At 36.2% G+C, this 144,179-nt stretch overlaps 6 protein-coding genes and 1 long non-coding RNA gene across 11 annotated transcripts in view; 3 read left to right on the top strand and 4 right to left on the bottom strand.

The window, feature by feature from the left end:
• LOC127860137 (uncharacterized) overlaps positions 1 to 22,702 on the top strand; it is a 355,128-nt gene extending 332,426 nt beyond the window's left edge. For 2 of the 4 annotated variants that reach the window (XM_052397991.1, XM_052397988.1), the window contains exon 21: positions 20,124 to 22,702. The gene's annotated coding sequence lies outside the window, so the exon portion shown is untranslated. The remainder of the gene's footprint in view (positions 1 to 20,123) is intronic. The other 2 variants (XM_052397989.1, XM_052397990.1) reach the window with 2 other exon arrangements.
• The window catches only part of LOC127860138 (uncharacterized), a 49,309-nt gene extending 26,607 nt beyond the window's left edge, over positions 1 to 22,702 (top strand). The window contains exons 12-20 of the mRNA XM_052397993.1: positions 1 to 199; positions 1,296 to 1,623; positions 1,842 to 4,930; positions 6,270 to 6,368; positions 9,992 to 10,215; positions 10,483 to 10,594; positions 12,920 to 13,262; positions 16,064 to 17,052; positions 20,065 to 22,702. The exon at positions 1 to 199 is cut by the window's left edge and continues 2,498 nt beyond it. Of these exons, the coding sequence (XP_052253953.1) occupies positions 1 to 199; positions 1,296 to 1,623; positions 1,842 to 4,930; positions 6,270 to 6,368; positions 9,992 to 10,215; positions 10,483 to 10,594; positions 12,920 to 13,262; positions 16,064 to 17,048 (5,379 nt within the window). The 3' untranslated portion in view covers positions 17,049 to 17,052; positions 20,065 to 22,702. The remainder of the gene's footprint in view (positions 200 to 1,295; positions 1,624 to 1,841; positions 4,931 to 6,269; positions 6,369 to 9,991; positions 10,216 to 10,482; positions 10,595 to 12,919; positions 13,263 to 16,063; positions 17,053 to 20,064) is intronic.
• Positions 22,703 to 41,711: 19,009 nt separating this feature from the next.
• Positions 41,712 to 87,490, bottom strand: LOC127860145 (vacuolar protein sorting-associated protein 16 homolog). Its single transcript, XM_052398011.1, has 23 exons — positions 87,356 to 87,490; positions 84,252 to 84,340; positions 83,002 to 83,090; positions 76,302 to 76,430; positions 75,227 to 75,368; positions 72,759 to 72,877; positions 72,497 to 72,616; positions 71,080 to 71,132; positions 70,062 to 70,136; positions 69,338 to 69,432; positions 67,368 to 67,444; positions 66,291 to 66,416; positions 65,622 to 65,749; positions 64,446 to 64,590; positions 62,745 to 62,879; positions 56,414 to 56,522; positions 52,171 to 52,268; positions 51,140 to 51,244; positions 49,030 to 49,107; positions 46,900 to 47,069; positions 46,267 to 46,363; positions 45,741 to 45,844; positions 41,712 to 44,276 (listed from the first exon to the last, which is right to left on the bottom strand). Exons 1-23 carry the CDS (start codon positions 87,397 to 87,399, stop codon positions 44,126 to 44,128), a joined length of 2,478 nt encoding a protein of 825 aa, XP_052253971.1. The 5' UTR covers positions 87,400 to 87,490; the 3' UTR covers positions 41,712 to 44,125.
• LOC127860181 (uncharacterized) lies at positions 49,971 to 50,990 on the bottom strand. The gene is made up of 3 exons (XR_008039622.1): positions 50,892 to 50,990; positions 50,757 to 50,810; positions 49,971 to 50,025 (listed from the first exon to the last, which is right to left on the bottom strand). It is a non-coding gene; the product is annotated as an uncharacterized LOC127860181 (long non-coding RNA).
• A 3,081-nt stretch (positions 87,491 to 90,571) lies between the features above and the next one.
• Positions 90,572 to 93,421, bottom strand: LOC127860870 (uncharacterized). The gene is made up of 2 exons (XM_052399173.1): positions 92,188 to 93,421; positions 90,572 to 90,621 (listed from the first exon to the last, which is right to left on the bottom strand). The coding sequence occupies exons 1-2, from the start codon at positions 93,419 to 93,421 to the stop codon at positions 90,572 to 90,574; spliced, it is 1,284 nt and encodes a 427-aa protein (XP_052255133.1).
• A 51-nt stretch (positions 93,422 to 93,472) lies between these two features.
• On the bottom strand, positions 93,473 to 101,733 carry LOC127860869 (uncharacterized). Its single transcript, XM_052399172.1, has 4 exons — positions 101,623 to 101,733; positions 98,471 to 98,610; positions 95,674 to 95,708; positions 93,473 to 95,367 (listed from the first exon to the last, which is right to left on the bottom strand). The coding sequence occupies exons 1-4, from the start codon at positions 101,731 to 101,733 to the stop codon at positions 93,473 to 93,475; spliced, it is 2,181 nt and encodes a 726-aa protein (XP_052255132.1).
• A 193-nt stretch (positions 101,734 to 101,926) lies between these two features.
• Positions 101,927 to 122,532, top strand: LOC127860563 (calmodulin-A-like). 2 transcript variants are annotated; one of them, XM_052398681.1, is made up of 7 exons: positions 101,927 to 102,012; positions 117,407 to 117,452; positions 119,305 to 119,448; positions 119,856 to 119,965; positions 121,321 to 121,411; positions 121,674 to 121,730; positions 122,059 to 122,532. In XM_052398681.1, the coding sequence occupies exons 1-7, from the start codon at positions 101,983 to 101,985 to the stop codon at positions 122,232 to 122,234; spliced, it is 654 nt and encodes a 217-aa protein (XP_052254641.1). In that variant the 5' UTR covers positions 101,927 to 101,982; the 3' UTR covers positions 122,235 to 122,532. The 2 variants fall into 2 exon arrangements, with proteins under 2 accessions (XP_052254641.1, XP_052254643.1); XM_052398683.1 differs by lacking the exon at positions 101,927 to 102,012 and adding an exon at positions 113,744 to 114,096.
• The last annotated feature ends 21,647 nt before the right edge of the window (positions 122,533 to 144,179 follow it).

Below are 144,179 nucleotides of genomic sequence, written 5' to 3'. Positions count from 1 at the left end.
GGTTATTTTGAAAACAATGTTTCAGCAAAGAGACCTTTATGTACAGAATGTGCCTTCAAACAGGGTGTGTTGTCATTTTCTTTGTTTAATCTTTTAAAATCTCATGGAGAGGAATCTACATTAGATTCTTGTCGAATCCCCAAAACAGGCAACACAGTATCAAACATCCAGGAAAAGAAAACTATCGGGAATATAAATGGTGAGTGTTGTGTTTAACACAATTGTGCAAAGTGCATCGAACAGCACGTATTGCTTAATGGTCAAGTTTAAGGAATGCTTAGGCCCTCCATTAATTCTTCCACTCAGTGTGTTGATCCACCATAAAATATATCTATATCTATAAACTCTACTCTAAACCCAATGCATGATACCTTATCAGTCTCAGTTTGTGTGCAACATGTATATTTATATCTGTATCTACTTAAGATATTATCATTTTGAAATTGTAATTTGCGTTTTACCTTCATCGTAAAATTGTAAGGTCACTGGCCAAAGCGTATAGTTGTGACCAATACCAGTAATTTAGTCGAATGTGTCAATTTGTTTTTATGCCCCCTAAGGGAGTCATATAGTGATTGGACCGTCCGTCAGTCAGTCAGTCAGTCCGTCCGTCTGTCCGTCTGTCTTACCGTCACACTTTGCGTTTAGGTTTCGCGGTTAGGTTTCGAAAAATGCTCATAACTTCTATGTCGCTTCAGATAGCAACTTGATATTTGGTATGCATGTGTATCTCATGGAACTGCACAATTTGAGTGGTGAAAGGTCAAGGTCATACTTTAAGGTAAAAGTTATAAAAAAACAAATTCAAGGGAAGTAATAAGCTTCAAAGGGAGATAATTATCTGTACCTGCCAAATGATGAAAACATTAATAAATCAAAGCGGCGCAGTAGGGGTCATTGTGTTTCTGGCAAACACATCTCTTGTTATTTATAAATTGCAGGTTTAGGTTTTCGTTACTTGTTCATCGTTTATTAGTTCATATATTCAACTTTAGATAAGTCTATGGGCGTAATGTGTCAGGTGAGTTACATAAAATGTACAATATGCTATCAAAGAAGAAGAAAATCAAAGGTGCTGGTGTGCCCCATAGGTTTAAGGTCTCGTTAGTGTTAAAAATATTATTTTTAAAACCTTTATACTGTTGTGACAAATGGACACATCACATGAAGGACAATATATAGATAATGCACAAGTATTCGTTGACATGTTTTTGACAAGTATTGTATTCTTGAAATACTTGTAATGTTACTTTGCATAGTTATGGGTTTCTTAATACTTTTGTTTTGTTCTGCAGATATGGAAGAAAGCCAAAACAGTGTACAAGATACTGTAATCAACTCGCAGTGTAAAATTGAAGATTTTTCGGCAACAAAATGCTGTCAGATAACCTTGAATGGGAATAGAAATTATGTTATTCTTGATGGACCTAGTCAGCAAAAGGAGGACGCTGTTGTAGAACCGACACAAGAACTTATACAAAGATCAGTTTCACCTGGTGCTGACACGTTAAGTATCATAGCAAGACATACCAAGAATAGTAAACTGAAATCTAGAAGTGTTAATCCAAGTGTTACAGGCCACACATTTTCTGGTTCAGATCATGCCAAACCAAACTCTGCAAGGTACGTACACGTATTTCATTCTTGCATTCTATCCATTATCTAAAGTAATATTTATTCAAACTTACTTGATAAGAGCATTTGTGATTTACTGTTTGTTAAAGGTTTGAAAACAATGATGTTGTTATAGGAGAAACCTTTATATGGATTCACTTTAGCCATATGCCATTGTTTTGAAATAGCAGAATTTAATTATTCTAAAAAAGATTTTTATTTCACAGTTGTGACATCCCACACGAGTCTTCAGTGGCAATACAGCCAGATGCAAATGATGTCTGTGTTGAAACACCAGGTGGTAAAGCAGAACACGGCCATATTGCATCTAATACAGATCAGAAAATCAACATAGTGAGAGGAACAAACCCATGTGTCAGTGAACTTGGAGATGCATTAGCAAGAGTTGTATATTCAAGTGATATGTCATCCATAAACACACAGCAATGTACGTCAGTTAGTAGGAAGCGAACAAGGAGTACATCGAAACATATTACAACTTTAGGGAAATGTTGTAGGAAGCAGGACACGATCAATGATATTAAACAGGATAATGTGAAACTACCACAAAATGCTAAGAAAATTCCCTCATTCAGGCATCTTGGTAGACCTACAAGACAAAGTGCACGGGCTGCAAAAGAGATGTTTAAAAAGCCATTTGGAAAACACAGACATAGTGCACAAACTACACAACAGGACATAGAAAAATTAAGGGATTGTGCGCAGGTTGTAAAACAGAAGACTGCAAAGTCTATAGGAAAAGCCAGACAAAGTGCATGGATTGCAAAACAGATGTATGAAAAGTCAAAACACATACATAATGCACAAGCTATAAAACAGAACATAAAAAAAATAAGGGTAAGTGCACGGGTTGCAAAACAGATGTCTGCAAAGTCTATGGGAAAAGAGGGACAAAGTGCAAGGGTTACAAAACAAAAGCATGCCATGTCTATAGAAAATGGTAATGAGTGTTTTTCTGGCTTTGTCTGGCGAGTGCCACCTTTTGATAGTAGCCCTGACATAGAAAAAACTTTGAACAATTGTGTGTTGGATGACCAAGGTCCATTATCAGTGAGTAATGGTGAAATATCAGATTTGGTTGAGCCGACATCAATTAATGATCCCCAAAGAGAAAGAATTTCGTGTAAGGAAGTGTGGGGAAACTCCGTGCCTGATGTGCATGACGAATTGCAAACTACAAGAGTTGGTATTGAGCAATTAAAAATGTGTAATACCACTGGCAGCAAGGCTGTCATATTGGCTCCAAATGAAGAGACTGACAAGGTTGACAAGTCTAATGTTCAGTCAATTATGTTACCAGATATCCAGCCTTATTTCACAACACAACCCGGTCAAGCTAAACCGACAGCAAATGAAACAAAGCCAACTAAAAGCAAACGGTATCCTTCCCATGCATTGTTAGACAAGCTAATTTCGAACACATTTAGATGTATTAGCTGTGCTGGAGAATTCAGTTTAACAAAGATGTATGTTATATCTGACAAACATTTTTGCATCGATTGTGCATTGAAGAAGCGTGTGATATCCAATTCTTTATATAATATTCTTAATTCTAACCAAGTGGAATCCAGTTTACCACGATCAGATGATGAAAACACTCGTAGTTGTAGGATTAGATTATCAAACAAATTTAAGATTCAGCAATACATGACAGGTAACCGTTTAATTAATTTTTATGACAAAGTATCGTATAAGTTTTTTGCTAAGAAACCTAAAGGAAGTACTTCTAAACTTCTTACAACCGTTGGTAAGTGTGGTAGAAAGCAGACCACTGTAATTGATAAGGATATTGAGCTTGTTGATATCCAACTGTCTACAAAAGTAGCCACTGAACTACCTCAACAGACAGAGACGTTTGCATCATTCAGGCCTTTTTCTAGTTCTACAAGACAAAGTGCACAGGCTGCAACACAGATGCATGAAACGTCCATAGGAAAAGAAAGACATAGTGCACAGGTCACACGACTGAAGAGTGCAAAGACCATGAGAATAGAAGATAGACTGAGTAAACGGGTTTCACAACAAAAGAGTGCAAATTCTATGGGAAAAGACAGCACAAGTGTTTCTAATATCGAGAGACAAACACCATTTAATAGTAGCCCTCACCAAGAAAAAACTGGGTATCATTGTGTGTTGGATGTCCTTGGTCCATTATCAGTGAATAATGATAAAATATCAGATTTGGTTAAGCAAGCATCAACACATGGTTCCAGAACAGGAATAACCTATTCTAAAGAACTGGTGAAAAAACCTATTACTCCTGTACACGATGAAATACATACAGCAACGTCTAGTTTGATAGAAATCAAAGTGTGCAATGCAACTGACAGAAAGTCTTGTGAATTGGCTTCCAATGAAGTGTTTAACAAGGATGATACATCTTTCTTGAAGTCTGTTTGCATAGAAACCATTGCAGATATCCAGCCTGATTGTACAGACCACCAGAACAAAGTTATAACAAGGGGCTTAGACAAACTCGTTTCCAATATATTTAAATGTTCCAGTTGTGCTGGAGAATTCGGTTTAACAAAGATGTATGTAATAGCCTTCAAGCGTTTATGCATCGAGTGTGCTCTGAAGGAGGGGTTTTTATCGCTGTATCTTTATAATCTTTTAAATTCTATCAACTTGGTATGCAGTGTATCCCTGTCAGATTGTAATCAAACTCCGAGTAGTAGAAAGAAAATATCCAGGATCAATAAAGTGAAACCTGTGGGCAAAGACAGTAGCAAGTGTTTAACCTCACATATGCACGATTGTACAGCTCAGCCAGACAAGAAACGAAAGCTTTCCAAATCGATGAAGGGTAGACAGCTAAGTACAACTGAAGGCAAACGGTCATCCAATTTTGATCAAAACTCCAGATCAGGCATAACTGGGGGAACTTCAACTTCCTATCAGAATCATGCAGTACACGAAACTTTACCAAGTTGTGAACCTCTGCCTTCATTAGAAGCAACAATATCAGATTTTGTAGCGCCATCATATGTGGATCTGACCACATCAGAAATTGTTCAGCAAACACTTACGGGTGCATTTAGTGAAGACAAAGTCCATACAAATCTGCGACAATGCTCAAGCTGTTCTGGAGAAATCTATTCAACAAGGGTTTTATCAAGATCAAAGAATGATTTATGTATAGACTGTGGTTACAAACAAGGACTTATGTCGCTTTCTTTGTATAATAGTTTGAAATCTCAAGAAGTGAAAACTCCTTCAGATTCTTGTCGAATCCAAAGCACAAGCAGCGGTATTGCGAACGTCCTGGAAAAGAAACGTATCGGGAATAAAAATGGTGAGTATTGGGTTGAAAAGTATCGTTAGTTAAATACAAATAAAAATGCGTCAAACCGTGAAACGTACTTGACAGCACAGTTGGTGTATAATTAGACCCTGTAACCAAATCTGCCTATTTTTTGTGGATCATAATTATGGATCAAAATTGAAAAGTATCTTAAGATATTTAAAAATAACAATGTGGGTATTTATTTGCTCAAGTAGAATATTGATTTTCAATATAAAGAAGTGCAACTCAAGTCATGTCCTACAAATAAAGATATACAAGTAATTCTGTCGTCGGATGGCCATTTGGTTGTGTAGGCGATCTGTCTTTATGTCCACATTTAATGCTCTAAGTTTGTGAAGCTTATTATTTGTATATTTCTCATTCGAGTTAATTTTAACCTACAACGTCATCACCAAGAAGTGTTAATGTGCAAAACACCATTTTTCCCGCAATTGATGACCCAGTTTGCTAAAATGTGTGCCCTTGAATAGACACATCTTTATTAGAAGCATATAATGCTCTAAGATTGTGGGTCAAACTTCTTGTATCTTTTTCAAGCAAATGGATTGAAACTTAAAATTTGTATTCCCGATATAGTGAAGATGCGCAAAACACATTTTCTTGCCCAGTGATCAACACTGTCAAGAGTTGAGTGCCCTTGAACGGCTTGAACTAAGACATTTTAATTACAAAAGCAATACGATGTGTAAACTGTCTTGTACATTTCTCAAGGGATTCAATTGAAACTCGAAATGTGTTATGCCTATGATGTAGAAATATGCAAGTCATTTAATCTGCGCAGCGATCCACATGTTCTGAATAGTGTGCAATTATTCTTGGGCATTACTGCTATGTTTGTAATAAAGGGGTGTGTGGCTATTTTTAGTCTCTTGGTGACAAAGACGTTGTATATATTATGTTTTAAATTAACTGTTCAAAATAAGATTGGTATTATAGATTTGTTTAGATACTTTGGACACATATTTCTAGAAACATATTTATGCAATATTTTGGAAATTTGAAAACCAATTGCAGAAAAATCATTTTCAAATAATATTGAAATTCTTAATTATGATGTGCATAGTTTTTCAGACGTCAAAATGAAATAAATCAAACAAATTTTAAAATTCTATGGATTTGGACAGCAAGTATGAAGGTCTGCATTAGGTTATATATAAGTATTCTCACCAAAGTATTGTATTCTAATAAAATTCCTGAATTCGTTTTCTAACAATATTGTTTAAAAAAAATCCTTGTCAGTTCTATGTATTAAATAAGTATTTAGGCTTTTTGCCAGTGCTTTGGGAGTAGGCCCAATTAAATGATGTTCTTCTATGGTAATTTGTAGCTAAGGGCCTGATCAGAATTGAAAACCTGGTTAAGGACACCCCTGCTGTAACCGAAGCCACTGTGACTGCACCAGCACAAACGACAGAAGACATGCCAGGTATAAATAGTGCCCACATATGGTATTACTTTCTTCAATCTGCAGATTAGTTCTAATTAAGGGGTGTTGCGGCAGTTTATTTAACCGATGATATATTTATAGCAAAACCGATGATGCTATTATCACAACTCAATATTTTTGTTATCAGTATCATCAGAAACGACCGATTTGGTTATTAATACAATTGTCAGTGGTTCAATCCCAGGTGGGGTTCACTTTTTTCTTTTTTTTCTTTATTAGCTCATCTATTTTTTGAAAAAAAATTATGAGCTATTGTCATCACCTTGGCGTCGGCGTCGGCGTCGGCGTCGGCGTCGGCGTTGGCGTTGGCGTTGGCGTCGGCGTCCGGTTAAGTTTTGCGTTTAGGTCCACTTTTCTCAGAAAGTATCAATGCTATTGCATTCAAACTTGGTACACTTACTTACTATCATGAGGGGACTGGGCAGGCAAAGTTAGATAACTCTGGCGTGCATTTTGACAGAATTATGTGCCCTTTTTATACTTAAAAAATTGAAAATTTTGGTTAAGTTTTGCGTTTAGTTCCACTTTTCTCAGTAAGTTTCAATGCTATTGCATTCAAACTTGGTACACTTACTTACTATCATGAGGGGACTGGGCAGGCAAAGTTAGATAACTCTGGCATGCATTTTGACAGAATTATGTGCCCTTTTTATACTTAGAAAATTGACAATTTTGGTTAAGTTTTGTGTTTAGGTCCATTTTATTCCTTAAGCATCAAAGCTATTGCTTTCATACTTGCAACACTTACTAACTATCATATGGGGACTGTGCAGGCAAAGTAATGTAACTCTGACTGGCATTTTGACAGAATTATGTGCCCTTTTTATACTTAGAAAATTGAAAATTTGATTAAGTTTTGTGTTTAGGTCCACTTTATTCCTACAGTATCAAAGCTATTGCTTTCATACTTGCAAGATTTATGAACTATCATAAGGGGACCGTGCAGGCAAAGTTATGTAACTCTGACTGGCATTTGGACAGAATTATGGGCCCTTTATACTTAGAAAATTGAAAATTTGGTTAAGATTTATATTTTGGTCCATTTTACCCCTAAAGTATCATAGATATTGCTTTCATACTTGGAACACTCACAAACTATCATAAGGGTACAGTAAAAGGACAAGTTGCATAACTCTGGTTGTCATTGTTACGGAATTATGGCCCTTTTTTGACTTAGTAACTTTTAATATAATGGTTAAATTTTGTGTTTCGATCCACTTTACTTCTTAAGTATCAAGGCTATTGCTTTCAAACTTCAAATACTTACATGCTATCATGAGGTTACTGTACCTGGCAACTTGAATTTTACTTTGACCTTTGAATGACCTTGACTCTCAAGGTCAAATTATAAAATTTTGCTAAAATTGCCATAACTTCTTTATTTATGATTAGATTTGATTGATACTTTGATGAAACTACTCTTACCTGACATACCACAATAGACTCCACCCAAACCATCCCCCGTGCCCTCCCCCCCCTCCCCCCCCCTCCCCCCTCCCCCCCCCCCTATTTTTTTTTTTTTTTTTTTTTTTTTTTAAGATCATCTCACAAATGACCACCACACCCTCACACTATACCCCACCCCCCCACCCCCCAATTTATTTTTTTTTTTTTTTTTTTTTTTTTTTTTTTTAAGATCATCTCACAAATTACCACCACACCCTCACACTATACCCCCCCCCCCCCCTCCCATTTTTTTTTAAAAACTGTTATGTTTGAAATACCGTCCAACCATCGCACCAAACCCCCCCCCCCCCATCGCCCCCCCCCCCCCCCCCCCCCCCCCCCCCCCCCCCCCCGAATTTTTTTTTTTTTTTTTTTTTTTTCGCTTTTTTGGAAGATAATGTAATAAATGTCCACAACCCCACACTATACACCCCTCTTCACTCCACTCCTCCCTCCTTTGTGATTGAAAATGAGAGTCCCTTCACCTTTAAAAAGAAAATAGATGAGCGGTCTGCACCCGCAAGGCGGTGCTCTTGTTTAATTTCATTCTTGTTTTATATTGGAGCTCTTTAGTCCTGTTGTTTACATTTATCAATTTAAAGCATTTATAAACAAACTTCAAAACATGCCGAATTCTGTGAACAGGTACATGTAAGTTATTAATGATTAAGGTCTAGTTTGATACTGTATGGTCTTATGTTTGTGATTAAATATTGTTTTTTATTCATGTCTTTTGGTAAGCTGTTGTGATCCCAGTTAAGATTGTAAACAATTTCTAATGTTTATGCATATTTATTTACAATCTATGTACCGGTACTTGGGTTTTGGCTAATTGCTGTATTTTATGAAATTTGACGTAGACGGTAGGGATTGTTAAAACAAAAAATCTCAGTTAAAAGTGCAGTGACCCCCTTTTTTATTTATGTTTTATGATGACAATGCGTAGACGAACATATTTGAGCAGTTTCTCAGAATTCTATTAGACATAAAACAAATTAATTCCATTTATGTGGTTACAATAGTAAACAATGACATTTTTTGGGTTGACATAAAAATTACAAAAAAAATAATTCTTATAATTTTACTTGTGTACTCCATTTTATTGGTAGTGTGTGGTTGAATTAAATGTTATATGACGTATCTTAGCTTGTATAATGTCTACATGGTGCCAATTTCATAAGTTATTAATTATTTTTACGCAATTAGAGATTTTTTCAGTTTTATTGAAAAAGCACATGTTATATAATGGTGAATACAATCAAAACAAGGCAAGTGACCCTATGTTTTTATTTCATTTTTATGTCCCCCACCACTATAGTAAGGGAAATTTTGTTTTGCCCTGTCTGTTGGTTTGTTTGTTGGTTTGTTTGTTTGCCCCAACTTTAACATTTGCCATAACTTTTGCAATATTGAAGATAGCAACTTTGGCATGCATGTGGATCTCGTGGAGCTGCACATGTTGAGTGGTGAAAGGTCAAGGTCATCCTTCAAGGTCAAAGGTCATATATATGGGGTCATAGTGATTCACAAACACATCGCTTGTTCATATAGTATGTGTATATATATCTCTAATATAAATTTTGGACAAAATCTATAAGATGGAAAAAAATCAGCAAAACTGCAGCAACACCCCTTAAAATGGGCCTTGCTCTGTGAAAACGGGGTTAAATGCATGTGCGTAAAGTGTCTTCCCAGATTAACGTGTGCAGTCCGCTTTTAAGATGTTTTTCATTTCTAGAAAGTATCTTATTAGCAAAAATCCAGTTTAGGCGGAAAGTATCGTCCATGATTAGCCTGCACTCAGAAATGTGTAGGCAATCTTTACCATGACACCACTAGCCAGTTTAGCTCAAGGTGTGTGTTATATATATGCCGTGCTCTGTAAAAAGGGGGTTTAATGCTTGTGCGTAAAGTGTTGTCCCAGATTAGCCAGTGCAATACGCACAGTTTTTGAAAAAATATTATAATAAGTCACATTGAATGAAACCAAAACACTCCATTATAAATAAGCAGAAATCCAAGACAAACAAGTGCTATGCTATACATGTATATGCAAGAAGTACTGAAATAAAGTTGTAGGAAAAGTAAGTTACTTTCTCTGAATAATGTTAACCCTTTCATTAAACAAGTTATTACGTTTTATTTTTGGAAAAAAGGGATTGATGGGCGAAGAAAGACAAAACAGAAGTTTATGTTCGGGGAACAACACGGAATTCCCAATGAGTCAATTTTCTTGCAACGTGAAGACACTACAGATATAGTCACCACACGTGACTTGGCGCCGTCTACAAAAAAGCTCATGCACTTGAAAGAGATAGGGAGTGTTGAGAATTTGTTCGTCTTGCCGGGATGTGCCATTCAATCCAGCGGTATTCTCAAAGTGCGTATAAATGAAATATTTTTTATTTCCTCAACGGTTACCTACACTGTACAATTTGTGAAAACGCCCCCCCCCCCCCACCTAAAAGATGAAATGTAAGACGCAAATAAATACATCTCGTTAAGTTATCATACAAATATAACTCCAGATATAAATATTATTTTGGTATATTTTGTTGAATATTTTCGCTGTACATTGGATAAAGTGGTGATCATTCATAATCATTTTGGCTTTATAAGTACAAATTTGGTCTGCTGTCTTAAACAGTTGTTCAATAGAAATTTGAAGACCAGGCAGTGTAAAGAGATTGAGACAGATGAAAATAGGATGGAACTGGAAGCAATTGAAATCATTAGGAAGGAGGAACGATCTGTCAATGGTTTGTAGACTTATTGTTATTTTCCATGGATTCCTTATTTACCCCTCTCATCCCTACCAACCCCGTCCCTTCTTTTGTGGCACACAGGGTCGCCTATTAGCAATTTGTGACAACAAAATACTTTTAAATATATTTGATCAGTGGTTTTATTGCACCATGCCAAGGTTTGAAGTCGTATAGAGGAGTCACGATGTCAGTTCATCAGTCTATTGGTTGGTTGGTTTGTCTGACTTTTTGCATAAAATGTTATTTTTTGGAGTGAACTGTTTCTTCACTTTTCAAGCTAGTAAATTTAAACTTAAAAAATGTCATCACCATATTGTATATATTTGCAAGACACGTGCCTAACACGTTCCTGAATCATACGCCTTAGTAAAATCATAACATGTTTTAAATTTGAGGACCGAACTTCTTCTATATTTTTCAAGTCAGTGAATTGAATCTGAAATATGTTTTGTCTTATGTTTTGCATTACATCTTTTTAAAATGCGTTGATTCATACTATCCTTAATTTCTAAAGCACTTGAATTGAAACTATAATCTTCTTGAACTCTGACAATACGTACAATGAATCAGATTTTATTGGGATATGCGCCCTTGAACTAGGCCATGATCATACTTTGCATGTCACATAGCGGAACATGGGTATATTTTGCCCATAGCTTTATTTGTGTACGCACGTAAACAAACTGGACATCTTAATGGAACAATGTCCGCTCAATATTTAAACTTTGAAACTTTTGTATCATGTTGGTTAGCTTATGGTCTTGACTAAGTTCAATTAACAGCCAGATCGCATAAATCACTTCAAAACAATGGTCATTGAATTTAAAAAGCGAGCACAATAAAACAGGTAAACCTTAAATAGTTTCAATCTGATCATCTCCAAACTTGGTGATAATGTTTATTGGCATACTAACTCGACTGTGTTTGATAACCAATCATATCGCGTGATGCACTTCTGAATTGTTTTTTCTTGCCAACTTGAATGTTAAATGCTCTCTAATAAACAGTTTCTGTTATTGTCAACCAATTGACCGATAAGCTTGATACTTTACATGTGCATTAGCCTTGGACAGTAGATGACCCCTATTGGAATTGGTTAGGTAAAATGTCAAGGTCACTGCCACAATAAGTTTTAAAATTGTTTCCGATCAATAACTCGTCAACAAATTGACCGATTGGCTTGATACTTCACATATGCATTGGCCCCGGACAGAAGATGACCCCTATTGAAATTGGGGTCACTAATTCAAAGGTCACTGTGACACTAATATGATAAAATTTACTCTTTTGGTCAGTTTTGGTCATTGTAGAGACCAGTTTCTTTAAGTCTCACAGAGCTCCAGATAAAGTTTTGTGAAATTCTTAACGTTACTACCAGATTTTCAAAAAGAATTCTTAACTCTGAAATTTTATTCTTAACGTTACTACTAAGTTTTGGAAAATAATTCTTAACTTTTCTAAATGACCTAAACATAAATAATAATAGTTATTTTCATGCAAAGAATCAAAATAAACATACTAGCAACTTTATTTATATGAGTTCAACAGTGTCTATTCAGTATTATACAATTTTATTTTTCAAATACCTTCATATGCCCAAACTGTGCTTAGAGTGCATGCCTTCAATAAATGTTTACATATTTCACAATTAAAACGGGTCTCCCCTTCAATCTTTTCAACGATTAGCCCCGGGTATTGTCCCTTCCACTCGTTCAATGTTGTTTTTTTTGTTTAAGTTTGGACCCGTCGTGTCGCGTTTTTTTTAGCTTTTCCGACTGTGTCGGCAACTGAACATACAACATCGTATAAGATCTTTTCTATAATGTCTTTCTTAACATTCAACTTCGGCTCACTTTGTGTACAATTTGTTAAATGCGTGTTTTTGCACGCTTTGCAGTTTTTTAGGACGCTCTCCGGGCGCCGCCATTATTTTTTGACAGATAGACTGTACACGCCGCTTTTATTGAAGAAAATGCACTTTGTTAAACAAACGCGATAACCATTCTATATATGCACCGAAAAGATCTTTAATATGCGAATATAACTCAATAAAAATCGATACGAACCGATGTAAAAATAATATTCGTAACTTGATTTTGTTATTCATAATGGTACGACAAGATTTTAAAATAAATACTTAACGGACTTGAAAATAATTCGTTATTACGAAAATACGACCCTTATCTGGAGATCTGGTCTCTATGATTTCAGTGCCATCATTTGTTCATCACAGTGATGCATTATTCATGTATAAAAATTATGCATACCTTTTAATGGGCATATTTTGTGAACATGTGCATTTTTGTTTTTCTCATGCAGACAGTGAAAAAAGTCTCACCAGTGTACTAAATAGTGTAACTGAATCGCGTGGCAGAGCTGTAGATTTATCTGCAAGCAAGTGCTGCAAGCAAACATTAGTGCGAACTACTAGTGATGAAAGTCTTGACCTGCCTGAGCTGGAAAAGGTAGCTGCTGTTGAAAGATCACTAACTGTACATGCAGAGCATGGACATAAACAAGAAAGATTACATTCCAATTCTTATACCCCTGCTAGGCATTGCAAGAACACTAAACTGAAGTGTAAGACTGAAAGCCAAAGTATGTCGGTGAAAACATGTTCTGGATCAGATGCAGTAGAAGAGCTCGAGCTAAGCCATATACGGTCAGTAAAATTATATAAGTATTCATTAATGATTTATGATCATAGTTGTGACTTCTGGAGAGCCGGCCGAATTGATATTTCTCACAACAATTTGGTTTTCTCAATGGACCAGAATTGATTAGTATTCGTCAGATACATTCTAAAGCTAAACTGTTCCATACCGATTTTCACAAAAAATGTGCCAAAAAATGCCAAAAGCATCAAAAATACGAAACCTAATCATGTACATAACGGAATCCTTAAGTCTATTATTAGCCTATGACGTATACACGCTTTGGGTCACGTGAGCGCCAATTTTCACGTGATTTCCACTTACGCGCTTTTCAAAACAAAGACGAACTACTAAATCAGAGATGTTGGGCGCGTGGCCAAGACACTTAAACGCCATCAATATGTCATAAAACAACATTTTTCATCTTTTTGACAAAACAAAATCTGATATATTATGTATATACAAGGTAGGTATCTCTCGACACAGGAAAATCACCTACATCAACATGTTTAAGCCATTAAGTGCCTAAATGGCAGTCGAGTTTCGTAAACTATGTACCATTTTGTTGGGAAAGGTTGCCTCCTGACGAAAAATGACCACGAACGGCTACTTGCTAACATTAACTAAAAGACAACACTTCTCGAACTCGTAGAAATGCCAGGTCGGCTCTCGTCTGACCAAACGTTCAGTGCTGATTTTTACAAGAGTAAAACTATATCCCAGCTATGGAACAAAATCCACATTAGTACAATAAACAAATACGAGTTTATCAACTAACAACTAACTAAAAAATGTTGATGTAGGTGATTTTCCTGTGTCAAGAGTGACCTACCTTGTATATATATATATATATATATATATATATATATATATATATATATATATATATATATATATATATATTATATCAGAATTTGATAAAAAAAATGTTGTTTTGTGAAATATTGATAGTGTTTAAGTGACTTGGCAACGCGCCCAGCACCTGTGCTCCGAGTATGTGCATTTATTTTCATTATTCAGGCGAGTCCATGCCTCGAGCGAATCACGTGGTTTTACACGTGACTCGCGCGTGTTTAAATTTAGATCATTTCTGTCCATGGACAGAAATTGAAAAGCCCTATCATTGTACTGATTTTGGGCATTTCTCGACCGATTTTGACAAAATTTTATGCACATCTGACGTAGATACCATCGCATTTTGACTCATTATCACTTTTGCGACATATAACAAAAATGGGAAAATATACCAACATCAACTCGGCCGGCTTTAGAGTACAATAAAGTTTGCTGGGAAAGGTCAATCATTGTTAACCATGCCTGTGTTTGTGATATATTGTTTCCGGCCCATAACTATGTTTTGTATTAAAGGATTTCAAAAGAAATTGGAACACATTTCACTCATCATATCAAGACAATGTTTTTCTGGCATCAACCGCTAGCTATTTGTCCATGTCTCGGTGGAGTTTTTACATATTCCTTCTATGCATGTATTGGACGTGCATTGTCGTGTCCAACTCATAACTTTCACGTGCATTTTGGGATTTAGAAATTAATAGGCACACATAGTTGACATATCAAGACAACATTTAGCATGTAAAAGTCATTCCCCTCCCTTTAACCCTTTATCACTTAGATACGTATTTTGAAGCATTTGTAGTCCTTTAGAAAGTTAGGTTTAATTTAATTTAAGGTCTTTCTTACTACATTCAAATTGTTAAGGCTACATTTCCATCCCTTATATACTAACGAGCAGCAAACAGCATACAATCTGAAAAGACTGTTACTCGCAGGCTGTTCTGGTTTTATGCTGGTTGCATATGCCATTCCCACTTTGCTTCTGAGTAGGAAAGTGCTATACAGGGAAAGCACATGTTTATGTACGGCTCATAACGTAGTTGCGTAGCTTTATATTTTAAAATAAACATGCACAAATGTTCATCATATAACGACAATGTGTCAGGTGACACTTGGAGCTATTGCTATGGTCATATATATTTATTGTGTATCGTTTATTATTCAATGTTTTGCATTATGGGATAATACATTTGCAGAAATATTTATAACATTTGGATGTGTCGCGTTTAACAACCATGTATGTTGATTTAAGTCAAGGACCCTCGAAGTTTGTGCACAGTACTGTGTACAGCCCTTGTATATAGATGTTAATGTGACTGTCTATTCTATTTGTATAGTGCATTGGAAGCATTTGAGATGACATTTAGTATGCATATAACTATGATGCCCGTTAAAAGTTCAATGTCACGTATGCGCAATAGGTTGTAACAGTAACAAAGGACTGACATATGCCTGTTGTATTAACTGTTGACATTATTGTGTAACACATCAATCGTTTATATGTCCAGTCTCAATCTCAAAAATCTCAAACATAATGTGACAGCGCTTGCATGTAACACCTGTCTCACTGCCTCAAAGGTCAAGTTCACACATAGAGGTCAAATGTCAAATCTGACCATAAACAGCCAGAAAGTCTTCATTAGTCTCAAAATAATTGTTGTGCCAAGGTTTGAAAACATTAACGTCTTTCTCAATTATAAGCAAAGTGATATGGCTATGTGCAGTTTGTTCAGGTGTTATGCTGTTTGCTGCTCATCAGTATCTAAATGTCTGGAATGAAGCCTTAAAAACTGGAATATAGTAAGAAAGGCCTTGAATTAAATATAACTTTCTAAGGACCACAAATGCGTCAAAATACGTATCTAAGTGGTAGAGTAAATATTTATTTAGAATACGTCATTGTTTAAAATATTATGATCATCAATTATTATAAAATTGTATTCCTTTTTTTAAGTTGTGTCAAGCTTCAAAACAAGCCTTCTTCAGTAAGACAGCAGGAGTCAGATGAGAGGTGCGAAGGAAAAGGATCATCACCATTATATCAGAAGTCCACATCAAGGAGAACTGAAAGTCAGATAGGGTTCAATTCGGCAGAACCCTTACCTTCGGATCAGATTCCTTCAATGGGTGATACTGAGAGTCTGTATGATGTTGGGCATTCATCTTTGGATCAGATTAATAAAACGGTGGAAACGGAACTAGGAGGTATTAATCCGTTAAATTCAGATGAGAACAAAACCTTGCGGCAAAATCAGAGTTCGAACGCCTTTGATGTGTTTGCTCTATCAGTTTTGGATCAGAGTAATACATTGGTTAAAATGAATGGTACATGTAAAAATCGGTCTAAGGTCAATATGTCAGCAACTTTTGAACATCCCCCTTCATTTGAGGGAACTAAGATGCCTTATGTGTCAGATTTTGAAGATTCATCATATGTGGCTTTGACATCAGACACAGGAACAACTTCAGAAAGTGTAAAGGTCAATATGTCAGCAACTTCAGCACATCCCCCTTCATTAGAAGGAACTAAGAAGCCTTATGTGTCAGATTTTGAAGATTCATCATATGTGGACCTGAAATCAGACACCGGAACAACTTCTGAAAGTGTAAAGAAAACACTTACAGATGGATTTACTGAAATCAAAGTCCCTAAAATTCTGGCACGAACTCGGACAACTTCAGAAATTGTAAAGAAAACACTTACAGATGAATTTACTGAAAACAAAGTCCATAAAGTTCTGGTTAAATGCTCAAGCTGTGCTGAAGTAATCTTTTCACATGTACCTAAGGTTTTATCAAAGTCAAAGACTTTATGTATAGACTGTGGCCTCAATCACGGACTTTTGTCGCTTTCTTTGTATAATCGTTTAAAATCTCCAGAAGGAGCATCTCAATCAGATAATGCAAAAGTCCAGGACATAAACAGAATTGGTATTTAAAATGGTAAGTGTTGTGTTGCAAATTATTTTGAGTTAAGAGTTTTTACTTTGTTACAAATGTAAGTGTATAAATTAGAACGTGCAATCACAACTACTGAGTTTTGATCAAAATAAAAAAGTTGTTTAAATGAGCAGTGAAAATGCGGTATATGATAACCCTAGTTTCGTTGAAATGTTTATTTTAGGATTGTTTTGACTTTTCTGTGTACATGTTAGTTTATCAAAATAATTGTTTATTACATTTTTAACTCGGCTGTTTTCGGAGAAAACCCGAGGTATTGTCAAAGCCACGTCGATGTCCGCCGTAAGCCGTCCGCCGGCGTCGTGCTAAAACCTTTACATTGGCTCTAAAATCAGAGTGCTTGCACCTACAACTTTAAATCTTCATGTGTGGATGCATCTTGATTATTTCTACACGCCACACCCATTTTGAGGTCACTAGGTCAAAGGTCAAGGTCACTGTGACCTCTAGTCTTAACAAAATCTGACAAACTTTCATTTATTATGCTCCCTCAACATTTTTTGGGGGAGCATATAGTCGCTGCTTCGTCTGTCCGTGCATGTGTCCGTCCGTCCGTGCACAATTTTTGTCCGGGCTATTTCTCAGCAATTAATGACCGGAATTCAATTAAACTTTATGTGAAGCTTCACTACCAAGAGGAGATGTGCATATTATCAGCCGGTTCTGGTCGGATGATTTTGCACAGAGTTATGGCCCTTTGAAATTTGCCATTAACTGTACATATAGTGCAATTCTTGTCCGGGCTATTTCTTAGCAACTAATGACTTGAATTAAATGAAACTTTATGGGAAGCTTCACTACCAAGAGGAGATGTGCATATTATCAGCCGGTTGTCGTCGGATGAATTTTCACAGTATTATGGCCCTTTGAAAATTTCCATTGTACATATAGTGCAATTCTTGTCCGAGCTATTTCTCAGCAACTTATTACGGGAATTCTATGAAACTTTATGGGAAGCTTCACTACCAACAGGAAATGTGCATATTATCAGCCGGTTATGGTCGGATGATTTTTCACAGAGTTATGGCCCTTTGAAATTTTCTATTAACTGTACATATAGTGCAATTCTTGTCGTGGGCTATTTCTCCCCATCTACTGACTGGAATTCAATGAAGCTTAATTGGAAGCTTAACTACCTTGAGGAGATGCGCATGTTATTTGTGGGTTCTGGTTAGATGATTTATTTAGAGAGTTATGGCCCTTTGAAAATTTTAAGTTACTAAACCATCTATCGTATTATTTTGTCCAAAGTTATGCCCCTCAAGACGTTTCCTTTTATCTGAATATATAGTGCAATATTGTGACAAAACAAAACTTTTGGGAGCATCACCCGTCTCCAACGGTTTCTTGTTTAAAAATGCACCCGCAGCCGAGCGTTGGCACCCGTTATGCGGTGCTCTTGTTAACCATAGCATTATTTATTATGCCCCCCTTCGAAGAAGAAGGAGTATATTGCTTTGCTCATGTTGGTCGGTCGGTCGGTCCGTCCGTCCGTCCTTCCACCAGGTGGTTGTCATACGATAACTCAAGAACGCTTGGGCCTAGGATCATGAAACTTCATAGGTACATTGATCATGACTCGCAGATGACCCCTATTGATTTTGAGGTCACTAGGTCAAAGGTCAAGGTCACGGTGACTCGAAATATTAAAATGGTTTTTGAATGATAATTCAAGAATGCATACGCGGCCAATAGGGCACACTCTGAACAATATTACTGAAGCAACTGGTCTGTTATCCTAAATCTATAATTATCAGTCCAATGAAACATCATCCTTTTAGTAAAATACAGTGGATCATAAAAATATCAGAATATGAGATTTTTTGTATATTTTGTATATTAAATATTGTGTTAATGTTTTATTTTGTTGATTAATATAAATATAAGCAGAACAGGGGAGGTAATACACTACAGGGGAAACAAATGCAATAAGTTTAAATTTATTGTTACAGCATTTGCCTCCCTTGTAATATATTTAAATTTTACCAAATGTAAGGCTAACTGCATTTTTGTAATGCATACTACTACTACTACTACTACTACTACTACTACTACTACTACTACTACTGCTACTACTACTGCTGCTTCTGCTGCTGCTGCTGCTACTACTACTACTACTTCTACTACTACTCTACTTCTACTACTACTACTACTACTACTACTACTACTACTACTACTACTACTACTTCTACTACTACTTCTACTGCTATTACTACTACTACTACTACTACTACTACTACTCTACTACTACTACTACTACTACTACTACTACTACTACTACTACTACTACTACTACTACTACTACTACTACTCCTACTACTACCACTACTACTACTGCTTCTGCTATTACTTCTACTACTACTCTACTACTACTACTACTACTACTACTACTACTACTACTACTACTACTACTACTACTACTACTACTACTATTTCTTCTGCTACTACCACCACCACCATTACGACCACCACCACGACGACCACCACCACCACCGCCACCACCACCACCACCACCACCATTCACAGTGACAAAAAAATGTATTCACACAATGGCTGCTACTACAACTTATAGCCCATATAGGGGGGCATGCATGTTTTACAAACAGCCCTTGTTACATTTTTTTTTATCCCAGCTTATTTAGTAGTTATTTCTCTACAAACCAATTTAATGAATACAATAAATGGAAAGAAGCCCGGTCTACAGCACCTTATAATATGTAGGTTTTGATTATTTGCTTCCAGACGTGTCACTGTCTTAATTATCGCGCGCCAGAGGCCGAGGGATATAGGATTGGCGTTGTCCGTCCATCCGTCATTCCATCTGTCACAAAATTTTGATATTGGCGGGGGATATCAGTTCAACAAATTTCTTGTTTCTTCTTGTTATTTTTTTGTGTTTTATTTTCAGACAATACCTGACCTGTTTTAATTATATATCAAAAACTTTATAATTTGTATTACTCATTATAAATTGTGTTTGTATTTTGCACTCAGGGACAAAAAGCCTTGCCATGTGTATATTAGATCGTAACCAAATCCTGCGCAGAGCTGAGGTTTTCCTAGCAAGTAAGCGCAGGAAGGAAACACAAGCAGGGAATTCAAGTGCTAAAATTCTTGATGTGTCTTAGCTTGAAAAGGAAGCTGTGATTGTACGACAGATACAATAGTTTGAAAATAGCTGTTTGTTAGTTTCCACTGCAGTTGAAAATGCAGAACCTTCAGGGTCAGGATCCTCAGGAATCATTGGTATGACAAACATTTAAATAAATAGCAGTGCTGTTACTGATCGTGGAAATTGACTAACAGTAATGCATTTAAATTATCCAAATACCATAGTTAGATCGTAAGAGAGATAAATTGTAGAATAGGATTGTATATCAAAGTGTGTCACGGCGCAACATTTCTGGTTAAAATGATGTTGAAGAGTATAAGCTAAACCGCGCAAGTCATTTATTATGAATTAATTATGTAAGGTGTTAGTTTTTAGTCTTAATTGGAGAGCTCATACTTATATAAAGGGCATTTACTTATGTAATGATATTGTTTAATAAAATTTTATAAAATATCTTAAATTTACTCGTGTTTTTATTTTTTAGTTTATTGTTTGCAATCGTGTGTTCTGATGATACTTTCATATCCGTTGATTATGATTTAATTTAACCCTTTACCACTTAGATATATACATTGACGCATTTATAGTTCCTCAGAAAGATACATTTAATCAAAGACATGCCTTACTAGATTCAAGTTTTTTTGGCTTCATTGCCAACCCTTAGATACTGATCAGCAGCAAACAGCATAACATCTGAACAGACTGCAAGTTACTCGCAGGCTGTTCTGGTTTTATGCTGTTTGCACATAGCCATTTTCAATTTGCACCAGAGCGGGAAAAGGTAAATTCCTGCGCCTTCGAAATTGTAATCTTATTGACTTAAAACACAGTTTTGCATAGTATTACCTTTTTATGCCCCCTTCGAAGAAGAGGGGGGTATATTGCTTTGCACATGTCGGTCGGTCTGTTGGTCTGTCGGTCGGTCCGTCCACCAGGTGGTTTCCGGATGATAACTCAAGAACGCTTAGGCCTAGGATCATGAAACTTCATAGGTACATTGATCATGACTCGCAGATGACCCCTATTGATTTTGAGGTCACTAGGTCAAAGGTCAAGGTCACGGTGATCCGAAATAGTAAAATGGTTTCCGGATGATAACTCAAGAACGCTTAGGCCTAGGATCATGAAACTTGATAGGTAGATTGATCATGACTCGCAGATGACCCCTATAGATTTTCAGGTCACTAAGTCAAAGGTCAAGGTCACAGTGACCCGAAATAGTAAAATGGTTTCCGGATGATAACTCAAGAACGCTTAGGCATAGGATCATGAAACTTGATAGGTAGATTGAGCATGACTCGCAGATGACCCCTATTGATTTCAGGTCACTAGGTCAAAGGTCAAGGTCACAGTGACCGGAAATAGTAAAATGGTTTCCGGATGATAACTCAAGAACGATTATGCCTAGGATCATGAAACTTAATAGGTAAATTGATCATGGCTGGCAGATGACCCCTATTGATTGTCAGGTCACTAGGTCAAAGGTCAAGGTCACTGTAACCCGTAATAGTAAAATAGTTTCCGGATGATAACTCAATAACGCTTATGCCTAGGATTATGAAACTTGATAGGTAGATTGATAATGACTCGCAGTTGACCCCTATTGATTTTCAGGTCACTATCAAAGGTCAAGGTCAAAGTGACCTGAAATAGTAAAATGGTTTCCGGATGATAACTCAAGAACGCTAATGGCTTCGATCATGAAACTTCATAGGTACATTGATCATGACTCGCAGATGCCTCCTATTGATTTTGAGGTCACTAGGTCAAAGGTCAAGGTCATGGTGACCCGAAATAGTAAAATGGTTTCCGGATATTAACTCAAGAACGCTTATGCCTAGGATCATGAAACTTTATAGGTACATTGATCATGACTCGTAGATGACCCCTATCGATTTTGAGGTCACTAGGTCAAAGGTCAAGTTCACAGTGACCCGTAATAGTAAAATGGTTTTCGGATGATTACTAAAGAACGCTTATTCCTATGATCATGAAACTTGATAGGTAGATTGATCATGACTCGCATATGACCCCTATTGATTTTCGGGTCACTAGGTCAAAGGTCAAGGTGACCCGAAATAGTAAAATGGTTTCCGGATGATAACTCAAGAACGCTTATGACTAGGATCATGAAACTTCATAGGTACATTGATCATGACTGGCAGATGACCCCTACTGATTTTCAGGTCACTAGGTCAAAGGTCAAGGTCACAGTGACAAAAAACATACTCACACACTGGCTGTCACTACAACGGAGAGCCCATATGGGGGCATGCATGTTTTACAAACAGCCCTTGTTATTTTTTTTATTTTTTTATGTTCATTGTTTTCTGTTAGGAAAAATTCGAAACAGTTTATCAATGGCGTTAGATACTTTTTGCCATTATGTTCACGGCTGTTGTATACTTGGTTTGATAACTTGTTGTTTGTTTTTTCCAAAGGTACCATTGACAAATGTAAATGCTTTTAGTGTATGAAATTGAAATAATATTGTAAGTGGATTAAAATGTTTCTGGTGAATCGTTTGTTTGTGTTATATGTTTTGATAAACATGTTTCTTTAAAATTCTTTATTCAATGCTTCCAATGTTGGTATGTGGCCTTTTTTGCTCCACTGGCCAGAGGCCAGTGGGGCTTATGTCATGGTCCTGTGTCCGTCGTGCGTGCGTGAATTTTTCTTTAAACATCTCCTAAACAACAAGTCCAATTCTGATAAAACTTCCCACAAATGTTCCTGGGGTGAACCTCTTTCAAATTTGTTCAAATTATGCCCCTAAGGTCAAATTTGACCCCCGCCCCGGGGGTCAATTAATTGAACATGTGCTTATATAAAGCGTATTTTGTGCAAACTTTAAAAATCTTTCTGTCCATAACCACTGGGCTTAGTGCTACCACATTTGGTATGTAGTGACATTTAATAGTTCTCTACTTTGATTGTTCAAATTATGCCCCTGGGGTCAAATTTGACCCTGCCCCGGAGGTAACGAAAATGAACATATGCTTATATAAAGCCTATTTGTGCATACTTTAAAAATCTTTGTTCTTAACCGTAGTGCCTACGGCTACCAAATTCGGTATGTAGTGACATCTAATAGTTCTTTACTTAGCTTGTTCAAATTATGCCCCTGGGGTCAAATTTGACCCTGCCCCGGGGGTCACAAAAATGAACATATGCTTAAATAAGGCCTATTTTGTGCAAACTTAACAAATCTTTCTGTCCATAACCATACGGCATAGGGCTACCAAATTTGGTATGTAGTGACATCTAATAGTCCTCTACCAAGTTTATTCAAATTAAGCCCCTGGGATCAAATTTTACCGTTCCCCAGGGGTCACAAAATTGAACATATGCTTATATTGGACCTATTTTGTGCACACTTTAAAAATCTTCCTGTCCATAACCATTGGGCCTATTTCTACCAAATTTGGTATGTATTAAAATCTTAAAGTTCTCTGCCAAACTTTTCAAATTATGCCACTGGGGTCAAATTTGACCCTGCCGCGGGGGTCACAAAAATGAACATATGCTTAAATAAGGCCTATTTTGTGCAAACTTTTAAAATCTTCTTGTTCATATTTATAGAGCCTAGGGCTACTAAATTTGGTATGTTGTGACATCTAATAGTCCTCTATCAAATGTGTTCAAATTATTCCCCTGGGCTCATATTTGACCCTGTCCCGGGGGTCACAAAACTGAACATATGCTTACGGTATATAAAGCCTCTTTTGTGCAAACTTTAAAAATCTTCCTGTCCTTAACCATTGGGCCTAGGGCTACCAAATTTGGTATGTAGTGACATCTTATAGTTCTCTACCAAGTTTGTTCAAATTATGCCCCAAATTATCCCTTGAAGGCTCCCATACAAAAGTTGTTCAAGAAAATTTGATTCGTCAAAACACATGGCCACAGGAAGTCGTTGAACTTTGCATGAGTATGCGTTTTTGCTATTTATTCATTATGGGATGAATAAAAAAATTTCTTCTCAAACTAAAAGTTTATCAAACAACACTTGAAATAACTTTTTAATTATAATAGATAAACGCATACATGTCGAGCGTGAAAGGTAGACCAACATGTTAACTATATATGTTAATTTCACGTCTTTTTTGTAAGTTTAAACCAGTTTAATAATATCTTATTGATTTTAAAACCACAACTTACATGAACATAATTATTTCAAGAAAAGTCAATATATGATACTGCATGGTAAACTCAAACTTTATATCCAAAATAAGGTGTTGGAATTAATGAAGTGCAATGTTCTTAACTATCGTATATGCTGCTTTTTAATTACTAAAGATTCGTTGTTCCATTTGTGAATCGTAACTCCTGAATTGTGGATATGATTGTTAATTGCGCAACGATCCATATATATTTCTGACCATTTTTTTAATTTTCTTAAAGGGGCCTTTTCACAGATTTTGGCATATTTTGAAGTTTGTCATTAAAGGGATCTTTTCACGCTTTGGTAAATTGACAAAATTGAAAAAAGTTGTTTCAGATTCGCAAATTTTCGTTTTAGTTATGATATTTGTGAAGAAACAGTAATACTGAACATTTACCATGGTCTAATATAGCCATTATATGTATCTTTTAACGATTTGAAAACCTAAAAATTATAAAGCGTTGCAACGCGAAACGATTGAATAATTTGGAGAGTTCTGTAGTTGTCGTTTAAATTTACGAAACTACGAAGATTGCTTATATAAGGTATAAATACTTAAACTGTGCATACTCGGCGGAATAGCCGAGCGAGCCTTTAATTAATAGCCTTTAATATAAGTTATGAATTGATCTTAAAAGTCAAATGTATTACTTAATTAAATACATTTATAAATATAAAGAAATAATCTTAAGATTAACATAATATTCTCAGGCCTGTTGGTCTTAGGGATGTGTGGGTTGTTAATTATATTTTGAGATGATTGTTTACAAAGAAAGATGCTACTATTGTATTTGTTATAAATGTGTGAAAGGCTCAAAGAAGGAACCAGAGATTATTAACCCTTTACCAAACACTAACAGGATTTTACGGATTTGTAGCTGACGACTTTATAAATAATTGTAATAAAAGGAGGAATTACTCAAGATGAGCAATTTCTCCTTTTTTCACAATTCTACCCTACCTGATAATTTCCTTCATATTCCATTACAATTTAATTGTCGTCTGCAACCTCTTTCAAATTGGGACTGTCCAAAATGTGTTGTTTGGTAAAGGGTTGTCATTTTGATTCCTATGGGTCTTGTGAATCTGTTTAAAATCAAATACAACTTTTTTTTTAAACAAAACCAGGCATTCAATTAAATATATAGACCTAAAGTGGGAAACCATGACTTCAATTTCTCCAAAGTTTTTTTATAACAAAAGAAAAATCAATTAAGCCATTTCTTAAAAAAATATTAGATTTTTGCGAGTTTGTTTGTAGGCGACTCTAGAAACAGGCCTTCAACCGTTTCTACTTTTCCCACTTTTTCCTACTATTTCATTTCCTTCCTACTTTTTCCTATTTTTGCACTGAAACCTCTTACTATTCCTACTTTTTGCTGGAGAAAAAAAAACTTTTAAGAAATAACACGATACACAACTCGCATGACTCAGTTGAAAATGATCATGCAGTCTTTATGAATGAAATCTCCAGTTGTAAAGACACACCTCCGCATTGGACCAATGAAATCACTCGTTTATTTAAAATGTCAGTTAGTTGAAATGTATGTAAACAAAGGTTTCAAACGGCGCTGGACAGTTAGTCTTGATGCATAATGTAACGACAAGAACGGTAATAATGTTTTTTCAAACGTTTTATTGAATTATGGTATCGAGGTACATGAACTTTGTAGGGAAGATGCCCTTTACTCCGTGATGATTTCAGTCTTAAAGACTGCATGATCATTGTCAACTGGGTCATGCGAGTTGTGTATCGTGTTATTTCTTAAAAGTTGACCCAGCGTTTGCAAAAATATTGCAAGACATATACATTTCCAGAAAGGAAATTCATTTCTGCGTTGAATAAGACCAAGATCGTGAAAATCGCTGCACAATCGATGAAGATATGACTGTTCAAAGCGATGCACCCCGTTTTGGGGTGATTTTGAGTTGCATACCTTGTTATATATATATTTGATAGTGATTTTTTTCCACTTCTATTATATTAGTCCGAATGTGAAACGATTTTTTTTAACGGACGAGCTATCTGGAGCCTTAAAGGGGCCTTTTCACAGATTTTGGCATTTTTCAACTTATTCATTAAATGCTTTATATCGATAAATGTAAACATTGGATCGTAAAAGCTCCAGTAAAATATCAAGAATAAAATTAAAAAAAGGAAAAGAACATTGCCCGGGCCAGGTTTCGAACCAGTGACCCCTGGAGTCCTGCCAGAGTCCTGAAGTAAAAACGCTTTAGCCTACTGAGCTATTCCGCCAAGTACACATGCTGAACGTATTTTATACGTTATATAAGCAATCTTCGTAGTTTCACAAAATTTAACGACAAAAACAGAACTCTCCAAATTATTCAATCGTTTCGCGTTGCAACGCTTTATAATTTTTAGGTTTTATAATCGTCAAAAGATGAATATAATGGCTCTATTAGACCATGGAAAATTTTCAGTATTACTGTTTCCTCACAAATATCATAACTAAAACGAAAATTTGCGAATCTGAAACAACTTTTTTCAATTTTGTCAATTTACCAAAGCGTGAAAAGATCCCTTTAACAAGATGATGATTAGACTTTATTAGAAGTTTAGTATATCCCTAATGGATGCTCTTGCGAGGTTGTCAAGTATTTCCGCTCTTACGATTTGTTGAGTAATTTCAATTTTTTCCATATAAATCACAGAGGAAAAAAATAAAGCTATTTAATATAAAGAGGAATATTTTGTAACAAGTGTATTACTTTATTGGGCAAAAATTGATATATTTGCTATATGTCGGTTTGCAATATACTGCCGTCTCATGTTTTCAAAAATCAATCTCACGCTTTGTGTCATTTTTTTTTAATTTTCTAATAATAGGCCCTTTTCTGTAGAATGTTTACATGCGAATAAAGGAAACAGCCATTGCGTATTCAGGCAAGACTTTGATATTTGATCGAAAAGTCTTCGCTTAATATTCCGCTTTGTATACGTTTAAAGGATTCCATTTAATTTTTTTTCAGACAAAAAACTTCAGGGCATGAACACACTAACACCATTGCAAATATGTGCAAGGCATCTTCTTTAAATGCAAACGACTCCGCTTGGGTCAAGTGTGATGATGAAAACAATAAAAGGCATATGTGGTGTAGACACGGTATTTATACTTTATCTTAATTTAGACTTGTGTGCGTTTGGAATTCGAAATTTGAAGCTACAAATTTCTCAGATTAAACATCTGACCAAATAGAAACCTTCCGTCAGTTAATAAGTATACCTGACCCCAATGGCAACCGTATACGGGTAAATACAGAAGAACATAAATCAATCACTGTGGGTCCAACAAACCCATTTGATAGTAGACACAGACGTGATTCCACAGATGCTGTATTTTCACAAGAATGTTCTGGAGAAACACAAGGAATATATTGTGTCAACCCTTCTGATGAACTGCCTAAAGAGAAAGAGCACATTGACACATTAAACACCCCTCAGTGTCGTTCTAAACCTTCAAAACGTCGCACACAAGTTGAAAAACACAAGAGTTCTAAACTGAGATGTAGCTCAAGAGTATCGGGACAGAAGGGTGCGAAGTCGAAGGAAAGAGATATTCAGAAAAGTTTGAATACAACAATACCCAACATGTTAAATAACGGTTCTAATTTAGAGAAAAATAGACTAAATTGTATGTCTCAAGGCTTAATGCAATCCACTGTTATTCTAGGTTCAATTTCAGATAAGCTTCAGGAAACTGTATCAAAGAGTGAAATAGGATCAATCCACTGTAAGGATCAGATTGACATTCTTGTTAATGATTCACAGGAAGAATTGAATGCTATGGATTCTCATGCGGAGGAAGGTAAATTTGTAAAAATTATGGAAATTGTGTTATGTGAATGGGCTGGAAACAAAGAGACCTACGCAGAAATGGAAGATGATAAATCTGTTTTGAATTCAATAATAGATGACACTCAACTTGAGTGTCGTGAACACGGCGCCACAAATAAAAGTGTATCAAATAAACCAAAGCAGAAACATAGTCAACAGTCTATCAATGTTGGTAATCACACACACTTGTTGCTCTTGGACAAACTCATTTCGAATACATTTACTTGTTCAATCTGCAAGGAAGAATTCGGTCTAACAAAGGTTTATGAAAATTTGGACGAGTGCTTATGCATCGATTGTGCACGAAAGGAGGGTGTTTTATCGCTTTCTTTGTATAACATAATTAATACTTATGAAGGGAAATAATATCGTCAAGAAGGTTTTTTATTTTTATATATGCTTTCTTAAATAAAAGTCTCAGAAGAAGTTTATGTAATTCTTAAATACAGTGCCATTTAGATTATGCATCCTCTTCGTGGTATTGTGGGCTCACGAAACAGCTCAAACACAAGCTACAAATAGTCCAAAATAAAATGGTTCGTTTTATTAACAATTCCCATAGTAGAACATCAATTGGTGTATCGAATTTTGAAGATCTTGGTTTATTGAACATTGAGCAAAGATACAAGCAACTTCGACATAACCATATCCATAAAAATTTCTACAATAAAAGCCCTAGCTATATGAAAGACAATTTTGTCAAATGTACAGATGTCCATCAATATGGGAATAGATCAAGATTAAATTTGTATGTACCTCAAGTTGATGGCTTTACTAGTTCTTCATTTTACTACAATGGTATTAAGGATTGGAATTCAGTACCTGATAATATAAAGTCCATCAAATCGAAATTTACTTTTAAGAAACTTGTTAAGAAACATCTATTAAATGAAATGAAGAAAGACGAGAATTCCATGTATTTTTACTTTTAGATTTGTTATGTCCCCCACTATAGTAGTGGGGGACAAATTGTTTTTGCCCTGTCTGTTGGTTGGTTGGTCTGTTGGTTGGTTTGCGCCAACTTTAACATTTTGCAATAACTTTTGCTATATTGAATATAGCAACTTGATATTTGGCATGCATGTGTATCTCATGGAGCTTCACATTTTGAGTGGTGAAAGGTCAAGGTCATCCTTCAAGGTCAGAGGTCAAATATATGTGGCCAAAATTGCTCATTTTATAAATACTTTTGCAATATTGAAGATAGCAACTTGATATTTGGCATGCATGTGTATCTCGTGGAGCTGCACATTTTGAGTGGTGAAAGGTGAAGGTCATCCTTCAAGGTCAGAGGTCAAATATATGTGGCCCAAATCGCTTATTTTATGAATACTTTTGCAATATTGAAGATAGCAACTTGATATTTGGCATGCATGTGTATCTCATGGAGCTGCACATTTTGAGTGGTGAGGGTCAAGGTCATCCTTCAAGGTCAAACGTCATATAGGGGGACATTGTGTTTCACAAACACATCTTGTTTTATTTTATGAAATTGCTTATTTTTATGCTAATTTGTATGAGTCTGTGTATTATCATGTCAATTGTTTTAAAGTCTCGCTTTTTTAATATGTAAAAGAAATAATTTGTAAGATCATGTCGTTTTTGTATTAAGAACTGAAACAAACTATATATTTATGGTCACTTATAATATAAAGAAGTGGAACTCCAGCTGCTGGAGCAGTATTGAATTCTCATTAAAAACAATTTGTTGGTCCTTTATTTAAGGCAAGTGACCGATTGCCAAAACAGTACAAAACAGCACAATACAGCACAATACAAACCAACATAAACACAAAATATGAATAAAGCTGGGGTCACCGCCTTGGAACGGTCAATGCAAAGCATTGGGGGTTTAAACCGGTTATAGAGCGCTCAACCTCACACTTGGCCAAGCAATATTCATAATACATTTAAGTGTAAATAAAATTTAACGTCATAGCATTGTAACTCAAATCAAACAATAATAAAAGGGAATTAAAACGCATTCAATTTAATTACAATTTAATTACTCGAAGATACCAGAGCAACAGAGTTACAGCTTTTTGACGAACGATAAAATGAAACTACAAACAAGTGTAAACTACATTCCTTCTTTATAGAAAAAGATTTAAGAATATAGCGTCATTAAGTTAATATTTCAGATAATCATCGCGCAAATACAGGAAGAAGCAGCAATAATGGGTGTAAAAATTCCATATAACATTGCTTGGTTGTTTATGTGACTGCTAAATATTTAATTAATAATAATTTAATAAAAAAAGAAACGCCTATCAGAGAGAAAATATAAATAAAATTGAACGTTATAAACCCAATGACCTATGCATGTAGCTTACAACTGGAATGTTGATCGTATGACGTCAAAAAATCCATGTACCCAGGAACAGAGAAAGAGTTATGACGTAATTGACAAGCGAAGACATAATGACGTGAACAAAATCTAGGGGCAGTACTGTAAAGTAATAATAAAACTATTAATAGGGGGCTACTGCAAAATTGTACTACTAATATAACAAGTTTAGTTGATTAATATTAAGAATCAAATATATAAAAATAGTAATTCCATTAAAGCGACATTATTGGAATCAAACAGTATATAGGTGTTTTGACAACTGACGACAGAAATGATTTGATGTACGATGCGAGTCCAAATGTAGTTATCATGCAGATTTGTGCATACGACACAAAGACACAATTTTGTTCAGCAGTGAAAAATGCCTGTAATATCACTAATGATTCCAAATTTTAAGAGAAGAAAGATATAGTGAATCGAAAACTATCAAACACGTGTTTTTAAGTACATAAGCATCGTATCCTTTTGATAAAATCAAGTTAATTAAATTGAAAAGTTTAATAAGAACATTTGGTTTAACATATTTTAATTTGCGGACACGCTTCAAAACATCTCCATAAAATGATGGATGGGAGATTCCATTATTTAAATGCCATTTTAAAGAAACATTATATTTTGAAATTAAATCACCATACTTAGAGTAAAATTTAGCGAATTTACTTCTTAGGTTATGATATAAAAAGCCTTGTTTTAGCTTTTTTTTTTGTTAATATTAGATTACGATCATTATGACCTGTTTGACAAAATCCAGGGTCCCCGTTAGAAATAAGCTTATTCATGTTTACATGTCTATGCTTTACGGGTTATACTGTGTGTACATCATCGTTATATTAGTTAGATCTGTGATTAAAGGCACCATTGACACTGGAAGTTAGAGTGTTAGCTATATCGTATTATTTGTATCTGTACTTAACATGTTACGATATTGTAATGCATTGATTATATTGAACTGTAAAATGCTTGACATGTGTACACAAATAAAACTAAGTGGTTTTAATGTTTCTGGTGAATCGTTTGTTTGTGTATATGTTTTGATAAGCATGTAGCTTTAAAATTCTTTGTTAAATGCTTCCAATGTTTGAATGTAGCCTTATTCTAGATACATACTTGTAGATTACTTGGTCACGATGATTGCGGAGGGCATAACGTGTAAACCTAGTCCGCCCTTGTGCGTGTGTGTGTTTGTTTCACTACTTATACGTGGACCTGCTATTGACTTTTGACCAACCATTTGAGGACATTTTCGAAAGAGAGGCCTTACACCCGGGTCCTAACATTATTTTAGCATATTATCAATCTAGATGAGGACCTTCGTCAACTGTATGAATAGTTCGATGTCCTTACTTTGTATGGCATTAAAGTCTTGTACACATGTATTAGCAAATCCGCAAACCACGTGCTGTGAAAAGGTGTATACATTGCTCCACCGCCTGTTAGCATTGCTGCAATGAAAACGTTTGTAAATTATTAAGAAATCCTGCAGTATTCACCCTTTCTGAGCTAACATTTGAAATAACATACATTTGTATTCAGAGTTCTTAGCGCCAACTTAGATTGTGTAAAGCGGTTTAATTATTTATAAACAATAAATGTGATAAAATGGATTAATACTGGCATTCGGCTTTGAGATCAACATATCTTCAGGTATTTAACAGTATTTTATATTAAGATAGAACACGTTGATCATTGATCCAAAGAATTTATGTATAACATAATTATTATAACGGTTTCTCGAATACAGTAGACTCTCTGTAAACCGGACGGTCTCGGGACCGGCCTGATCGTCCGGTTTTCAGAGAGTTCCGGTTTACCAAGAGTATGCATATTGCCGAAATATACATGGTATGCATTGTGTACAGAATCACATAAAAATAAAACAAACCATATACATTTACATGTACCATGTGATAACTGTACGCAGGTACTGATGATGTTAATTGCATTCTTAAAAAAATGTGTTTTTCAATCGATTGAAGCGCTCGCCGAGTGCCTTCAGAGATGGTTTTGGTTGAGCAGTTGATTCCGTGATGAGCTTTATCTTATCCTCTAACGTAAGCTCTACGCGTCTGCGTTTAGCTGGAGGCTGCGACATTTTAGATGCGTTCGAAATTAGTAAACGGCAATGAATGAATTTGCATACAGATGGATATTTAACAGTCATATTTCTAACAGTTTATCTGACAAACAAACAAACAACCATTTCATCGTTAAAAACATGGCTATAACATCTTTTAAAATACCCGAGAAGATCACAAGAAAGTGATCGTCGCAACGGCATGCATTAATTATTTAATTATGCATTTTAATTATGCTATGTTTATGGGAGCAGTGGTCTAATGGTAGGACGCTGGCTTAGGGATCGAGAGGTCCCGGGTTCGAATCCCGCCCTGACCACTGGAATTTCCTTGAGCAAGAAATTTATCCCAAATCTGCTCCTCTCCACCCAGGTGTTTAAATGGGTACCTGTGAAGGAAATAAGCAAATGTGCCGTGGCTGCATACTGCGCCAAGATGTTTACGGACGACTTGTGACCCAGTGATCAGGGAAAACATGTAAAGCGCCTTTGAACGCACCCGCGAGTATAAAAAGGGCGCTTTATAAATGTGGTATAAAAACACAAAAAAACAACAACAAATAAATTGTTTATCATAGGCGATCATAAATAATTAATAAAACGATCGAGTCAATCACTTTTACGTGTTACCGCACGTCTATTATAGACATTCAGAGTTTGTTTTACATTACTTAATCGGACTCCCATAGCGCGGTAACGACTTAACACCTTTATGGTAATGTTTAATCCGATTTTCGATAATTGCGCGAGCAAAATGTGTGACACCGCACTCGCTGTGTTGACTAGGTATTGTTATTTTCACGCCTCAGGCATCTTGAGAATTTTGACCGTCCGGTTTACTCAATGTATTTTACGTTGAAAATGACCAAATTTACGGATATACCTGTCCGGTTTCCGGTTTTCAGAGAGTTCGGTTTATTCAACATTTTTAAACAAAGAAATAGAAGGAGAAAATACGGGACTGGTCCGACCGTCCGGAATCGGGAGAGTTCCGGTATTCAGAGAGTCCCGTATTGGCAGAGTCTACTGTATTTAATCTCGAACCACTCTGCCTTCGATTTTTAAGGCAAATTTAGATTTATACGAGGCGATTCTGTTTTCGTCTGTAAAACAATGTTTTTACGGCTCTTTTCAAAAACCCGTTGGGAAAACAAACAGTTTTTCAAGCGGCGAGTAAGGGCTTGACCAAAACAAAAAAATATTTCAAATATTGCGATAGTACTTTGTAAAATAAAGTACGGAAGCCAATAACGGCCATAAGAAAATTAGTTTCCACTATTTTAGGGAAAACATTAAAAGGTCGCATTTAAATGTTTTGTGTGTGTGTGATTTCTTAATAATCTTTGATTTCGTGTTTTACAGGAATCCAGTCATATAAAATTCCATGAGATGTAAGGACAGTTAGAAAGTGGATGATGAACAGATCGAAGGAATGATGGACAGACTGATAACTCGGATGGAACTTGCTACGTTACAGATGGAGGCCGCCCGCCCGCCCGAGGGTCACTCATTCATCGAATTTCTTGGATGCAAGGGTCTTTATTTGGAGACATATGTCTGATGTACTACGACTATCTGTACCGAAATTATAAAGGCGATATCACTGTTGTATTTGATGGATATAAGTAAAGACCCACCATCAAGGATATTACCCATCTACGCCGGACAAAGGGGAAACTCGGGAAAGCTGTGAAGTTTTGATTGGAAACTGCTGAGAGTTAAGAAAGAAGATGTTTTGAATAATCCAAAAAACAAACAAAACTTTTTCACGCTTGGTGAATGTTTCTGGTGCAAATGATGATGCTGATTGTTTAATTGTAGATACTGCCATTGAAAATGTTATTGTAGTTGGTGAGGATACAGATTTATTGGTATTACATCTTGATAAATTTATAACACAGTTACTTAACATAACTTTCAAATCAGATGTGCGTAGACTGTCTGCTAAACAGGGCTTTTCACCCTTATATAACAGGAGCCGAAATTCGGCCCTTTCCCACTTGAAAATAAGGTCATTTTTTCCAAAATTGATAGCGACTTTTCCCAAATTGTAAAACAAACAAAAAAATTCATATTGGGCATCTCCCAAATTGAAAGCAATGAGCTCTAATATGATTAAAAATGCACCACAATGTGTCTTAATACGTCTGCGCAATGAAAAATACCCTGTTTCAAATACTTTTAAAAACACGGCCTTCCCAAAATGAGCAGTTATCGCGCATGAAATTCCCAATTTGAAAGGCTAGGGCCTCTTCCCAATTTCATGATAAAAAGCCCTGTAAAAAAGAGAAGATATATAGAATATTTGCAAAGCATGTGCGCAATGAGGAAGTTCGTAACGAGAAAGTCTTCCATTGCTACGGTGTCAAAAAACACGTCAATTATCTGACATCGATGTTTACCGATCCTCGAGAAAATGCGGATTCGATTTCCGCGGAGAATATATTCGGTCCGGCAATAATTAAAAACAGCCGAAGATATTGGTGTTACAATGGCAATACCACGGCAAGTACACCGAGCAAATGTTGGTGGAACCAGTGAAGAATACTACCGACGCAAAATTTATATTACGTACATAATCTCACTGATCCAGTCTCTAGAATGCCGATTTTCAGAATCTAATATGCCTGAGTTCATGTTATATCAACTCATCCGAACCACATACAAAATTTCGATCGATTAGACTATAAAGATACAGTCCGAACCATCGACGAATTTTATCAAATCGATAATTTTGAACAAGACGCAATGCCATGGTACGACATGAACAAGAAGGAATCCATCGAACAGAATGAGTCGGATTTTGCAAAAAAAACGGATTTGTTTCCAGCCGTGCGTGAGGCTATGATCATATTAAGCACGCTGAAACGAGGCAAGACATGGCTAAGATCCACCATGTCCGACGACAGGCTCTCAGGATAATGCATAATGAACGTTCACAGGGGTCGGATGAACACTGACAAGAATATGTTCATTCAAACAATCATCGAGAAGTTCGACATAGACCAACGTCGCCTTCACTTCATATTCAGGGACTGAATAAATGTTAATTGAGTGACTTCTCCCCTCGATTTCGTACGAATCAATCATGTTTAAAACAATGTTTTGAGAGTAAATAAATTGTGAAAAAACCGCATCCATGATTTGTTTTCATGTAGATGGGAGTTGATGTTCATGTGAAACTAACCAGGGGTCATTCTGACCCAATTGTTCATTTCAGGAATCATAATTGTACATGTTTAGATTGTTTCATATTCAACTATCTTTTTTGCTCATCGATTTTACAGGGGGGGGGGTTGATTTGATTGATATGAGTCAATGTTTCTTGTGTTTGCCATGTATGCTATGTTTAAGTGTGTAATTAAGTAAAAAGTACATATACATTTAAAGAATTAATTTCAGACACATATTTTATCCTACATATAAATGGCGTACAGGATACATATATTGGCCAGTATCTATAATGTTCATCAGTATACTTTCCATGGAAATTTTGATTATATATGGTCATTATGTAACATTGTGTTAAAAGAAACCACCTCTTATGAGAATAATTATTAACTTTTCCCTTCTTTATATTTATTTCACTTATTATATTAATACCATCCAATGTTATGAAATGCATTGTTCGGTGGTGTAGTGATTAATTTAGCATGTAATTTTGAGTGGGTGGGGTAAGTTTACCCCCTTGGTAATGTATATAATTAGATATTTGAAAGCTTTTTTGACGTGTTTTCTTTTCATCGATAAGCTTTAGAATCTCATAAAATCAAATAAGTACATAAACACTAATTTAACCCGTTTGCATAGCCTTATTTTACACGTTTAACAATTTTGAATACATTTGCAGTTCCAACGTTACTTCCTAAATACTATAAAATAGGGTGGTAATGTTCCAACTAATTTTTCTGAAGTTTGGCGCATTTCCCATGCTGGGACTTTTAGTATGTTATAGAAGAGGTACATAAGAAGCAAAAAGGTATAAAAGAAAAACTTTAACAGTTTCGTCTAGGTTGACCCATTTTTTTTCGGCGTGTCCGCAGATTTAGGTACCGCGTTTTACATAATCATTTCAAAATGGCGTATTCGTCAGATTTAACGTTTATAACAGATGAGTCAATTTCAAGGTTTTACAAAAGTTATAAATGTCGTTTAAATTGTATGAGGTTGTTTTTACAAATATTAATTGAATCCGATCATTTTCTGACATAGTTTGGAAAAGAAACAATTTCGTCCATCAAGAAGGATCCAGGACTTTTCGCACCATTTCCCATTCGATATAGACTAGTATTTCGGATTCTTTTCAGATCCGTTTAATTTTCAGATAACTGAATGTAGAGCGGTATCAGGTATATTCGAACGCCTGAGCGATTTTAGTAACATTAATTGTATAAACGGTTTGATCTATATATTACTAGTTTGTTTTTGATGGAATATGCAATATAAGTATTCCGTTCTTCCGTTAAGGTTCATGGGGGGGGGGGGGGGGGGGGGATAAAATTCATTAAAACTTCGCTTTGGGTTTTCTTCAATGAATGTGGTACAATATGGTCAAACTATATATCATTTTAAAGCTAAAGACGTAATAGAATAACATAAACACATTTTGACATTCAATATTTGTGTGCTTTATTCATATTTTGGTTTAAAACCAATACATTGTTACACTAATTTACAAAATCTCAATCTAAAGTTAGGAAGGATATGCACTACCTTAAGTTGAATAAATACAAAGCTATATACATATACAAGGTCAAGTTAGCAACATTTCACAGAAAATTATTGTCATAAAACAACAAATGAGTTTTTATTCAACTGAATTTTTTTTTAATAAATATCCTAAACAAAGTTCTAAAAATAACTAAAACGTAACTACTTTTTAAAAATCCAGGTATGGTGGATAATAAGAGTCACAATTCTATTTCAAAGGCTTAACAATTTTGTTATTTACCTCTCGACCAAATTGCAAATTTTAAACCATCTCAAATTGAAATAGATTGCAGACGACATATATATTGTAAAGGAATATAAAGAAATTGGCAAAACGATTGATTTTATATTTCGATTCCTTCTACCCATTTTGAAAGCGTGGCCATCGCTGTGATCCGTAGAAGAACGTGCAAAACAAATCGGTCGAAACCACGTGCAGTGCTGAGAAAACCGGGTATGTGTATACACATACCTGAGAAAACACATACTTATTTTGACAGTTGGGTGGCAACTAGTAAAACAACTATTAACATTAATCAGCAAGAGATCGCACTAAATAACAGAAATGACCACGTAAAGATATATTCACTTACCCTATTTCAAATATTTTCCAGCTGAAAATTGTCTCCCACACGTCTTTTTTAGTTTATTTGTATTGTTTTTCTGGAGCCGAAGTGCATCTCACAGAACAACCATCCAACTTCCTTTGTTTTCACTTTCGTTATTAAAAACTCCGTTTAAAAGAATTATTTCTACTTTTAGATTGTTTAAGCGATGTATTATTATATATTATCAATAGAATAGTATCCCGTGATGAATTGAACGGATTTACGTATCGATCTTTCTGTCAGTCTGTAAGCGTACTATTTTATGCGCAATAATACAGTACATGTGATTCGACAACGATTGTAAACACTGGTGAAATGCTTCTTACAAAGTTATTCTTTTGAGTGTTTATGAGGTCTGATCGTGCAGTTTGCAAACATCAACGGAAAGATTACAATCCAATGCATTTGTCATCGTCAACCGTTTGGAATGTCAATTAGGCGATGAGTGAGTTTTTAGCATGTTTTTTTTCTATTTTATTAATTTAAAAATGGCTGCCCCCATGGTGATGAAATGACATGTGTTCGAGTTTTGATATTTATAGATATGTAAACTTTTTTTACTATTTAAGCGTAACTTGCCCTCGTCAATGTCGATATTATTCACTAGTTATATAATTTTCCGCCGAAATACGTGGAATAAACATGATTCAGATTTTTGAAAATAATGTATATTTTAGTGTTAAAATCGCTTTGTATTTTGATTGATTTTGTGGATGTTATGATACGTTGATGTGCAAAATTGGTAGCAGTTTGAAGGAAAAACATCCTTTAAAGCATATATGTATATATTTTCGATGTGGCACTCTTCCTTTAGTCAAATTTGAGTTCAATGCTGGGGGTCCCACATTTTTCAAAATGAAGCCTCTAAATGAACCTTAAAATGTGTAATATTGGACAAAGTGCGCATGGCTACATCAAGTGATGAGAACATGCACCAGTTAGTAGAGATCATTGAGGCAGGTGTCCCAGAAACTCGTTCTGATCTTCCACCTTCCCTACAGAGCTTCTATGGGATTTGAGACCAGTTATCTACGGTTGACGGTGTCTTTATTTACAAAGATCGACTGGTGATTCCCCCTTCTCTGAGACAGACTATATTAGCATCGCTTCATTCTGCACACCAAGGTGTCACAGCGATGACATTCATGGCGGAGCAATCAGTATTCTGGTCAGGAATCACAGCAGACATAATTGATATGAGGAAGAATTGTACACACTGCAAGAGAATTGCACCATCTCAACCGAATTGTGCCCTGACACCATTGGTGTACGCTGAATACCCGTTATAATGCATATGTGCTGACTTCTTTCATCATAAGGGTGTAAACTATCCCGATTGGGGACCCGACCTTTGAGTTCTTGGAGTCAGCAAAGTCAGCGGGAGAAGACGTCCCACTCCAGTGATGACGGTACACACTGAGTTAGCAGAGCCGTTACCCTATCTGACGCTCCTCAGACGATGTAGTAACAAGAGCTGTCACCATAGGATGTTATATGCCCCCTATAAACGCTTTGATAGAAGTTATAGCATTTTTCGAAACCTAAACGCAGCTTCAAAACCTAAACGCGGACCCGAAGTTCAAGGTCAAGATCACAGGGGTCAAAATTTGTGTGCGTATGGAAAGGCCTTGTCCATATAAACAAGCATACCAAATATGAAGGTAATATCTCAAGGGACATAGAAGTTATGAGCATTTTTCGAAACCTAAAGCAGATTTCGAAACCTAAACACAGACCCTAACTTCAAGGTAAAGGTCACAGGGGTAAACAAGTATGCAACAAATAAAAGCAATATGTCAAAGGATATAGGAAATATTTGGGGTAATATACGCAAACTTAAACATAGATTTATCAATAATATGCAAATTCAAAGTTTAAAAGGGGCTATAATTATGACAAAATGCTTGATAGAGTTGTCTGCTCTTGTTTATAGGTTGGGGTGATGTTGGTAAACAAGTATGCAAAATATGAAAGCAATATGTCAAGGGACAATGAAAATAAATGGGGTAGTACGAAAACGTTTACATTTGCAGGCTAACTGAAACGGCACGGAAACAGAACACCAACGTGAGTAGAATAGCTCCATTATATATATTTCATATATAATACTCGAGCTAAAAAGACCATTGAAATCCAAAACTCACAGAGCCAAAGGCACCATTTGCAACCGATTAAGCAAATTAATAACAAATAAACACAAAGTGTGACAGAAAGACGGACGGACAGTCCGAGCACTATATGCCCTCCTTCAGGGGCATAAAAAAAGAGCTGTCACCATAGGATGACATATGCCACCTATAATCGCTTTGATAGAAGTTATGAGCATTTATCGAAACCTAAACACAGATTTCGAAACCTAAACGCGGACCCTAAGTTCAAGGTGAAGGTCACAGGGGTAAAAATTTGTGTGCGTATGGAAAGGCCTCGGCATACCAAATATGAAGGTTATATCTCAAGGGACATAGAAGTTATGAGCATTTTTCGAAACTTAAACGCAGATTTCGAAACCTAAACCCGGACCCAAAGTTCAAGGTCAAGGTCACAGGGGTAAAAATTTGTATGCGTATGGAAAGGCCTCGTCCATATACACATGCATACCAAATATGAAGGTTATATCTCAAGGGACATAGAAGTTATGAGCATTTTTCATAACTTAAACGCAGATTTTGAAACCTAAACGCGGACCCTAAGTTCAAGGTCAAGGTCACAGGGGTGAAAATGTTTGTGTGTGTGGAAAGTCCTGGTCCATTTACACATGCATACCAAATATGAAGGTTATATCTCAAGGGACATAGAAATTATGAGCATTTTTCAAAACTTAAACGCAGATTTCGAAACCTAAACGCAGACCCATAGTTCAAGGTCAAGGTCACAGGGGTGAACATTTGTGTGCGTATGGAAAGGCCTTGTCCATATACACATGCATACCAAATATGAAGGTTATATCTCAAGGGACATAGAAGTTATGAGCATTTTTCGAAACTTAAACGCAGATTTCGAAACCTAAACGCGGACCTTTAGTTCAAGGTTTAGGTCACAGGGGTGAAATTTTGTGTGCGTATGGAAAGGTCTCATCCATATACACATGCATACCAAATATGAAGGTTATATCTCAAGGGACATAGAAGTTATTAGCATTTTTTGAAACTTAAACGCAGATTTCGAAACCTAAACGGACCCTAAGTTCAAGGTCACAGGGGTGAACATTTTTGTGCGTATGGAAAGGCCTCGTCCATATACACATGCAAACCAAATATAAAGGTTATATCTCAAGGGATATAGAAGTTATGAGCATTTTTCGAAACCTAAATGCAAAGTGTGACGGAAAGACAGACGGACAGACAGGCAGACAGACGGACATATGGACAGACAGTCTGATCACTATTTGCCCCCTTTTCTTCGAAAGGGGGCATAAAAACCATTATCCAGCTACAGACAATAAGAATCGCACTTGCGGGTTCTTCAGAATAGTTTACAACAAAATCTTCTGCGGGTGACTCTCACCCCGGTCACGGCGTGCATGCTCCAGCTGTTGACCAAGGATGAATTGTCTGTTATCAAGGTTGCTACTTAATAGCCTTGGCTGTTGTGATGCTCGCATGCATGTTTGTCTTTCAGAGTTCATGTACTGGTCCTGCTGCGCCTTTGCAAATGCATCTACATGTATTTGCTGACCAAACAAGCGAACAACTAAAAAGTTAACCAAAGTCGTCGAAAATGTAAGTTGTTTGTGTTATCATATCATAAAAATTATGGAGAATCATTCGGTAAAAAGTGTTTTTATTTACACAAAAATATCCATCATAAACAAATAACAATTTACAAATTATACAGGAGCCATGTAACGTAAATGTATAAAACTTTAACAATAAATATTGAAAAAACAACAACATATAAACAAGTAATTCATACTTATCATCACATAGGCCTACCATTCATCTTAATTACATTTTAAAGATAGCAAACCATCCATCTTAATAAGATTTTAATAAAGCAAATCATGTCTCTGAATTAGATTTTAAACAAAGCAAACCATTCATCTGAATGACATCTTAAACAAAGCAAACCATTCATCTAAATCACATTTTAAACATAGCAAACCATTCATCTAAATCACATTTTAAACAAAGCAAACCATTCATCTGAATGACATCTTAAACAAAGCAAACCATTCATCTAAATCACATTTTAAACCAAGCAAACCATTCATCTGAATGACATCTTAAACAAAGCAAACCATTCATCTAAATCACATTTTAAACCAAGCAAACCATTCATCTGAATGACATCTTAAACAAAGCAAACCATTCATCTAAATCACATTTTAAACAAAGCAAACCATTCATCTAAATCACATTTTTAACAAAGCAAACCTTTCATCTGAATATCATTTTAAACAAAGCATGTTATACACAGACTTACAAAACAAATGCAAAAACTGTTTTTACATTCTTCCATACATGGTCCAGATTTGAAAATATTGCACACAAGTGATCCTGGTTTAACAGTAACCTGTTGGGGAACTTGAAACCAGAGTCCATATCTATACATGACTCATTAGCAAAATAATAATAAAAATACAAATGTTTACAACTAAGTCTAATTTTGGGTAACATCTACCAGGTAAACATAAAAATCAAATGTTTGCTTTTTGTGAACACAACATTGAATTACACAGTTATGTGAGTAAAATTGATAAGTAAATATCCCATGGGTATTTATTTTATATGAGGAATTGCAAATACTTGCCTATACTACTATAAGTATTGGATCAACCTGTCTTTTTTGGACAATAACATACACACTGCAAAAGTCAGGAAAAAGCAAGCACTGTGAGTTTTATGTACATGTATTAATAAAATTTAACAAAACTGAAATATATTAGACTTGTTGCTACCATTATAAATATGAATATCACACACGTGCAGACATAAAAACAAAAAGTATTCAAATCTTAAATCTTTTCAACTGAACTGTTTTGATAAATAAAAACAAATAATTAGTGAAACTGATGGATGCTACCAATTATGCGCTTTGTAAATCTATGTGATAATTGTGTGGAACTAATTATTATTGAAGGGGACATGACTCCTTGAAAACGCAATGGAGTTGAACGATATGACATATTCAGGTATGCCCACCATGAGGGATTCTGCATGGTTTCCTAAACTTTGGATAATAAGTTTCTGTGATCTACCACAGAAACATCAAATTCTTTAGATTGTCATATTACTTATCAAAGGGTAATAACCACCTAAAAAACATATTATTTTCCTTGGTGACCTTGACCCTGACCCCAGTGACCTCAAACGTCATCAAAAGGTAGAGGTCCATTCAAGATACCTACATGCCAAATATGTTAGAGATCGGTAAAATATTGAATGCGCTATGAGAAACTGTAACAAAGTGTGACCGAAAAATCTATTTTTAGTCTTGGTGACCTTGACCTTGATCCCAGTGACCCCAAACCTCATCAAAATGTAGAGGTCCATGCAAGGTACTGACATGCCAAATTTGTAAGAGATCGGTAAAATAACTTATCAAAGGGCAATAACCACCTAAAATAAATCTTTATTATAAGCCTCGGTGACCTTGACTATGACCCCAGTGACCTCAAACCTCATCAAAAGGTTGAGGTCCATGCAAGGTACATACATGCCGAATATGTAAAAGATCGGTAAAATATTGAAGGCGCTATGAAAAACTGTTACAAAAGTGTGTCAGAAAAATCTATTATTAGCCTCTGTGACCTTGACCCCAGTGACCTTAAACCTCATCAAAAGGTAGAGGTCCATGCAAGATACCTACATGCCAAATATGTAAGAGATCGGTAAAATATTGAAGGCGCTATGAGAAACTGTAACAAAATGTGATGGAAGAAAGTAAGGAATAAAGTAAGCAAGGAAGGACAAACTGGCAAGTACTGTATATGCTTCCCGAAAATTTTCGGAGAGCATAAAAACTAACCCATTAGTCAAAAAAAAGATTGCTTTGGAATGTCATTACTCACTGCTATTTACTACCCTTTGGGTCTATCTCCTGATATATAATACCCCATGGCACGTGGGTGTATCTCCTGCTATTTAATACCCCATGACTTGTGAGTCTATCTCCAGCTATTTAATTAATCCTGGCCTGTAAGGCTAACTCCTATTGACTACCTCCTGACACGAAGGTCTATTTCCTGACCGCGGCCCCCAGCTGTTGTTTATACGCTCTGACCTGGTCCTCTACAGTTCTGTCCTGCGTGGAACATGCCCGAAGCACTTTGTTCAACTCTTCTTCACTCCGATTCTCAAAGGCCACTTCTGCTGCCTCACGCAATAACCTGAATCAAGAAAGAATATTGAAAGAACTGGAATATAATCGAATCTCTTGCACATTAACACTCTTTAGTGCAATGTTCCCTCAAAAATGAGTTTGTTTTTTTGGTTAAAGGGGCCATCCAACAGATGTCACGTTTTCATAAATTGACAAAATTTTAAAAAAGTAGTTTCAGATTCGCAAATTTTCGTTTTAGTTTTACCATTCTCTTAAATATTTCTTATATGCATCTTTTGATGATTTGAAAACCTGAAAATTATTAAGCGTTGTGCAATGCGAAACGATTGAATAATTTGGAAAGTTCTGTTGTAATCGTTTTATTTTTGGATACTACGAGGATTGCTTATATAGGTAAAAAATACATCCGCTCTAAGCATGAGCATGGATGGTTGAGTGGTCTAGGCGGGAGACTGTTTACTCCAGGACTCCAGGGGTCAGTGGTTCGTGCCCTGATGACGGTTACTTTTTTTCCTTTTTTAAAATTGTATTCTTGTTTTTTACTGGGGATTTTTAGTTCAAATGTTTAAATTTATCAATATAAAGCATTTAATGACAAGCTTCAATACATGCCAAAATCTGTTGGACGGCCCCTTTAAATAAGTATAAATAGAAGACAAAAATTTGGAAGGGAAAAACCCCCATAGAAAATAGGACTCATCATTTTTGGGCAATGTTCTGTAAAAAAGGGGTTAAATTCATGTGCCGAAAGTGTTATTCCTGCAACACTTTCCGCCAAAACTGGATTTTTGCTAAGAAGAGAATGTCTTTAAACAAAAATATCATAAAAGCAGACAGTGGCGTCCCTGACGACACTTAACGCAAAAGCATAAAAACCCACTTTCACAGAGCAGGACCCATTTGCTTTTGAAATTTGCATTAAACATTAAACCCTTTAACAGATTTTATACTTGAATTTAATTGCTTGAACAAAAATCAGATGTTGTGCTCTACAAACTTAAAACATTGTATGGGGCTTTTATTGAGCGAAAGACTGACTCAAAATTAACTTCAAACTTCTTATTTTGAGGTACAATTAATTTGTTGAAGTCATAAACACAACACACATGGGCAAAGAATAAAGTAAAAGAATGATGTTAATGTAAGGAAAGTGTTTTCTTGATCAATTTATAATAGGGCATGGCCCGCCCAATCGAACAAATTCAACCAAAATTGTGACATTGGTGTTTTTTTTCAAAAACTGTAAAATTACGAATGAAAGTGTTGTCAATATTATATTAACTAAGATTTTCCTTATACAGCTGAATATGGAAATAAGATAGTTTTTTCTATAAAAAAAATGTTTTCGGAAACCTTCCTTAGGTAATTTTAGGAAGTCATTTGTTGAAAAAGTATACATTTTATAAGATTGACAATGAGGCCCCAAATTTGACAAAAAACTAAAGATTTTACAATTTAAACTTTACTCAAGATGTTTATGAAATAGGCCTATGCTATATTGCTGCCGTACCCAGTTTTGATGAGACAGTAGACCTTCTTCTCTGGGCTGACACGAGGAATGTACTTCCTGGCCTCCATCTTGGCATCATACTTCATGCACGCATCCACAAAAGCCTAAAGAAAACATAATGTTGTCTTATCACCATTATTAGACTTATTAGCCCATTTACAATGCATTAAGTACTGGATATTATTTTAAATACTGGAAATTTAATACAGCTATTCAAACTTCCTTGTGAATTATTATCAAATGAATAGGGTTGAACAGAATGAATTTACCAGAATAAATTGATAACATTTTTGGCATTACCAGTATACTCTTAAAATAAAACGCTTAATTTAAAAATAATCAATAATGAGCAACAACTTTTTTGTATATATTCAGTCAAATTTCTGCAATTTTTATCATTCCCCCAATATAAACATTCATTGTTTTGCTGTTCAAATAAGGATTAAATTTGTCTAATTGGTTCAATAAGGGTTCTTTGGTTAGATGCGAAACACAGTGCTGTGTAACCTTATATGAAGTAAATTACCTCCATGCCCAAGAGAGGTTTTTTAGACTTGGATAACTTATCCAGTTCCACCCAGTCTGCAGACTGAGCAAGAGCATCCACACGCAGCCACCAGTACCTGAAACGATATATTTATGAGCTGCACTCTGCAGAACAGGGGTTTAATACATGTGCGTCAAGTGTCGTCCCAGATTAGCCTGTGCAGTCCACACAAGCTAATCAGTGAAGACACTTTCTTCCTTAACTGGATTTTTGCTAACAAGAGACTAAACGAAAGATATCATATAAGCGGAAAGTGTCGTCCTTGCACAGGCTAAACTGGGATGACACTTTACGTACATGCACAGAGCATGGCTTATAAACATTTTGCACTTGACATCATACATTGTTATTTCAAATCAAATTATCTTGTTTTTGCATTTATTTTTATTATGCAAAAACAGGCTCTGTTTAATGAGTGCACATTTTGTCTGAGACCTATCATTCCCTATTGATTCTAGTGGCCAATGACTGCACCAATCATGCCCTCCTACTTCTACTACTTCTACCAATGATGGCACTTTTTTTCCAGGACCTATCATACACTACTAATTATAATTGCCAATGACAGCACCAATCATGCCCTACTTCTAATTCTTCTACCAATGATTGCACCTTTTTTCCGGGACCTTGAACTCCTTCCTAAGCTGCTCTGCCATCTTGTGGTTCCTGGTTACCATGAGTTTGTGGATGGTCTCATGCAAGGAGAGCTCCTGGCAAGGCATCTGCAGCTCCTCCTCCAGGCGACGCTGGTACCGCAGCAGTTTCATCTGGTCTTCCACTTGCTGTGGAAAGTGGGCCAAGGGCATTATTTAACAAGCAGATTTGTTGAATTGATATCCCCTGCCAATATGCTTCTGGACACAAAAGTGTTATATTTGACACTGAAAAAAGCATTTTTCAAGATACAAAGGGCCATAACTCCCGTTATTAACAGATGGTGTACAATGCCATTTGGCCTGCATCATCCTCTTATCCATATATATATATACTCATACCAAGTTTCAATGAAATCCGCCAAAGCACTTCCAAGTTATGGCTCCGTACACAAAAGTTCCGGACGGACGGAAAGATGGACGGAAGGACGGACGGAAAGACGGACGGACAACGCCAAAACAATATCCCTCCACCTATGGCGGGGGATAACAAGAGATTGCCAAGCAATATGGTCAGACAGACAGACAGACAGACAGACAGACAGACAGACAGACAGACAGACAGAGTGCAAACCATAAGTCCCCTCCGGTTTCACGGGTAGGGGACAATAAACCTTTTTTTGTCAATACTGGGCTTCATGAATGGGTGCAAATTGTCGTTCCAAATAAGCCTTTACAGACTTTCTCTTTTAATGGATTTTTTGGTTAAAAATTATGTTTAACAAACATCCAGTGTATGCGGTGTACTGCACATTTTAATCTGGGACAACACTTAATGCACATGTACTAAGCCCAGTTTTGCCAGAACATTGCTAAATAACTCAGGACAGGGCTTTTGCAGCTCTTCCTCCAGGCAATGCTGGTACCACAACAGCTTCATCTAATCTTCAACTTGCTGGGTTAGTAGGTCAAGGTCATTATTATAATATGACTTATTTATGGGTAAAAGCTTATTACATAGCCGTAAAAATTACATGTGTTATGCATTTTTGAATAATAGTATGGGTTAAGGTCAGCATTTTATGAGCTGTGCTCTGGAAAAACTTGCCTTCATGCAAGTGTGTAAAGTGCCCTTCTATATTAGCCTGCCCAGTCTGCACAGGCTAAACAAGGACAACACTTTTATGTTTGATTGAATTTGTTGTTTAAGAGAGGTCTCTTTGTAACAAAAATCCAGTTTAGACGGTCAGTGTTGTCCATGATTCACCTGTGTGGACTGCACAGGCTTATCTGGGATGACACTGTTTATCACAAACAGTATGCATATGCATAGAACCCATTTTTTCCACAGCGAAGCTCATACTTTGGAGAACAAAAGGTTCACTTGTTAGGAAAGTGGGTAAAGGTAATTATTATATACACAGGAGAACAGGCAGTCAATTCGTTGGGCAAGTGGGTAAAGGTCATTATTATAATACAGGAACATGGCAGTTCTACTAGCTTTAAAACAGTGTACAGGGCATCATTATATTAGTCAGTTGATGAGTTATTTGTCTCAAACAATTTCACACTTTGTGTTACAGTGACCTTGACCTAATTGCCCAAATTTATGTGAAGGTCATTATTTTCAAACATGAACCAGACAGTTCTACTAGCTTGGAAACAGTGTAAAGGTCATTATTATATTAGAGGATAACAGCAGGTCTTCTTGCTTGGAAAGAGTGTCAGGTCATAATTATATTTCATGAACAGTCTTTTGGCTAGGAAATCATAAAGATTATAATTAACAGCTTTATGTCATCATCCACTAGCTGGGAAAGCATGTAAAGACAAGAGCCTTTTAATAAAGGTCTTCATTATATTTTAGGAAAACAGCAGGTCTTCTTGCTAAGAAAGTGCTTTAAAGTCATAATTATATTACAGGAAATATTAAGAAGTTATTATTATATTACAGGAATATTACTTACAACTTCACCTCATCAACAACATGCTAGGAAACAATAACAAATACAGCAATCTAATAACCACGAATTTCAACTAACAAATAAAATTTCTGATTCATTCCTTAAATAAATGAAATGCACAATTTACAGTTTGATTATATTTTATATTATTATTCTATTCCTTGTTTAAGAGACCCAACAGTTACCTTTGCAGCAAAGTCATTTTTGGCCTTGGTAAAACTGTCTTTAGCTTCGTTTAGGACTGCAACTCTGTCCTCCAACCTCTACAAACAAAATCAAAGTACCTTTCCTCTTTATAAGTCTAATTTATACATTTTAGCTGTGCTCTGGGACAATGGGGCTTATCATATGTGCATAAAGTGTCAACCCAGATGAGTCTGTGCAGTTTGCACAGGCTTATCAGGGACGTCATATTACACTTTTACAGAATTTTTGAAGGCCCTGGCAATCTACCTCCTACTTAAAGCTCCTTAACATTTAATTAATATTTAGATCTCCTGAATACCTACCATCTATTTGAAGCTTGTGAACACATAAGTCCTTATGAAGCTCCTTAACACCTTACTCCTTATGAAGCTCCTCAACACCTAACTCCTTATGAAGCACCTGAACACCTAACTCCTTATAAAGCTCCTGAACACCTCACCCATATGAAGCTCCTTAACACCTTACTCCTTATGAAGCTCCTCAACACCTAACTCCTTATGAAGCACCTGAACACCTAACTCCTTATGAAGCTCCTGAACACCTCATCCATATGAAGCTCCTTAACACCTAACTCCATATGAAGCTCTTCAACACTTACCTCATTATGAAGCTCCTGAACATCTAACTCCTTATGAAGCTCCTGAACACCTACCTCCTTATGAAGCTCCCGAACACCTACCTCCTTATGAAGCTCCTTAAAACACCTTACTTCTTATAAAGCTCCTCAACACTTAACTCCTTATGAAGCTCCTGAACACCTAACTTCTTATGAAGCTCTTTAACACTTAACTCCTTATGCAGCTTCTGAACACCTTACTCCTTATGAAGCTCATGAACACATCACTCCCTATAAAGCTCATTAACACCTTACTTCTTATGAAGCTCCTGAACACCTAATTCTTTATGAAGCTCCTCAACACCTAACTCCGTATGAAGCTCCTGAACACCTAACTCCTCATGAAGCTCCTGAACACCTAACTCCTTATGAAGCTCCTAAACACCTAACTCCTTATGAAGCTCCTGAACACCTAACTCCTTATGAAGCTCCTAAACACCTAACTCCTTATGAAGCTCCTGAACACCTAACTTCTTATGAAGCTCCTGAACACCTCACTCCTTATGAAGCTCCTTAACACCTAACTTCTTATGAAGCTCCTGAACATCTAACTCCGTATGAAGCTCCTGAACACCTAACTCCTTATGAAGCTCTTGAACACCTACCTCCTTATGAAGCTCCTTAAAACACCTGACTTCTTATGAAGCTCCTCAACACTTAACTCCTTATGAAGCTCCTGAACACCTAACTTCTTATAAAGCTCCTTAACACTTAACTCCTTATGCAGCTCCTGAACACCTAACTCCTTATGAAGCTCATGAACACATAACTCCCTATGAAGCTCATAAACACCTTACTTCTTATGAAGCTCCTGAACACCTAACTCGTTATGAAGCACCTGAACACCTTACTTCTTATGAAGCTCCTGAGCACCTAACTCCTTATGAAGCTTCTCAACGCCTCACTCCTTATGAAGCTCTTGAACACGTTACTTCTTATGAAGCTCCTTAACACCTAACTTCTTATGACACTCCAGAACACCTAGCTCCTTATGAAGCTCCTGAACACCTAATTCCTTATGAAGCTCCTTAACACCTAACTTCTTATGAAGCTCCTGAACACCTTACTCCTTATGAAGATCCTCAACACCTAACTCCTTATGAAGCTCCTCAACACCTAACTCCTTATGAAGCTCCTGAACACCTTAATTCTTATGAAGCTCCTGAACACCTAACTCCTTATGAAGCTCCTGAACACCTTACTCCTTATTAAGCTCCTGAACACCTAACTCCTTATGAAGCTCCTGAACACCTAACTCCTTATGAAGCTCCTTAACACCTACCTTCTTATGAAGCTCCTGAACACCTAACTCCTTATGGAGCTTCTGAACACTTAACTTCTTATGAAGCTCCTGAACACCTAACTCCTTATGGAGCTTCTGAACACTTAACTTCTTATGAAGCTCCTGAACACCTAACTCCTTATGAAGATCCTCAACACCTAACTCCTTATGAAGCTCCTAATCAACCTACCTCCTGTTTAAAGCTCCCCATCACTTTACAAGTGGCCACCTCTTGGTGATTCTCCTCCTGGTCGTACAGTTGCTCCATCAAGGCAGGGCTTTGCTGGCGGCAATACTGAAACAACCAAAATTTAGTTTGCACTTGCAACTTTGACCTAACATAAAGAGCCTTGTTCAGGGTCTGGGTCTTATTCATATGCGTCACATATCATCCCAGATAAGCCTGTGATATTTTCTGCTTTATTTGTATTTTTCATTTCAATGAACTCTTCTTAGCGAAAATCCAGTTTAGATGGAAAGTGTCGTACCTGATTAACCTTTGCCGACAGCACATGCTAATATGGGTTGAAACTTTACGCACATGCCTTTAACCTTTTTTCCCCAAATGACTAGGAAAATGTTACACGTTGTTTGATAAATGAAAATGTTTATAAAAAAAATAAAGTAAACTTTTAAAGACAGAGTTGACTATCAGATATCATCTATACTATTGTTAGTTCCACTAACTTGTGATATGATTTTTGTTAAGACTTGAATGAAAAATATCGATCCAAAGCCATGTAAGCTAATTGTTCTAAAAATGTTTGAACAATCTGAAATTATCTCCAAATAAATAACAATAACAAAAGTCTATTAATAATTTTGATGTTACTGGGAATATGATATGGAATATTTAAAAAAAAAAACACTCTTAAAGACTTTTAAGTATCTGGTTCAGACATAACCCACATCATGCAAAAATAGGTTTTATGCCATATCCGACTAGGTTAGCTTCATACTAGACTGCAAAGCCTGGTCTGGTCAGGAACTACTGTGTCCTCTAAAGAGGTAACGAAACTTTAATTGACTTCATAGCAAACAAAGTAGCTCCCCATCAGACTGCGCAATTGCGCAGCCTGATCTGAAGCCACACTGACCACATATGGGATACAACAGTTTTCAAATGACAAGAGTGAAAAGTCCCAAAAACAACTTTATTAAATAACTTAAGTAAGATTTAACTATAATTGTGTTTCTGGAAGTGGACCTTGCTGACAATACCTGTATGTAGAGAGCATATGCGACCGGGAGTTGACGGATTGCCATGAAGAACTCGCCCTTAGGAAGAGCATCCTTCAGGTGTAGCAGCACAAAGTAAACTGAAAGGGTCATTAAGAGTATCAATGAAATGATTAATTCAGCCTCATTCTGAGACAACCTGGGCTTAATGCATGTGAAACCTGAGCAAGTTCCATGATCAGTGGGCAAAACGTAAACTTCTTAAGATTTCCCAAGGTTTTCCTATAGTTATAAGAGGAAAATTGCCTACTCCCTGGCAGCCATGTTTTCCAACTGATAGGGAAAAATTCAGCATGGTTTCGTTTTGAATTCTGCCACTTTATCATTTAAATAAATATTTAGAACAAGTTTCATAAGTATTGGGAACAAATTGTAACTTCTAGAGCCTTAACAAGCTATTTCTACTATTTGCACTATATGCCTAGTTGTTGACCCAACATGACGGAGTTTCAAGGCAGGCAAATGTTCTGACCAAGTTTCATGAAGGTTTAGCAATAACTGTTGCCTCTAAAGTATTTACAAGGTAAAATGTTACAAATGTTATCTCACATTTCAAACCACAAAACAAGAGCACCGCCTTGCGGGTGCAGACCGCTCATCTATTTTCTTTTTAAAGGTGAAGGGACTCTCATTTTCAATCACAAAGGAGGGAGGGGTGGAGTGAAGAGCGGTGCATTGTGTGGGGGTATGGACATTTATTACATTATCTTCCAAAAATGCGAAAAAAAGGAAAAAAAAAAATCGGGGGGGGGGGGGGGGCTGGGGTGGGGGGATTCTTGGGTGCGATGGTTGGACGGTATTTCCAACATAAAATAATAAAAATAAATATTTGTGTTTTTTTTTTTTTTTTAAATGGGGGGGGGGGGTGAGTTGGGGGGGTATAGTGTGAGGGTGTGGTGGTAATTTGTGAGATGATCTTAAAAAAAAAAAAAAAAAAAAAATTAGGGGGGGGGGGGGCGGATTCGGGTGGAAGGAGGGGGGTTGGGGGGATTCTTGGGTGTGATGGTTGGACGGTATTTCAAACATAAAATAATCAAAATAAATAGTTTTGTTTTTTAACCGTTTAAAAAAAAAATTGGGGAGGGGGAGGGGGTGGGGTGGGGGGGTATAGTGTGGGGGTGTGGTGGTCATTTGTGAGATGATCTTAAAAAAAAAAAAAAAAAAAAAAAAAAAAAAAAAAAAAAAAAGTATCAATCAAATCTAATCATAAATAAAGAAGTTATGGCAATTTTAGTGAAATTTAATCATTTGATCTTGAGAGTCAAGGTCATTCAAAGGTCAAGGTAAAATTCAACTTGCCAGGTACAGTAACCTCATAATAGCATGAAAGTATTTGAAGTTTGAAAGCAATAGCCTTGATACTTAAGAAGTAAAGTGGATCGAAACACAAAATTTAACCATATATTCAAAGTTACTAAGTCAAAAAAGGGCCATAATTCTGTAAAAATGACATCCAGAGTTATGCAACTTGTCCTTTTACTGTACCCTTATGATAGTTTGCGAGTGTTCCAAGTATGAAAGCAATATCTATGATACTTTAGGGGTAAAGTGGACCAAAACACAAAACTTAACCAAACTTTCAATTTTCTAAGTATAAAGGGCCCATAATTCCGTCCAAATGCCAGTCAGAGTTACATTACTTTGCCTGCACAGTCCCCTTACGATAGTTAGTTAGTGTTGCAAGTATGAAAGCAATAGCTTTGATACTTAAGGAATAAAATGGACCTAAACACAAAACTTAACCAAAATTTTCAATTTTCTAAGTATAAAAAGGGCACATAATTCTGTCAAAATGCACGCCAGAGTTATCTAACTTTGCCTGCCCAGTCCCCTCATGATAGTAAGTAAGTGTACCAAGTTTGAATGCAATAGCATTGATACTTTCTGAAAAAAGTGGACCTAAACACAAAACTTAACCAAAATTTTCAATTTTCTAAGTATAAAAAGGGCACATAATTCAGTCAAAATGCACGCCAGAGTTATCTAACTTTGCCTGCCCAGTCCCCTCATGATAGTAAGTAAGTGTACCAAGTTTGAATGCAATAGCATTGATACTTTCTGAGAAAAGTGGACCTAAACGCAAAACTTAACCGGACGCCGACGCCGACGCAGATGCTGACGCCAAGGTGATGACAATAGCTCATAATTTTTTTTCAAAAAATAGATGAGCTAATAAGATTACAAGATTTAGAAGTCATGAACAATTGATGACCCCTACAGCAAAGTCACTGTTGACTCCAGTGGCATAATTTGAACATACTTTGTAGAAGACCTGAAATGGTGCCTCATACCAAATATGAAAGTAGTGAAAGGTTGTACTAGATAATTAAACCATTACCACTTAGATACGTATTTTCATGCATTTGTAGTCCCTTAGAAAGTTATATTTAATTTAAGACCTTTCTTTCTTAATTCAAGTCTTAAAGGCTTAACCTCCAAACCTCTGATACTGATGAGCAGCAAACAGCATAAAACCTGTTCAGACTGAACATATAACCTGAACATTTACCTGCAAGCTGTTCTGGTTTTATGCTGTTTGTACATAGCCATTTTCACTTTGCTTCTGAGTGAGAAAGGGTTAAACATGATTTGTGTTATTTGTTTATATAACTTTATTATAATACAATGAATTATTGTGGTATTATTTTCACAATGTCTGTATATCCATAGTAAACATAATGTGATTGAATGTCTCTCTGGAAATTTAAACTCATATATCTGCCACTTACACATAATTATATATACAGCAGGATGACCTCAACCCGCACATACCTATGAACGAGGTAAATAAAATCTTCTCTACTGGAAATAAGAAAGACATCGCCTTTATGTGGCAGACAAGAATAATTTTAAAAGGTTTTCTCTATATGAGTGTATGTCAAAACACCAGATCGGATCATTTAAACACAATTTGTAGAGGACCACTTGATGATGCTACATGTACATCAAATATAAGGCATTGAGCTTTGCAGTTTCTGACAAGAAGATTTTTAAAGGTATTTGACCCCAGATGACCCATATACAATCCCAACCCAGATTTCATCAAGATAATCATTCTGACCAAATTTCATATGGATTGGATGAAAACTGTGACCTCTATTGTCTATACAAGGTTTTTCTATTATTTGACCTAGTGACCTCGTTTTTGACCTAGTGACCTAGTTTTTGACCCCAGATGACCCAAATACAATCCCAACCAAGATTTCATCAAGGTAAACATTCTGACCAAATTTCATAAAGATTGGATGAAAACTGTGACCTCTACTGTCTACACAAACAAATTGTTGACGGTTTTTCTATTATTTGACCTAGTAACCTAGGTTTTGACCTCAGATGACCCAAATACAATCCCAACCCAGATTTCATCAAGATAAACATTCTGACCAAACTTCATAAAGATTGGATGAAAACCGCGACCTCTATTGTCTGCACAAGGTTTTTCTATTATCTGACCTACTTGTTGACCTAGTTACCTAGTGTTTGACCCCAGATAACCCAAATACAATCCAAACCCAGATTTAATCAAGATAAACATTCTGACCAAATTTCATAAAGAATGGATGAAAACTGTGACCTCTACTGTCTTCACAAGGTTTTTCTACTATTTGACCTTGTTTTTGACCTAGTGACCTAGTTTTTTACCCCAGATGACCCAAATACAATACCAACCCAGATTTCAACAAGATAAACATTCTGACAAAATTTCATACAGATTGGATGAAAACTACGACCTCTACTGTCCATACAAGATTTTTCTATTATTTGACCTAGTTTTTGACCTAGCGACCTAGTTTTTGACCCCAGATGACCCAAATACAATCCCAACCCAGATTTCATCAAGATAAACATTCTGACCAAATTTCATAAAGATTGGATGAAAACTGCGACCTCTATTGTTTACACAAGGTTTTTCTATTATTTGACCTATTATGTGAACTAGTTTTTGACCTAGTGACCTAGTTTTTGACCCCAGATGACCCAAATACAATCCCAACCCAGATTTCATCAAGATAAACATTCTGACCAAATTTCATAAAGATTGGATGAAAACTGTGACCTCTACTGTCTACACAAACAAATTGTTGACGCACGCACACACGCACGCACATACGGACGCCAGACATCACACGGTCACATAAGCTCACCATGTCACTTCGTGACAGGTGAGCTAAAAAGGGGTCAAGATATCTTAACCAATTCTCGAGGGGGAAGAGTTCACACTTACTAAGGTCTGTGTCCCCACTGTCTATGGCCTTGTTGAGAGCGATGTTCTCACGTTTCATCTTCATCAACAGGGGCACCTGCAGTGCAGCTTTGGGTTCATTGTCCAACAGCTGAAACAGCCAATGAACCCAGCAGTCAAAATTAGAATAGCACTAGGAACCAGTCAATGAACCCAGCAGTCAGGAATGAGAAAAGCACTGGGAACACACTGCTTAATGCTTGTGCATTAAGTGCTTTCTGCTTTTATGGTAATTTGCGTTTCTAGGACACTCTTCCTAGTGCAAATCATGTTAAGACAGAAAGTGTCATCCCTGATTAGCCTGTGCAGACTGCACTTCACTCACATGCATTTAGCCCCATTCCTTCAGAGCATGGCTCAAAGGTAGAAGCTGTTTTTGATACTAGTCACATAGATAGAAATGCCAGTCTTTAAGCTATCGCACACATTCAATCTTTAGTCTTTATAGATCCCTAGGGCATGGCAAGTTTTGAAACCAGCCACATGATTTGAACAAACTGTGCACAGGACATCTATCTGATGTTTCATACCAAATATCAAACCTTGGGATATACAGTTTCAAAGATTAAACAAAATATTTACTCTATAGGTCAATATTTGTGCTAATCTATAAATAAAGTGACCCCTTTGGCATGGCATGGCATGGCAGGTTTTGACCTCATGGGCAGGATTAAAAAAAATATAGATTTTACAAATAAACAAACTAGATCATGTTACACTCCAACTTTTAACACTGTTAAAGCAGTTTTCTGTACAACAAGTAATTAGGTTGATAGTGCCTCATCGGCAACATGCAGCACCTGTCCCCCAGGTAAGGAGCAAATACCCAGTATTTCCACACACAAAAAACATAATGTAAGATAAAAACAAAAGGGCCAAGATGGCCATAGTTCGCTCACCTGAGAGGAGTAGGTTCATTCAATCTTAACCTAATGTCAAACATGACCTAGATATTGATCAGACAAACATTCTGGTCAAGTTTCATCATTATTGAACCAAAACTCTGGCGTAGGGAGTGTTTTTGTTTTTGTAAGATTTGAAATGGTGACCTATATTTTGAGTTGACCCCCCAAACATCAAACTTTGCTTACAAGGATTTTGTATAATATAATGAAAATTTGGACAATCTAAGGGCAATAATTATGGCATTAATTATGCGATTTCACTCATCATCAAACTTGACTGAGATCTTTCAGCAACTTTGATAAAGAATGCTTGAGAAATGTGATTGCTAGAGTGTTTACAAACCAAAGGTGGACGGACGGACAGCGGACAAAGACCAATCCTAAAACCTCACCTGAGCAATCGACTAAGTTTCACGTTGATTAGGCAAAATATGTGACTTCTATAGTGTTCGATCACAAGGTTTCTCTCTATATAGTCACATGAGAAAAACTGCCCCACCCCCTGGCAGCCATGTTTATTGACCTATCGAGACCATTTGCAAACTCATCTGACATATATATCAAACAAATCTATTCACCAAGTTTCATGATGATTGGGCCAAAAATTGTGTTTACAAGGTTTCTCTATAGCCATATAAAGAAAACTGCCCCGCCCACTGGCGGCCATGTAATTCAACTGACCGGAACCATTTTCCAACTCAACTCTCGTATCAAGAAAACAAATGTTCTGACCAAATTTCATGAAAATTGGGCAAAAAATGTGACTTCTAAAGTGTTCACATGTTTTCACTCTATACATATAGAGAAAAATGCCCCGCCCACTGGCGGCCATGTTTTTTCACCGATCTGGACCATTGTCGAACTCATCCCACATATCAATAAAACCAATGTTTTGATTAACTTTCATGATGTGTTTACAAGGTTTCTCTATAGCCATATAAGGAAAACTGCCCCGCCCACTGGTGGCCATGTTTTTCAATGGACCGGAACCACTTTTGAACTCAACCAACATATCATTAATGCAGACATATAGACAAAGTTACATGAAGATTGGGCATTAAATGTGACTTCTACAGTGTTTACAAGCTTTTTTTTTTCTTTTGACCTAGTGACCTAGTTTTTGACCCAACATGACCCAGTTTCGAACTCGATCCAGATTTCATTGGGACAAATCTTCTGACCAAGTTTCATGAAGATTGGACAATAAATGTGGCCTCTATAGAGTGTTTACGAACAAATGTGGAAGGACGAACGACGGACAAAGACCAGTCACACAAGCTCACCTAAGCAATTAGGTGGGCAAAAAAACAAGAGCTGTTACCATAGGATGACATATGCCCCCTATAAACGCTTTGATAGAAGTTATAGCATATTTTGAAACCTAAACGCAGATTTCGAAACCTAAACGCGGACCCTAAGTTCAAGGTCAAGGTCACTGGGGTCAAAATTTGTGTGCGTATGGAAAGGCCTTGTCCATATAAACATGCATACCAAATATGAAGGTTATATCTAAAGGGACATAGAAGAAATGAGCATTTTTCGAAACCTAAACGCGGATTTCGAAAATTTAACACGGACCCTAACTTCAAGGTAAAGGTCACAGGGGTTAAAAATCGTGTGCGTATGGAAAGGCCTTGTCCATATACACATGCATACCAAATATGAGAGTTATATCTCAACAGACATAAAAGTTATGAGCATTTTTCAAAACCTAAGCGCAGATTTTGAAACCTAAATGCGGACCCTATTTCAAGGTCAAGATCACAGGGGTAAAAAATTGTGTGTGTATGGAAAGGCCTTGTCCATATACACATGCAAACCAAATATGAAGGTTATATCTCAAGGGACATAGAAGTTATGAGCATTTTTCGAAACCTAAACGCAGATTTAGATGAAAAGATCTTGTCCATATACACATGAATACAAAATATGAAGGTTATATCTCAAGGGACATAGAAGCTATGAGCATTTTTCGAAACCTAAACGCAGATTTAGATGGAAAGGCCTTGTCCATATACACATGCGTACCAAATATGAAGGTTATATCTCAAGGGACATTGAAGTTATGAGCATTTTTCGCAACCTAAAGGCAGATTTTGAAACATTAATGCGGACCCCAAGTTCAAGGTCAAGGTCACAGGGGTTAAATATTGTGTGCGTATGGAAAGGCCTTGTCCATATAAACATGCATACCAAATATGAAGGTTATATCTCAAGGAAAATAGAAGTTATGAGCATTTTTCGAAACTTAAGCGCAGATTTTGAAACCTAAACGTAGACCCCAAGTTCAAGGTCAAGGTCACAGGGGTAAAAAATTGTGTGCGTATGGAAAGGCCTTGTCCATATACACATGCATACCAAATATGAAGGTTATATCTCAAGGGACATAGAAGTTATGAGCTTTTTTCGAAACCTAAACGCAGTTTTTGAAACCTAAACGCACACATTAAGTTCAAGGTCAAGGTCACAGGGCTAATATATGTGTGCGTAAGGAAAGGCCTTGTCCATATAAACATGCATACCAAATATGAAGGTTACATCTCAAGGGACATAGAAGTAATGAGCATTTTTGGAAACCTAAATGCAAAGTGTGACAGAAAGACGGACAGACAGACAGACGGACAGTTCGATCACTATATGCCCACTTTTCTTCCAAAGGGGGCATAAAAACATCCAACCTCGAATAACAATTAACACATAAATGAAACAAAACTACACTGTATTATAATGAAAACATTAATAATCAAAGGGGAGTAACTACTGTATTCTTAAATGCAATATTTAGAAGAGTTGTCTCACATGTTACATGACCTAAATTCATGATTGTTTGCAAGCCTTTTTACTATATAAATATAAGGAAAACTGCCACGTCCCCCTAGCAACCATGTTTTTCAACAGACCGGAACCGTTTTCAAACTTAACTCACGTAACTAGGAAACAAAAGTTCTGAAAAAAATTCATGAAAATTGGGTAAAAAATGTGACTTCTATAGTGTTGACATGTTTTCACTATATACATATAGAGAAAAATGCCCCAGCCATGTTTTTTCACCAATCTGGACCATTTTCGAATTCGTCCGAGAAATCAATAAAACCAATGTTTTAAAGTCTCTATAACGCTCAAAATCTACGAAAATTTCGGTAAGTATTTCGTAAAATAAAGTTAACACCTTAAACATCAGTGTTCCTTATAGCAATAGCCAAATTTTCAACGCTAAATGAGGTATGATTACATAGATTTTTGTAGATACAAAATGCTCGTTTTTATTTATTTGTGGCCACAATTAATTCCCGTGATTATATCTATTCATACGACACACGAACACCATTTTAGTGTTCATGTGTCGTATGAATATATATGCAAAACAATAATAAAAACGAGCATTTGTATCTACAAACATCTATGTTACCAGACCACATCTGGCATGGAAAATTCGGCAATTGCCATAAGGAACACTAATTTTTTACTGGGTAAGTTTATTTTACGAACAATTGTACGACATTTTTGTTGATTTTGAGTAGTAATGTTACTTTAACCAACTTCCATGATGATTGGGCATAAATTGTGACTTCCAGAGTGTTTACAAGGTTTCTCTTTAGCCAAATAAGGACAAGGGACAAAATTGTCACAAAACCAGGTTTTCATTGTGAAAAAAAAATCTGATAAAGGGAGAAAACTCAAACTGAACTTTTGAAATGACCAAAAAAAAATAACCCCCTTTGTAATTTTTTTTTTTTTTTAAATCTATTTTTAGTCGTGGCGACCTTGACATTGGAGATATTGACGTGATTCTTTCGTGGGACACACCGTCCCATGATGGTGAACAAATGTGCCAAATGATTTTAAAATATCACAATGAATGACATAGTTATGGCCAGGACAAGCTCATTTATGGCCATTTTTGACCTTTGAACTCAAAGTGTGACCTTGACCTTGGAGATATCGACGTAATTATTTCGCGCGACACACCGTCCAATGATGGTGAACAAATGTGCCAAATGATTTTAAAATCTGACGATGAACGACATAGTTATGGCTCAGACAAGCTCATTTATGGCCATTTTTGACCTTTGAACTCAAAGTGTGACCTTGACCTTGGAGATATTGACGTAATTATTTCGCGCGACACACCGTCCAATGATGGTGAACAAATGTGCCAAATGATTTTAAAATGTGACAATGAACGACATAGTTATGGCCCGGACAAGCTTATTCCGCCAGCCCGCCAGCCAGCCCGCCAGCCAGCCAGCCCGCCCGCATTCGCCAATCTAATAACCAGTTTTTTCCTTCGGAAAACCTGGTTAAAAACTGCCCCGCCCACTGGCGGCCATGTTTTTCAACGGACTGGAACCACTTTTAAACTCAACCAACATATCATTAAGACAAACATTTTGACATATTAACATGAAGATTGGGCATGAAATGTGACTTCTACAGTGTTTACAAGTTTTTTCTTTTTTTTTGACCTAGTGACCTAGTTTTTGACCCTGCACGACCCAGTTTCATACTCGACTGAGATTTTATTGGGACAAAGCTTCTTACCAAGTTTCATGAAGATCGGACAATAAATGTGGCCTCTAGAGTGTTTACGAACAAATGTTAACGGACGGACAGAAGATGGACAAAGACCGGTCACAAAAGCTCACCTGAGCAATCAGGTGAGCTAAAAAACCTTCATTCGTAGAAGAGAACAATATCCATGTTATTTTACCAGAAAATCGAGTTTTTCCCTAGTTCTGAAGCAAAACTATTAAAAATAAACAATGTCAAATGCTCAATATTCTTTCCTATTTGCAAATATGAAGGTGCAGATACAATGACTGGTCTTTTTTTACAAACACTGAATATGTTTCTATGCCAATGTTTGTGTTCATTCATTTCAATACTTCCATTGACGCCAACAAACATATGAACTGTCCAACAAACATATGAACTGTACACTGAGGAAAGAAGGTTTAATGCATGTGCGTTAAGTGTCATCACAGGTTAGCCTGTGCAGTCTGCACAGGCTAATCAGGGATGACATTTTCCACTTTTATGATATTTTATTTTTAAAGAAAGTCTCTTCTTAGCAAAAAACAGTTAAGGTGGAAAGTGTCGTCCTTGATCGGTCTGTGTGGATGCACAGGCTAATCTAGGACAACACTTGACGCACATGCATTAAACCCCCTTTTCACAGAGCGCAGTTTATATCTTTCCTCAGGGAGAAATAAGATATATAATAAGTGCCTTGTACATGTTAATGCCCTCTTCGAGGTACCCTGATGGCTAGATCATTGTTACCAACATCAGACACATGATCAATGCCAACTCCTAAGAACCATGATTGTGACATTGTTGTAGCGGACATATGAGGTATAATATGAGACATAATAGGTGCCCCATACATGAAAATGTGTCCAACATACCCTGATCGCAAGATCGTTGCGGCCGACCTCGAGTGCCTTATTGGCCACGTCCGAGTATGACACCCCCGGCGTGTCCCCCAGTTTGTCTGCTATTGCCCTGGCTACCTGCTCATCATCCTCCCCCTTTGACTGGACCTGCAAACACAGACTGACCATCAATTGATACTCAATTTGGGCCTAGCTCTGAGAAACGTGGGTCAAAGGCCTGTGCGTAAAGTGTCGTTCCAGATAAGCCTGTGCAGTCTGCACAGGCTAATCAGGGACGACACTTTACGCCCAAACTGCATTTTTGCGAAGACAAAACATTCTTAAAATGAAAAATATCAGAAAGCAGAAAGTGTCCTCCCTGATTACTCTGTTTGGACTGCACAGGCTAATCTGGATCCACACTTTACGCACATGCATTAAACCCTGTTTTCACAGAGAACGGCCCATTTATTTTATGCTTTCCAGTGGTTTATAGAGAAATTGAATCATGTGAATTAATACTGATAATTCACTGTTTCAAACAGTGATAATTACCGGTAACAGTGAAAATCATTGTTTACAGGATCTATTTTTAGATACATTTGGTTCCCCATTGTGGTCCCCAATTTTACCATAAGGTGACTACTCTGCATTGCATGTTTATAATAATATAATTATACAGATAAGCTTTCCTTGAACATACCTGTAATGACATTTCAGGGCACCCAACAGGGAATTAGATTGTCCGGTGTGTCAAAAATACAAAAATAATCATTTGTAAGCATACAATAAAAAGAAAATGTGTTTTTGTGATTTGGTGGAATATTAATTAAAATAATTTAACAAGGGACAAAATTGTCACAAAACCAGGTTTTCATTGTGAAAAAAAAATCTGATAAAGGGAGAAAACTCAAACTGAACTTTTGAAATGACCAAAAAAAATTAACCCCCTTTGTAAGTTTTTTTTTTTTTTTAAATCTATTTTTAGTCGTGGCGACCTTGACATTGGAGATATTGACGTGATTCTTTCGTGGGACACACCGTCCCATGATGGTGAACAAATGTGCCAAATGATTTTAAAATCTCACAATGAATGACATAGTTATGGCCAGGACAAGCTCATTTATGGCCATTTTTGACCTTTGAACTCAAAGTGTGACCTTGACCTTGGAGATATCGACGTAATTATTTCGCGCGACACACCGTCCAATGATGGTGAACAAATGTGCCAAATGATTTTAAAATCTGACGATGAACGACATAGTTATGGCTCGGACAAGCTCATTTATGGCCATTTTTGACCTTTGAACTCAAAGTGTGACCTTGACCTTGGAGATATCGACGTAATTATTTCGCGCGACACACCGTCCAATGATGGTGAACAAATGTGCCAAATGATTTTAAAATCTGACAATGAACGACATAGTTATGGCCCGGACAAGCTTATTCCGCCAGTCCGCCAGCCAGCCAGCCAGCCCGCCCGCATTCGCCAATCTAATAACCAGTTTTTTCCTTCGGAAAACCTGGTTAAAAATACCTATTTTTTAATTTTTTCAAATAAGCCTCGTTTTGAAAAAATGGGCTTGATGCAAGTATGTAAAACATTGCTCCAGAAAAAAAAGGCATTAAAGCGCAAAGCGTTTTCACTGATAAGCCATGCATTAAGCCAATTTTTCCTAGAGCAAGGCTCAAGTATTTTAAATTCCAATATCTTGGTGTCAACCCAAGATTCACCTTATAGCACGCCCAGTGTGCCAGGATCCTGCTAGCCCCCTCAGCCTCGGGTAGTTTCAGGTACTGACATATCCGGATGGCGAGGTAGAAATACTTCCTGTTCACAAGACGGTCTATCAGGGTTGGCATTGTCAGCCTCTCCAGCCTAACTAGGGCTCAGGAAATAATGAACACCGGCAACCAAAAGCAATATTAATGATATGTTAGTCGATGTTGCTTACATTGAGGATCAATGTTAATATGATCAATAATTTTGATTTCCTTAGTTTTAAAAACTGAAAAAATGTATTATAACAATTAAAAAACAAGAAACCGTCGGAGACGGGTGATGCTCCCCAAAGTTTTTTTTTGTCACAATATTGCACTATATATTCAGATAAGAGGAAACGTCTAGTAGTTGGGGGACAAGAATTGCACTATATGTACAGTTAATAGAAAATTTCAAAGGGCCATAACTCTGTGAAAAATCATCCGACCAGAACCGGCTGATAATATGCACATCTCCTCTTGGTAGTGAAGCTTCCCATAAAATTTAATTGAAGTCCGGTCATTAATTGCTGAGAAATAGCCTGGACAAAAATTGTGCACGGACGGACGGACACACACACGGACAGACGAAGGGGCGACTATATGCTCCCCCCAAACATTGGGGGGAGCATAAAAATCACAATACTTTGAATCCAAAAGAGCAGACCATAAATGAGCCTCGCTCTGAGAAAAAAGGGTTTAAACCATGTACGTAAAGTGTAGTTCCAGATTTGCATGTTCAGTTCCCACAGGCTAATAAGGGACAACACATCACAGCGTCTCTTTTTAGAAAAACTTTAATTTAGGTGGAAACTATTGTCCCTGATTAGCCTGTGCAGACTGCACAGGCTTAACTTTTACGGCACTAAATGCACATGCATTAAAACCCCTTTCCACAGAGCGTGGCTCAAATCTGTGTCAATATGCTGGTACTTGCCAACAGACTAATTTCCAACACTTTCATTTTGCATAATGGGTCTCAAGATTTTTAATTACACTGTTACATTTAGTCCATGAGCAAAAACATTTGTTATATCTACCCTCATATTATGCAAAAGGAAAAGACAATGGTTTAATTTTGTAACAACTGAGGCATAAAATGTTAAATGCATAGACATTGTATAACTGTCATCAGTTAGTCAAGGATACTGTGTATATGTGAGTGGTATCCCTATGGGTGGTTGACGGACCTGGTTCAGGACACGTAACATCTGACACATGTTCACAAACGGCTCAGGGTTGTAGTCTGTCAGGAAACACTTGCCAAACGTGGCGGCCTGCGCAAACAATCTTGAGTTATCTGATAATATCTTGAGCAAGATTACAACTAAGATCAAATTTAGTTTGCATTGCTAGGCCTTTAAGTCTAATCCTTTTTCATGGTCATCTCTCGTTACATTAAAATCTCTAAACAAGTAAATATTTCTTAATGATTAATACAGTGTAATGCATAATTTTTAAGGCAGAAAACATACAATTTTGCAAATCTATATTTTTTTATTTTTACCAGGTTTAAACTTTTGTAATACTACATGATAATTGGGAAAACGGGGCTTAATTCATGTGTGTAAAATATTGTAACAGATTAGCCTGAGCAGTCTGCACATGCTAAGTCTGGACAACACTTTCTGCCTATACTAGATTTTGTGAATACTTCTTTTAAACCCGAAATAGCATAACCGCGGAAAGGGCTGTCACTGATTAGCTTATGCAGACTGCTAAGGCTAATCTGGGACAACACTTTACAAACATGCGTTAAGCCCATTTTCCCAGAGTGAAACTAATATTTTGAATATTGTGCCAGAGTAACAATTCTACCTTGAGGAGCCTTCGTTGCTTGGAGGGTTCATACTCATGACCGGCTGCCTGTATGCACTGGGAGACCGCCGTCTCTAGTTGGTCCTTCACAGTGCGAATGTACTCGTCTGCACGCTGACTCTGTTTCTGTACAAAGAAATAGAACACAGTCAATTTGAGCCTCTTTCTGGAAAAACTGGGCTTAATGATTTTGTGTTGTCATCCCAGATTAGCCTGTGCAGTCCACACAGGCTAATCAGGGATGACACTGAGCTTGTATGGAATTTTTTGTTCAAAGTAAGTCTCATTTAAACAAAAGTCCAGTCTATGGGGAAAGTTTTGCCCCAGATTAGGCTGTGCAGAACATACAGGCTAATCTGGTAGGACTCTTAATGAACATGTATTAAGCCCAGGATAGAGACTGAGGTTTGATTTTTTATCCAGACAACTGGAGACGCTTACTGTATTTTTTCCCATTTCTTAAGTTTTTGTTAAAACCAGCTAAATACTGTTTTTGCATTATGTAAGTGAATAGTGATCAAATCCCGAGAGGGTCCCATGGTGCACAATTAAATATTGATCTTTTATCCTTGAAATAGGGTTTAGGAACACAGCTCAGGCAATTCTTCATAATTTGAGCCACGCTAAAATCTTAAATCTAGACCAACCTAGTCAGGCGCTTCAAAATCCTCTAAAAAATTTAGTAAATTAATTCAAGGTTTCGTAGTCTCTTATACCGAAAAGCATATGTCATAAGACCCATTTTTGCATGACACAGCTCATATGAGGATTGTTCTAGGTAAACTGAGCTTAAAGCATGTGTTTAAAGTGCCTTCCCAGATTTACCTGTTAAGTTTGCACAGGTTAATCAGGAACAACATTTTATGCTTTTATGGATTTTTTTGTTTAAAGTAGGTCTCTTCTTAGCAACAATTTACTTAGAGTGTCAAGTGTTGTCCTTAAATAGCTTGTGGAGATTGTGCAGGCTAATCAGGGATCATACTTTATCCACATGCATTATGCCTGGTGTCCCCAGAATGAAGCTCCTATAATGACAATCAGAAGTGGAGTATCTTGAAGTATATTTTAATAACTTACATCAAACTCTCTTGAAGCCTCAAAAAGCATGGCTCCTGGCTCCATTGATGCAATCTTAAAAATCTGCTCTGTCACCTCTGCAAAAATAAACACCAACCCAAAAAATCAGACAACCCATGTTTGTGGATTTAAATACTGTGATATAAACAACTATACACAATTGGCATTTATTTAACTATACAAAAACAATACATTGTATTGTTCAAATAATAAATTGTATTCTTCAAAAAGCATACAAAAAGAAATCCTGGTACAAAGAGCAGCAGAAATTGTTTGTTACATTATAATAGAATTAAAATAGATATACATTGTTTTGGGCCAAAAATCTACCTTTCAATATATGGCTATTTAACCACTAAAGCAAAGGCCTATTGGTTGATTTTTTTTAAATAAAACAATATTAATGAAATAAATAGAGTAAGGCATAAAATATGTTTGTTCAAGTTCACTCAACTTTCCCCTCCCCCATTTTATTTATTTTTGAATAAATATTAGGGTTTTTGCTTTGATACTGTTTACATGGAACTTACACCTTAAATGGCACTTTGTACATGCATTACATGACTGTTAACCCATCTTGTGAAAAAAATTGCATTACAATGGCACTTTATATAGGCATTTTTCGGTAAATTGTTTATTCTTTATGTTGCAATTTGTCTACGCATTACCTTGCACTTATTTTGCCATTTACACATGAATTATGTGGCGCTTTGTTTATGTATTACTTGGCCACTTCCTATATGCTGACATGGCACTTTTTATACGCCTTACCTGGCACTTTGTATAGGCATTGCCTGGCACTTAGTATATGCCTTGGATTGCACTTTGTTATTGTCTTATGTGACACTTTGTATACATATAACAGTGGCACTTTGTATATGCCTAACATGGCACTTAGCATATGCCTAACATGGCACTTTGTATACATACTATGTATAACAATGACTATTTGTATAAGCCTTTAAATGGCACTTTGCATATACATTATATGGCACTCTGAATATGCCTTACCTGGCACTTTTTATATACATTACATGGCAGATAAATAGTGCCTGAGGTTTTTAAACGCACTACAGGGCACTTTATACACACCTTATGTGTAACTTTGTATATGCCTCACTTGGCACATTATGCATGCCTCATGTGGCATTTTGTACATGCTTTTATTTTTTTAGTTACATTTTTGTTGCAGTTTGTTTACAACTACATGGCACTTTGTATACTAATAATGTGGCACTTTGTATATTTATTACATGGCTCTTTGTATATGCCTTACATGGCACTTGGTATAAGCCTTAGGTGGCACTTTGTTTACCCCTTACATGGCACTTTGTATATGCCTTACGTGGCACTTGGTATACGCCTTACGTAGCACTTTGTTTACCTCTTATGTATCACTTTGTATATGCCTTACTTGACACTTTGTACACGCCTTACATGGCACTTTGTATACACCTTATGTGGCACTTTGTATATGGCTTACATGACACTTTGTATATGCCTTATGTGGCACTTTGTAAATGCCTTACATGACACTTTGTATATACCTTACGTGGCACTTTGTATAGATATGCCTTACATGGCACTTTGTATACCCATTACACAGCACATTGTAAGTGACTTTTGTGACATTTTGCATATGCCTCACATGGCACTTTGTATATGCCTTAAATGGCACTTTGTATATGACTTACATGGCACTTTGTATACACCTTACATTGCACTTTGTATATGGCTTACGTGGCACTTTGTATATGGCTTACGGGGCACTTTGTATATGTCTTACTTGGCACTTTGCATATGCCTTACATAGCACTTTGTATACGCCTTACAAGGCACTTTGTATATGCCTTACATTCCACTTTGTATACGCCTTACATGGCACTTTGTATATGGCTTATGTGGTACTTTGTATACCCCTTACGTGGTACTATGTATACCCCTTATGTGGTACTTTCTATATGCCTTACGTGGTACTTTGCGAAGAAACTCCACACTGTCCCGTCCCACAATCCGAACTCCATCTTCTTCCTCCACCAGATGTACGGCAGCATCGTTGTTAAAACTAACAGCAGGTTAAGGTAAGCAATGTAATGCATCCTAGGAATATTCATATTTGGGTGCAAATGATTGAAAAAATACATTAAAGCTTAATTAAATTAAAAAAATCATGAACTTTAATACATAATAAATAAATATATCCAAAGTAACATAATAATGGTCAGCTTGCTCAGGTGGTTGAGCCCTGAACTACTATTAATGGCAGCCTGTTAGCTGAGTTGGTAAAGCGCTGAACTACAATTAACTATCAAAATAATAATTGCATAAAAAACTCTTAAGTTCTCTACACAAACAGAAACTGCCACCATCGCTGACAACAAAACTTCTCTGTGATACAATGACTAAATGCATTCAAAGAGAAGAGAGTGCTGACACTTGGCATAAAGCATGTGCATAACGTGTCGTCCCAGACTAGCCTGTGCAGTCTGCACAGGATAATCAGAGACAAAATGTTCCCCTTTTGTTGAATTATTCAATTATAGATAGTCTCTTCTCAACAAAAATCCAGTTCAGCTGCAAAAGTATTGTCCCTGATTAGCCTATGCAAACTGCAAAGGCTCTTCTGGGACGACACTTTGCACACATGCATTCAGCCCAGTTTTCCCAGACGAGGCTGAATATTGCAAAGGATACTAGAAGTACTGTTGATCACGGCCAATGACCAGCATCAGCTTGTCCCACAGGGCCACCACTGCACCAGAGCCACACCTGCAATATGAACACATTGATCAACTCTTTCCCACCCTGAAGCAAAGTGAAAATGGCTATAAGCAACCAGAATAAAACCAGAACAGCCTGAGGATAACACACAGTTTGTTTAGGTTTTATGCTGTGTGATGCTCATCAGTATCTAAGGGTTGGAAATTCAGCCTTTAAAAATTTTTTTAAGAAAGGTCATCCATTAAATTTAAATTTATAATGTTGTACAAATGTGTCACAATGTGTATCTCAGCCGTAAAGGGTTAGGTCTCCCTGCTAAAAAGGCAGTCATGCCTGAATTTGTCTTATGCCATATGCCACCAGCTTAGCTCCAGAAAGCCTGCGTATTTGCCCTGTCCTCTATAAAGTCACACAAGGTTTCGTTGTCTCATCAACGGACAAGGAAGCTAAGGACCAGACTGCCTGAATACAGAGGCTGGTCTGAAGCTACGCTTGCCGTATATGGCATAAGACCAATGTTTGCATTCAATGATGAAATATCATAAATGCCATGGATTGATGGTTAATTGAAAATTGAAGCATACCTCGAAATATTCCCAGATCTAGATTCTAACCGACCAGAACTAGTCTACATGTTTTGAAAATGGTTAAATTAGGCACGTAATTTACCAGCACAAATCTCAAAGTTTATGACAGCAATTAAATTAAATCAGATCTGCATCAGATCAGAGTAATTGCCTACAGATTTAGGTTTCTGGAAAATAAGTTGAGTGAGGTATAATTATACATAACATGACAGGAAATACTGACACAATAAAAAGCTTAATCTAAAAATCTTTTTTATTTTTTTTATAAAACTTTCCCCACGCAAAATGCTCTTTTCCTAAAGTCAAGCACCCAGTCTCTCTGACCTTCTATATTAAACACTTTATCTTTTACATAACTTCAAAACTGATTCAAATTCTATTATGCAATTATCCTGTTAACTCACCATACAAGTTGTGTTGGTTTCTTAGATGTTTTCGGTTTAAAATCACATTTTTTCTGAAAAGAAAATGTAACAATAATAAATGCTCGTATAAAGCCAGCAAAACTGTATCAAAAATTAAAAGGCATTTTCAAGCATGATTTTTTTCTATGGATTGTGCCATGTCATAGGTTCAGAATATACTAAACTAAAATCTAATACAAGTTGAGGTGAAGAAAATTATAAAAATGAATAATTATATTTTGTGTAATTCTTTTAAAACTAAATTATGACCTTAATACTTAGTGCCCATGTTTACAATTGGACTATAATTTTTGCTCTAGTTTCTCTTTCTGTTTTCATATTTGATAATTTATATGTTATCATTAATTATTTTAAAATAAGCATTGTTTATAAGATGAGAAATAATGATTCTGGACATTTGATGTGTATAAAATAAACTAATCAAAAAGATATAATAAAAAAAACAATATAGACTTTTTATAAAACCACAAGGGAATTGTTTATAAGATAATAAACAACAATTGTGGACTTTTTATGCTTGTGAATTAAACCACAAGGAAATGGTTTATAAGACAATAAACAACAGTTGTTGACTGTTTATGCTTATGAATTTAACCACGTGACAAGGGAATGGTTTATAAGGTCATAAACAACTATTGCAGACTTTTTATATGCGTGAATTAAAACACACAGTAATTGTTTATAATTTACAAAAATTCTGATTTTGCGAAGTGTATGAATTGAAGTATGAGGGCACAAGCTTTGGGGTTAAATAACCAAACATCAGAAAATTAGAGAGATGTTAATTGGCTGACCAACTTGATAACTACACAAATTATTTCCATTATAATGAAGCAGGATTCTGTTTAAGGAGAACCTATACTGGCTTGCTATGTGAGCTAGCTTTTATAGGGACGCAGTAGTGTCTGCCTGATTTGGAGCTGGGTGGTCCCGGGTTCAATCCCCAATGTGATTGGGATTTTTCTGGCTGGGCTACAATAACATGACCAGATCAACATTATTGAAACAGAAATAAGAACAATATTTCATTAAGCTGTGCTAGGATTCGGGACTTCTTTTTGCAATACTGATTGTATTCTTTGTCTGCATGAAGATTAGGTAGTATCATGTTAGCTTTATACACAGTACACACTAAATGCATGTGCTTAAAGTGTCTTCCAAGATTAGTCTGTGCAAACAACACAGGCTAATCAGGGACGACACATTTTGTGTAAACTTGATTTTCATTAATAGAAACCTCTTTTAAACGAAAAATTCCATTAAAGCGGAAAGTGTCCTCTCTGATTGTGTATGCACAGGCAAATCCAGGACGACACTTTACGCACATGCATTATACCCCGTTTTCCTGGAGCTCAGCTCATGCATGCTTTAAGTCAGATTTCCCTCAGATGTATACCTTGAAATCAGCCGTGCCTATCCATATGACCTGTTTCTCAGAGAACAGAGCTATATAGCGGTTGTTGATGGAGATGGCGATGTCTACAATAGCCTCTTCAGTCTGGGATAGGTCAATATCCTGTAAGTGAAAATAACATATTATGGAGGGATTTTTATCAATGTTTTGGTTATATTTCTATACACAAGCAAGGAAAGCAGTACTTGTTTTACCAAGAAAGAAGAGCCGCGCTTGTTCATGAGACAGACATGTTGAGCCTAACCTGTTTCTGATACTGGCCACCATGGTCCACAAGGTAAAGCTCATTCTTCTTGGCAACGAGCGCCTGTGACTGGCCGTCCATGGTGATGATGTCCCAGGCAGTGGGTGCGGAGTCAGCACCTGAAACCCACGCTCACTTGGTATTTTCATGACCTTTCAGTAATTATTAATCCTTTCCATCTCTGAGGCATAAACCTTTTCCCGCACAGAAGGAAAGTGTAAATGGCATTATGTAACCAGCATAAAAAACAGAACTACCTGCTAGTAAATAAAAGCCCATTCAGGGTTTTTTGCTGCTTGCTGCTCATCAGTAACTAAGGGTTTGAAATGAAGCCTTTAAAACTTAAAACTAGTAAGAAAGGGTTATAATTAAAATGGATTTTCTAAGGGAATGGGTTAAGTTTAAGTAAATAAAAACAAGAAATGTGTCAATTGTACACTGATGCCTAATCTAAAGACAAAGTACACATAAATGAGGCAATCATTCTGTGAATTTATCATAACTTGAGGACCAAAGGCCCTAGGCGCTCACCTGACACCTGACAGGAGCTGTTTTCAGCTGGTGCTATTCACAAGGTTTAAAAACAAGAGGGCCAAGATGGCCCTAGTTAGCTCACTTTTTTTTACAAGGTCTTGTTCACTGCTTAATGGTAGTTGAAAATTCAGTACTCTAGAGCATATTAGATTGGTTCTCTTCTGTTTACTTTTGCCGTGTGAGCATATGATTTATTCTGATTAAGTACTGGCCATTTGCATGGGTTTTTTGCAATGAAAATATTTGCAAGTAATGCTTATTCACCATGTGTTTACAAGGTTTTTGTAAAATTTGGACCTAGAAATGTGGCCTCTAGAGTGTTTACAAGGTTTTTCTATAGCCAAATAAGGAATACTGCCCGGCCCACTGGCGGCCATGTTTTTCATCAGACCGGAAACACTTTTGAACTCAACCATCATATCATCAAGACAAACATTTTGACAAAGTTACATGAAGATTGGGCATACTATGTGACTTATACAGTTTTAACAAGGTTTTTTATTTTTTTGACCTGGCCTAGTGACCTAGTTTTTGACCCAGTTTCGAACTCGATCAAGGTATCATTGGGATTAATCTTCTGTCCAAGGCAATGAAGATCGGACAAGAAATGTGGCCTTTAGAGTGTTTACAAGATTTCTCTATAGCCAAATACGGAAAACTGCCCCACCCACTGGCAGCCATGTTTTTCAACGGACGGGAACAACTTTTGAACTCAACCAACAAATCATTAAGACAAACATTTTGACAAAGTTACATGAAGATTGGGCATGAAATGTGACTTCTACAGTGTTTACAAGGTTTTTCTTTTTTTTTACCTAGTGACCTAGTTTTTGACCCAGCATGATCCAGTTTTGAACTCGATCGAGGTATCATTGGGACAAATCTCCTTACCAAGTTTCATGAAGATCGGACAAGAAATATGGTCTCTAGAGTGTTTACAAACCAAAATGTGGACGATGGAAGGACAGACGACGGACAAAGACCGATCACAAAAGCTCACCTAAGCAATCAGGTGAGCTAAAAAGATTTACAAGGAAAATTGACTCCAACACCTGGCTGTAACATTTTTTTTTAAACAACAACATTTATTTTATACTCAGTTCAGAAACATAAATTGTTTCATGTTCTAAGCAAGTTTCACAAAGAGTGGGTAAAAAATGGGACGTATTGAGTTTTCAGAAGGGAAACTTCTCAGCCTCACGGTATAGCCATGTTTCTCAATGGACAAGAACCATATCTCTCTCATCTGAGAAATCATCACAACAAATATTCAGAGCAAAATACTTGAACATTTTACAAACAAACGTCACTTCTAGAGCGTTAACAAGCTTCTCTTATAATTTAACTAGTGAATTAGCTTAGGACGCCACATGATCCAGTTTCCATCTCATTTAGAACATAATTGGGACAAGTCTTGTGACCAAGTTTCAAGATGATTGGGATATCTATGTGACCTCAAGAGTGTTCTAAAAAAAAAAATTCAACCTAGTGAAGTACTTTTTCAAACCTTGGACACAGTTTCAGACTCGATTAAGATATCGTTGGTACAAACATTATGACCAAGTTTCATTAAGATTGGGCTAAAAATGCAACCTCTTGTGTTCACAGGCTTTATCTTAAATTTGACCATGTGACCTAGGTTTCAACCCCATGTGACAAGGTATGGTCCACAACCAGGATACCAATTCATGCAATATTAAGCTGCAAATTTGTCAGAACAAAACAATATTCCCAATACTATGATTTTCTTTTAAAGACTGTAACTTTTCATCCCAAATACTAACACACCAAGGGATTCCGAATACGGTAACAGATTGCCCATTTATCCCAAAATTTCATAATTAAAATATTCTAAAAAATTGCTATACAAAGGCAATTACAAAACAGATAGTCATTATTTTTATATTTCAGAGCAAAAACTACTAAACCCCAACCTGGGATCTCTAGTTTACGTATCCGGAGATCATCAATGCTGTTGACAATGAAGATACGATATGAGGTGGTGAGGACGGCAATCCCTGTGCCCTTGTAGCTGCTAAATATCCTCACATCATGCACCTTGGTCTCCTTCGTTTCCTGGTTAAAAAAAATCTTATGTTACCCCTTTCCCACTCAGAAGCCAAGTGAAAATAGCTATATGTAAGCATCATAAAACCAGAACAGCCTGCATGTAACTCACAGTCTGTTGGGTTTTATGCTATTTGCTGCTCATTAGTATCTAAGGGTTGGAAATGAAGGCTGTACAACTTTTATCTTGTAAGAAAGGTCTTAAATTAAATTTGATTTTCTAAGGGACCATAAACACGTCAAAGTGCCTATCTGCGAGGTTAAAGGGATAAAAGGTACAGTTTCATAGTTTTGGCTTCGAAATACTATTCTTTTAAATGATCATTTTATCTTTACTATACAGTGTGTTTTTGCTTAATATATTTATTGTCTGGAAATCACCTTGCAAGTAAACTTGTGACAAATTTAATATTTGATTTAAAAAAAGTAATAAATACATGGTAGACACAATATAGTAATTTGAACAAAATATGCAATTTTATAACCCCAACAATTAATATTTGTAACTTGAAACAATTAACAGTTCACCCTTTACCACTTAGATATGTATTCTAAGGCATTTGTAGTCCCTTTGAAAGTTTTATTGAATTGAAGACCTTTCTTACTAGATTCAAGATTTTAAGCTTACATTTCCATCCCTTTGATACTAATGAGCAGCAATCAGTATAAAACCTCATCAGACTGCGAGTTACTTACAAGCTGTTCTGGTTTTATGCTGTTTGCACATAGCCAATTTTACTTTGCTTCTGAGTGGGAAAGGGTTAATTAATAAATGTGTTGTAATTTGGTGATCTATCTAATTTATCATAAAACAGGGACAGTATGCTCTTTCTTTTATCACAAATTTCATGGATTGTGAAATACTCATTTACATGGCCGGTTACTGAGTCAGTTATTACTATTAAACAGCCTTTATTGCTAGTAAAAAGTCAATGCCTGCACCTGTCCCATGGAAAACTGTCTGAGGAAGTTCAGTGAGAGATCGTAGACCAGGACAGTCCCATCATCCTGCACACACAGCAACTCCTCCGTGTACGACCAGCCCAACTTCTTGATCTTCCCACTGTTCCACTGAAACAAAAAACACAATTACATAACTGTCAATCTTAGTTATTAACTCCCTAATATTCAGTACTCAGTAAGGGTTTTTGGTCGAATATGGAATTTGTCCCCATTCTAATGTAAAAAAAGTATACATTTTCCCAATGACTTCCCCTATGGAAGGTTTATCTCTTTTTTTAATAAACTGGACGATTTACGTCATTTCCCTAACTAGCTCTATAATTTGAATCTTAGAGTATACAAAATTAAAAACAGATTTATTCTTAATTTGGAAGTATTGGTAAGCAAAAAACCAACACAACACCAACTTTAGTCAAAACAATATGATTTTTCAAAATCCAAAGGTTCCAGGCCTCATTCATAACATGATGAAAACCCACTGGTATTATCCAAACATAATACTTGGATGTCGTATATTAAGCAGTTTAATTATTTTATATACAGGTAAACAAGCATGTCTTTAATATGTGAAATATTCCTATGATTAGTCATTTAAGTTTTTATTTTAATGAAGGGATATTTCACCTTCCAAAAAAAAAAATCTGCACAAGAAATTTTACCAGTAAATACTTATCAACGAAGGATTAAGGAGACCATTATGGGCTTCTATTCCAGTTGTATATCCAAGCACATTATTGCATAATCTCATGTACCACAACAAGCTTGACAACAAGCCTCAGACAAACAGCTTTGAAAAGAAAGCCTTGGTGAAAAAACTCTCAAACAAATAACTTAAACAAACAGCCTTCAACAAACAGCCTCAGTAAAACAGAATTTGACATGCAGCCTTCAACAAACAGCCTAATACAAACAGCCTTGTACAAACAACCTTGCACAAATTGTTTCAGTCACACAGCCTTGGTCAAACAGCCTTAAACAAACAGCCTTAGTAAAAAAAATTGGACACACAGCTTTAATCAAACAGCCTTGTACAAAAAAACTTGACAAACAGTCCTAAACATACAGCCTTGTAAAAAAATATTGACAAACAGCCTAGAACAAACAGTATTGGACAAACATCCTTGAAAAAGAGCCTTGGACAAAGAGCCTTAGACAAACAGCATTGGACAAACAGAATTAAACAAAAAGCCTTGGACAAACAGCATTGGGCAAACAGCCTTGGACAAGCAGCCTTGAACAAACAGCCATGGACAAACAGCTTTGGACAAACATCCTTGAACAAACAGCATTGGACAAAAAGCCTTAGACAAACAGCATTGGACAAAAAGCATTGCACAAACAGCATTGGACAAAAAGCCTTGGGAAAAAACATTGGAAGAACAGCCTTGGACAAACAGCATTGGACAAACAGCCTTGGATAAACATGATTTGACAAACTGCATTGGACAAACAGCTTTTTTATAAATGCCTTAGATAAACAGCCTTGGACAAACAGCCTTATACAAACAGCCCTGGACGAACAGCCTTGGACAAACAGCCTTAGAAAACAAATTGAAAACAAAAAGCCTGCAATAAATTGCCTTTGACAATTACACAAATCACCTTAAACAAATCGCTTTCGACAAATAGTCTCAGACAAATAGCCTGAAATAAACAACCTTAGTCAAACAGCCTAAGTACAAACAGATTTGGAAAAATGTATTGGAAAACAGTCTTGGACAAACAGATTTGGAAAACAACCTAAGACAAAAAGACTTACACAATTACAGAAATCGCCTTAAACAAATTGCCTTCAACAAATAGACTTGGACAAATACATTTGTAGCATAAAACAAAAAACCTTAGCTAAACAGCCTTGAACAAATATCCTTGGACAACAGCATTGGACAAACAACATAAGAGAACCAGTGGAAAAAAACTTGGACAAATTGCCATACATAAATAGGTTCAGACAAATAACTTTATTTAAAAAAAAACTTGATTACATTATCTTATTGAACAAGCCTTTGACAAAAAAAATTAGACTAACAGCCTCAGACATATATCCTGTTTTGATTCATAGCTATAACCTAAAATCATCTTAGCACATATTTAAATCAACAAGCAAATTCGTTGAATTGATATCCCCTGCCAATATGCTTCTGGACACATAAGTGTTATATTTGACACTCAAAAAAAGCATTTTTTTCAAAATATAAAGGGCCATAACTCTGTTATTAACAGATGATGTACAATGCCATTTGGCATGCTTCATCCTCTTATTCATATATATATATACTCTTACCAAGTTTCAATAAAATCCGCCAAAGCACTTCCAAGATATAGCTCCGGACGGACGGAAAGACGGACGGACAACGCCAAAACAATATCACTCCGCCGATGGCGGGGATAAAAAAAATATTAGTAGGGAGGCCAAGCTATAAATTAAGGACTTGATTTACTGGTACCAATATAATGTTTCTTTTTCAGTGGTAAAAAACCCCATATGGTTTTGAATGTTTCTTTACATTTAACCTGAAAAACAATATTGAAGAATACAGAAATGCATAGCAATCGCTGTTCATCAAAAATAACAATATCTTCATTTACATAAACCTTTTTAAAAGTAGCATTATATTTGTTTAAATTTTTATTACATTCTTATAAAATATACTCACTAAGCAAAAACAAGAGCACCGCCTTGCGGGTGCAGACCGCTCATCTATTTTATCTTATTAAAGGTGTAGGGACCTATCTCAATTTCAATCACAAAGGAGGGAGGGGTGGAGTGGAGAGGGGTGTATAGTGTGGGGGTGTGGTCATTTATTACATTATCTTCCAAAAATGCAAACAAACATTTTTGGGGGGGTTGGGGGATTCTTGGGATGGATGGTTGGAAGGTATTTCAAAAATAAAAATAAATATTTGTGTTTTTAACCATGTTTGAAAAAAACAAAAGATGTGTTTGTCAGAAACACAATGCCCCCTATTGCGCCGCTTTGAATTAAAAAAAATAAAAAATTACCTTGACCTTGAAGGATGACATTGACATTGAACTTCCACCACTCAAAATGTGCAGCTTCATGATAAAGCCGCTTTGAAATTATTTTTTTTTTACCTTTGACCTTGAAGGATGACCTTGACCTTGAAGAATGACCTTGACCTTGAACTTCCACCACTCAAAATGTGCAGCTTCATGATAACGCCCCTTTGAAATTATTTATTTTTTGAACTTTGACCTTGAAGGATGACCTTGACCTTGAAGGATGACCTTGACCTTGAACTTCCACCACTCAAAATGTGCAGCTTCATGATAACGCCGCTTTGATATTATTTATTTTTATACCTTTGACCTTGAAGGATGACCTTGACCTTGAACTTCCACCACTCAAAATGTGCAGCTTTATGAGAAGGCTGCTTTGAAAGAAAAAAAATTGACCTTTGACCTTGAAGGATGTCCTTGACCTTAAAGGATGACCTTGACCTTAAACTTCCACCACTCAAAATGTGCAGCTTCATGATAACGCCGCTTTAAAATTAGTATTTTTTTGACCTTTGACCTTAAAGGATGACCTTGACCTTGAAGAACGACCTTGACCTTGAACTTCCACCACTCAAAATGTGCAGCTTCATGAGCACACCGCTTTGAATTTAAAAAAAATTGACCTTTGACCTTGAAGGATGACCTTGACCTTGAAGGATGACCTTGACCTTGAACTTCCACCACTCAAAATGTGCAGCTTCATGAGAATGCCGCTTTGAATAATAAAAAAAATTACCTTGAAGGATGACCTTGACCTTCAACTTCCACCACTCAAAATGTGCAGCTTCATGATACACCGCTTTGATTTTTTTTAAATTTTGTTTGACATTTGACATTGAAGGATGACCTTGACCTTGAAGGATGACCTTGACCTTGAACCTACACCACTCAAAAAATGTGCAGATTCATGATAACGCTGCTTTGAATTATTTTTTTGACCTTTGACCTTGAAGGATGACCTTGACCTTGAAGAATGACCTTGACCTTGAACTTCCACCACTCAAAATGTGCAGCTTCATGATAATGCCGCTTCGAAATTTTTTATTTGTTTTTTGACCTTTGACCTTGAAGGATGACCTTGACCTTGAAGGATGACCTTGAACTTCCACCACTCAAAATGTGCAGCTTCATGAGAACGCCGCTTTGAATTATTTTTTTTATCCTTGAAGGATGACCTTGATCTTGAACTTCCACCATTCAAAATGTGCAGCTTCATGAGATACACATGCATGCCAAATATCAAGTTGCTATCTTCAATATTAAAAAAGTTATGGCCAATGTTAAAGTTTTCGAACGGACAGACGCCATATATTTGACATTTGACCTTGAAGGATGACCTTCACCTTCACCTTTCACCACTCAAAATGTTCAGCTCCAAGAGATACACATGCGTGCCAAATATCAAGTTGCTATCTTCAATGTTGAACAATTTATGGCCAATATTAAAGTTTTCGATCGGACAGACGCCATAAATTTGACATTTGACCTTGAAGGTTGACCTTCACCTTCACCTTTCACCACTCAAAATGTTCAGATCCAAGAGATACACATGCGTGCCAAATATCAAGTTGCTATCTTCAATACTGAAAAAGTTATGGCCAATGTTAAAGTTTTCGATCAGACAGACACCATAAATTTGACATTTGACCTTGAAAGATGACCTTGACCTTTCACCACTCAAAATGTGCAGCTCCATGAGATACACATGCATGCCAAATATCAAGTTGCTATCTTATAAAAGTAAAAAAGTTATGGCCAATGTTAAAGTTTTTTTCGGACTGACAGACAGACAGACTGACATACTGACGGACAGTTCAACTGCTATATGCCACCCAACCGGGGGCATAAAAAAAATAATTGCGGGGTGGGGGTGGGGGGGGGTATAGTGTGAGGGTGTGGTGGTCATTTATTAGATGATCTTTAATTTAAAAAATATTAATGGGGGGTATTGAGGGGGAATTCGAGGGGGGGGGGGGTTGGACGGAGTCAATTGTGGTATGTCAGGTAAGAGTTGTTTTGTCAAAGTATCAATCGAATCTAATCATAAAAAAAGAAGTTATTGCAATTTTAGCAAAATTTAATCATTTGACCTTGGGAGTCAAGGTCATTCAAAGGTCAAGGTAAAATTCAACTTGCCAGGTACAGTACCCTCATAAAAGCATGAAAGTATTTAAAGTTTAAAAGCAATAGCCTTGATACTTCAGAAGTAAAGTGGATCTAAACACAAAATGTAACCATATATTCAAAGTTACGAAGTCAAAAAAGGGCCATAATTCCGTAAAAATGACAACCAGAGTTATGCAACTTGTCCTTTACTGTCTCCTTGTGATAGTTTGCGAGTGTTCCAAGTATGAAAGCAATATCTATGATACTTTAGGGGTAAAGTGGACCAAAACACAAAACTTAACCAAATTTTCAAGTATAAAGGGCCCATAATTCAGTCAAAATGCCAGTCAAAGTTACATAACTTTGCCTGCACAGTCCCCTTACGATAGTTAGAAAGTGTTGCAAGTATGAAAGCAATGGCTTTGATACTTTAAGAAAAAAGTGGACCTAAACACAAAACTTGACCAAATTTTAAATTTTCTAAGTATAAAAAGGGCCCATAATTCCGTCAAAATGCCAGTCAGAGTTACATAACTTTGCCTGCACAGTCCCCTTACGATAGTTAGTAAGTGTTGCAAGTATGAAAGCAATGGCTTTGATACTTAAGGAAAAAAGTGGACCTAAACACAAAACTTAACCAAATTTTCAATTTTGTAAGTATAAAAAGGGCACATAATTCTGTCAAAATGCCAGTCAGATTACATAACTTTTCCTGCACAGTCCCCTTATGATAGTTAGTAAGTGTTGCAAATATGAAAGCAATAGCTTTGATACTTAAGGAATAAAATGGACCTAAACACAAAACTTAACCAAAATTTTCTATTTTCTAAGTATAAAAAGGGCACATAATTCTGTCAAAATGCAAGCCAGAATTATCTAACTTTGCCTTCCCAGTCCCCTCATGATAGTAAGTAAGTGTACCAAGTTTGAGAGCAATAGCATTGATACTTTATGAGAAAAAAGTACCTAAATGCAAAACTTAACCGGACGCCAACGTCAAGGTGAGGACAATAGCTCTTTTTTATCAAAAAATAGATGAGCTAAAAATGATAAGCTGATTTTTCAGAAAGATCTTTTTTATCAAAAATTGCCCAAACTAAAAACAAAAGAAAAACAGAATTAAGATTCACTTTTGGTATGTAACATTTTTCCACTGTTCCACAGAAATATTCATAAGTTTGTCTCAACCCTTTTCATGATAATTTAAAAAAGACAATATAATGTATGAAGTAAATCAAGCACAAGCCAGTCTTAACCTTAACCTCTCAGATACGCCCTTTAAAGCATATAAAGTCCTTTCGAAAATCAAATTAAATTTAAGTCCTTTCTTAATATATTCAAGTTTGAAAGGCTTTATTTCCAACCTTATGATACTGATGAGTAGCAAACAGCATAAAACCTGAATAGACTGCGAGTTACTTGCAGGCTGTTCTGATTTTATGCTGTTTGCACATAGCCATTTTCACTTTGCTTCTAAGTGGGAAAGGTTAACTCCACATCCTCATTGTACAAAAGGAATGAAAACGTTAATGAAACCGTGAAGGTTCTCACCCTTAGTTGTGAAAGGATTTTACCAGCCGAGGTAAATACAGTGAGCATAGGCCTAACATTTGGTGTGTTGCTGTCATCTTTGAGTAAAGCTGAAAACAAATAAAGACATGCTGTACTGTATTAATGACTGTAATTTTGGAAAGTTTACTGGCACACATTATGTTGAAATGTCTCTATGAAATGTATAACTCCTTTAAACAAGATGCTGCGTTCATAGGCCATCAGTGGAAGCATATTCAGTATTAATTTACTGGACCATTTAAAAAGGTCTAGACTAAATCCATAAGTAGATCAATGTCACAGTCTAAACGAGGTCACATGATGTGAGTGTTTTGATATCCAAAATCATCATCCTGTCAAGTATTAAAGCTCTATATCACTGTATTTACAAGTCATTGTAAATATATTTAAAAAAAAATAATTATTTTTTGTATTAACATGTAGCAGTATTGATTTTCCCCTAAATGTATCCAACCAATTAACCAAGACATTGGACCTTCTCCATTACTGGTGGTATACACAATAAGTCAATGTCAAGGTCAATATAAGGTTAGAGGATATGGGTGAGTTGAGAGTGCTAAGCAGTAAAAACATCATCCATTCAAATATTAAAGCTTTTCAAGAAGCATTATTGATGTTATACAAACACTGTGTCATTCTTTTATTACCTCCTACACACTGAAGGACAAACAAACAAACTAAACAGAGCCAACAGACAATAGCTATATGGCTCTCAGCAGCTGTAGATGCTGGGGGCATGGAAAAAAAGACAGGACTTTTTATTGTGATTTCTCTTGAAGCCAAATTAAAACTGAATACAAATAAAAAAGGTAAGTGTAAACTATTTATTAGACATTACATATTATCCTTTAATTTTGCAGGTCTGCGCTGCTTGCTAGTAATTAATACTGGCACTCCTTATAATAGTAAGAGTTAGTAAACTTTCACACCTTTGCTCATTACAAAATAAACCTGGCTCTAGGAATATGGGGCATATTGCAAGTGAGAAAAGTGTAATCCCACATTAGCCTGTGGAACCACAATGCTGTTTCGTGACGATAATTTCCGCTCTTATGGTATCTTTCTTTAAAGGAAGTCTCTTCTTAGTAAAAATCCAGTTTAGGCCAAAAGTGTTGTTCCGAATTAGCCTGTTTGGAAAGCACAGGCTAATCTGGGACAATACTTTACACACATGCATTTAGGCACATTGTCCAAGAGTACAGATCAAATACATGAACCAACATCTGTACCTATGGGACCCCCATACTGAGCTGCTGCCACTGTGAACTTGGACAAGTCGATCTGATCCCCCCAGTCCAGCTGATACATTTCCACCTTCCTGAAACACAAGACATAGTCAACACTGAGTTTGATATTGGTGGACTTTGCAAGTATTTAAAAAGGTGCAAGTTGACATATCAAATATTGTTAAATCTTTGTAATTAAAAAATGTGTATATGTTATAATTATGAGGGTCAGAACGATGTATAAATGTTCTACATTGTGTTTGAGGCTTGTTTGTCGAATATAAAGTTGATTTTTGAATTCCCAGCAAAGTAAAAAACTTTTCCTATGTACTCTCAAAGGGACAGCTTTATCAGAAATGTTCAAATGACCCAGGTTCTAAGTATACTCTATCCCGGAATTCTCCCAGGTTGGCTATTCTCACTTTATTTTATTTACGCCCTCTAGCTGTTGCTTACAACTAACATGCGCAACCTACATTCTGAGATTTAACACATCTCGCTACAAGTATCAAGTTTCAATCAGTTGAAAACTAAATGTTAAAAAATATGGAAAACATTACTACTAACAATTCATGTTGAAATGGAATTCCCCATTCAACTTCTTGACTCCACTTTTTTATTTTAAGTGTACCTCTGCTTGCATTCTTAGGGTTACACACCACCTATTTAATTTGAATATTTTTGTTGTCAGACACTAATAATATTGGAATTGTTAGAGATAATTTTATTTTTTAAGGAGAGCGTTTGAAAATAATTGTAACATGTATTTATTTTTGCATATTTTATTCCATTAATTTAAACTAATATTACCTTTCATGATTGTTGCTTTTGATGGTATATCAGATCTTTGTTTGTCTTAATTTAATATTAGTGCTATCTAACCTATTAACCACCTAAATAACGAAAGTGATGATCAATCACATAAAGTGCCAGTGGCATGACCTGCCAGAGAGGGTGATGTCACAGGTCCAACTTTTTGCAGATGAATGTTTTTTTTACACACTTATAAACTCATTTGAAGATCACAAAATTTAACAGAATTACCGAGTCAATCTTCAGAAATGGGCCAACAAATGGGGGATGGAATTAAACACAAAGAAATGTTTGCTTCTTAGTTCCAAAAACAAACTCTGCTGATGCTCTTGTACAAGGTGGTGAAAGGGCACGTACCCGCCATTTCCATTGAACGCTACCTTAAGCCATTAAGGCCCAAACGTACAATAAGGGCTAAGCGCTATTGAACAATAATTCTAATATTTTAAAACAATTCCAGCAAAAACTGTTTTCTCTAAAAATTAATTCCTTGATAATACTGCGATTTATTGGAACAAACTCAGTGATGAAATTGTGAACACTTCAACAATAGATATTTTCAAAGACAGTCTATTAAAACTTCAATAGTGTATAAATACGCACTCTACCACTGTCCAGTAAAAGCCAAAAGTGGTATCTTCGACATACTCATCCGGATCCAATAAGAATGACAGATGTTGGTGGTGTTTTTGTTGTTATTTTAGTTTAAATTTCTAGTGTTGTCTTTTAAAAAAGTAATTTTTTTACAAATTACAGCAATATTACTGTCTATCCAATCACCAATGAAAATGGTGTTTAGAAGCAAGTGACTTTTTTATCAGTAATGCGATAATACCCGGATTCAGCATACTGTCAACGGTTTGGAGTAGCCAAGGGGTAGTCCATATACATGTAAACAGAGTCCCAGTGGCTTTGATAATTTTTGCTATGAAAGCTCTGGGAGTCCATATGCACCCCTTCAAAAACACAACTGCAGTTCTCCGCAGCTGATCAGTGTGCATCACTAAACAGACCAATTTAGGAAAGCGATGAATAAACTTCAAAAACACATTACCGGTAAATTTACCTGAATGGCAATCTACAGACGTTATTCTTTGCATGAACCTTAAAAACACGACACACTATTCTTGTTGACATTTTAATGGCGAAATTTGGAACAGTGTTAATATTCCTAAATAGTTTTTTACTTAGGCTACATCACAAATAACAATGGCAAAATATTGGTGTACTGCAACCTAACTGATAGGGACACTTTCAGTTGGCAATATTGCGACAGTTTTCCAATATGGTTGAAAGAAGTAAAAAAGCAAATTCGTTGAATTGATATCCCCCGCCAATATGCTTCTGGACACAAAAGTGTTATATTTGACACTGAAAAAAGCATTTTTTCAAGATACAAAGGGCCATAACTCTGTTATTAACAGATGGTGTACAATGCCATTTGGCGTGCATCATCCTCTTATCTATATATATATACTCATACCAAGTTTCAATGAAATCCACCAAAGCACTTCCAAGATATGGCTCCGGACGGACACAAAAGTGCCTGACAGACGGAAGGACGGATGGAAGGACGGACGGACAACGCAAAAAACAATATCCCTCCGCCTATGGCGGGGGATAATAAAATGCAATTATTTCTTGCTTTAATGGTACCATTTGCATGAGTTTGTGCTTTAGACAGGTAAATGTTGATAAGTTTTTGCAGTATCCCTTACTCTCATAGTATTGGTCCTCCTCATAGTATCGTGCCTTTAATGAAAAACCTTCAAGAAGTGCTGGAAAGTTAATGTTTTTTCAATATTTAGAAGTTGTTATATATTTGATGGACATTATAGCAATGTTCTTAATTTATTGTGAAAAATCGACCGAAAATCGCTATTATTCATTACTGACAGCTGGACGTCCGGAATTACACACATTGACTTTGGGGTCATATTTGTGAAACTTTTAGCTGTTTGGACATACTTGGTGGATTTTCATCAAATAAAAGGTGTTTTATCATAGATGGACGCTTCCTGCTGGCAACCACATCACATATGTGTGCCTTGTTTGATCTTTTATGCTGTTGCATTGTGTTATTCAATACAGCTGTGAAATCACCGTTGGATACATTTACTCTTACTATATATATAAGGACCAAACAATTAGTACCTGTGAGGTTATAAAGCTGAAAGTTGCATTATTGCAACTAGCCAAGGGGTGGAGATCAAGACTCTCGGAGCAAAAGTTCAAAACCAATATTAGAAGCAAATGACAATGCGAAAATTACACTTTGACGATTGCATACATACTCATAGTATTCGGTGCCCAGCGGGGTCCAATTTGCCGAAGCCATAATGTGTAAAATAACTATTTCCTATTTTCACTTCCAAATATTATTTATTTTTAATGTTGTAAGCGAAGTAGTTTATTTGCACGAAAGAAACGAGACAAACCCAAAGAAAATATCAATACAATACGACTAACGAATATAGGTTAGGTTTCAGTAAATAACATACCTTGGTCAGATGTGCTTCTTTTTTTGTGAACAACATTGTCCAAAAATGACGGTATTGTTAAAATACTCCCTAATTAATGAAACATGGGTATGACTTAATAGCGGAAAGGGCCTAAGGTTATTTATTTTCAATTTTTAAAAAACATTTATTGGTATTTTCATAAACAGTTCCTTACATTGCGTTTATATTTAAAATTTCATTCAAATCCATCAAGAAATGATTTAATTTTACAAAATTTTTAAATGCCATAAGATACGAGTAACGGAAATGGGCGAGCACTACGGAAAGGGCTCGTAGCGGAAAGGGGCCTCGGCCTTCGGAAAGGGGCTAAAATTATTTATTTTAAAAGTTAAAAAAATATTTGCATTTTCATAAACGAAACGTTACTTTATGTTTACATTTTTAATTTCATTCAAATCCATCAAACAATGATTTAATTTTACAATATTTTTGAATTTCTTACGATACGATTAATGCAAATGGACGAGCACCATGGAAAGGGCTCGATCAGCGTTTGGTTTCGTAATAAACGGAAAGAACCTGTCGATGTTCGGAGAGCGCTTTATATATTTAAACGGTTACTTTCTTAAAACCTGCATTATTATTGTTATAAACATGTAATAAAATTGTGATAATTGTTCCGTTTTTATTGAATATTTGATATATTTGATAAATTTATACAATTTTCTCATACCATATTTGACGTAAAAAGCGAAATATATTTTATGATACCATATTTGACGTCAAAAGCGAAATATATTTTATTATCTTAATTAGCATACATATACACAGAGTATCATACCTAATAAGATAATAAAACACACTAACAAATGGCAACATTTACATAGCATACATTATGACTGAAACTGTACAATGAAGAACAAAAATAATACAGTAAGCAATATGCCCATGAGTATACATGCAATCATATGTCAATACAATATAGGTAAAACCAAGTCACAGGTCCTGCAAAGTAAATCATCACAATTAAATCGAGACATTGTCAATGTCTTAAACGTAAACTATAATTAATGTTTTGTCTTCATGGAGATCGACGTTTTGCAGTTATTTCAATGATGTCGACGAGTTATGTTTTTGTTATTTCTTCATTACTGTTGTATTAGTTGTCTTTTAGCACTTGGTGTTCTGGATCTTTCCGCTCTTTTTCTTTTCCGTTGGTGTGGTTTTTTGCCGGCTGTTGGTGTTCGTTGGACTGCCTTTGTTCCATCAGCTGTTACTATTGTGTTAATGTTTTCCCATAATCATTCAGAAATCGTCGTGTTCGCTTTTGTCAGGCTTCTACTGTCATTGTTTCCCAGAAGCTGATGTCAGTCTTGTAGTGCTGGTATTTTTCTGCCAATCTGTAATTTTACTGTGTCGCGTATGGCTCTTACTCGTTCCTCCTGTTTACCTTTGACAAGGTTGTACAGCGTATTAATTAATCGTGGTAAATCTTGTTGTCGCCACTGTGTTGCATTTTTTAAAGACATGATTTGCACGTTCACAATTGTTGTATGTCCAACACTTTGAAAGTTTTCCTCGTCTAGTAGGCTTGATCACGTGTTCAATGAGTAAATGATGAAGTTCTGTTATCGAAGTAATTGAGAAATGTTCGTTTGTTTGAATTCTGACTTTCTTTTTCTTGTATTTTTTTTAGTTGGCTGAGTCGGTAGTTTAATGTATCGTCGTCAATTAGTCCGTTTGCACCGTATATATCATTTAACAGTTCGTCGCGATCTTGTTTGTTTAACCCTACAACGTTTTCAAGGTATCTGTTGGTGTATTCTTTGAAATGTCGGGTGCAAAGTACTTGTGTAGACTGGTAGAAACACCTCTTGAACGCGTTTTTAAAGGCATATTCTTCATCCGTGCCAGCCACCAAACTTTCAATTTCTAAGTTCGTTAAATTATCCGCGATGTCGTGTAAAAAGATTGGTAAGTCTTTGTGGTTGAGCTTTGATGTATAAAAGAAGGTCCAACGCAAATTGGATGATCATTGGTTGCTCTTTTAATTACAGATAAGTCCTTATAAACAAGTTGGTGTTACGTGAAACTCTCCAAGGTTGTATGTTTTGTCCATTACTAATACAGTTCCGTTTTTCGTACAACAAAATCGTTTTATGTCCACTATTTGCTGCTCCGTGAAAAGCGTGATCATTGGGTGTGGTAGGCCATGTAAATGCTTTACACTTTGAACATACTCGTTGGGTTTTGCCAAATTGCCATTTCTTCTACTTTTATCACTTGGTCTGCCAAGTTTCCCGTGCTAGTTCCATTATGACATAGCTTTGTTTGTTGGTATTTGATCTTTCGTAGTTGCTTTTCGTCTTGGTTTTTTTGTGGAAAAATCATCATCTTCTTTGTTGTTCAACTCCCTTTCAACTTCTTTAACAGGTCTGTGTTTTAGTTCATTTTGCATCTTTTTCATAACTTCGGGTTTTATTCGTTTTTTACTTTACTTTTCGCCAATTCATGAACTGCTCTTCCCGGAAACGTTTGCTATAATATGCCACAAGGAAGCCAAGCAACGATCAACAAAACACATTATGCAGTCTTTGTCATACTCTGATGACAGCATTTCAATTGATTTATAAGCCATATGTCTAACAAATTTGTCACGTTTTTCTACCATTTCAATGCAATACATGTATCGCAACTCAGTCTTTCGGCTCTCATCCCCTTCAGGTGTATGGGAAATGTGTTAAAAATGCAATTTCCGTCACCGGTGCATTCAAGTGCTATCTTCTTGATACAGTAGAATTCCGTTGCAATAGCGTTAGCAACTTTATCTTGGGTATGATTATCAAAATTGTCATAAAGGGATACATAACAAGGCACACACCCCTTAGCAGCAAAAGTTCCCGCTTGACGCCAACACGCAGCTGTTCTAATCCACATTGTGAATCGTTGTACAGTCTTTGTAAGCCCTTGTCAAAGTCAAATGTTCCATCAATCTTGAACGACACGAGCAACAGTGATAAGCGAGCTGTTTCAATCCTTTTCTTCCGGTCAGATTTGACGATCATCTGGCACTGGAAATGACTCCATTTCAGACAGTCCTGTAAAAAGAAGGTCGTTTTTATTTCAACACTGGCTGACTGACTGACTGACTGACTTTGATTTTTAAATAAATAACTCAAAAATTAAAATTGACATATCGCGACGCTCTCTATGGAAAACTTAAGCTCATGAAATTATTAATAAGTCAAAACGAAAACACATGAACTTATAGAACGTAGAAACTATCAAAGTATGACGTAGGTAATGGAAAAACATAGAATGGTAAAAATTGGGCCGCAGAAATTAAGTCACATTTGTATGAACATTGATTGAGTATCCCATGGGTGAATCAATTTAATATGCCTTTACACTTTGATTCTTAACAACAACAGTTATTAGATATCTTCAAACACAATTGGAAAATAAATATAAACAATTCAAATAGACTACAATCCTACTGCTTATTTAAACACACGTTCAAAGCAAAAAATAATAATCGCATTTAAGAATTGCATTAACCAAGTTCAGAGTATCATCGCATGATCTACAAATAGAACGCGGCAACTACTAAAACAACGAGGTAAGTAAGAGTATTCATTAACTGCACACAGGGACGGATTTTTAATTTGTGACATTGACCTTTCAATGAGGAGTATTTAGCACGCGGCACGTCTTCCGACAAAAGGGATAATAATTGTGTCTTGTTCTGAGAAAACTGGTCATAATGCATGTGCGTAAAGTGCAATCCCAGATTAGCCTGTGCAGTCCGCACAGGCTAATCAGGGACGACACTTTCCGCTTTAATGGTATTTTAAGTTTTAAGGAAGTCCCTCCTTACCGAAAATCCAGTTTAGGCGGAAAGTGTCGTCCCTGATTAGCCTGTGCGGACTGCACAGGCTAATCTGGGACGACACTTTACGCACATGCATTTTGACCAGCTGTCACAGAACAAGACACAATTGGAAGACACATTAAAATCCCCCCAGTCATATGATGGACAGTCGTTTTCTATGACATTGACTTGTAACCTTGACCTTTAACAGAGGAACATGAGATTTAAAAAAATAGTCTGGTTAAAGGAAATATTTGTCCGAAGTAATATATAATTTCAATTAAAAAGTTACATAACGGAAATCAAATCTGAAAGGACGAAAACACCCAACCACTCATTCACCAACCAGGTAACTTTACAACTCCTACGATCACTCTTTCATGGGACATAATATGATTATCAAAGTATAAACCGATAGAGTAGTGCTCGAACTTGGTAGAAAACTAACCCTGAAACAATGATAATACGTTTAGAATGTGTCTAATGCACTTCCTTGAAGTCAACGCATCTGGAAATTTTAAAAGCGATGATCACTTGAACGAATCGAACAAGAAATCCGTAAAAATGTTATATAGCGTTAATTTCATCGGCTGTTAAACAGATGATCTGAGTGAGATACAGTTCTGTACTGCTAAAACCACCAACATCATCAGCTGAGAACCGCCTATCAACAAGTGTTTCGGCCCTTTTATCACAGGACACTCTCCAGGCGACGGGCCCGCAGTGTTGATCAGACACTACGTGTTGGTGGTAGGCTTCCAGCTCCTCTCCTCTCTCTTCATCCACAACCAACTGGATGCCCTTTCTGCTGCTAGGCTCAGTTTGTTCACTGCTCTCTTCCTGTCTGCTCCTTTGATGCCCAAGGCACTGAACATTCTCCACAGCGACTGTGCTGGGAATCCTCTAGTGCCGATTTCAACAGGGTAGAGCCACACTCGCCATCCTTTCTCTCTGCACTGTTCTTGCAGGTATGTATACTTGGCCTTTTTCCGTTCGAAGGCCTCTTCACAACGAGATTCCCAAGGGACTGTCAGTTCAACCATGATCAGACACTTATCTTTAGTGGACCACAACACAATGTCAGGCCTTAATGTTGTCTGGATAATGTTCGGGAACACTAGCTTTTGCTTCAAGTCAACAGACATTTCCCACTGATCAGATTCATCTAATACAGAACTGGTAGGCTGCAGTTTTTTAGGCGCCTTTTGTCCTTCCTTCACGAACTGAATCTTTTGGGGTTTCTGTCTGGGCCTCTTCTTGGTCCTCTCGCGCTCCAACTTGTCAGCGAGTTCCTGAAGAACACTGTCGTGTCTCCACCTGTAGAGTCCTTGGGTGAGGGCTGTGGTACACGATGACAGAATATGTTCCATGGTTCCTGTCTTGTCACACAATTGGCACTTGGGGTGGTCCTGTAGACCCCATCTGTGCAGGTTTGAGGGTGACGGTAGCAGGTCATAGACTGATCTGAGCAGGAACGCTATCTTCAGTGGTTCGTAGCTCCAAATATCAGCCCAGGTCAGTTTTCTTTCTGTCGTTGTCCACTTCGTCCACGCACCCTGGGCACCCATAGCCACAGCTTTCGCTCTTATGTCTTCTTCTTCTGCTGCTCTGACTTTATCTTGCACCATTCTCCTCCTTTCCATGTTTCCAGCAGAGCTCCATAATGTTATCTTGGAGCTGCCTAGCCCCTGTCTGCCTACAGCTGTGATGCCGACAATGTCTTTTTGCTGGAGTCTTTTCTCGGCCTGTTCGACTGCTTGGCTTGCTGACCACTTTCTCCCTGTCCTAGTTTCAATCCCAGCATTTCGGATTGAACTGTCCTGCGATTGCTTGAGCGTCACTACCAGTCGTGTCTTTGCAACTTTGAACTCCTCCACTAGTGATGATAGCGGGAGTTGTAGCTGGTTCGATCGCCCATACAATTCGATGCTGGTAAAGCTTGGTGGTATTCCCAGCCATCGGCGCAAGTGTCTGCTGATCTTTCTCTCCAAGCATTCGACAGAGGATGTAGGTATTTCATATAGCATAAGGGGCCACATCAGTCTGGGGAGAAGTGCATTCTGGAAGAGTCATGCCTTCTACTTTCCTGGTAAAGCGGATTTGTTGATTTGTTTCAGCCCTTCCTGGAGCTGTGATCTGATGCGCTCTACGTTTGCTTTGTCACTAAGGTTCGAATCAAACCACTTGCCCAAGCACTTTATGGGACTGTCCATAATTGATGGTATGTCTTCCCCTTGGACTTGTAGGGTGAACCGTTTTGTGACTGATCCGCGCTTGATTACCAGACTTCTGGAGTTCTTGGGTTTGAAATTCATTCTAGCCCAGGTGGCTGCCTCCTCCAATACCTTCAGTACCCAATTTGCTTGTATGTGTGTCTGTGTTGTCACTGTCAGATCGTCCATGAAGCCTCTGTTTGTTGGCAGGTGTAACCCTGTAGATGTCTTGGGCCCGCGGGTTTCTTTGTTTGCAGGGTTGATTATGAGGTTCATGCCCATCACAAACAGGACAACTGAGATGGTACACCCGGTCACTATTCCCTTCTCCAGTCTCTGCCAAGCTGTCATCTTCTCGCCAACCATGAAGCGCAGTTTCATTCCACTGAAGTACGCATTGATCATCCCTTGGATGTGTTCAGGGATATGGTAGTACTGATGGGCTGATTCGATGAGCTTATGTGGAATAGATCCGTAGGCGTTTGCAAGGTCTAGCCATACTACAGTCAGGTCTGATTTGTTCACCTTTGCTTCTCTAATGAGCTGGCTGATTGCACTGGTATGCTCCACACACCCTGAGAAGCCTGGCACTCCACCCTTCTGAACTGTCGTATCAATGTACCCATTTGTGGTAAGGTAGGTTGTCAGTCTTCTGGCTAAGATGGCGAAGAATATCTTGCCTTCCACGTTTAGCAAAGATATTGTTCTAAACTGGCTGATGTGTTTGGAGTTCTTCTCCTTTGGAGTAAATATACCTTCGGCATGTAGCCACTCATCAGGTATTATCCCCTTCCTCCAGATCACCTTAAGTAGGTTCCATAGTCTACGCAGCAGGAAAGGGCACATCTTGTAGACCTTGTATGGTATCTTGTTTGGTCCTGGGGCTGATCCCATTCTCGCTTTCCTCACAACTTCTTTCACCTCTAAGAGCGAGGGCTCTTTACTTTCCAGTGGGGATGTTGGGGGTGCCACAGGTTCTAGTCTTGGGCAATCACCAAGTGGTATTAACCTGTCTGGATCTGAGTGAACCTGTCTGAGGTGTTCCTCGATGTCTGCCATGCTGGTTTCTAATTGGCCTGACCTTTCTTTGTCCAGAGGTTGTTTGGAAAATTTGTATGGGTTAGATACAAACTCCGCTCTCTTTTGTGCCCTTCTTCTTTTCGCCGTTCTCGCATTCTCAGCCTTCCTTAAAGTCTGTAGCTCTCTCCTGAGAATGTCTCGTAGCTCCTGGAGGCCCAATCTCTCTTCTTGACTTGCCTTCTTGTATGCCTTGTTGAGGCTCTTCAGCTCTCCTCTAATCTGTTTCATGCGACTCTGTCTCCTGTTGGGTGTCTGCTGGGCCTTTGGTCGACGTGTTTTCTTGGTGCCAAATCGCTCCTTAGCCACCGTGTAGACTAGAGTTGTCATGCACTTTAACTTCCTATCTACTGGTCCTTGCATGGTGGATGTCAGTTTGGCATCTAGCTCCTTGTCTAAGTCGTTCCAGGCTCTTTTGTCTGTGGTCTTCGGCCAGTCAATTGATTGTCGTTGTTCCACTGGGGCCTGATTGGCTTTGGGCTGCGGCAGGTCGTGTATTTGCTCAGTTAGTTCTTCTTCTCTTAGTAATTCCAGAAGCGGGTCCTCTTCATCCTTCATCTCGCCAGGTAGTGTCGAAGTAGCACTCCTTGTCTGGGCAGTGAGCTGTTCAGCAGCGGAGAGGTCCCCAGTACTATGGGTTGTGACCTGACTAGGATCCTCCTGCGTCTCACCAGGGATCAAACCTGCGCGCCGTTGCTGTTCAGCTTAACTGTCTAACTTAAACCCACCATAAAAAGCAAACAGCCACAATACAAAATTTACCAAATTAAGCAAAAATTGACAGTTACATTAATTTGATACATTATGCGGAATAGATTTTACAACAAAAGAAGAAATAAATGACATATTGGGGGAAATTGTATTCTCGACACGGCATGCGATTCGATGTACATGTACTATCACTCAAAAAGACGGATCACAATTCGCTTAAAACCTTTGAAACCTTTGAAATTGCACGTGTACATATCAATTATGAACATTAGTTTTACTTTTGTTATGCTGGTAGTTCTTTGTCACGATATACCTAAACGCGCACATAAAAGGAAATTAACTAAGTACACTGAATAATACATTATTTCTTATTACGTCGATCGGCTTAAAAGTATGCATTGTAACTATTAAATATATTTCATAACCGAAATTAAGACAAGGGACACAATTGTCACAAAACCAGGTTTTCAGTCGAAAAAAGAGTCTGATAAAGGGAGACAATTCAAAATGTGTATTGTTAACCCCCTTGTGTAAAATTGACCTTGATTTCAATTAGAAAACAAGGGCTGCTGGTAAAACATGCATGCCCCCCATATAGGCTGTCAGTTGTAGTGGAATCCATTGTGTGAATACGTTTTTTGTCACTGTGACCTTGACCTTTGACCTGACCTGAAAATCAATAGGGGTCATCTGCCAGTCATGATCAATGTACCTATGAAGTTTCATGATCCTAGGCGTAAGCATTCTTAAGTCATCATCCGGAAACCATTTTACTGTTTCGAGTCACTGTGACCTTGACCTTTGACCTACTGACCTGAAAATCGATAGGGGTCATCTGCCAGTCATGATCAAAGTTTCTATGAAGTTTCATGATCCTAGACGTAAGCATTATTGAGTTATCATCCGGAAACCGTTTTACTGTTTTGAGTCACTGTGACCTCGACCTTTGGCCTTGTGACCTGAAAATCAATAGGGGTCATCTGTCAGTCATGATCAATGTTCCTATGAAGTTTCATGATCCTAGGTGTAAGCATTCTTGATTATCATCCGGAATCCATTTTACTGTTTCGAGTCACTGTGACCTTGACCTTTGACCTAGTGACCTGAAAATCAATAGGGATCATCTGCCAGTCATGATCAATGTACCTATGAAGTTTCATGATCCTAGGCGTAAGCATTCTTGAGTTATCATCCGGAAACCATTTTACTATTTCCAGTCACTGTGACCTTAACCTTTGACCTAGTGACCGGAAAATCAATAGGGGTCATCTGCCAGTCATGATCAATGTACCTATGAAGTTTCATAATCCTAGGCCTAAGCGTTCTTGAGTTATCCGGAAACCATTTTACTATTTCAAGTCACTGACCTTGACCTTTGACCTAGTGACCTGAAAATCAATAGGGGTCATCTGCCAGTCATGATCAATGTACCTTTGAAGTTTCATGATCCTAGGCCTAAGCGTTCTTGAGTTATCATCCTTTCATAGTTACATAGTTGTTTCAAAATCAATCTATTTTTAGTTGTGGCGACCTTGACATTGGAGATATTGACGTTATTCTTTCGTGCAACACACCGTCCAATAATGGTGAACAAATGTGCCAAATGATTTTAAAATGTCATAATGAATGACATAGTAATGACCCGGACAAGTTCATTTATGGCCATTTTTGAACTTCAAACTCAAATTGTGACCTTGACCTTGGAGATATCGATGCAATTCTTTCGCGCGACACACCGTCTAATGCTGGTGAACAAATGTCCCAAATGATATTAAAATCTGACAATGAACGACAGAGTTATGGCCCAGACAAGCTTGTTTCGCCCGCCTGCAAGCCCGCCCGCCAGATCACCCGCCCGCCCGCCAGCCCGCCCGCCAGCCCGCCCGCCGACATTCGCCAACCTAATAACCAGTTTTTTTCTTCGAAAAACCTGGTTAAAAAGGAAATAAAATATTACAAGTAAATGTATAGAAAACTTCTCTCTATTACATGCACCCGCATATATTTGGGTGCACTAAATCGTATTTTACAACATAAGATTATCGCGTGCTGCCCCCATTCGTTCTGAGGCAATGCGATTAAAAGCTAGTGTCTCGTGGATACTTGCTTTACCCACTAGCAATATTTCATCTTATTGGGTAGGTCAACAATTTATTTCCAAGAGCGTCCGTAATAGTTATTTGTCTCCAATTCGAGTGGTATAGCGAGTTATGGTAACGGAAGTAACGGAAGAAAACACATACAAACCGTAGTTTGCTGTTAGTACATAAAACGTTTGGCGATGAACGCATTTGAGAAATATGATAGCAAGGAAACAAAATCATCATATTAATTCGCAAAGTGGTACTATCGGTGTTATTTAGAAAAGAGCTAATGAACATTATACTGGGGGAGCGGAATGTTCTTAAATATAGCATTTTAAGTAATTCCAAATCGCATGAATTTAGCATAGGGATTCTACATTGATAATTGCAATCAGATCGGAGAACTGGCTTACATGCAACGTGTAGTGTCATTATCGTATCAAATGGGTTCTCAAGGGAAAATTGAGGTAGAATGTTGCTATCTAATAGCCAGTGTGTATATTTATATTTAATAATAATGAATATCAACGTAACTTACCGGTGCTCATACGCATTGAGAATTACGATTTTACAAACATCAAGACTGAAAACTGACTTACACAGTGATAAAACATATACTGTGCACCATTTTGGGATTTACAACAAATTTGACTTTAATATCAATAAAACATAACCAAAACACAGTAACAGTACACAAATAAGAACATTCATAGAGGTATCAACCTGTTGTGCCTACAACATTCCAAAGTCAGGTAAATAATCCACGTCATGCAAAAATGGGTCTTATGCCAAACGCAGCAAGCGGGCCTCCAGCACATTCGCGCAATCTTGTAAGGAGCTACGCTGTCCGGTATAAATTAACGACAGGTTTTGTGGTCTCAAAGGCGTACAGAGTAGCTCCCGACTAGACTTATGCGGATGCCTAGGCTGGGCTGGATATACGCTGGCCAAATAAGGCATGTGGCAAATTTTCGCACGACTCTGCTCATACTTATGACGTAATTGAGTAGATCGCTTTTGAGACTTCAACTCAAACTCCGTATCATAATCAGAGTCTAGCACCATGGTAACCAAGCACCACCAGTTGTTGTAGATGGCAGAATTAGTTCGTGATTCAGGCGTAAAGGACTCCTGCAAAAAACACCCACAAACACGATTGTATAACTATGAATTAATGTGCAGAAAAGGTTAATAGCCACAAATCGCCTTAAGGACATTGTAAGTAAATGTTATACTTTCACTAAGCCTGTTCCTTACTTATGTGCATAATGGTTAGTTAATAATTATTTCAATTCCTATGGGGTCCCATTATAAAGCTGCCAACTTTCAAGGATTTTCCCTTATTTCAGATTGTGCAAGGCTGTTATAATTGTTAAGAATGCTATGTGTTGGTCTAAAATATTCAATACAAAAGATGTCACGATGCAGCTTCAAAGAAAACGAATCGCGCCTTAATGCAGACAATATCAGAAACAGGACATCGGCAGCGAAATTACAACAAAAGCCGGAAACAACATAAAACCAACCCAAAACTTATCTTTCGACTTATTCGACTTATTCTCCCATGAAATGTACCAAAACTTTTCAGAAACACGCAGGCTATAAAAATAACCAAAATGAAATGTATGACTCGCTTTTAGTACGTAAGAAAAAACTCTTTGAAAATGGGCACTACTTCAGAATTTTACGTTACAATAACTAAAAAAGCACACAACAATTATCCTGAAGATTTCATACTTTAATTAGATTTGATCGATGACGAGTAGGTCACACGAGTTGTGTATCGTGTTATTTATTAAAATGATGTTTTTACCAATTAATATTATAGCCACACGATAACCACCTGTGATTGTAACCGAAGTTCTGTAATTGTAACCAAATTCCAAATTAAGTTAAGTTATTGTATAGGTCGCCTTGTTATTTATCAAATGTTCTTCGTGTTAGGAATATATTTATCATACATGTTTAGCTTTTAAAGCTACAATCCCATTCGTAACTTAAGGTACACCGCGTAGTCGCTGGATGATTTCGTACCAGTTCATATCCTTTATAGAATGATATATCTGAACATTACATTTACATTAATTTAAATAAATTACACGAATCCTAACTGTGATTGTTCTTTTATACGACAATCTCCACAAAACGACGGGTATGACTGAATAGCGAAATCTGGATTCCTTGTTTTAATGACTAAGTACCAGACTTCTATAGTAGTAAGGTAAGGTTTCGTTTATGAACATACAAATAAATGTCTTTAAAACTTTAAAAATAAATAAGTTTAGCCCCTTTCCGAAGGCCGAGGCCCCTTTCCGCTACGAGCCCTTTCCGTGGGGCTCGCCCCTTTCTTATTATAAAGTTAAATCATTTCTTGATGAATTTGAATAAAATTTAAAATATAAACACAATGTAAGGTGCTGTTTATGAAAATACCAATAAATGTTTCAAAACATTGAAAATAAATTAATTAAAACCCTTTCCGAACACCGAAAGCCCTTTCCGCTATTCAGTCATACCGAATGAAACATAAACATTTTTGTAGATCTTTAAATAAATCGAAATGTTTGATTTTCAATAGCTTTGTGAATCTGGGCATAACTTTCAATGCACCGACCATACGTCAAAAAGTGTTTGATAATTTACTGATCAAACTGTTTTGACATATTATCATTCATTTAGTGAAACTTATATTTTAATCTATTGCATGATAATTTAATTAACATCGGATTACATTACACTATATTTTCAAAATAAAATTCTTGTAATGGTGATATTTTAGGCATTTATCTGTAGTGAACGCTACTTTGTAAGCGTGTATACATTATTAGTGTTTTGAAATGTAATTAAAGTTCATAAACTTCAATACCTACATAATTGCATTTGAACACAATGTCGCGTGTAAAACCACTGTCCAATATATTAACCAGATGAAAGAACCTGTCAGAGATCAACAAAGTCGGGGATATAATCTCGTATGCAGGGAATGCACGTTATGCACAGAAACAATCTTAATGGTCCAAATGCGAGTTTCAGTTTCCCAAAAATGAGGTCATATCATGGTTCCTTCCTTCGATCGATGGCTATCGTTATAAACCATTCATACATTATTTTCAAATTTATAATGACTCCTACACGTGTCATTTCCATTTTGGCCTTTTTTCACCAAATAATGAGTGTTTTCCGCGGTCCACATAAGCTACGCAGCTGCTTGTGAAGTACGTTTAATTGGATGTGTGCGAATATAATTAATTTCCTTAGAGCAGTCTGACAAAATATACTTTTCACATTAAAAAAACATTTAAAAAATCACGGTCAGGAGTACATATGCGTGTTACTAAATCACGGTCAGGAGTACATATGCGTGTTACTAAATCACGGTCAGGAGTACATATGCGTGTTATTAAATCACGCATGCTTCCCAATCTGGATATTCTTCCTACGCTGACCGTATGGGAAACTACGTATATGATACCATATACGTATGTGATACTACAGCAACTATAATACAAAGCCCGTATTTGTTTTAATCAAACACTTTTGTCGTGATTTATATTTTCACGAGCTCCCGTGTGTCAAACTAGATAAAATTAATAATATCAAATAATTCATCTCTTCAAAAATGCGGAATGTACAACGCGTAATCTTTTCCGTTATTATCAGTGTTGGTTGATTTGTGTTGCACATTAAAATATCGTTCTTCACTGATATTAATTTAGCAACAAAAATAAACAAACGTTTGATTGAATTAAAGGAAATTTAAGGTAAAAATTTGATTACAAGTGATATGATTGGTTGCACAGCTATTGGTTTTGTCAAATATATCAATTAATCAACAGTCGACTTGCAGTCACCGAAAAAGCCATCAATGTCGTCCCGGATTAGCCTGTGCAGTCCAAAGAGGGTTATCAGAGATGACACTTTCCGCCTTAAGTGTAGTTTTGTTTAGAAGAGATTTTTTTTGAACGAAAAATTCAATAGAAGCGGAGTGTCGTCCATGATAAGTATGTGCGGAATGCACAGGCTTATCTGGGGTGACACGTTACGCATATACATCAAGAAGTTATCCCAAATAAAGGCTCAAATGTCCTGAAATCGTCCAATAAATGTGACCGTAGATCGTCCCATATTTATTTCTTGTGTCACCGAGATCAGATACATCGATATTGCAACCATGGTCGCATTTTCTTTTGAGGGAGGTAGCAAATTCCTTGGTAGAATTGTGGATGTATCGATCAGACACTCTGGCCTCTGCATGATAATCAAACTTCAGAGATAAAACGAAGGTTAATGATACCAATAACTCATATTGTCTAAAACAAACAATTAAGTTAAATAAATACCATAGTTTTATGATACCTTCGCTACAGCCCGTTTCTGTATTCTGACAACGGTTATAGAAACAGTGCCGATTAATGCGTGAGATTTGGATAGCCAGTATCGTTGTGGTAAAATGGGCGGCATTCGTGTTAAGCTCAATAATTGAAATGACTTTTTAACAAGAAAATGGATGAAGAAGAGGATATTTTCAATTTCGTAAGTGCCTATTTATTTATATAATTATAGTGTGATGATGTGTTTTGTTCGGCGAGGCTGTCTACAAAAGGGTTTAACCTTAAGTGAATTGTATCAATACCCAATTCAGTGTTGCTGAAATTTCCAGCCAGTATGCCATAATAAATAACTGGAATTTTCGCATTTGTTAAAAGCAATGTAAAATATAAAAAAATTAATGAAAAAGAGGTTGACTATCTTTACTGTGCAGCATAACGTAAAGTATATATACCGGTACGTCGTTTGAAAATCCCCACTAGTTTTAATTTGTAAAATTGTTCATGCGACACATACATTATTTTTTGTTACTGTAACTAATACTAGTTGACGTGTCGGTATCGTTTTGTACAAAGGAGTCGTGTTCTGAGAATTATGGGCATAATGCATGTGCGCAAAGTGTCGTCCCAGAATAGCCTGACACTGTGCGGACTTCACAGGCTATTCAGTGACGACACTTTACGCACTTGCATTAAGCCCTGTTTTCTCAGAACGCGACTCAAAGCATAAACCAACGGTTATATTGTCGAAATGTAAATTTTTGTGTCTAACATGATATTACCACAAGTTCGCAAAAATGTAGTTAGATGTTCTAGGAAACGTAATAAAGTTAACATATTTATTTGCAATTAAAATCAAGATTGTTATCTACCATACACCACCGTCGGAAACTTTAAGAGCAATTGAACCACTTTTTAATTATTATATGGAGCGCTCATGTTGTGTGGTGGACACAGCGATTGATAAGGACAGTGACAAACAGCATCTTTATATCCAAGTTTGTCTTCACTAATGCTAACCTTCGTTGGGCGTTTACAGTGTCGGATTATGGTCCCCGATAAGACTGTAAACTACGTTCATCCTCGTTAAAGGGGCCTTTTCACAGATTTTGGCATGTTTTGAAGTTTGTCATTAAATACTTTATATTGATAAATATAAACATTGGATCTAAAAAGCTCCAGTAAAAAATCAAGAATAAAAATAATAAAGGAAAAAAAAAGTAGCACGCAGCAGGGCTCGAACCAGTGACCCCGGAGTCCTGGAGTAAAAACGAATTAGACCGCTCGGCAATCCTGACAAGTATCTAAAGGAGACGTATTTTATACTTTATATAAGTAATCTTCGTAGTTTCACAAAATTAAACGACAACAATAGAACTCTCCAAATTATTAAATCGTTTCGCGTTGCAACGCTACATAATTTTCAGGTTTTTAAATTGTCAAAAGATGCATATAATGGCTATATTAGACCATGGTAAATGTTCAGTTTTACTGTTTCCTCACAAATATCATAACTAAAACGAAAATTTGCGAATCTGAAACAACTTTTTTCAATTTGTCAATTTACCAAAACGTGAAAAGATCCCTTTAAAATGTATGTAGTGCAGTGAATAATCATTGAGGAAACGCCCATGATATTAGTTATAAGTCTTTGATCTTATTGATTTAAGAGACAAGATTTTTTAACCAACAAAACTTTATTAACATCAACGCGGTATATCTTTTTTAAAGGTATTTCTTGTACATGGTGATGTTAAAACGTTTAAATGTGTATAGACATTTTTAAGTATTACGTAAACCTTATATATATACATCTTTATTATTTCAACTATATATAGAGTCTAACACAATTTGTGATTTCATACCATATTTTATTTAACGAACCCAGAAATGTTGCTTAGTTAGCAAGCCTTTTGCATGCGCAAACTGAAAAATGTCTTCGGTGTGTCTTATTATTAGCCATAAATATTGCACCAACAAATTAATTAATTGGAACCACGAGACGCCTTGTATAATATGAAGTTAGGTTATGTCCTGTGACTGGGTATGTCCTGTGACTTGTTATGTCCTGTGACTGGTTATGTCCTGTGATTGGATATGTTGTGTGACTGGTTATGTGTCCTGTGACTGGGTATGTCCTGTGACTGATTATGTCCTGTTACTGGTTATGTCCTGAGACTGGTTATGTCCTGTGACTGGTTATGACCTGTGACTGGTTTTGTCCTGAGACTAGTTATGTCCTGTGACTGGATATGTCCTGTTACTGGTTATGTCCTGTGACTGGTTATGTCCTGAGACTAGTTATGTCCTGTGACTGGTTATGTCCTGTAACTGGTTATTTTCTGTGACTGATTATGTCCTGTGACTGGTTATGCCCTGTAACTGGTTATGTCCTGAGACTAGTTATGTCCAGTGACTGGTTATGTCCTGTGACTGGTTATGTCCTGTGACTGGTTATGTCCTGTGACTAGTTATGTCCTGTGACTGGTTATGTCCTGTGACTGATTATGTCCTGTAACTGGTTATGTCATGTGACTGATTATGTCCTGTGACTGGTTATGTCCTGTGACTAGTTATGTCCTGTGACTTGTTATGTCCTGTGACTGGTTATGCCCTGTGACTGGTTATGTCCTGTGACTTCTTATGTCTTGTGACTGATTATGTCCTGTGACTGGTTATGTCCTGTGACTTGGTTATGTCCTGTGACTGGTTATGTCCTGTAACTGGTTATGTCCTGTAACTAAGAGTGATACATATTAAGGCGTATCAAAATACACTTATGCATATTCTTCATACTCCTTGCTTTGAATAGAACACTTTGAACACTCCACGACAGTTTCAGGAACCTGTGCGTTCGATCTACTCGTAAACACATGTGAATGTGTCTTTGTTATAAATTTTAGTTTTTTGTCATAATTTGTCACGTAGATTTGAATTTACGATATTTTAACAAGTATTGCTAACATATACTTGGCGACAGTAAGCTGTTTTTATTAACACACATTCGACATAAGTCATTGAAAGCCAAGGTTAATCTGAACTATTTGCCGATATATATAACTCTCTTCTATACATCATGTCTAAAACCAAGTACATATTTTTTCATAACGCCCGGAATAGTTCTTGTAACGTGTATTATCCAAATGACACGATTAAAATGAAATCGACCACTAAGATGCAATTTATTTAATCTGTTCACCTGGATGTACATGTATGTTTAATTTTTTTTTATCAATCTGTGTGAAGTTTAAAATTACACACAATTCATCCATTGACATAAAGTCGTCGTTGAACAGGTGACGTTTTCATTAAAGGGACCGTCAACCGCGATTGACGAAAAAAGAAAAGTTCTAAAATACCGTATTTTTTTACAATTATTAGTTTATATTGATTAAAATATCACGACTGGTATATTATATTACTTGAAAAAAGTTCATGTTTTCAGTATATTCGGTACATATGCAACATGCTCAGCCCGTTGTCAATAACTACATTCATTGTTCAATTATTTGGACCGTGCTCTGTGAAAAAGGGCTTTAATGCATGTACGTAAAGTGTCGTCCCAGATTAGCCTGTGCAGTCCACACAGGCTAATCAGGGACGAAAACTTTCCGCTTTTATGATATTTTTCGTTTCAAGAAAGTCTCTTATCTGCAAAAATAAAGTTTGGCGGAAAGTGCCGTCCCTGATTAGCCTATGCGGATTGCACATTCATTAAACTCCCTTTTCACAGAGCGAGGCTCAATTGCATGTCAAGTTTAGACGCACGCGCTCACACAGACTGACGACCGTTTAGACTGAAAAGCGGCGTTGACAAAACCAGTTCACACGCGCAACAATTATTACCCTCAGAACTCTAATTGTGACCTTAATCTTGCATTAATAAGCATGGGTTATAGATGACAAATCATGTGGGAAAATAGATATAAGATATACGGTATTTTAATCTGCCGATGCATTAAGAAGTTGCAAAGCTGACAGGACATTTCATTACTACTGACAATTATAACCATACACACCACATCGTCATTATAATCCTCAATTATATTTTTTAAGAATAAAAGAACAGAAAACAATTCTGGTGGAAGAGACTTAAGCTCTAAACCATCCTAATACCCACAGGATCATTTAGGGATAACAGTATTGTTTAAAAAATATAACACCCTAAATACTTTATTGTGAAATCAATGCTTTGCATGGTAAATGTTGCTTCAGATCATACAAATCATGTGACGACTGGGGCATGGGAGGTTTAGACCCAAGAGGCATGATTTGAAAAAAAAATCCGCGGAGGATCAAATGGCGAGGTTAGAAACAAAATACTAAAGTGTGTAGTTTTAGATATTTTTTAAGTTTTCATTTTTGGAATATATTTAGAGCTCATGCTCACCTATATATGCCATGGACCGGAAAAATTTGATCAACGTTGAAAGAGGGTCACCCAAGAATTATTCCTGTGAAGTTTCATTAAACTCCATCCATGGGTAAAGGAGCCCATACACCAAGCACGTTCTTAGACAGTTCGACCACGTTCTGAAGAAAATGCAGAACGGGGTGTGAACTTGCTTGAACTTGTAGTTTTGGTCAGAACAAAATCTACAATATGATTGAATGACGTTCATACAAAGCTCGCGCTACGTGCATCTCGTCCCTATCCCGTCCTAACCTGTTGCCAATCCGTCTTTACCCAGTTCAAATTGGGTCAATTGTCCCATTGTCCCCGTTAGTATACCGTTTTCAGTCAGACCGAGCCCGTCCTCAGCAAGTTTGATCACGTTCGTACGCATGTCTTCTTTATTTGTTGTGCAGTGGTAACTCGTTCAAAGGCAGTTATCACTCCGTCCCACTATGTTCTTAGTACGTTTCGGACGTAGTTGCAGCCACGTTCTGCACGCCGATTATTAAACCGACTACGTTCCTGCCAGTTCTCATTTATGTTTCCCGCTTTGAGCCGACAAGACGTATTTGGTTTTTTTTTCGGCCAAACAAAATATTATATTGCTGCTCTGCTTTTAACATAAATTGCACGAAGCCAACATTAAAAAAATTAACAGCTCCAAGATTGTCCGTTTTTCATCTTAATATCACAAATGATGAATTTTGAGAAAACGACCTCTATTTATATGCACATTGTCAGAACGTATTGTAATTACGGTTTGAACGTTGAAACAACTGCATTGAACGAGTACAACGTTCTTGGAACCTATTGCGAACTCCTTAAAACGTGAACAACGTACTAAGAACTTACTGAGAACTTATAGAACGTGTTGCAAACGTTGTAAGAACTTATCTTTTAGTTTATTTTTATTTACACGAAACAGGAACGTACTTGAGACGTAGTGCGGACGGGGTCGGTGTGTCTGAGAACGGATTGGACGGACTAGAAACGGACTCGATCGGTGTGGCATCGTAAAGGTAATTTCGGTCCGATCGCACTACGTTCTGGCACGTTCCTAACCCGACCTTAGTACGACCTATCCGTTCTTAGTACGTCCATTCCGTTTCCAGTACGTTGTTACTACGTGTAATTGTGGAACGGGATGATCGGAAGAAAATTTTGAGTAGGCTCACAATTCTGAAACACCAATCCCGTTCAACCCCGTTCCAGGCCGTCAACAAAGTTAGAAGACAGTTCGTAACACGTTGCTACTAGGATCACTCCGTTCTCACACAGTTCGAACCCGTTTAGTCACATTTTTCAGAACGTACTTCGAACGGAGTCGGTGTATCGGGGGTATAAAGGAGAAGAAGACGTTAGGAAAAAAATCATGAACTGATGACGAACATCACGGTATCCTAAAATTTCCCGATAAGCTATTTATTATGGCGGTAATTTGAAAAGACTTATTTACTTTTTTCCGTAATAAATAGACTTGATTGAGTTAAGCAACACCTACTGTTATTTTTATTTTAAATCTGCATTTAATTTAAAAAGAAAAACATAACTATAATGAATTGGGCTTGACATGGTGAACGATCGGTTGGTGCGAAACTTCAAAATACATCTTAAACATAAAATATATAATTATACAATTTGAAGAAATAGGTATCGTTAGTTCACGAATTACTTCTTAAATCAAAACGCATTCCTGTTTTGATCTTGAATTTTGCAGAAAGCATCGACTTAAAATAGGTCACGCACGTTCGAAAACAACACCGAGCGACTGACATCATTAAATCGCCATCTTATCTATATATCCGATCACGAAATTCATAGTTTTATCATACCACCGCATTGATATCTGCCTGATATAACGTTGCCTGATATTTTTTATGCCTCACTTTTATTCACAATGCTAAACTCCCATAGGCCATCATGACATAGAAATGATGTCAGACCCAGTGGGAAAAAATTTATTGTCCAATAAATACTGTCGCCCGCTTAAAAAATACTGTCGCCCGCTACCTTAGCAATCACATGGCGCACCAAAGGGGTCGAAACTTTAACTTCTGCTGCAGCAGAAAAAATGCTGCTCGAGCAGCATTTAAATACTGCTCGAGCAGCATATTTTGCTGCTGCAGCAGAAAAATCCTTCTCGACCCGCATTTATTTTTAGATTATGGCTTCAGCCAATCAGAATCAGATTACACATAAGCATAAATCATGTAACGTTGGAGCAATTGATCAACCAAATTTGCATGTCCCTACATTACTTATAGATTTTGAATCTTAATTATTATTTTAAGAACAACTACGAAAAAGGATGAGCATTTAATAATAATTGGTTAAATCACAGATTATGAGTTTGTTGCAGTTTTTCCAAAGTTATTGTCGGGTCTATTTCGTTTCCGTTGAGGTAGCTTATGTCGTCCGTTTGTATGCTCAAACTTGATTGGCTGACGGGTTCAAGGGCTTATTCTAAAAATAAATGCTGGTCGAGCAGGATTTTTCTGCTGCAGCAGAAAATAATGCTGCTCGGGCAGGAATTTTGCTGGTCGAGCAGCATCTAGAAACTGAACGAGCAGCAATTATGTTGCTCGAGCAGTAATTTGCTGCTCGAGCAGCATTTAAAGGCTGCTTGAGCAGCATTTTTTTCTGCTGCAGCAGAAGTTAAAGTTTCGACCCCTTTGGTGCGCCATACGGAATGGTTAAAAATTATACTGTCCCATTCGCGCATGCGCAGTACGCAGTTTTGCATTTCCTTTGTAAGCAGACGAGCAAATCTGTCAATCATTTCTGAAATTAAATACAATTATTGAATATTAAAATTGTTCATGGTTCATATAAATTGTTTATGTTTCAGTAGTTTTTTCGGTATTATAAAATAAATATTATATGTTTGACAGGGTGACAATAAATTCGCCTCGGTTGACAGTATTTCCTCAAGTTGACAAATTTACTGTCACCCTGTCAGACATGTAGTATTTATATAATATCATGGTCAACAGGAAGTTCTTATGTCAGTCATGTGTGGAGGATGGTCGTATTACTCGGAATCAACTATAACGTAATAACTTTTAGTAAAATCGAATCAGATTCAACAAAACAAACAATTTGATACCAATATGTAATATATTTTAATCACAAAATGCAACACAAACAGCAAAAACATGTTTAAAAAATATTAAGCGCAAGAGCTAATGTCGTCATTATTCACACGTCGAACGACAAAAACCATGTTCATTCCTGCAGCTTTTTAGCGATTTTTTTTTTATTATTTCTGTATAATCGGGGACGTAGAGGTATGATAAACAGAAAAACGGGTTACTGCCTGATCTTTTTGTAATTTATCAGGCTCGGCACGAATGAAATAACGGCTCGGCAAGCCTCGCCGTTATATTATTCTAAGCCTTGCCTGATAAATTACAAAACGATCAGGCAGTATTTCTCTATATATATTATAACGATTTGTTTTAAACATACATCTGTTGTTTGCTTAACGAACAACGCTGAACACATTTATAAAATTGTGTTTCATTGCGGGATTTTTAAATCTAGTTTCTCGCACGCTATCTGATATCGGCTGTAGATATTATTACCAATTTAACCGTGACAGCTGTTGAGCCAATATAGTCGGAATGAAGGCGTTTGTGTCGATTCATTTATTTCACTGATTGAACAGCGAGAAATATGGGCGACCAGGAGGAGCTATACACCTTTGTAAGTTTTGTCATGTTCTCTTTTTATAATAGGCGACATTTTATAACGTTATTTTCAAGTTGTATTTTTTCCGTTAATACAAGCGTTAAACCGATATTTAAACGTCTGCATGTAGAATCCATAAAACGGTGCTTTGGAGATAAAATGATAAATTATATGTATTTATTGCACGTAACTTCAAAAGTTACATTAAAAATACATGTCAAATAATCATGGGAGCACTTTGTTCAATATGATTTCGCTTTTAAAATGTTGGAATGTGCTGCGTATAATGTACAAATGCGGCAAAAGCAAAGATGTGTGGACAAGTATCTCGACACAGGAAAAACTTCCAACTAAGTATCATTAAAAAACGTGCATTCAATATTAAATGTTAAAATTGCATACAATTATGAAACATTTATATCGAGCACACTGCTCTTCTTCGAGTTTCATAGCATAGTAATTTCTTAGAAGATTGCTAATTTTTTAACGCCGAATGTTTAAATATAATTTATGTTGTTGAGTAAACCGTGCGCAATTTTATTATTTCATATTTGTGTGTATTCAACTGAACGTGTTTTCTTTAACAATATTTCATACAAGTATTACACAACCTATGTTCATACATGTACATATTTTCTGCTTTAATTTCGCATTAAAGTATGCGTATATATGTGAAACCATTTATTATACTTATTAATTATTATATTTGATAAACATGTTAAAAACTTGTGCGGACTCTTGTGCATGAATATATACACCACAGTCAATAACTTCCTATCATTTCACGGATCACATAACTTGTAATATGCGTTCATATTTTAGTTAATTGGAAAACGAAACCTTGTAGTTATATTAATAATTCAGCGTAGCAATTGTTTCCACGACGAGTTTTATCGGTACTTCATATGGCAATTTATTTCAAAAATCAATTCGATTACGTTAGGCTTACAAGGCGACTGATGCAATGGAAAAAGTGTTAATTGAACAAATGCGGAAAATAAATTGCCTGTAATATTTAAGCATCGTTAAGAAACACTTGGCAATCGTGCCTTCAATGCAAATTTATTATTACACATCTGACATGAAGTTAATCAAAAACTTCACCTCTTCAAATACGTCTCTATTCAGATTTGATTCTTTGTCCGGGAAACAACAATTAATGGAAATATTTAGTCACAATAGAAATTGAAAATCAATTTTCTCCGATGAAACTCACATTATGGTAACAAAGCGAATTGAACATATTAATCTATTAGCCCCGTTATATCTTGAATTAATATGCATGGTTTAATGCAAGGATTCATATATTTCTTTGTGTGTCAATATATTATAAAGTCATTAAGGCGGTCGAATATTAGCAGCAGTTGTGAACGGCTTTGTATGAGCAACCAATATACGTTTTTAAGAAACACTTAAGAAGTGAGTTAGATTTCGCATATCCCGTTTGGAATATAATTGAATCATAAAACGGAATGAGAATAACGCAAAATGAATAAAGTGGCACATCAGACCATGATATTTTAAATATAGTATAACAAAAACATTGGCGCGGTCGTTCCTCTTAACGTGATTAATGGACCGCCCTTACTGGCTTGGCACAATGTGGCATTTTGGATAAATTATTATTTTCTCTCTGCACGTTTTCGGTTTTTATTTCATGACAATCGAGTTGAACCTTACGTTAATTATTTAGCTTAAACAGCTTAGACAATACTGACTATAAAAGTATTGATGAATGTTATTTTTACATGGATAGGCCTTCTCATTTTGCTGAAGAAACGTTAAGACAGGCGTGACTTCATTCCTTAACAGCCTTTTTGGATTCCAAGCATTATTTTGGTCCATTTGAAAAATAGCCAAGTGGAAAATACCGATTTTTATAAAAGATCGATACGCACTTAAATTTTGACGACCCTTAGTATTTATAGAAAAACGAAATGTCGATCTTAGATTCGCCATTCAAACGGAAATCTTGAAAATTGATATACGTATATGTAGATACATGAACATACCACTTAAGCAATATTTCACAGAAGACTGAGTACTGCATTCTTAAACAGATCTACCCCCCCCCCCCTCCCGCCCCAAACGTTATCCCTTTCTTTGACCGTTCTAAGGAGATGATCGTAGTTTTGTAGTCAGTGTTTGTATGTATCGTGTGCTTTTGTCATGGTTCCTATTGGGTTAGTTGGTAACCTGCCATAAACTAAGGACCTTAGAGTGATGATTTATTAACCTCCTGGTGCGACTGGAGTTTTCAGCTGTTTACAAATGTCTTTAAATAGCCCTCATTAACAAAGTTTCACTTAAGAAGCGTATCTTAGCAATTCAGAAAGGTAGAGCGTGTTTGGTGAAAACCAAACAGGCTCGTTCCTGACGATGTTATTTGTCGCTTTGTCTCTTTGGTAGGCGTGGTTATAATGTGACTCCACCTTCGTGTCGTCAAATCATGTTATTCATTGAAAATGCATATTTTTAACTTGGTCGTAAAGTCTTTTTTTAAATTGACCTCAGATGCTCCTCCACATATTGGTTGACTGATCTGCCATTGCCTTTCGTTGTGTGTTTTGTTTCGTGGTACGTATATAGTTGAAGCAACAATGGAAAGACTTACGATTTTTAAAATATCACATTTAGATTTAAAATTAAATAAAAGCAGTCTGCATATTTTACCTTTGTTTCTGATTGTAGGCGATACGTTTTCAAATACTCTTCATCTAAACAACACACTGTTTCTGTGGCCATAATACACCGCTATTTACTGCGTTTTTATACAGACGTTAAAGTAATTGCAACATTTTATTTAAAAGTTATACAAACCGTTACTTATTTTTCAACATTTTCAGTGTTCTTGATGCATACGAATCACAATGGCATAATGGCTCAGTGTATTACAGGCTTCAAACTCATAATTTATCCACCAGACTCTCCCTCTAAATGTTTACGTCTGTGTTTGATACAATTGTTGCACCATAAAATGCATGGTTAAATCATTTAATTGAGTATATTTTACTGTTGTCGTCAATAGCGTTATTATTTCAAAAGTCAACCTGATGCGCTCCATCTCTCTTAAAGGGACCTTTTCACGGATTTTGGCATTGTTTGAAGTTTTTCTTTATGTTGCTTTATATTGATAAATGTTAAAATTGGATGTTAAAAGCTCCAGTAAAAAATCAAGAATAAAATTAAAAAAAAAAAAAGTAATCCTCAGCAGGGCTCGAACCACTGACCCCTGGAGTCTGGAGTAAAAATTCTACCACTTAGACCACTCGGCCATCCTTCCGGATACAATCACAGGTGTATTTTATACTTCATATAACCAATCCTCGTAGCTTCACAAAATATTACGACAACAACAGAACTCTCCAAAATTATAAACTCGTTTCGCGTTGCAACGCTTTATAATTTTCGGGTTTTTAAATCGTCGAAAGATGCATATAATGGCTATTTTAGAGCGTGGTAAATGTTCAGTATTACTGTTTCCTCACAAATATCATAACTAAAACGAAAATTTGCGAATCTGAAACAACTTTTTTCAATTTTGTCAATTTACCCAAACGTGAAAAGGCCCCTTTAAACGCTCTTTTGTTAACAATATGCCTGCCGTTGCCTCGAGCTTCTTTTTATTAGCTTTGTATTTGAATCAAAATTGAAAATTGAGATTCGAAATACAAACAATGTCTTCAGTTTTAATGTGTGTGTTTGATGTAGTTAGGAAAAAGTACATTAAAGCAAGACAATTCATGCATTCTGGCATATCTTTGTCTCGTTGTCAAGAGGGACAAACCATAGCGAACAACTATCACGTCTAATTTGAGTAACTGCCCATTGTTTTAGGTCACACGTCGACACTTGAAATCCCACTTTTGATCCATTTGATCGTGTAAGCATAAACATATTTATGATAGGTGTTATGTTACAAAAATAAGTTAAATCGCTGAGATGCCGATTAGAAACAGTTTACATAAACACTGTATGCATCTTCCCACAGTGTATACTTTCTGAATCAGTGAACACGGATACATTTAAGTTACATCGCGCACATACTATCTTGCGTTTAACTTCTGAGTTCATTAGTGGTTTTAGGAGGATTCGAGAAGACGAAATCAATAAACCACTGTTTGCGTTTGTTGCTGTAGAATTGAAGTATTCTGGTATTTGTAGTGGTTTCTAGACGCTTGTACTGAAAATATGTCCAAAAAGGTAGGGTACGTTTGTGTTTAACTGAATTTGGAAGTTAAATTGTAAGATAACACTGTTGATGTATTGCATACTTGCATACAAGCTACGTATTCTGGGTATTTTTGTGTCTTTGCTTCTTCAGATCTAGATGAAAGAACGTGTTATACATGTATATTACTATTGCAGTCTAAGATGAATTTGATACTGTAAAAGTTTTAAAATAGTATGAAATGTCTTAGACTAGCTTATGTTTGCTCATATACAATTTAAATGAATGTATTTTTTTCAGTTACTTTTTTTATTGCGATGTTTAAATCTGCAATATATAATGCGATTAGGAAACGTAGCATTTTTTGCAGGGACGTACACAGTTGTTCGGTATACAAATACATTACTATTGGGGGGGGGGGGGACAAATGTGTTTTTAGCAGAGAAGAATTGAATACATCTATTAAATTATGCAACAAGATAAAATGTGAATTATTGCGAAGATTAAGCATTATCTCAAAACACTGCAGTAGTCTAGTTGACACAGCGATCACATTTCCGGTTGATTTGAGATTGCATATTGATGTTTCGGTTTCGTTTGTCACATTTGCGGAGGTCAATCTGGATTCGTTTACTTTAAGGGGCTTGTTCACACATTGTCGTGTATTACAAAATTTAATTGCCCGTATTTACTTAAAAAAAACTACTGTATTCTGAAAAGTTTAAAAGTATTTTAACGGCAAAATAAAAGGTTGACTGAAAGTTTTTCTTTCGTGAGATTCAAATTAGGGATCTTAAAGGCAAATTATAACACGCCAACGCCTCACCAGGACTACCCTGGTACCAACCTCCGCGCAGAGATTTAACTGGAACTAGCATAGCTGGATCAAACCCCTGCCTTCATAACCAACCACGTGATGATAAGCTAGCCGATGATTTTTACCGTTGTTAATTTTACTTGTTTTTTTATATTTTAATTTGGGTCATTTATTTCTTATTATGAACCTAAACTTATACACTATTTTCAAAATATAAAAGAAAATTATATTACTTTTCATAATATAATACTTAAACAACACAAATAAAATCCTACCAAATCTGAGATGTTATGCGAGAGCAAGGAACAACTCTGCGTGGAGATTTCCCCGGTACCTATTATATTGATACCGTGTTTAAAACGCTATGCTAGTAATTAACATATGTCCAAAATTATCTATACCAAGCATAACAAAACCTTTATCATTTCAAAGAAATCTATTGATAATAATTAATAAGCGAATACATAATATTATTCCAAAACAAATTCGTTATAAGAGGTTAAAGTGTTATTTTCTTTTTGAATTTAATAAATGCATTTGAAACAAGAAATATCTTTAAAAAAGATATACGGCGTTGATAGTTCAATGAATGAGATCAAGGATAGCGAATGTCTTTCTGTGCAGTTCTTAGCTGCATCACACGCAGTAAGGGATGTTACGAGGAGTTTTCGCGGCTTATTTTACATTATTACATATTGCTGGTCATAAACCTATAGATACAAAACAGAAAGCCAAAAGATGAATGGAAATGAAATTAAAACATATGAGTCAACCGGCCACACGCGAAGTATCCGTATTTATAGGCGCGTTCTTCGAACAAACCTGTTTTAGTGGTTTGTCGGGCATTGCTATTTGATTCGATTATTAACAGTATCGAGAATCATCGCGCTCATGCTTAATACATTAGTCAATATGGTGGAATAATTATTGTTAAATTAATCAAAAATAATGTTTATCATTGTATTGTTGAAAACACATTAAGAATCTGTTATTGACACACCATAATTATATTGCTGAATATCTTCATTTAACATATTTCTGGTCTAAACAAAATTCAAGGTCACCTAGTTCACGGATAGCGTCTTTATTATATAACGATTATTTAACTGGCCGCGAACTCCGGTGATGACCTGTATAAACTCTGACATTCACACACTGGCCGCGAATTGACCCGTTACTCGCGGGTTGAAATGCAATGCATTAAAGTGAGGCCTCGCTTCCACTGCTCTTTATACTTTTACATGTTAACATGTTGACAGGAATATGGAAGTAAGTACTAAATATGAGAACATAGCCTTTAAGTATAAACGCTTTTGCCCTGACAATCCTCTGAAAATAAAAGGTGCACGCTCTATTAAGCCTTTTCATTAGAGATAAAATTGTTTCATGCAGTAAAACAGTGTTACAAAGACGCGGATATGTTTTCAATGTTCTGGTGGTATACTCAAATCAGCCAATTGAATAAATGAAGTTTATTCATTCGTACCTAGCCGCGGGAAATTTTATTTGAATTTTATTGGACACTTACAAAGGTCAGGTAAGGTGAAAAGCTGGCTTAATACAGCTACGCCGAAAAATACATGACTGTTTGCAAAATTGTCATTTTGCAAACTGTGAACAAGTCGTTTTAAAATGTTGACTCGTCGTTCTATGATGCATCCCAACAAGACAAAGAGATGGATGCCCAATGCTCAAACGCTCTTTTGACCTTTAAGTCGACATTTTATGTAATGAGACGCGTGAAGAACAAGACATTCAGGCGCCTTACCGTGGTCTTATTATAGGTTATTTTCCTTTCCATAATGAATGGCACATTGCTGCCCATACAGGCAGTTAAATGGCCTAAGTGTGACATTGACATATGACCTAGCGGGACAGTTGCTTCACGGACACGTCGTATATTGAGTGCTTACGTTTGTAGAATTGAGTCGTACTCTGAGAAAATTGGGCATAAAGCATGCGCGTAAAGTGTCCCTCCAGATAAGCCTGTACAGTCCGCACAGGCTAATCAGGGACGACACTTTCCGCTTTTATGACATTTTTCGTTTAAATGAAATGTCTTTTTAGCAAAAATCCAATTAAGGTGGAAAGTGTCATCCCTGATTAGCCTGTGCGGACTGCACATGCAGTATGCCCAGTTTTCTCAGAACGCGACTCAATTTATCAAAGTATGACATAGTTATGGCTTAGTAAGAATTTGTAAAGCTGTTTTATTGCCCAATATGACCTTTGATCTCTAAGTGCGACATTTGCCTTGGAAAAAGTCCGGTGCTTCACGAGACACATAATTGTATGTGGTGGACATTTGTACCAAGTACCAATCCATTCAAAAATGAAAATGTGATGTTTGAGACAGGAAATTTTGCACAGACAGGCAGGCGGACAGTGCGACCATTATGTGTCGATATGTCGCTTTTATTAATTGGAAGGGGGGGGGGGGGAGAGGGGCTTAAACAAAACTCAAACGTATGTGTACATAGAAGTGCTAATTTGTTTTCGATTATTTAATTTTGTGTATATTTCAGAAGGACGCTGATATTCTGACGAGATATTCTCATGGTCAGATAAGAGGTATGAACCAAGAGCATATACGGAAATCTGCGCTTAATGCGTGTGCGTAAAGTGTTGTCCTAGATAAGCATGTGGAGTCCGCACACGCCAATCAAGGGACACTTTCCGCTTTTATAGAAATGTTCGTTTAAAGATGTGTATTCTAAAAGAAAATCCAGTCTATGCGCAAGTGTCGTTCCAGATAAGCCTGTGCGGACTGCAAATGCTAATATGGGAAGACACTTAACGCATGTGAATTTAGCCTAGTTTTCACAGAACAAGGCTCATTTATTGAATAATGTTCTTTCGCGTTCTGAGAAAACTGGGCTTTATGCAAATGCTTTAAGTGTCGTTCCAGATTAGCCTGTGCAGTCCGCACAGGCTAATCAGGGACGACACTTTCCGCCTAAACTGGATTTTCGTGTAGAAGAGACTTCCGAAACGAAAATACCATAAAAGCGGGAAGTGTCGTCCCTGATTAGCCTGTGCGGACTGCAGAGGCTAATCTAGGATGACACTATTCGCACATGCATTAAGTCTCGTTTTCTCAGAACGCTTCTCATATTGTCCCTTCGTGTGTAAAGCACAATAAAGATATGTCTGCATCCTCGATACATATTATTTGTGTAAGCACATTTGTTAACACCGAGAGCACAATACATATATATATATATATATATATATATATATATATATATATATATATATATATATATATATATATATATATAAATTACCACATTTATATAGCGCCCTTTTCATACTCGAGATGTGCGTTCAAAGGCGCTTTACAGTTTTTCCCTGATCACTAGGTCATCACTAGGTCATAACATCTTGGCGCAGTATGCAGAAACGGCTTATTACCCTCACAGGTACCCATTTTAACACCTGAGTGGAGAGGAGCAGTTGTGGGATAAATTTCTTGCTCAAGGAAATTCCAGCGGTCAGGGTGGGATTCGAACCCGGGACCTCTCGATCCCTAAGCCAGCGTCCTACCATTAGACCACGGCTCCAACAATGTGCTTTCAATAATACGTGCTTCGTGTGAGCCGATTGTATAGTCTGATAAATAGAAATATATCCGGACATAAGGCTTGCTTCTTTTTATTTGTGTAAGACAAAAATTATTTGAAATTACAGATCAAAGCGTTCTTTAATGGTTCGCGTTTTACATTTTATAAGGAAGAATACGTGTACAGTAAAATACGTGTAAAGTAAATTTGTAAGAAGAGGGGAATTGCGGTTATTTAAATCGCTTACAATAACATCTTAATAATACTGTAGAACATGATCCTATTTAAAAGCCAACGCTTGCAGTTAACATTGTCATACACATATTGAATGTAAACTCAAGTAGTACCAGCATCCATTCATCAAACTTAATTTTTTTTTAAACTCTAGTACAGTAACATTATATTAAAATTACCTGAATTTCAAAAAATGTTAATCGTGTTGGTTGTGTTACATAAGACGTTTTAGCTGTTACAAATACAGCCACTTACAAAAACATATACACATAATTGAGCCGCGCTATTGAAAAGTGAGGTTTAATGAATGAGCGTTAAGTGTGCCCATAGGTTAGCCTGTGCAGTCCACACAGGCTAATCATGGAGAAAATGTAATCTAAGACTGGATTTTCACTTACTTTTAACAAAAAAATCCATGACAGCGGAAAGTGTCGTCCCTGATTAACCTGTGCAGACTGCACAAGCTAAAAGGGGACTGCACTTTACGCACATGCTAAAAGGGGACTGCACTTTACGCACATGCTAAAAGGGGACTGCACTTTACGCACATGCATTACACCCCGTTTTCACAGAGCGAGGCTCAATAGCATTCATAACAAAAATAACACATGTATGTATGTTTGTAGAGTTACGCGAGGCGTTTAAGCTATTCGACAAGGATGGTGATGGCTCTATCACCGCCGATGAGCTCGGGACAGTACTGAGGAACCTGGGTCAGTTCCCCTCCACAGACGAACTCGACATGATGCTTAAAGAGATCGACATTGACGGTGAGTTCTTGTGAATGATCAGATGAGCCGCGCTCTCGGAAAACCAGGCTTTATGCATATGCGTAAAGTATCGTCTAAGATTAGCCTTTGTTTTCCGCAGATGCTTATCAGGGACGACACTTTCCAACTCAATTGTATTTTCGCCAAGAAGAAACGAAAGCTACAATGGCAAAGGAAAGTGTCTTCCCTGATTAGCCTTTGCGGTTTACATTTAGCCCAGATATCACAGAACGAGGCGTTATTATGGAATAGCCCACGAATACGTTCTGTTTATAATAAAATATAATACAATCGAGTAATTTATGCTGTGATGCACAATTATCGGGTTTATGTCTGCAAAGGATATTCATACGGCAATCGAATATCGATGGTACTGTGTTTTTGATCTGTTTATTCTATAATTTCAGGTGACGGCACGTTCAGCTTCGAGGAGTTCGTACAGGTGATGGCCAACATGGGCGGCCTGTCAGAGCATACTGAGGAGGATGAGGAGAAGGAACTCAGACAGGCGTTTACGGTGAGTACTCACTTGCATGACAGCGAGACGCAACTGTGACAGGCGTTTTATGAGTTGTATAATATGAAGAAGGAACTCAGACGTGCGTTCACGATGAGAACTCGCCTGAATGACATTGAGACGTAACTGTGTCAAGCGTTCAACGAGTTGTATAAGAAACTCAGACAAGCGTGCACGGTGAGTACAACACTTGAATGTCATCGAGGCGGAACTGTGACAAGCGTTCAATGTGAGTACAACACCTGGTTGACATCGAGACGTAACTGTGACACGCGTTAACGGTGAGTACAACACTTGAATGACATCGAGACGAAACTGTGGCAAGCGTTCACGGTGAGTAAACACTTAAATGATATCGAGACGGACCAGTGACAAGCGTTCTCTGTGAGTACAACATTTGAATGCCATCGAGACGGAACTGTGACAAGCGTTCACGGTGAGTACTCACTTAAATGATATCGAGACGGACCAGTGACAAGCGTTCACGGTGAGTGCTCACTTAAATGCCATCGAGACGGAACTGTGACAAGCGTTCACGGTGAGTACTCACTTAAATGATATCGAGACGGACCAGTGACAAGCGTTCACGGTGAGTGCTCACTTAAATGACATCGAGGCGGAACTGTTACAAGCGTTAACGGTGGGTACAGCACTTGAATGACACTGATACGGAACTGTAACAAACGTTCAAGTTAAGTACAACACTTGAATGACATCGAAACGGACTTGTTACAAGCGTTAACGGTGAGTACTTGACTTGAATGACATCGAGACGGAACTGTTACACGCATTCACGATGAGTACAACACTTGAATTACATCGAGACCGAACTATGACAAGTGTTCACGGTGAGCACTCACTTGAATGGCATCGAGACGGAACTTTTACACGAATTAACGGTGAGAACAACACTTTAATGACACTGAGACGGCACCTGTGACAAGCGTTCACGTTGAGTTCAACACTTTAAATGACATCGAGACGGAAATATGACAAGCGTTCACGGTATAAAGTACAACACTTGAATGACAACGAAACGGAATTGTGACAAGCGGTCACGGTGAGTACTAAACTTGAATGACATCGAGACGGAACTGTTACAAGCGTTCACGGTGAGTAAAACACTAATGACATCGAGAAGGAACTGCGACAAGCGATCATATTGAGTACTAAGCTTGAATAGCATGCGTTTATAAAAAAGAGACTGAATTCTGCATCCAAATGACAGCACATTAAAGCTTGCTCAGAAATTGTATGTTAAACAGCACGATTGATGCATTAACACATATGTCATTTTTGAATGGGTTCGTTTCATATTTAAGAAACAGTTCGCTTACACATAATATTTGTTAAAGGTATTTGACAAAACCGGATGTGGCTATATCTGCGCGTCTGACATCCGGGCAATTCTACAGTGTCTTGGCGAGGACCTTACAGAGGACGAAAGTAAGCATGTTGGCCTTTTTCATACATGTGTTCTTGTAATGAACGTTTCAAGGTGGTGACCCAATATTTATTCATTTCGCGTGTGTTGCCTGTTAAAACCATGAATTGTTATTGCCGTTTCAATGCGGTTATGTATGGTCTGCACAGGCTGATCAGGGACGACACTTTACGCACAGGCAATAAGCCCCATTTTCCCAGTGCGCGGCTCACATCAACGCGAGTATGACGTTCACTTAAGAAGCGTGTTAACTTTCATTTTCAGTTGATGAGATGATTGCGGAAGTGGATATTGATGGGGATGGCCGCATAGATTACGACGGTAACGTAGTTGAACACATTGCAATTCCTTATTTGAGTTAGAAATTATTTACAATACTTAACTTCTAGGACTAAATGGGAAAACCATATAACGTCGAAAAATCACATTATTTGTTACTGAACCGAATATCGAACATAATAATGCCATTAGATAATTTTCTGATAAAACAATAGGGCTCTGAGTGAGGATAACTGTTAATTATTATTTCAAGTATTGTCAATAATATTTATACAACACGAAATCCATACGAACGATGGTATTTTGCTTTTGACGAAACTATATTAGAACAGCGAGTAATATACCACATGTATTACTAATTGCACTGCAGAGTTCATCGCATGTGTCTGCAGCGACACCTACAAAGGTAAGGAGGGACCGGATGCTCCTAAATCAGAGCAAACGACCGAGGTTTCAGTGTCCTCCATTCGACCCGCCGGGACCCAGGGAATCTTTGAGAGAAACGCCGACCCAAGTACTTCCCCCGCTCAAGACGGCCCGGAATAGATACGCACCTGCAGTTTTTAATCAACACTTTAATTGTAGCTTATTGCTTTTTTAAAGCTGAAATTCAACCAAGAAGTTCTAAGCAATAACAACACATGAAACGATATCTTGTTAATATTGGATTGACTGACACACATGTTTACACGATTTGGAGAGAAATGTGTAAACCAAGCTATATGTATAAAGCCAAAGAAGAACAATGCATTATCACGAATTCTGAACATTTCGTATACCAGCAAAATGTGCGATAATTTCGACATTTAAGAACAAACAAATACATACAAAATATCGTTGGAAATGTCGTTTGTGTTTTATTTATATTACCGATATGTGTGTTTTCTTTAGTATTGCAAAACGCGTATTTGACAACGAGTACAAATGTCAAGTCCCACTAAGTGTACAAATATCGTTTTAATGCAAACCATTTCAATAAAATTTAAAGTAACACAACATGATAGTATGAATGTTTATGAAACACGGGTGTTTTTTTTACTTTTATATTATTGTAAAACGTTTAGATAATCAAATTTATAATGCAAAATTACATCGTATTAATATGATATTGATTTATAGATGGTTAACATATGCAATTAAACAAGAAACTCACTAGCAAAGACAAAACCTGTTTTATTTACATGATAATGAAGACAAAAATTATTGATCTAATAAACAAGAAACATCATAATTAAGTATCAAATGATTGACTAAACATAAGTTATAAACTAATCATCTATGAATCAAAGTATCTTATAACAATGCTTCTACCATGTGTATTCAATATACGTTTTTTTATAAAATAAAGTATGTATGTGCGTCACAGTCCTTACAGCAGATGTCGTGACAAATATCTAGAGTAGAATCATTGTAAAGGGTGAGGCATAAACTCTTTTTTTGTGGTTTGTATTACACATTAATAGATAAATGATCTTCTGTTAAAAACATAAGTGGATTTTAACATAGTTTCATGATTTACTTCGTTTAAAGGCCACTAATCGATTTCTGGTTACGACCATTTAGATATACACACTGCGATGTGTTTACATCCCCATCATATAAATTACTGTTTATCTTAATGCGGTCTCTGCTTTACGAATGAAACGCTTGTTGACCACCCAACACAAGAAAATGCTGAGGCCTTGTAGACCATTTAATGTCACGTGTATGTACCAAAACCAGTCTGCTTTGATCAGAGATCCTAACGGACCAAGAGCCCAGGGTAGACCAAGGATAAGACACATCTTAAGGTGTACGACGATGTACAATCTCTTACAATTGTTTGTGGCTATTGATGCGAGCTGTGCTTGACGACGTATGCTCCAGATAGAAAGGATTAACATAGCACAGCTTATTATCATAGCAATACCGACTGGCATGATGACAAAAATAGTGATACTCATTTTATTATTCATCCAGCATATCCCGCCCCGACCGTAATTTGGCTTTAAGACTGTTGGGACATTCGTGTATTCGAACGTTAAAGAAATACAAACAGAAGTTATTGCAACCAAAACAGCAAATGAAAAACGCTTAAGGAATCGTTTGGCATTATTTCTAGGTATGTAAGAAACAGTACTGCTCAACGTTGAAAACATATCCACACCAATGATGTTCATCCAGACTAATATAGAATTCATTAGAAATTGAGTTATCAGAGCCAAACATTTGCAACTGGAACTTGTGGAAAACAGGTCTTGTGATACCATCATGACATGAAAAAGTAGAACAAAAATTGACAACATTGATATTGACAATGATTGTAAATTTCTGGAACCACGGAGGGCAACGTTTGTTACTAATACAGCAAATGAAGACATTATGGATATGGAAGAGGTGACATATGTAAGAATCTTTAAAGAACTGACTGCGTTAAAATTGGTGTCAAGTGTTTGGTTGGAAACATTAGATACACACACAAAAATGCTACCAACGTGCAAAATGTATTCTCCAGGACGGAAAACCTTATCACAATTCTTCAGCTTTATCGACGAATCATTGCGAATATCAATATCGGAGAAATCATAAGATAAAAGTCACATTTGATATTCAGCGAAGAATTACGCAGAACACAAGAGAAGAAGCTTGCATGTAATGTTGATGAATTAGACAAAGTCAAACGGAACTTTAGCCCACAAAACGGTATCTCTTCATTCAAGCCACTGTCATATTCATTTGCACCGTTGCTATCTTTCACCAAGGTATCATGGGTCTCGAAAACAGGATGTGAATCGGGGCACTTCAAAGATGTTATATCTTCAAAGTTCTGAATTGTAACATTAATGGGTAGCGATGTTAAAGTGTTATTAGAGGCTGAGAAAAGATTTTTGTATACCTGTTTTGACAACTGTATCGCATGGGACGTGCTCATATTTGCTGTAAAAATAATGGTCGCACTATCCATGGATATGTTGAAGGTAATAGTTTGAAAACCCAAATGATACAAACTATTGAATAGAATTTCATTAAGTTTTGACCACATAATTTGAACGTGAAATATACTATTTTCACCAATAGTGAAACTTAATATATTAATTTGGTCTGCATATTTTGTATCCACTGCGGATGTGTATGTGATTTGTGTTTTATGACCGTTTTTCCTTGTACATATTCCGTTGAAAGGAATATTAGATCCCGAGAAATGTAGGAGTCTACAAGAGGAGGAAAAACAGTCAAAGATTTCATTGGGCTTGCAAATGGCTTTAACACTGTTTACGCATTGCACGGTTTGATCAATATTAACGTAGTCGTGGTGAGCATTAAAGAGTATTTTAAAATTTATTTGCGGTGTGAGTATATTGTTAGCGGAGACGAGTTTACACTGCAAATTGTTTAATTCATTCCAATACAAGCTCATACAATGAGGGTTTTTGTAAACTGGTCCTTCATTATTTGCGTCACTGATAGTCATTGTCATAGGTAGAAGGTAAACCTTACACAAAGTCTGTATGTCATTATTGAAGAACAAGTGTCGAGGATCGGCATCAGAGCATCGCCGCAGTGACTCTGAATATTCGCTCATCAGCGTTACATTACAAGTATCTGGTATATCTGTCAACCAAGTATCGACATCGGATATCATCTTGGTTGTGGCGTCACATGTGCCTTGCACGAACCAAAACTTTATTTGTTCAGCCTTAATCATATGGCATCGTGCACAGTATATATTTTTAAATGTTGTTATGTATGTACCATTCGAAATATAATCAACCGGAACATTGTCTCTTCCGTACTTTACACTGCTCGAACATTTGTATTTTAATTCTTCATCGGAGTCGTCTTTGTATGGGCAACTTGAAACAATCTGAATTGACCCCTCATCCCAAACATTTGAAACACATTCAAAGTTTTCGGACCAACTTGTGTCATTCAAATAAACGTGTCTGTATCGTTCCACAACATCAGTGATATTAATGTTAACACCAGGCAAAAACATATCTTGTTTTATTCGTGAAAAACAACAATCTTGGAAGAAATAACATTTGTCATCACAGTAACATGTTTGTGAACTTGAGGAACATGCGTAAGACTTTTCACATCTACCGATGTTAACATCATTGAGTAGAAAGTCCGTGAACGATGTGGTGATCGTGTCTTCTGTAAAGATTGTTGTTTCGTTTTCTTGCGCGAACTGATCTGGATATTGACCCAAGTCGTTTGAATCATGCATTTGAAAATGTTTTGGTGGTGATGAATCCGAAGCTGTACTATGGTACTGAGAGATAGACTGCCAAACATCGGTTGGTGGTGTTGTTGATAGGAATACGGTTCCATTCAAAGAGTAAGTATTTGATATTGAAACAACATAGACCATTGCGAAGTAGATCTTTAGTCCTGAAAATAAATACAAAATGTCTGATAGGTCGAGGCTATCATTTAAAATACTTAGATAGATAGATTTATTTCGGCAAGGAATGCATACATGGGCATTTACAACATGTACAGTATATAAACATATCACATACATGAAAATAAATATACCATGACATACACACCAACACCAAGGATAACACAAACATGAGTAAACCCATATTTCCATTGTGGTCCTTTGTGCTGGTTGCATGACATAGAGTGGCACTTACACACATTTTAAACTAAATAGCATCAATAAAAATGACAAACATAATTTTAAAAAATAGATTTAATGCTATGCAAATATATCTCATACCATTTTGATACTTTAAATATCACATATATCATTATTAATTGTGAGATTCTAAAAATGCACTATTAAAAAATTGTAAGAAATAATTTTAATATCACAGAGAGTATTTTTTTTTATAACAACATCCTAAAATACTTTAAATAAAAAATGGAGAATGAATATCATTTATGGAAGATATGATCAATTTTAATAAGAATTGCTGACTAAAAATGATTCCTTAAGCCGAACAAACAAACAATACACAAACAAAGTGACAGATTTTCTATTAATGATTTTTTAAAGATGACTTAAAAACAGAATCTATCAATCTTATACTTCATAGCAAAACACGTGATCCTTTCGACACAAAAACGTAATTAAATGCTGATTAACTGATCTGTATTACCGATGATTTGCTCAGCGTTTAAACAGCTGTGCTATTGTAAGTTTGCAATGAAGAAGTGGAATATAATGTAAAATTTTAAGAGTTGATTGCAGAAGTAAAAAAATGATATAAATACTATTGAGCACAATAACATATGCCTATGTCAATGAAAAAAAACCACTTAACATGTAAAAATGTAAACGTTCATTCCGTTTCCTTTTAGAAAATCACACCGCAATGTCAAATTGTTAAAATGACAACCATCGAATACCAAGTACACAAAGGTTGATTTTCTTTATTGTTTTCATATATTGTTAATTTTAGGAAAACATGATAACGTATATATTACATAAATTAAACTTAACATAGGAGAGTAAAAAAGGCCTACTAGTAATTGTTTTAGACGTGTTAAGATTTGTAACTGATCATAAAGACATATATTCGTTCACGCTATCAACACTGCGACGATCGACTGAATTGATTGCCATCATTCCGTTGTGAAGCACGTTTCTCTTTGCTTTCAGAAAATCGTCAACACTCCATAATACATAACAGTTAAAACATTCGTATAGCGGTATATTTATTATATTTGACCGCTTAAGCTATTTTGGAAATTTATTAGTACAAACTCTTTAAACTGGTTATATTTCATTTGGTATTAATAGGACATTAACTGGCCGTGGTTCTAGTATATGTAAAGTAAGAATGAGGCCGGTTTTAATCATTTGCAATATCTTTGATTTTATGAAACTAAGAAGTAATATAAGATTATGTCGGGTACTAGTATTTGTGAATAACGTGAAATATCAATTTTTTAGCATTTACTTAAATTTTCAAATATATACAAACCATTTAGCAAATTATAAGTTATATAATGTAATGTTTTACTGGTCGAAAAACATGGCATTTCGATTTTCTCAGAGAAAAATATATTTTTTACAAATGATAGGTAAAATTGCTACACGTGTTATGCAAATATCAATCAATGTGTCAATATGCTTTTTGAATCAGTGTATTGATGTTTATTAGTTTATTGATATCAAGATATTCACAAACGTTTAATGCGATTGATCAAAATAATTATTGAAAATATAAATAGGAACGATACAAAATAGGGTTGCTAGGGTGCTTTAATAGAATATGTCAATTAGTAAGTAAATAGCTCATATTTAAATCATATTTTCTTTAATGTATTTAAAATACTTAAAGTTTTAAATTTCATGCCTCACTAGTGTTGAAAGGTCTTCAATTCTGGATAAAAAGTTGTGTTGAAAAAGTGTCAATTCTGGATAAAAAGTCAATTAAGCACTTAAACATTTCAATTATTCATAATATGTATTAGATTTGCCATATTTTTCATTTAAAGATACATTGTAGGTAACTTCGATGTTCAAAGCATTTTTTTCTAACTGCCATTGTTTTAAACTTTATTTTAAAAATACGTGTGACCAGAGAATGTATTTTTTTTGGTTTCTGAGACTTGTATGTCTATATTTAATTCATTTTCTTAAATGTTATAAATTGTCGGTTTTTGCATAGATTATTAGAAATATGCAAAGAAAGAACATAAAATCAAAATGTCACATTACAGTGATAAACCTTAATATCAGCCATACTCTGCGCGGATCTAAGAGGTTTATCAGGAACAGGAAAATATCATTCGCATATACATAAGAATCGCCCACGTTTGACAAGCAATAGCGTTTGTTGGCTTTATTTAGATTTTTAAACACATTTTGCTCACGGTTAGCTTTTGTGATTGCCTTTTTTTCTGGCGTGTGTCTTATATATTTAACTAGTTTACACTCTAGAGGCCACATTTATTTTTCTTGATGAAACTTGAACATTTGTCTAAATGATATCTTGGCTGGGTTCTAAACTGGATCAAGTGAGGTCAAAAAGTAGGTCACTTGATCACATTAAAAAAATTGTGTTAACAATCTATAAGTCACCTTTGGCGGAGCTTTAAATTCAACGAGAAAGTATTATTATGATTATATGTAAGTCATACGTAATTATACATTTCTAAAGGTGTTTTTGGTTTTAAAAGTTGCTTACTTTCTTTATTAAACATCATACATTTAATAGCCTAAAGCTTTAAACGAATTGTTGAAGTAGCACAATTATTGATTGTTCAATTTCTAAGCATGTTAAGCAATATGAAAGCAATGGTACAAGATAAGCTTTGACAAAAGTATTTTCATGAATTATGAGGCATATATATATTTTGGGCATTTATATTTTTTGCCAAATGACTGCTTTTGTAGTCTATATAATTAACAATCGTGCATAAAGATTACAGCTTCATGTACTAATCGATCCGAATTATCAATGACCTTCTTCATTGGCTAATTACATATCATACATATGTATAATTTCAATGCTGTAAATGCACTATGTATGTATATTAAATGCATAATATTATTTTAACCAAAATGATAACTTTACAGTTGATTCCAATTAATGTGAACTACCTCAAACTGACATAACAACTTCCTGACGAACTGATTTATGCACTAAACATTAGGTGTTATGCGTTTTGTACGACGCACACGATCTTTACATCACATCACATTTGCTAATACGTAAGCATACGTATTGTTTATTAATAAAGCACCCATTTTTTCCGAACACATTTCTTCGGAGAGCAATACTCACAAAACAAACGTTCATGATCTGCTTTAGACTTCTATTCTTGTTACTTATTTTGTCACATATTTTACCTCTCTCTTTAGGCATCGGTCAAAAAATCAATCGGACATCAATTTACACGTGGGCAAATCTACAAATGCCAACATCCAAAACAAACCATGTGACGGCGATTTCTCTAAAACCCATATCCTCACTGATGAATTGACACACCCTAACTCTTGCCAGTGGCCGTCACCAATGTAAAAAAGATAACAAAATCGTGTCCAAGTCTCACAATATATTCATAATTATTATAATCTTACTTATTTCAGGAGACATCCACCCCAACCCGGGACCCAGCTCAGTTTCTTCTCCGACTCTTATGTATAAACCTAATTAATAGTATTATTTAGAAAATAAGTTCAAGCATACGATGTTCTTGTGTTTACATAGACATGGCTCAACGCTTCAATCTCAAATCATAACTTAAACATTCGAAACTTTCGACCACCAGTGACAGAGAACAGGGGGCAGAGTTGCAACTGACGTCAATGATGGTATTCAATACCATGAACGTTGTGACCTGACAATAAACGGTCTAGAGGTATTTTGGCTAGATCTAGCAATAAACAAACGTTAACTGTTGATAGTTGGAATATACCGCCCTCCAAATAACAGCCACTGGGATCTTCTCGAACAAATTATTGATCAAGATTTAACTGCATCCTCTGATAGCGTGCTACTAACTGGTGATTTCACCATCAATATAAATCGCAATTAATCTAATAAAAATAAGTCGACTAATACAATCAAGTAACGCCAAACAATACCAAATACACTAAAAAATTCAATCTCACTTATCGATCTGATATTTGTACATAATACATCACACATAATCGCCAAATTTGTAGCAGACCCATTTATTCTGGGTCTTATACGGTACCACTGTCCTATTGTTTCTATCCTCAAATTTGCCAAACCGAATCCTACCTCATTCATACACCGCATTGAGCTTCACGATAAGCGTAACTACGCGGCATTTAGAGAACGCTCGTTGGTTGGTCAGATGTAATCGCTAGTTATTACCTCGATATTGTTGCTGACATAATATCTGAAACTATAATTAAATCTGCCGCTGAAACAATACCGAAAAAAATCAATCAGTCTTTTGAGATACTTTCAAGGCATTTGACAGAGTTTCGCAAAGTAAACTACTATTAAAGCTTTTATCATTGGGTATCAAACAAGAACTTCTCAATCGGTTGTTAATGTCCTATCTCTCACACCGCCAACGACGCGTCCTTTATGCGAACTCAGCTTCCTAATGGTCAAACATCACAGCAGGTGTTCCCGAAGGTCCAGAAACACGTATTGTCCAGGTCCAACCTCGGAAAAACATGGATGTTCTTTTTATCAGACCGCTGCATTAATATGAAGACGCAGTCTGTCGTTACTATTCTAACGAATAAACTGCATAAATTGAAGCGGTACAAAATCAGGCAGCAAGAATATACACTGGCGCCAGTAAATTTTGTAACATTAATTCTCTGTTAAACGATCTTAAATTGGAAACTCTTTCAAAAAGGAGGCAGAACACAGACTTATTGTCTTTTACAAAATGAAACACAGACTGTGGCCAGAATACCTCTCAAATCTCATTACATTCCACCCTCAAAACCGCTATAGATATAACGAATGTGTACCTCTTCTTCTTCACGCAAGAAGTTAATCGTATTGATGCTCATTTCTCCCAACTGCTATACGTGAGTGGAATACCCTTATGTCTGACATGCAACAAACACCCATGTTGACCTCTTTTAAAGCTTCTCTGAGCAGAAACCTCAGAAAATCGTCTGAATTATTCAACATAGTACAAAAACGGTCAAATTCTTCACGCAATATTGCGACTTGAGTGCAGTTCCCCCAATAATGACCGATTCCTTCCCACGATCACTAGTAGACAGTCCCCTTTGCTAATGTTGAGAAATCGAAACTGCAAACCATTTCCTTCAACATAATCAGCCAAATCAACATCTCCGGAATAATCTCTTTGAAAATATTCGTGCTCTCTTACAACAAACAACATACTCTTTGGATGCGAATACCTTTTTTTCTGAGAAAAAAATAACTAATAGTTCTTAAGGTCCAACGATATATGGTGCTGTCTCATATGAATAACCTGGCTACAGCCCACCATACTTGATGTCGAGTGTCCTTCCGTGACTGTTCTTCGTCTTCCCACTCAATCTAACTCTCTTCATGCTCTATCTTTTATATATATATATATATATATATATAAAGATACGTTTTATCATTTAATTCACACTTCAATGTTAAAACGCTGTATCAATTCCTTTAACTGGTTACATGTGCTAATTTCTTAAACGCTCTAATAACATCTATGGAGAAGAATTCAGTTTTAAGTAACATGTTTTCTTATCCATGAGTGTATGAATGTAATTCACATGTCATTTTCAAAGTATCATAACACGATAAGTATGGAACAGAACTGTGTTGGTTTTAAAAAATCTGCTTCATCTTGTAAGCGTAATTTCATATTTTTTGCAACTTCAAGGGGAGATGATTCTGAACTTATTCTTACGTTGCTCATTTACGATAGGGGTTGAGTACTCATTGATATGAAAACACTGTAAAAGTTTTAATGTGTTAACGAATTCCCCAACCCTCTCACACATATATTTTATGGCATAATAAAAACAAAAAATGGTTACAATAAAACAGCATATCTATTTAGACTAAAATGTCTACATCAAAACAAAAATGTGACATAGAACACAAATAAAATAATTTGATTCTACTGGGGCTCGAACCTTGGGCCTCTCACATGTGAAGCGAGCGTGCAACCACTACGCTACGAAAAATCACCTTCTAACTAAGATATTAATAAGTGACTGTAGTGTAACGGTTATCAATAAAGCAATAAACCGTGAAATCGCTGTCGTCTTGTAAAATTGAAGAAAATACGCGTTAACCAAAACTAGAACAGCAAAAGTCTGCGCTATTGTTAGATAAACCATAAAATAAATATATTTTGATTATGTTTTGTTTTCACACAAAACCAGAAAGTTTCACCGGTTCGCGTATTTTCCCAGTCCCTGTGATCTTTTATTATTGCCCAGTCCATGTGATCAGTTATTAATTAAAAGAATTAGCTTTGCATCATTGGCAATAAATGTTGTAGTAAATGTAATAGGCACAAATGCTGTACTTATTTACACTAATTTACACAAAAAATCACCACTATGCAAGATATTCTGACAACAAAAATATATACATTGATCCGTAAAATAACTTCTCCTCCCATAAGCGAAAAAAACGTATTACAAACGAGTCGCCGCACTTCAGTTCGACGCCAATAATAATATAATGTTATTAATTAGTTGAATTCATATTGGCTTTGTTATTGAGCTGAAGACAGCGTTTTGGCCTGAGGCCGCTGGACAATACGGTTGTCTGAAGCTCAATAAAAAAGCTAATATGACTTCAACTAATTAATGACAATTTTATTAATTAACTTTATAATATTAAACTTATTATATGCCAAAAGATGCTTTCTAGACATAACATGATGCAGGAACACAATTTGACAGGTCGCGAAATAATGCAAAATTTACCTGAATAACATACCAGCCAGACTGGATCCACTACCGCTGTTTTTAATACAACTCAGAAAGACAATAAGGATTGGAAACTGACTTATTGTCATTAGGAATTGCATTTGTAATGTGTAAATCCTCCACGATTTCTAATTAGTTTTGCTTTCGCCTCTCATAGTAGCTTGAAAATATTGAAAGTTGTTATTTATGCAATGTGTCAACAAACGATCTTTCAGATCTGTGTGAATGCGCGCTAAGCATTGTGGGAAACGGACTATTTTCAGCATGGCGCTGGTAAACATAAAAAACACGGAAGTGAAAAATGGTAATTAATTATTATCAAAAACATGCCTCATCAAGCCGGGTCAGCTATGATATATTCTTGCATGCAGTTTGTGCTTCAAAAGGAGCCACTTTTCATGCCAGTCTATTGTTATTATATTCACTAAACACGTTGCAATGACTGTTATCTTCGAAATAATAAATAAATCGAAATCATCAATAAATATTTACAATTTCATACCTGCTGAATTTTGAGAACGTCATTGATTCAAAATAAACGCTGTGAACATTGCAAGGAATCTTACATACATGTAATATGTGAGAGGATTTTTTAGGGATGAAATAAAAGTTCGACGGATTTAACATTTGGAGGAGGACGTCATGGTAGCTTGGACATGTTGCACTTTCATGCTAAATGTGCTCATCGCAATACCAAACTCAAAGTAAAACAGGTGAGAGTTTTACAGCTTTATTTTTCTTGGCATAATATTGTATGTTTTCCATTCAATTTATATGCTCATTTTTTATATTATTTTAAAAATGTATTCATAACCAGAATAGTTGATGCATGTATCAATAAAAAGATACATTAACAGTATGTTTAACTATTAAATGAATATGCTTTGCTTGCGTGTATGCAAAACAATGAAGTCCATTAATTGTTTACTGATTTTTAAAATGTTCATGGTATCAGTGAGCTAAAGCAACTTCAGCGTACAGTTTATATAGTATTGGCAGACCTGTACTAGTCGTCTTTAAAGTCGCGTCAAAAATCATAAAAAGCGACATTTAAAGTTATGGTAGCCAGAACTATGTTTCAGTGTTTCAATACTGTAGTGTTTCCTAATTATGTATTGTTTAGGTTGTTTTGTTTCAAAATTTCAAATTTGCATTTATTTTAAAGCATTTTCAGTCATTTTGCAAATTCCATGTTTTTTTTGTAATAAAATAAATTATGTTGCACATGGGAATGCGTGGTAAGTAATAGTAGTAGTAGTTGTTTTTCTCGTTGTAGTAGTAGTTAATTAATTAGTAGTCGTAGTAGTAGTAGTAGTAGTTGTAATGGTTATGTTTTTATTTTTAAGTTGTATTGAATTCTGGTCATACAACACAATGATGCAGCTGCTAATGATGATGATGATGAATATTTTAATGCTGCTGCTGATTGTGATGATGATTATATGATGGGACTTAGGTATAAGAAAATTTGTATGGTTCAAACACGAAACCTGCTGGATAATAAAACCTCTCATTTTATGACAAAAGAGATAGTTTTATAGAGTATATAATAAGTATAAAATTGGGAAAGTTACCATTCAAGCATCATGTGGGCTTCATCAACAGCAATGCATAAAACAGTTATATCTCTTTCAAATGTGCTCAATATTGCTGTTCCAATTGTTGTGCTCAGAAATGCTTCTGAATGGGCATACACTAATGAGTACTTTCCTTCAATTATTTCTTCTATTTCCAACAACACTTTCGCCCTTAGCAGGTATTCCGAACGCTCCCCCCCCCCAAGATGTTTTCTCCCGAGACATTTCCCCCACGACGTTTCCTTTACAAACGTTTCCCACCCCCATTTTTAGTTTAAGTGCTGACGCCCCCTCCCCCCATAAATTTATAATTGTTTGGTTGAAGATTAATCTTGATTTATTACCAAAATGATTATTTTGCTTATGAAATCTTTAATTAACTTTATCTATGAAGCAGCTTGTTTGTTATTTTCTTTAGATTAAGAATTTATTGGTGAAATATTTAATTAACTTTATGTATGAAGCAGCTGTTTGTTGTTTTCTTTGGATTAAGAATTCATTTTTTTGTTAAACTGTTTAAGGAATGCATGTAAATCATTATTTAATGCATGTTGGTGTACTAATGGAATAAATGTAATATTCTCAAAATCTTACTGAGTATCTTATACATGTTGTTGTTTTCAATCCAATTTAATATGATCAAATGATGAATTATTTCAGTTTGAGTCAACTTGGACTGGTATGTTGAACTGTAGTTATTTGTTGTTTTTAATCCAATAAAATAGGATCAATTGGTGAATTGAAAAATGGTAAAATCACATTTATATTAATTTCAAAAATGTTTTCATTGAAACAGTTAAATATGATAAATAAATCAACTATGTAACTGACATGTTTTCATGCATTCATATGTATATAATCCAATTATCGGAAGTCACTGATATTTTCATTTTTACTAATAGCTAATTTAGACTAATTTAAACAAAATTGCACCGTCCTTGCAAATTATTAATAATATAATAAGCAAATGTAATCAAAACGTATTGATATGTTAATAATTTTACTCAATGATATTAATAATATTTAAATTTGCTCAAAAAACTAGGGTTGGTAGGTAGGTAGCCTAGGGAATTTCATTTATATTTTTATTTAGAAATTATCAGTGCTGACTGTGACAGTGTAAAATATTTGTATAGCTTCTTCAACATCAGTTTTTCATTTTATGACCTGCAACATATTCTATGTTACTTTATTTTACTATGGTAAGTCATTAAAGTGTTAAATATTTTTCAGCTATAGAATCTCATATAATGAATGACTATCCACCTTTAAAGATGTAACCTAATCTAAATTCATTAATTCAATAAATATAATTGTTATATTTGTGACATACTATTCCACTAAAAATGACCATAAAAGAACATAAATGCTGTGCTTTAAGTAAATTTTTCAATGATCTCAATTATTGAAAGTAAATTTCTATCAGGCACTTATAAACAACAACTATAACTAGATCTATTTATTTGGTAAAATTTGTTACAGGGGTCCCTTAAAACAACCATGAAAGAACTTCAAAGCTTAGTGCTTTTACTCATGTATCCATATTTTCCTACTTGCATATTATTTGTGTTAATTTGCTCCAAATAAGTTCAAATTGTAATTTGTTGGTACAATTAAATATTTTTTTTACATATCCCATTATTACAAATAACTTCTATATTAAATCTACATTTTCATATTATGTCGACAGTTCACTCCAAAACTGGGAAGACCACTTTTACAGTGCGTGTCAAGCAAACACAAACTTATTCCTTGTTTTCTCAATGCATTTATTTGGTCCATCATGATTCTGTTTAAGGGTGTCAAAATTAAACAAACTAAACAAGTCAACGTGTCTTCTCTTTCAATGCAAATGGAGCCACTTGAAATATCAAAATTTCACATACCCAGTCGGCAATAAAGCCATGACATTGTGTTTATTCAAAACATGCATCAGACACTCCTTCTGAAACTCTTTAAGCGGTTTTAAAAACCATAATTCATTGCAAACTTTCGTCAATAAAGGATCCGTGTTGTTATACAAGCGAAAGTGAAAGTACAGTTTAAATAAAAATGAATAAAGAGCAAAATTGTTGAAACCTGAGGAAATTTTGTATTGATACTAACGGAAGACCATAAGACTGAATAAAATAGCACTTAAATTTTAAATCATAACAATAATGTTTACTGCTTAATCAAATTCTTCATTCATCCGCGGACTTATTTGTGTCGTAGTCATAAATGCCTTCAAATGGAGGTGTGTGATGTATAGAGTATATAGTATATATATAGTATAGAGGTGACAATAACGCAGTGACGTCACCATCTATGTATAGAATGGTTATTTATGTACGCTCAAATATTGAACCTTACTGTTACTGGTTACACTGCACTATTGTTATTGTCGAAAAAGGGTGCTGAATATATTAGGGGCTGAGTGCTCTAAGTATATTTTTAAAGATTAAAACTTTTGCACCAAAACTAGGCATACAATTTCAAAATGGCGTCCAAATTTGTTAAAATTTTTTAATTCTCATATTAGGCCGAGTTTTTCCTGGTTTCTTATTGGCTGAATCTCGTATTGGCTGACCTTTTTCCGTATTGGCCGAGTTTTTTCCATATTGGCCGCCTTTTTCTCGTATAAGGCGATTTTCGAGTTTTATTGGCGAGGCTCAACTTGTATGGGGCGAACAAATCGAACACATTCTCGTCTAATATTATAAAGTTATTAATAAAATACTGTTTGAACCGAGCAGACTGTTCATGAGATCAAAACGACTGCATTGCGTATGTCGGACAACTTATTTAATTCATAAAGACGTAACAAAACAGTATAACATATATAAAGATGCTTCGACAATAACAGACGGTACAAAAATTTTCGACTACGTTCTACATATGTAACACACTGGATATAAAACTACTAATAGTTTTTGTTGCGTAAACATTACTAATAGTAAAACTACTAATAGTTTTTGCGTAAACATTCATATAGAGATTATACACGTTTTCGAGGGCTTCCTACTCGGGCAGGAACGGATTTTTCGAGCGCCCGCAGATGATCATGTCCGAGAAAATGTGTATTTTCGCTATTATTGCATAAACATTTCACACATACCAAAATAAATTAATATAATATTGAAAACACTATGTCTTGTTCATTTGACATCGACCAAAATAATTCGATTATTTCATATGACGTCATACAGTTCAAGATTGTGTTTTACATATGCCTCACTCGGTCATCATCAGAAATGACGAGGCTTTACCTTCGGATAGGCAGTTTGCGATTTAAAATGTGTTTACTTTAATCAGCGGATTAATGCAAATTTGAAATGCAGTCGCGCGTAGTAAAAACTGAGGCATTATTTTGAAATTTACTGGTCGTGGCGGATAAATATAGCGTCAGAATAAGTCATTGTTTTCATAAATGTTTCTTTCGACAGTTTCGTACAGGTCTATCTAATAATAAATACTGCCAACACATTGTCACTGAAGTATTTCAAGCATACAGCAGGAAAGGTACATAAACACTTACATTTACAGCATAGTATTTTGTCTTTTAAAGTGTTGAGTAAATAACCTTGACTTCATTGACGTTGCCAATAAAATAAAGCTGTTGTCAAGAGAGTGCAGATGATAAAATTTGAAAAGTGGATTGAAATATTAATTGCCTTTATCCCTGCATGAATGAGGAAACTGGTGCTTATTCAGTTCCCCATTTATGCTTGGAAAGTCGTCGAAGGCTGGAGTTTTTAACAAAGTTCAGAATAACTTCATTAAAGGCAATGAACAATAGGAAATAACTGTGCGTGAACCAGATTATGGATATGAAAAACACATTACAGGGCTTGAACGGCACGTAAATCGCCTTGTTAATACACGATTTCTCCCGTTCAAGCCCTCCTTTTGCTAAGTTTCTGCACCCCGCCAGAGGGCATTATAGACAGAGTGTATGCAATACTACGCTTACAATCAAAATTTTGTGAAGATCCATGTTCAAAAAGAAGCTAATTCTACTCTGAGAATGATCTAAATACACTTTGATGTTTACCACAATACATAACGCAGTACAGATTATTAAAAATTACGTTTTTTTTGGCTTCTCATATTTCATAAACCAGGATAAGTATCCCAATTTAAAAAGCCAGCGATCAATACAACACTATGTATATACCTTATATTGGGGAAACTAATTATATCCAATTAAAAACGACTATATTACAGGAAAACGAAGGAAACCGAATTTTTCCAAACAGTATCACATCAATGATGACCCTATAAAATGGCTCGTTTTTACGTTGCAAACAAAATTATACAAAATGTTCAAATAGTGTATCTCATTGTTAATCGTTACATGTTTGCATGCAAACAAAACCAAGAAATTAAAGTGTTTATGAAATTTCTTCCGATTTCGTTTATACCATCCTTGTTGAATACGCCATATATCTCACATTAAATGCATCGAACATTCCGCATCGAATGAAATCACAGTGCCTAACCAATACGGATAATACTGGAAACATTTGTGCGTTTCAAGCTAATACCTGAAACGGCACCGGATCATATCAATAAATATTGACTGTTTTGAGGTGTGTTCTTTTATTTTCAATATTCTCTTCTTTAAGTTAACATTTTTCACCAAACCAATATTTCACGGAACAACTAAGACATTCAATCAGTAAATTGTATACTCGTGCTCATTAACAAAAACGTCAATTTGCAGTGGGAACCTACATTGCCCAAAAGTGTATGCACAAACCCTGTGGAAACGAAAGTAAAATGCAGATATTGGTTCATATAAACAATGAATTTCAAACTTCTGAGCTAGTTTCCTGATGAAACAGGCCACTTAATTCTTGTGAAATCATTGCCATGATGAGTGACGGTTTAGTTTGTAGAAAAACAAGTATTTTATATGTCGATTGCTGGCACAGGATAATGCATGAAGTAGGCACCGGATAATAGCCGATACTATAATGAATTTAAGTACATGTATGGCACGTTTAAAGAATGTATTGGATTCTGCTGATATGGTAATCATTTAAATACTTTCTTGATTTTATATTGTTAAGTGAAATGGGTCTGTTACTTCTCGTCCCTCAGCCCTGACCACTGTCTTAACGCATGAAAAATGTCTCGACCCTACACTGAAAAAGGTTATTAAAACTAGGCATTTAAGGTGACACATGGTATTGGTTCTTAAAAAGTCTGATGTAGAACGCGTGCTATTGTTGAACGATCGATTCTGCAATAATATTTATAAGATATAAGAACCCGTTAATTGTTTAAATATAAAATTAATATACACGATTCGATAACAATTTTAAAAAGAATTTTTTAAGACCAGTTCAGCAGTGTTAATTGTAAAATATGATTGTTGTCGTATTATTAGTCTTTTTTTAAACCATTTTTGTTTACTTTTGTGTGATTACAATTATAATTGATTATTATATTTACTATAAGGGGAAATAAGTTGTATGTAACCTATGGTTTAGATTTAGAGATACGTCCCCAATCGTGTTACTTCCCTTGTTTGCAATTGCGCTCTTCAAATGCATACATAGTTAGGTATTTGTCGTTTTGGATTAATTCATTATCAACATTAAGAGCTAGTATCTCTTTATTTGTACACGATGTATGTTTAACATACGAAATATTTCATTTCATAATTCACTCATTTCTGTATTCTTTTTGTTTCAGACTTCAGTGCCCTAACATCTGACTTTGACGTTCGAGATAGAATTTGGTAAGTATGGTGTCAGTTGATAAGTTAATTCAATGGACTTAGGTCTACTGTTTGATATTTCTTGCATTGGATATAGCAGTGGACTGAGTAATTGTACAATTCCTGAGTATCATTAACTAAAAAACTTTATTGGAACAAGTTATCCTGCTTTGTTTAACTGCTATGCCCATGGCATGTGTTTTTTAAGGCATGGTTTCTTTATATGTTTTTTGGTATCTACATACCCTCTGATGAAAATCTAGAGGGGATGTCACCTTCTCAGGTGCTTGACATCCTTTTAATTAGGTCAAAGGTCAATGGGTACAGTTTTCAGTTGTTTATGAGATGAAATACATCTCATTGTGATTTATATCCAAAATTGAAAAAGTTTAAGACAGTAATATTGTCTGAAAATGCACCTGCTTGGATCTTTTTAAAATTTTATCTATTCTAGTGTTCACTCATATAGGTCAAAAGGTCAATTAGTGCACTTTTATGCCAAAATAAACATGAAAACTGGCATTGAAAATCAACAGAATAAAATATGATGTTCAAAAAGTATTTTTTAAACAATTGAATAGTTTTTGCTTATTTTTGTTTACTCTATAAAAATATTTTTTAAAGTAAAAAAAATTAATTAAAAGGATCCATTATATATATATATATATATATATATATAATGAATTACAACGAACGCTTAAAAAAAGACTGAAACTCATTTGTGTATTTCAGTATCTTATTACATTGTTTTTAAGTGTACATTCTTCATCCTGTTTAAACTGCATATATCTTATACTGCTGATCTAATATATGTTGACTTCATGCTTGTACAGAAAACCCAATACAGAAAATAGCCAGGCTTTGTAACTAAATGATAATGAAGAGTAAGTGCCCCTGAAAAGGTAAACGCCATTTGTATCAAGCAAAAATTAAGACTCATTAGGAGCAATTGAAAGTGATTACTAAGGTTATGGATGGAAATGCATATTATCGTGCGGTTAGTGGCCATATGCTTGCATATGTGGCGATTTGGAGGTTAAATTCAAAATATTTTTGTAAGTGGTTAGAATCTAAGGAAGCAGAAATCTCAGAACTTGAACATGAAGTAAGAGAGTTAGAGGTTGCTTTTGAAATGAAAAGTCGCTTGAACCAAGATGATATTCGCAAAATCTTTTTGCAACAGTCAAGGAGAAAAAGAAAAGTGAATTACTGGATAAATTCGACAAGGAGAAAAGTGAAATGAAGAACTTTTTAATCTTGAATTCCTACCTACATTTGGTTGACATCCTTATGAAGTTCATTAAAGCCCAAAGAATAGGCGATTGGCTTTTGCATATTGAAGCCTTTTCCGAGATGATACTGTGGCTAATTGTGCACAACCACACAAACTATGCGAGTTAAAACATTACTCAAGGAATTTGCAGAGAAAAGGCTGAAAGAGCAGAATGTTGAATTTTATGCTCCTATTCAAAAGGTACAATCCAAAACACTTGCATATATCTATAAGGAGACAGTCAGTGAAAAGCAGAAAGTGACAACGATTTTAAAGGCTGACAGAAAGCTAATGCATAGACTTTTCAACGTTTTTCAACGAAGCTTATTCAGGGAGAGCCGTAGAAACAGCATACTTGTACTAGAACATGAACTTTCTGATGTGCCATTGTCATGTGCAAAGGCTAGTAGTAAAAAGCATGAAACCCAGATTTCAAACATATAGTGACGCCTCAAGTTGTTCCGACAACGACTGATGCAACATGCGCAATAATTGATGGACAGTCGCTAATACAGAGTTTAGGTAAGCCTAAGGACTGTCAAACGATTGGATAAGATGCAACTGTTTTTGTAACATCTGTTTAAGGCATTTCAACGCAAACACTTCCCGAGTGTGACTTTTGATCGATACTTTGGAAGTAAATCTATCAAAGAAGCAACAAGAGTTATGAGGAAAAGAAAGCGTCGACCTATTAGGAAGTTCATAACAAATCCAAACGTTCCTCTTCTGCAAATATGGGACAGTATTTCACACACGATGGCAATAAAGCAGACTTGGCTGAATTTCTCTCAAACGAAATGCTAAAACAATCAGAAAATCTTCCAGCAGGATCAAATATAGTTGTAGGAGGTGGATTTCCAGGTGATGTTGATTCAAAGTCGAGTACTTTTAATGCGACAAACCTATGTGAATCATGAGGAGGCAGATACGCGGACGATATTGCACTCAAGGGTACGCTATTGATAGAGGCTACAGGCGTTTCGAAGTATATTGTAGAGGCACTGACGTACTGCTTTTGTTAATTTACCACCTTGGAGCTGACGCCGAGGTATATACATATCTGGTACAGCCAAACAAAGAAAATTTTATCCTGTGCAAACACTATCTGAAAGACTAGATGGCAATGTCAGAAGGAACATTTTGGGGTTTAACGCATTGACAGGATGCGACACCGTGTCTGCTCTAAATGGAATAAGTAAGACAACCGCCTGGGTGAAGTATATAGCACAACCTGATACATTGGAGGGTGTTGGTAGAGATGGTGATGCTCTAGCTGTTTCTAAATTTCTTTGTGTGCTGTATGGCTGCTGTCAGGACCACCCACCAAACATTGACACATGTAGGTATCGGTTATTTTTGAAAGCCAGGAAGAGTTTGGATTTGTTACCCCTGCAAATGATGCGCTTTAATTTCACATTAAAAGGGCAAATTATCAGGCAAAGATATGGCTAAATGCCACAGATAAGGATTTTGAGCCTGATGATCATCTTGATGTTGGCGCATGAAAACTTGAAGAAAATTCATTGAAACCGGTATGGATGAGGAAACCAATGGTCCCTGCAGCATGTTTCCAGTTAGTATCATGTGGTTGTCAAACCAAGTGTAGTACAGCACGATGTAAGTGCTATCGATCTGACCAAGGATGCTTGTTTTAATGCGCATGTGAAGCGAATGGTTGTTTAAACCCTAGATAATTATTGTAAACGATAAAAGATAAGGAGATACATATACTGCCGTAGTAATTCGTGTTTTGGAACAAAACTGTGAATTTATGTAACGTATGTTAAATTAATTCACACGAGACCGACAGTATCTTCAGCATGATGATACAGAAGGTCATAATAGTTCATTGAAGTCAGATGAACACATGTTTTATTTTATAAATGGTACTTCAAGATTTTGAAATATATTACTAAATTGATCAGTTTTTTGGTAACATAATTTTTGTTTTACATTATTCATATGATCATATCTATTACAATTAATACTAATTTGGTGAAGTATAAATAACTTATCTTGCATGAATATGATATTATAGAACGAACAGTATTAAGAACTTTATCAGAGTATACTATTTGTGTTGAAATATTTTATTTAAAATAGTATTTAGCATAATATGCATATTAAACAATATATATATTTAGACTGTAACGTAGATCACACATGTTTACTTGTAACTATACTTTCATTGCTTAAGGTCTCGTTATTGTATTGATAGGATAATGCAGAAATAATTTTGGTTCGTATTATTAAAAGTCGTTATATTATAAAACGCAATAAGTATTTAAAGTCTAAAAATGAACATTGTTTTTTTTTTATATTTATGCAATGTAATTTACAAAGTTAGGAACATTCACTTAAGATACAACAGAGAATTACTCTTTCCATCATCAAAGTATCCATCTCTCATTGAAAAGTTACTTACAAATATATAATACATGGATATTTGGTTGGTTTCAACATACACTGCAATTTACGTTCTATACGGGTTATAAAAGTGCACTTGATGACCTTTGACCTACCTATGAACAGCCAAAATCAGTTAAAAAATGAGATAACCCTTCAAGTATCAAATATAAGTCAGTTCAGGAGTAAA

Source organism: Dreissena polymorpha, chromosome 15 (assembly GCF_020536995.1).
Source record: "Dreissena polymorpha isolate Duluth1 chromosome 15, UMN_Dpol_1.0, whole genome shotgun sequence".
Taxonomy (NCBI): Eukaryota; Metazoa; Mollusca; class Bivalvia; order Myida; family Dreissenidae; genus Dreissena; species Dreissena polymorpha.
The sequence above is the reverse complement of the archived record's forward strand: the minus strand, read 5'-3'. Positions and strand labels throughout refer to the sequence as shown.

Bases quoted from the DNA above. Each gene is read 5' to 3' on its own strand.
- LOC127860145 (XM_052398011.1), bottom strand. From the start codon at position 87,399: ATGGCTTCGGCAAATTGGACCCCGCTGGGCACCGAATACTATGA. The intron at 67,445-69,337 runs GTAAGGCATATA...TTATTTTTGCAG, and splicing joins GTTTCTTCGCAAAGTACCAC to AGGTGACAGAGCAGATTTTT. The intron at 49,108-51,139 runs GTAGGTTGATTA...TTTTGTTTGTAG, and splicing joins TGGGGAGCTTTAAACAGGAG to AGGTTGGAGGACAGAGTTGC.
- LOC127860870 (XM_052399173.1), bottom strand. From the start codon at position 93,421: ATGCTATATGAAATACCTACATCCTCTGTCGAATGCTTGGAGAGAAAG. The intron at 90,622-92,187 runs GTTGGTTGTGGA...TTCTTTTTACAG, and splicing joins AGCAGCAGAAAGGGCATCCA to GACTGTCTGAAATGGAGTCA.
- LOC127860869 (XM_052399172.1), bottom strand. From the start codon at position 101,733: ATGCAGAGGCCAGAGTGTCTGATCGATACATCCACAATTCTACCAAGG. The intron at 95,709-98,470 runs GTATGAGCAGAG...GTGCGCGTTTAG, and splicing joins TCTACTCAATTACGTCATAA to GTATATCGTGACAAAGAACT. The intron at 95,368-95,673 runs GTAAAACTAATG...AACGGCGCGCAG, and splicing joins GAACTACCAGCATAACAAAA to GTTTGATCCCTGGTGAGACG.
- LOC127860563 (XM_052398681.1), top strand. From the start codon at position 101,983: ATGGATGAAGAAGAGGATATTTTCAATTTC. The intron at 117,453-119,304 runs GTATGAACCAAG...GTATGTTTGTAG, and splicing joins TTCTCATGGTCAGATAAGAG to AGTTACGCGAGGCGTTTAAG. The intron at 121,412-121,673 runs GTAAGCATGTTG...TTTCATTTTCAG, and splicing joins GGACCTTACAGAGGACGAAA to TTGATGAGATGATTGCGGAA.